This window comes from Capricornis sumatraensis, chromosome 2 (genome assembly GCF_032405125.1).
Source record: "Capricornis sumatraensis isolate serow.1 chromosome 2, serow.2, whole genome shotgun sequence".
NCBI lineage: Eukaryota > Metazoa > Chordata > Mammalia > Artiodactyla > Bovidae > Capricornis > Capricornis sumatraensis.
In genome coordinates this window covers 121737263-121881441 of record NC_091070.1, presented here as the reverse complement: position 1 = coordinate 121881441, position 144179 = coordinate 121737263, and the positions used below count along the sequence as shown (strand labels likewise).

Genomic DNA, 144179 nt, shown 5'->3' with positions numbered 1-144179 from the left:
TTTCAGCGTGGCCATGGGCTTCAGGGATATTGGCTCCAGCGAAGGGTGGGGACTGAGTGGGAGGGAGATGAGTGAAACACTGATGGATCTAAACCAATCACGGGGTTCCATTGCCCTTGCCAGTGCCTGGCTTAGGAATATGATAAAATTCTCTCCAATGTGAGATCTGAGGAAGTCGACTAGACTTCCTTGCTCTTACAAAGAGACAAAGAGAAATAAGAAATGATTCTCTTCTGCTGCTGAGTGTGGCTGGATTTAGAACTGCTGTTCTGTTTGGAGGACAAGGTGACATACTAAGGGTGGCAGAGCAAAAAAATGCAAAGAATCTGGGTCTTGGGTGAACTGCTGAATTAGCCAACCCTCAGCCATCCTCCTTGAAATTCTTATTATGTAAGAATACATCCTCCTTATTGTTTAAGCCACATTGAACTTAGTTTTTCTATTGCTTGCAATGAAAAGCATCTCAGCTAATACAGCCATCAGCAACTCCTCGGTATCTATAAAATGAAGCCAGTCTGCCCGGTAAGATCCTATATAACGTGATCCCAGGCTAGTACTAACTCCAGAATGTGGCTTGTTAACTTCCATCTCTCCATTTGTGTTCTGCTTTCTTTACCACCAGTGGTAAATATTAACAACCAGCTCTCCAGGTGTAAAAGGCCCGGATTTATAGCATTTACCAATTTCCATGGTGTAAATATTCCTGCTCTGATTAATTTCATGCTGCTAATGTGATGTCACTGAACACAGACTTGGGGAGAGACATGCAACCAACTAGCCAACTAGCAAGCCTGTAAGAGCACTCTACAACGCTTCTACCCACCTTCCTCTCCTCTGTCTATAAGTTTTCTCACTGGAGTTCAAGGCTTAACCTGTATCATGCGCTTTTAAATATAAAATCTTAAACTATAAATATCTTCACCAGTCAACACCAGTCAACTGGAATCCAATAATTGCCTTGAACTGTTAGTCTTCATAACCGTTTGCTCATCTGTCAGCTATTTAGTCAATTAATTTAAGAACCTAGGAGTGGGCTTCCCTGGTGGTTCAGTGGTTAAGAATTTGCAATGCAAGGGACACCAGTTTGATCCCTGGTCCAGGAAGATCCCACATGCTGCAGAGCAGCTAAGCCCGTGCACCACAACTATTGAGTCAGCTCTCTAGAGCCCCATGAGCCAAAACTACTAAGCCTATGTGCCAAAACTACTGAAGCCCACATATCTAGAGCCTGTGCTCCACAAGAGAGGTCACAGCAATGAGAAGCCTGTGCACCACAACGAAGAATAGCCCCTGCTCACCGCAACTAGAGAAAGCCTAAGTGCAGCAGCGAAGATGCACCACAGCCCCAAAAAATAAATAAATAAACCTTAAAGATAAAAATAAGAAAGAACCTAGGAGTAACAAAACAGCAAGAGAGAAGAGTTCAGTGATACAATTCACTTTCCCACGTCTTCTAAAGGGCTCCTAAGGTTAGGCATTAAGGGAACTGTGCTGTGCTAAGTCACTCAGTCGTGTCTGACTCTTTGTGACTATATGGACTGTAGCCTGCCAGCCCCCTCTGTCCATGGGTATTCTCCAGGCAAGAATACTGGAGTGGTTGTCATGCCCTCCTCTGGGGGATCTTGCCGACCCAGGGATCGAACTCATGTCTCCCACAGTGCAGGCAGATTTTTTTATGGTCTGAGCCACCAAGGAAGCCCATTAAGGGAACTACTAAACAGAAAATCCTGCCTCCAGGCCCTAGGAGTGCTAAAGATCACTGGAAGGAATGTTGTAAATAGGACTTATCAGTTCTCCATTATTTCAAGTGCTGGTCCCCAGGAGAGCTATGTTAGGACATTAGCTACAGGGCTGTTGGCAAGATTTGGGCTTGTTCCTATTCTGCTCCTGACAAATCCCCTGAGGAGGAAAGAATGGGCATTTAAGGCTATCAGGGACCTAGCAACAGGTAGATAAAGAAAGAGAAGCCAGTTCCTGAAGCTTTGAAGATAGCTAGTGCTACTTTACCTGACTGGAATGCCATTCATGTCGGTCAGCTTCATCTCCACTTCACAGGTGACACACCCTCATATTTGGAGGAAAAGCAAATATTTCGACTGCTACCACTTTGGCCGACACAGTGAGGAGAGGTCAGGGAATGGAGTGACTAAGTCACTCTGTCCCCTGACTAGGTCAGCACTGGGAGGCAGGCCAAATTCAGGCTACTGGAAACTGATAGAGCATTCAGGGGACAGGAGATGCAAGACCGCACCAAACTCTTTTTTAATGTGACAAATGGCCCACATTGAGCTCTATGGGTACTGCACATTAGGAATGTTTTCTAAATTAGAAATACGTGCTTCTATCCTGCCTTGGAGAGCTACCATCCAGCTATAAGTGGTACAGTTGAGTGACTATATGTAATTGGCATCCAGTAGAATCTCTCTTATGATGTGCCCTCTGAGTGTTGCTTTCCAGGTTACTGAGCTAATCAGCATTAGGTTTGTTCCCATGTTGCTTGTGGTCTGTAGACAAGCCTGCCGATCATACCAACTCCTCATAGAGAAGTAAACAGATGATAGTTCTTTCAGCTGGGAAAAACAAAATCTGGATCTGAAAAAATATCACAAGATTGCCTTAGGTTACACTTCCCCTAGCATGTCAGGTAAACTTCCTAGTTTAAGAAGAGATCAAACCCTGAGGTGAGAAGAAATTAGAACAAGACCAAGAACTAGGGAGATCCATGGATGAGTAAATTACTCTAGGAACACCCAAGAGCAAACTGTGAGACCAGAGGGACCTTGACTATGAGAAAGCATTGACTATGGGAAAAGAAAGGAAAGAAAACTGAGGGGCTGATAATTGAGGCCTGCTTGAAGAGGGCTTCCCTGGTGGCTCAGTGGTAAAGAATCCACCTGCCAATGAAGGAGATGTGGGTTTGATTCCTGGGTCGGGAAGATCCCTTGTGAGAAGGAAATGACAACTCACTCTAGTATTTTTGCCTGGGAAATCCCATGGACAGAGGAGCCCGGTGAGTTACAGTCCATATGGTCACAAGAGTGGGACACGACTCAGTGACTGAACAACAAAGAAGGTTACAAATGCTAAACATGCAACCATGTTTAAAAGGGCCAGTTTCCCCTAAGCAGTGACCTTGGGCTCCTCCCCCGGGCGGGAGATCACACACAAGTGGCCTCTCTGCTCTTACAGGCCAATAAATGATACTGAATATAGCACGAGAATGCTTGCCTCCTTATTTAGATCCTCTACAGGAGCAGCAAAATGGGAATTAATACCACTCCATGAATTCTGTTGATATTTTTAGGCATCCACCGTGTGTAAGGAATGCAAAAACACAATCATAGCCCTTAAGGAGATTTCATGAGCAAGACCAGGCATTGGAAGTCCAAATCCTTTTCTGTTTAATGCATATCCTTCACCTAATCCAGAAAAAAGAAAAAGAAAAGAAAAAAAGGAAGGTGATATAGACTATAGAAGGACAATATGGCCTTTCATTACAGACATCCATTCCTAAAAGAAGCTGAAAGGGCCAGTTCTCACTGCCCATACAGTACATTCTGTCATTTATTACCTGCTTCCTACAAGACTTTCCTTTTGATCTTTAGTTTCCTCTTCCCCTCCTTCTCAGAGAGTAGTATTTATATGGCCCTTTTGTAGCAAACTCCTTCTAATGTCCAGAGCATGGTAGTTACTTCTTCTTCTTCTTCTTTTTTTTTTTTTTTTAAACATTTATCTATTTATTTATTTGGCTGCCCCAGGTCTTAGTGCAGTAGTTGAAATCTGGGATCTTCCATCTTCATTGCAGCACATGGGATCTACCTCCCTGACCAGATGTTGAACCCGGGCCCCCTGCATTGGGAGCGGGGAGTTTCAGCCACTGGACCACCAGGGAAGTCCCACAGTGGTGGGACTTAACACTGAGGCACAACCCAGTGAGTTGGTGTCATTCTGCCTATTCTGTGGGATAGCCCTAGCACTGATTTTTACTGTATATTTTTACTGTAGATTTACTGTAGAAATACACAGACTCTGTCACTAGAGTCCCTTCTTAAACCCAGGTGAGTTTTCTTTTAATATCTGAATCTATTGTCAATACCTCTACATCAAATCATTAAATCTAGTCCTTTCTCCCGGTTCCACTGCCATAATCCTAGCTCCTTACCTCCGACCTAAACTACTGTACAAAACCCCACTAGTCTCTTGTCTTTAATCTCTCTTCTCCTGTTATCCTTCATGCTCTGTCTAAACCTAAGTTCTAGTCACATCATTCCCCTGTTCAAAAGCCTTCAATTGTCCTCAAAGAAAATAATAATGATAATTATTATTATTATAGGTATATTATAATATAAAATTAAATATTATAACTATATGACATATATTATATTATTATCTTATACTTAGAGTAAGTTTTTTTGGTCATTGTGGTTGGCACTATACATCCCTGAAGGACTAAAAGAATTCAAAGAGCTTGTAGATTGCTTTGGGATAATTGTGTAAACTGAGAAAGAAAACATGTAATGTTACTTAAAACCAAGACTGACTACAACTGCTGCCTTTTAAAGGCAGTGATGTAATTCATATAGCAAAGAAAACCTTATTCACACTGCCTGTTTCCCTCACAGAATTATAAGAAGGGAGTGGCGGCCTTTGCCAGCCTCAGTTAGTCCCTCTGATTCTCAGGATGGGAACTGGAATAGATGATTCACAAATCAACACATTACTGAGTCCTTGTGTATATGCATGCTAAGTTGCTTCTGTCGGGTCTGACTCTTTGTGACACTATGGACTGTAGGCCACCAGGCTCCTCTGTTGGGGATCTTCCTGACCCAGGGATCAGATCTGAGTCTCTTGTGTCTCCTGCATTGCCAGACAGATTCTTTACCACTAGTGCCACCTGGGAAGCCCACTGAGTCCTTCACTATAACTCATCAAAGAAAATAAAATTATCTGAAGGGAGCCCCATGGAAGGGGGTCAAGAAAATAAGAAGCCTTTAAAGGAAGAGAAAGGACTAAGTAATATAAAACTTCTTTATTGCCTTCAGGAAAGCTTAACACATACACAAATACCCTGTGTGAGGAATATTTTTTCGGGAAAATGAAAGTGGTCATTGCACATCTTGGGACAGTGGGGTACAAAACAGCAACAGCAACTAGAGATGGTGAACTGATCCATCCATTGAACCAATCAGTACCCAGGAAAGCCATAAGACACCCCTTCCCCCACCCCACCCTCCCAACCCTGGGGAGGTTAATTCCAGGGGAGACTGAGGGCTCTTACTGTGCAGGAGAATGAGCTTAAGGCAGTTTCATCTGAATCTCCCTGGTACCTGTACGAAAGCACTGGATCCTTCACAGAAATGCGGGTTATGATTTACTGAGAAGTGTGTACTGCTCTTTACTCCTATTCTCTGTGGGGCTCAGTGTGGTGCTCAGCGCCCACCATGCGTGTGTGCTTAGTCCCTCAGCCATGTCCGACTCTTTGCAACCCCATGGACCGTAGCCCACCAGGCTCCTCTGTCCGTAGGATTTCCCAGTCAAAGATCCTGGAGTGGGTTGCCACATCCTTCTCCAGGGAATCTTCCCAACCCAAAGGTTGAAGCCCCGTCTTCTGTGTCTCCTGCATTGCAGGGGGATTCTTTACCTGCTGAGCCATCAGGGACGCTCACATGAGTACTGAAGAGATACCTATCTGATAATAGTGTTGACATTTCTGTTTCATTGTCCTTTCGTGTCAAATGGTTGCTCAAAGGCCTGGTCCATCATGCATTTTCTGCTCCTCCATCTGTGGTCACAAGAAGGGTTTCCTCCCTCCCATGTGAGTGCTGCTGTGGCCACTGCCCCGCTACCCAGGGGTGAAATATGCCACGGATCCTGAAAACGGTATTATTCTTAAGGCCTTCTCCTCAGTGAAAAGAAAACTCCATGCCTCTTCTCCAGACTTACTGCCACCCACACTCTTTCTTCCTGGAGAGGCCTCCAGGTAAATTTTGCTAATAAGAAAGGTCCCAGATAATTAGTAAAGGGAATTGGAATCACAGAGAAAAATAATGGAAGATACCATCCTTGTGTCCTACTTAGTAAAACAAGGATCTGAGCAGAACAATCGGTAGCCTCTGTGTGTTCGGAGGGAAGACAGTAGACAAAAGAAGCAAAAGACAGTAGTAGAATAAGAATTATAAAGGGGGTTCCCTGGTGACTCAGACCATAAAGAATCCACTTGCAATGCTGGAGACCTCGGTTTGATACCTAGGTCGGGAAGATCCCCTGGAGGAGGGCATGGCTACTCACTCCATGGTCATTCTTGCCTGGAGAATCCCTTGGACAGAGGCCTGATGGTTGGTGTGATTTGTCACCTGGAAACCATCCTTTAGAATTCTTGCATGTGTACTAAGTCATTTCAGTCGTGTCCAGCTCTTTGTGACCCTATGGACTGTAGCCCACCAGGCTCCTCTGTCCAAATTGGAACCTGGTCTTCCAAGTTATAATGAAAATATATTTGTGGAGTGTGGAGCATAAAACATATTTTATCTAAAAACTTGTTAGTATATGGGCCTCTATTGGTACTCTTGCCCCATGCCTACAAATGTTAAGGGTGACCCTATTTAAAATACAGTGCTAGGACTTCCTTGGTGGTCCAGTGGTAAAGAATCTGCCTGCTAATGCAGGGGACATGGGTTTGATCCCTGGTCTGAAAGATTCCAGATGCTGCAGGGAATCTAAGCCTGGGCACCGCAACTACTGAGCCTGCGTTCTGGAGCCCTCAAGCTGTGACTATTGAAACCATTTTCTGCAACAAGAGAAGCCACTGCAATGAGGAGCTTGTATACCGAAACTAGAGAGTAGCCCCTGCTTGCTGCAACTAGAGAAAGTCCAAGTACAGCAGGGAAGACCCAGTGCAGTGAAGATTAAAAATTAAGAAAAAAAATTTTACATAAACTGCTTGGGACTAAAGAACTGGGTATTTAAAAGAAAATATGCTTCCCTGCCGGAGAAGGCAATGGCAACCCACTCCAGTACTCTTGCCTGGAAAATCCCATGGACGGAGACGCCTGGTGGGCTGCAGTCCATGGGGTCACCAAGAGTCGGACACGACTGAGTGACTTCACTTTCACTTTTCACTTTCATGCACTGGAGAAGGAAATGGCAACCCACTCCAGTGTTCTTGCCTGGAGAATCCCAGGGATGGCGGAGCCTGGTAGGCTGCCGTCCATGGGGTCGCACAGAGTCGGACACGACTGAAGCGACTTAGCAGCCACAGCAGCAGCAGCATGCTTCTCTGCTATTGATTAAAAGCTTAGCTACAAACCTAGATTTTTATTTACAGCTACTGACTGATTTATCTGGAAATTTTCCTCTAAAGTGAAGTAGACCCCTATCAAATAATTGTCTGTATCTAAATATTACCCTTTCCCTAAACATGTTTGAGGTAACAAAATAATTATGGGCACTTGTTGATTTCTTAGTTTCCAAACAAGGGCTTGGATCCTGGCCTCTAGTCTGCCTCCTCTGGCCCTGCTGGGGTCTCTCCTGGGGAAGCCCCTCCCACTTCTTCTCATCGGCTTGGGCTTTGTCCCCCTCCTTCCACTTCCATCAGCCTCCTAATGAAACGAAAGTCACATATTTTTAAAGTAGCTAGATTAAAAGACTTTTTAGTCAATAGTAAATGAATACACTTTTATATTCCTTTTTCTTAAAATAAAAAATAATTAACAATTTTTTTAAGTGAGTCAGATTTTTTTCCCCTTTGGGTCATATACTTTTAGTAGGAAGCACTCTATTTTGCTGTATCTAATAATGTACTGTAAGTCTTTTGATGTCTGATTTTTTTTTCCAGTGGGGTTAAGGAGGAAGGCAGGCAGCCTTGGGCAAGGTCCCAGAGACTTGCAGGACTTGAATAAGGTATTTACTCACAGCAGCTGGGAGGGAATGAAGCCAGAGGGTGAGTGTAAAACTATACTAGGGAGGTCTGGCAGGGGTTAATTATTAATCTGGAGAAGCCAAACCTTGTCATCAAGTCCAAGGGGCCAATTGAGAGCCAAAAATAGAAGATGAAGTCAGAGACCAAAAACTCAGTAAACTTAAGTTCCATGATTAAGGCAGGTATAAGGTGAAAGAGTCCAGTATATAATGAAATAGACTGAGCCCTAGAGCTCCCTGTTGTGGAATGAGCAAACAAGGCCTAAGCCCAGGTCAGGTTTAGTGAAAAAGACATGAGAGCAGCAGCCCAAAGGAATCCAGGCTCTAGTAAATGAATACTTTTCAGATGATGAAATTACGTAGTAATTAGTCAACAATATGTATGAAGAATATATAAGATGTGTGAGAATATGCTTATGTAAGTCAGTAGCTTTCCTGAAGAGAGGCAGAAGGGAAGAAAAGGTGTGATCGTGGACATTTAAAGTTCACTAACATTGCAGGCACAGTGGCTACTCTCGACTTTCTCTTGCCACCAAATGCAACATGTAACCCAGGCATTTCAACAATTTCAACTGTTAAAAAACACAACAGCTTCTTATTCCAAAATGAAGAACAATCTAGCATATCAGTCTCTTTTTAAAAAAATTATTCTTCCTGCTTTGTTACCCAAGCCTCTGGAACTTGAAATGGAAGTAGTGATGAGTCAGGGTTAGTTCCAAAGTCTTCATCTGTAACAAATACCACAAAATCTCCTGCCTAATTCCAGAGCAGCTGATCTGGCTGAGGGAGCAACTCCAGCCCTTGGTCCCTGTCCACACGTGCTCATGTGACTAGAGCACGTACTTCATGTGGTTCTCAGACTCTGGTCTGACCTGGAAATTCATTGGAAATAGACCTGTGGGCATAGAGAGATTTCACAGGCCATATAATGACATCTTATCACCATATCTCTAAAACAGGCTCTGCAAATCACAAACAACACATGGGAGTCTATCCCCTGGGCAGGTCAGTGAGGGGATGCTCTCTATTTACCTTCAGTTTTATTAGGCCCTCCATTATCTCACTGGATTCATCTTATGTTCAATAGTAGCTATGTTTTTAAGACCCAAGAGAAAAAAAAAATCTCAAAGCACCCAATTACTATAAACTTTGAAGAATCTCTTTCCTAAAAGGCCAGAACATTATCCTCAGGATCAGCAGCCTCAGCTAAGGAATTTTCATTGTTGTTCAGTTGCTAAGTCGTGTCCAACTCTTTGTGACCCCATAGACTGCAGCACACCAGGCTTCCCTGTCCTTCACTGTCTATTGGACTTTGCTCAGATTCATGTCCATTAAGTTGGTGATGCCATTCAATCATCTCATCCTCTGCCTCCCCCTTCTCCTGCCTTCAGTCTTTTCCAGCATCAGGGTCTTTTCCTTCAGCTAAGGACTATTAGACTCCAATAAGATTTTATTGTTTGCCATTTTTGCGGCAAGAGGTTTATCACAACTAAATGATAGCTGGCAGTGGGAAACTAGACACCAGAAAAGACAAACAGATGCCTCTTACCTGGTGCATAGTCTAAAAGCAGAATCAGGAGGGACTATGACAGAAATACAGAAAGATGCAGTAAGCTGACCTAGTGACAGCCATACTTCCTGCTTATTCCTATAGATGTCAGTGACTGCTGATAGGATTTAACTTTTAGCCGAGAACTGCCTCCTTCATAGTTGGAACACATCAGTTACATCAGTTCTAGGGACATGAAAGGTAATAATTTCTCAATGGAGCACCACACTTAGCATAAAATTAACACACAATAAAATACTTTCCAAGCATGTATTTGCATAAGGCAATGGAATGAGTATTCCTTTCCACAAGGCAAATCTAGTCCCTGCTTAGGTTTTGTAACCCTTATGATCTATTTTAGATCACAAATTATATGTCCCTTCAAACAGAGCCATTTTCATTTTGTTGTCAAGGATGAGACCATACCAAACAATAATGTCTGAGGTAACAGTTTTTCTGCCAGGAGCTTGTCCCTGATTATTGCCTCTGCACACTGGGGAATAAAGGATCTCACAGGCTTATGACGGAACATTAGCTTAAATAGGAGGGGAACAATAAAGAGGATGAGGGATTTGAGTACAAGGTGATAAAGCCTAGGAACAGATGGCTTGATGAAGAAGACTAAAGAAGACTAAAGATATTGATTCCTATGCTGCTTTCCATGTTCTTCACAAAAACTAGAAAAATTATTTTTGATCTTTTAGGAGCTTAGCCTGAGAGACATTATATGACAAGAATTGTAAGGACATAAATATAGCTATTGAGAACAAATATCTCAATAAGTAGCAATAATTGCAGCTTTCATTTTGGACTGTATTACATGCCAGGCATTGAAAGCTAAAGGATTGATGATGCTTTTCTTACTGAATCCTCTCAGCAATTCTTCTTTTAATTCTGAGTCTTCAGTGAAGCTTTACAAGACACCACAACCTGATCTGAGTCGAGGTGTGGACAGTACACTATATGAGTGACCTCAAGAACTGACTAGAATCAGGGACTCAAATGTCTTCAGAACTATCTATAGCCTTTGTTACTAATGAAGAAAGTAGGGAAAACCACTAGACCATTCTGGTGTGACCTAAATCAAATCCCTTACCATTATACAGTGGAAGTGAAAATAGATTTAAGGGACTAGATCTGACAGTGTGCCTGATGAACTATAGACGGAGGTTCGTGACATTGTACAGGAGACAGGGATCAAGGCCATCCCCAAGAAAAACAAATGCAAAAAAGCAAAATGATTGTCTGAAGAGGCCTTACAAATAGCTGTGAAAAGAAGAGAAGAAAAAGCAAAGGAGAAAAGGAAAGATATACCCATTTGAATGCAGAGTTCCAAAGAATAGCAAGGAGAGATAAGAAAGCCTTCCTCAGTGATCAATGCAAAGAAATAGAGGAAAATAACAGAATGGGAAAGACTAGAGATCTCTTCAAAAAAATTTAGAGATACCAAGGTAACATTTCATGCAAGGATAGGCACAATAAAGGACAGAAATGGTATGGACCTAACAGAAGCAGAAGATATTAAGAAGAGGTGGCAAGAATACACAGAAGAACTGTACAAAAAAGATCTTCACGACCCAGATAATCACAATGGTGTGATGACTCACCTAGAGCCAGACATCCTGGAATGTGAAGTCAAGTGGGCCTTAGAAAGCATCACTACGAACAGAGCTAGTGGAGGTGATGGAATTCCAGTTGAGCTATTTCAGATCCTAAAAGATGATGCTGTGAAAGTGCTGCACTCAATATGCCAGCACATTTGGAAAACTCAGCAGTGACCACAAGACTGGAAAAGGTCAGTTTTCATTCCAATTCCAAAATAAGGCAATGCCAAAGACTGTTCAAACTACCACACAATTGCACTCATCTCACATGTTAGTAAAGCAATGCTTAAAATTCTCCAAGTCAGGCTTTGACAGTACATGAACCGTGAACTTCCAGATGTTCAAGCTGGTTTTAGAAAAGGCAGAGGAACCAGAGATCAAATTGCCAACATCTGCTGGATCATCGAAAAAGCAAGAGCTCCAGAAAAACATCTACTTCTGCCTTATTGACTACACCAAAATCTTTAACTGTGCAGATTACAACAAACTGTGGAAAATTCTGAAGGAGATGGGAATACCAGACCACCTGACCTGCCTCCTGAGAAATCTGTATGCAGGTCAGAAAGCAATAGTTAGAATCGGACATGAAACAACAGACTGGATCCAAATTGGAAAAGGAGGATGTCAAGGCTGTACATTGTCACCCGGCTTATTTAACTTCTGTGCAGAGTACGTCATGAGAAACACTGGGCTGAATGAAGCACAAGCTGGAATCAAGATTTCTGGGAGAAATATCAATAACCTCAGATATGCAGATGACACCAGTCTTATGGCAGAAAGTGAAGAGGAACTAAAAAGCCTCTTGATGAAAGTGAAAAAGAAGAGTGAAAAGTTTGGCTTAAAACTCAACATTCAGAAAACTAAGATCATGGCATGTGGTCCCATCACTTCATGGCAAATAGATGAGAAAACAGTGGAAATAGTGGCTGATTTTATTTTTTTGGTCTCCAAAATCACTGCAGATGGTGACTACAACCATGAAATTAAAAGATGCTTACTCCTTGGAAGGAAAGTTATGACCAACCTAGATAACATATTAAAAAGCAGAGACATTACTTTGCCAACAAATGTCCATCTAGTCAAAGCTATGGTTTTTCCAGTAGTCATGTATGGATGTGAGAGTTGGACTATAAAGAAAGCTGAGCACAGAAGAATTGATGCTTTTGAACTGTGGTGCTAGAGAAGATTCTTGAGAGCCCCTTGGACTGCAAGGAGATCCAACCAGTCTGTCCTAAAGGAGATCAGTACTGAGTGTTCATTGGAAGGACTGATGTTGAAGCTTAAACTCCAATATTTTGGCCCCTTGATGGGAGAGCTGACTTATTTGAAAAGACCCTGATGCTGGGAAAGATTGAAGCCAGGAGGAGAAGGGGATAACAGAGGATGAGATGTTTGGATGGCATTGCTGACTCAATGGACATGAGCTTGGGTAAACCCTGGGAGTTGGTGATGAACAGGGAGGCCTGGCGTGCTGCAGTCCATGAAGTTGCAAAGAGTCGGACACAACTGAGCGACTGAACTGAAGTGAACTGAAAGTTCTTTCTACATTTGAACTTTGTTCTATCCCAGCACAGACTGACTTCTTTCACTCAGGAGGGAATAACAACTCCAAAGCCTTGAGTCTCACAGTGCTCACCACCAGCGATGGTGGAGACCAGCTTTCTCTGTCCAAGTTAAAAAAATCTGGACTAATAGTTTTTATTGAAGCATGCAGAGGGTCTGGTGCCCATCATCAGATCAATGAATTATGTCTACTGTTGTGGATGGTGAAATATGTTTGGGTCACATGTCCAGCCTAGACCAGAGTGTGGCCAGTGACATGGAGTCATATAAGAATATGGAAGGGGACTTCCCTGGTGGTCCAGTGGTTAGGACTCTGAGCTTCCACTGCAAGGGGTGAGGGCTCCATCTCTGATCAGAAACAGGGATCCTGCAGCACGCCACTCAGCCCAGCCCAAAAAAGAAGAAAGAAAGAACATAGAAGCCTCCTTAAGAATTACATGACTAGTAGGGGAAAACGGACAGAACAATGTTTGACATTAATCACGCGAGATCTTTTTTGGTTCCACTCCCAAATGTAACGAAAAATTAAAAAGATAAACTGGATCTAATTAAACTTAAAAGCTTTTGCATAGCAAAGGAAACCAGAAACAAAACAAAATGACAACCCTCAGAATGGGAGAAGATATTTGCAAACAAAGCAACTGACAAGGGATTAATTTCCAAAATATACAAACAGCTCCCGCAACTAAATATCAGAAAACAAATAACTCAGTCAAAAAATGCAGGAGATGTAAATAGACATTTTCCAAAGAAGACATACAGAAATGGCCCAAAAAACACATGAAAAGATGCTCAACATCACTCGTTATTAGAGAAATGCAAATCAAAACTACAGCGAAGTATCACCTAAAACAAGTCAGTATGGCCTTCATCAAAAAATCTACAACAATAAATCCTGGAGAGGGCATGGAGAAAAGGGAACCCTCCTACATTGTTGGTGGGAAGTTTTCTGCCAGTATAGAAAACAGTATGGAGGTTCCTTTAAAAAACTAAAAATAGAACTACTATATGGCCCAGCAATCCCACTCCTAGGCATATATCCAGAGAAAACCATAATTTGAAAAGGTGTATTCACCCTGATGTTCATTCAGTTCACTCACTTCAGTCACTCAGTCATGTCGGACTCTTTGTGACCCCATCGACTGCAGCATGCCAAGCTTCCCTGTCCATCTCCAACTCCAGGAGCTTACTCAAACTTACGTCCATTGAGTTGGTGATGCCATCCAACCATCTCATCTGTTGTCCCCTTCTCCTCCCACCTTCGAACTTTCCCAGCCAGAGTCTTTTCCAGTGAGTCAGTTCTTCACATCAGGTGGCCAAAAAATTGGAGTTTTAGCTTCAGCATCAGTTCTTCCAAAGAATAGTCAGGGCTGATTTCCTTTAGGATGGACTGGTTGGCTCTCCTTGCAGTCCAAGGGGCTCTCAAGAATCTTCTCCAACACCACAGTTCAAAAGCATCAATTCTTCTGTGCTCAGCTTTCTTTTCAACTCTCACATTCACACATGACTACCAGAAAAATCATAGCTTTGACTAGATGGACATTTGTTGGCAAAGTAATGTCTCTGCTTTTTAATATGCTATCTAGATTAGTCATAGCTTCTCTTCCAAGGAGCAAGCATCTTTTAATTTCATGGCTACAGTCACCATCTGCAGTGATTTTGGAGACCAAAAAAATAAAATCAGCCACTATTTCCACTGTTTTCTCATCTATTTGCCATGAAGTGATGGGACCACATGCCATGATCTTAGTTTTCTGAATGTTGAGTTTTAAGCCAAACTTTTCACTCTTCTTTTTCACTTTCATCAAGAGGCTTTTTAGTTCCTCTTCACTTTCTGCCATAAGACTGGTGTCATCTGCATATCTGAGGTTATTGATATTTCTCCCAGAAATCTTGATTCCAGCTTGTGCTTCATTCAGCCCAGTGTTTCTCATGACGTACTCTGCACAGAAGTTAAATAAGCCGGGTGACAATGTACAGCCTTGACATCCTCCTTTTCCAATTTGGATCCAGTCTGTTGTTTCATGTCCGATTCTAACTATTGCTTTCTGACCTGCATACAGATTTCTCAGGAGGCAGGTCAGGTGGTCTGGTATTCCCATCTCCTTCAGAATTTTCCACAGTTTGTTGTAATCTGCACAGTTAAAGATTTTGGTGTAGTCAATAAGGCAGAAGTAGATGTTTTTCTGGAGCTCTTGCTTTTTCGATGATCCAGCAGATGTTGGCAATTTGATCTCTGGTTCCTCTGCCTTTTCTAAAACCAGCTTGAACATCTGGAAGTTCACGGTTCATGTACTGTCAAAGCCTGACTTGGAGAATTTTAAGCATTGCTTTACTAACATGTGAGATGAGTGCAATTGTGTGGTAGTTTGAACAGTCTTTGGCATTGCCTTATTTTGGAATTGGAATGAAAACTGACCTTTTCCAGTCTTGTGGTCACTGCTGAGTTTTCCAAATGTGCTGGCATATTGAGTGCAGCACTTTCACAGCATCATCTTTTAGGATCTGAAATAGCTCAACTGGAATTCCATCACCTCCACTAGCTCTGTTCGTAGTGATGCTTTCTAAGGCCCACTTGACTTCACATTCCAGGATGTCTGGCTCTAGGTGAGTCATCACACCATTGTGATTATCTGGGTCGTGAAGATCTTTTTTGTACAGTTCTTCTGTGTATTCTTGCCACCTCTTCTTAATATCTTCTGCTTCTGTTAGGTCCATACCATTTCTGTCCTTTATTGTGCCCATCTTTGCATGAAATGTTACCTTGGTATCTCTAAATTTTTTTGAAGAGATCTCTAGTCTTTCCCATTCTGTTATTTTCCTCTATTTCTTTGCATTGATCACTGAGGAAGGCTTTCTTATCTCTCCTTGCTATTCTTTGGAACTCTGCATTCAAATGGGTATATCTTTCCTTTTCTCCTTTGCCTTTAGCTTCTCTTCTTTTCACAGCTATTCTTAAGGCCTCTTCAGACAACCAGTTTGTTTTTTTGCATTTGTTTTTCTTGGGGATGGTCTTGATCCCTGCCTCCTTTATGATGTCATATGAACCTCCATCCATAGTTCTTCAGGCACTCTGTCTATCAGATCTAATCCCTTAAATCTATTTTTCACTTCCACTGTATAATCATAAGGGATTTGCTTTAGGTCATATTTGAATGGTCCAGTGATTTTCCTCACTTTCTTCAATTTAAGTCTGAATTTGGCAATAAGGAGTTCATGATCTGTGCCACAGTCAGCTCTCAGTCTTGTTTTTGATGACTGTATAGTGCTTCTCCATCTTTGGCTGCAAAGAATATAATCAATCTGATTTCAGTATTGACCATTTATTGACCATACATTGACGTCCGTGTATAGAATCTTCTCTTGTGTTGTTGGAAGAGGGTGTTTGCTATAACCAGTGCATTCTCTTGGCAAAGTGCTGTAAACCTTTGCCCTGCTTCATTTTGTACTCCAGGTCAAATTTGCCTATTACTCACGGAATCTCTTGACTTCCTACTTTTGCATTCCAGTCCCATGTAGTGAAAAGGACATCTTTTTTGCCTGTTAGTTCTAGGTCTTGTGTGCAGCAGGACCCAGGAGAAAGGAGCAGTGACCCCACAGGAGACTGTTCCAGACTTGCCCATGAGTGTCCAGGAATCTCTGCTGGAGGCATGGGTCAGCAGTGGCTGCTGCAGGGTCGGAGGCACTGAGTGTGGCAGTGCATGCATGGGACCTTTTGAAGGAGGTCTCCATTATCATTACCTCCTTCATAGTTTGGCCTCAGGTCAAACAACAGAGAGGGAACACAGTCCCACCAATCAACAGAAAATTGGATTAAAGATTGACAGAGCATGACCCCGCCCATCAGAACAAGACCCAGTTTCCCCCTCAGTCTCTCCCATCAGGAAGCTTCCATAAGCCTCTTATCCTTATCCATCAGAGGGCAGACAGAATGAAAACCACAATCACAGAAAGCTAGTTAAAGTGATCACATGGACCACAGCCTTGTCTAACTCAATGAAAAAACTATAAGCCATGCTGTGTAGGGCCACCCAAGATAGGTCATGGTAGAGAGTGGTCCATTGGAGAAGGGAATGGCAAACCACTTCAGTATTCTTGCCTTGAGAACCCAATGAACAATATGATGTTCATTACAGCACTATTTACAATAGGCAGGACATAGAAGCAACCTAAATATCTATTGACAGAGGAATGGATAAAGGAGTGGTACATATATTCAATGGTATATTGCTGGTGGTTTAGTCTCTAAGTCATGTCCGACTCTTGCGACCCCATGCACTGTAGCCCACCAGGCTCCTCTGTCCATGGGATTCTCCAGGCAAGAATACTGGAGTGGGTTGCCATTTCCTTTTCCAGGGGATCTTCTCAACCCAGCAATTGAACCCAGCTCTCCTGCATTGCAGGCAGATTCTTTACCAACTGAGCTACAAGGGAAGCTTTTCAGTGGTATATTCAGTTCAGTTCAGTTCAGTCACTCAGTCATGTCCAACTCTTTGTGACCCCATGAATTGCAGCACGCCAGGCCTCCCTGTCCATCACCAACTCCCGGAGTTCACTCAGACTCACGTCCATCGAGTCCATGATGCCATCCAGCCATCTCATCCTCTGTTGTCCCCTCTTCCTCTTGCCCCCAATCCCTCCCAGCATCAGAGTCTTTTCCAGTGAGCCAACTCTTTGCATGAGGTGGCCAAAGTACTGGAGTTTCAGCTTTAGCATCATTCCTTTCAAAGAACACCCAGGGCTGATCTCCTTTAGAATGGACTGGTTGGATCTCCTTGCAGTCCAAGGGACTCTCAAGAGTCTTCTCCAACACCACAGTTCAAAAGCATCAATTCTTTGGCACTTAGCTTTCTTCACAGTCCAACTCTCACATCCATACATGACCACTGGAAAAATCATAGCCTTGATTAGATAAACCTTTGTTGGCAAAGTAATGTCTCTGCTTTTGAATATGTTATCTAGGTTGGTCATAACTTTCCTTCCAAGGAGTAAGCAACTTTTAATTTCATGGCTGCAGTCACCTTCTGCAGTGATTTTGGAGACCAAAAAAATAAAGTCTGACACTGTTTCCACTGTTTCCCCATTTATTTCCCATGAAGTGATGGGACCAGATGCCGTGATCTTAGTTTTCTGAATGTTGAGTTTTAAGCCAAGTTTTTCACTCTCCTCTTTCACTTTCATCAAGAGGCTTTTTAGTTCCTCTTCACTTTCTGCCATAAGGGTGGTGTCATCTGCATATCTGAGGTTATTGACATTTCTCCCAGCAATCTTGATTCCAGCTACTCAGCCATAAAAAGAAATGATATAGTGCTATTTGCAGAGACGTGGCTGGACCTAGAGACTATCATATGGAGTGAAGTAAGTCAGAAAGAGAAAAACAAACATCATATAATGTTGGTGATATGTGGAATCTAGAAAAATGAAACAGATGAACTTACTGGCAAAGCAGAAATAAAGTCACAGATATAGAGAACAAACTTATGGTTATCAAGGCAGTAAAAAGGAGTGGGATGAATTGGGAGATTAGAATTGACATATATACACCACTATGTATAAAATGACTTCCCTGGTGGCTCAGATGGAAAAGCCTCTGTCTACAGTGCGGGACACCCAGGTTCAAGCCCTGGGTTGGGAAGATCCCCTGGAGAAGGAAATGGCAATCCACTCCAGTACTATTGCCTAGAAAATCGCATGGACAGAGGAGCCTGGCAAGCTGCAGTCTATGGGGTCGCAAAGAGTCGGACACGACTGAGTGACTTCACTTCACTTCATGTATAAAATAAGTAACTAATGAGAACCTACTGTTTAGCATAGGAAACTCTACTTGATCTGTGGTGACCTAAATGGGAAATCTAAAAAAGAGTGGATATATACATGTATTTATAACTGATTCACTTTACTGTACAGCAGAAACTAAGACAATATTGTAAAGCAACTAAACTCCAATAAAAATTACCAAAAAATTAATTCTCTGTCAAAGGGACTTGGTATAGTACCACACTCTTCATTAAATTTGTGATATTCAATACAGTCAAACTAGAGGTACTGACAAATGTGATGCCAGGTAAATTATTGATTTTAAGTCTGATTTTTACTATATTATAGTATTTATGTTATAGTTTCAAAGATCATTTTCATTTTCTAGGTGCTATTTGTTAATATGATTAAAATAAATTCTTATGTGGTCAAAAAACATTACATGATTAGAAAAGATGTGGTCAGAGTTTGTGTTCATATTTGGAACCAAACAATATAGGGGAAGCAGAGTGGGGAGAGTTCTATACGGCTGTGAGGGGATCTAGAGAATTCTGGAGCAATGTGACCTTGAGTGAAAGCTCTCCTCTGTTCCTCAGAGAAAGAAAGAAAGATCGCGCTAAGTTGTGTCCGACTCTTGCAATCCCATGAACTGTAGCCTGGCAGGCTTCTCCGTCCCTGCAATTCTCCAAACAAGAATACTGGAGTGGGTTGCCATTTCCTTCCCCAAAGGGAGGAGGGAAAAAATGAAGAAGCACATGATCCCTACGTTTGGAACATTTCTTAGGCACTGCACATAACTAGGGGCTTCCCAGGTGGTGCTAGTGATAAAGAACACGTCAGCTGATTCAGGAGGACACAAGAGACGCAGATTTGACCCCTGAGCTGGGAAGGTCACCTGGAGGAGGACAAGGCAACCTGCTCCACCGTTCTTGCCTAGAGAATCCCATGGACAGAGGAGCTACAGTCCATAGGGTCGCAAACGACTTAGCAGGCATGCATGCACAGCATTTCTGCTTACATTATTGGCCAGACCTTGGTCACGTGACAACCCCCAGCTGCAAAGAAAGCTCATAAATGTAAATGTATTATTTATTCTAGGTAACCATTTGCCAACTTAAAATGAGAAGCTCTTTTACTAAGGAAGAAGATCAGAAGGAATAGTAAAAGAAAACTAGCAAAGTATGTCATAGACCATGCAATGAATATTTACTATTTTGTCTGAATATAGCAGTACTTATCTTCTTTGAGAAACCTTTTCTTTCCAACTGCAACCAAGTGATTCTGGAAGGATTTGCCAATAATAGTATTCCACTTCACTGGCCACAGAAATGAGCTCCTGATCCAAGTTGTCTCAAACATAACATCACATACTCCTTGACCTCAGTGATTAACACAAAGTTGACACAACCCAAATTCCCTCCCTAGAATTTTTTGGTTGGGTTTTTCATAGGTTATGAGGTCATAAGGATACGGCCCAGGGCTACTTAAGGCAATGTTTGAAATATGGTGACAGCAACTTAAAAGATTAAAGCCAATCCAGAGAAAGAAGTAGGGGTAAAACACTGAAGAGAAAGAAACAAGGAGATTCTAGATGCTATCCAAGCACTTGGAGCCAGTCAGCTATGAGAGCAACTCAACTCCTGCCCTTTCTTCATTTTGACAATATGAGCCAACATATCCTCCTTTCTTGCTCAACTTCATTCCATTTGCTGCTGCTGCTGCTGCTAAGCCGCTTCAGTCATGTCTGACTCTGTGCGACCGCCCCCTCCATAGACGGCAGCCCACCAGGCTTCCCATTCCATTTGGGTTTCTTTAAATTTTAGTCAAAAGTATATTTATGTTCAAATTTTATTTACATTTAAAATATTTTATGCCTAGACAAAGCTATAGTGTATGCATATACAACATGTGCCATTAATGATGTGATGTGCTCCTGCTAAAATAATCTTTTAACTTTCAGGCTTCAGATAATGTAAATCAAATATATTGTGTTGTATCATAAATCAAATGTATTGTACTGTACTGAGTGCCTTCTATATGTGATAGGCACCCTGTTAGGTTGGTTCTGGGAATATAATAGTATGTCATAATTCTTATGCTCTGTAGGGGAGGCAGAGGAAATAAATCATTGTGATAGCATGTGATAGTATAGAGACATGTAAAAGGTAGGCAGTGGTACAAAGCAAGGAGTGACCAGCTGGACATTTCCAACTTCATCAAACAAGATTCTTTGTAATTGGCTACTCTACTAGTATCCTCCAGTGCTGAACGAATAAGTGCTTAGAAAAAGTGCATTTTCTTAAAATTTCAAATTAGAAGTATTTATTTTCCTTATCTCTTTCCAGTGGGCTTCCCTTGTGGCTCAGCTGATGAAGAATCCATCTGCAGTGTGGGAGACCTGAGTTCAATCCCTGGGTTGGGAAGATCCCCTGGAGAAGGGAAAGGATCCCCATCCCAGTATTCTGGCCTGGAGAATTCCAAGGACTATATAATCCATGGGGTCACAAAGAGTCAGACATGACTGAGTGACTTTTACTTGCACTATGAAATATATAAATTCTATTCTATCATGAGAGATTTCAGTAGCAAAGAAACTTCTTCAACTAATTTGGTGAATTCAAATTATTAAGATGATTAATTAGCCAAGACGAGGAGAATTTCTCAAACATTTTTAATACAGGGGAAAATACTAGAAAAAAAATCTTTCTGAAGCAGCCAAAATAATCTGTAAATATCCAAATAATTAAACGATAAATTTAACTTGAATTCCTTAGATAAAAAAATTAAGTTTTTAGATAATAGGTAATATTCAATGACACTCATGTTTTCATTAGATGTCTGTACATAACCATTCTGCTCAAAGAGTTATTTGCTTAAATCAAACAGGTTTGGCAAGACTCTAGGATTCAGTTGTCAAATGTGTCCATGATTCAACAGACACTGTGAAACTAAGCACAAGGAGCCAAGCAGGTGGTAGCAAGTTCTAAAGAGCCCAGCTTGCACTATAGTAACCACCAGAGTAAATCCTAACAAGATCATTTGGCCTAATGTAAAGTTTTGTGATTCCCAGGAGGACCTGGGTGAAGCCACATTAGGGGAAAGAGCCATTGAATATAGTGTTTACTGCACATTTAAAATTATTATGTTATATAGATTTAGTTTATTTGATTAGATTTTTATATTAAATACCTTTATTTCTGGTGTGAAAGGAATTTTATTTCCTATTTAATTTTTGAAGTGGTTGCTACTTGTTTAGAGAAACATTTATTATTTTTGCATGTTTGATCTTGTCAGCCAGCTCTGATTGGTTTCAGTAGTTTGCCTATTTAAGTACTGCTCAGCCATAAAAAGGAATGAAATAATGCCATTTGCAGCAACATGGATAGACCTAGAGATTATCATAGTAAGTGAAGGAAGTCAGAAAGAGAAAGATTAATATCACATGATACCACTTACATGTGGAATCTAAAATAAGACACAAAAAACTTATCTATGAAATAGAAACAGACTCACAAAGAAAACAGACTTGCGGCTGCCAAGGGGGAGGAAGAGGTGGGAGAGATAAATTGGGAATTTGGAATTAACAAACTAATAAACAACAAAATCCTACTGTATAACACCGGGAACTGTATGCAATATCCTGTGATAAACTATATGGAAAAGAACATGAAAAAGAATGTGTGTATGTATATATATGTATAACTGAATAACTTGCTATATAGCAGCAAACACAACATTGTAAATCCACTATACTTCAAGAAGAGAAGGGGGCAACAGAGAGTGAGATGGTTGGATGGCATCACTGACAACAGACGTGAGTTTGAGGAAACTCAGGAAGATGGTGATGGGCAGAGAAGCCTGGCGTGCTGCAGTTCATGGGGTTGCAAAGAGTAGGCTATGACTTAGTGAGTAAACAACAACAACACTTGAATAAAATAAATTTTTAGAGGAGTTTGCCCATTTACTTTCTTGTCTATGTGGATCATCATGTCACCTTCAAATACAAACAATTTTTTCCAGGTTATATCCCTCATATTACTCTCACATTATCGTATTTGTCTTCCAATGAGTGTTGAACAGTAGCAATGATTTCCCTTGTCCGGAAATTCTTCTGAAGTTGCGCTATTAAGTACAATGTCTCTGCATGTACTAAGAACTCTTTATCAAGTTAAGAATTTTTCTCTCTATTCCACAGACTTCCGAACATAGTGGGGACAGGAGAGGGTGGGACATATTGCGAGTAGCATTGAAATGTATATGTTGCTGCTGCTGCTGCTGCTAAGTCGCTTCAGTCGTGTCTGACTGTGCAACCCCATAGATGGCAGCCCACCATATGTAAAATAGACAGCTAATGGTAAGTTGCTGTATAACACTGGGAACACCTAGAGAAGTGGGATGGGGTGGGAAGTGGGAGGGAGATTCAAAAGGGAAGGGACATATGTATACCTATGGCTGATTCATGTTGATGTATGGCAGAAACCAACACAATATTGTAAAGCAATAAAATAAATAAGCATTAAAATAAATAAGCTTTTTAAAAAAGAATTTTGCTCTCGCCTCCTATTTTGCTAAGAATTTTTATTATTTATTTAGGAATGGCTGTTTTATCAAATCTTTTTTATCCATCTATTGAATAGATAGATATCCATATTTAGCACATTAATCTAGTGAATTATATTTATAGATGTCCTAATATTGAATTATTCTATATACTTGGAATAAATCCTATTTGGTCATGATGGATTATTCTTTTAATACACTATTGGCTTTATTTGCTAATATTTAAGATTTTGTACTGTGTTAATAAGTAAAAATGATCTATACTATTCTTTTCTGGTGGTAATTTATATGTTTTTGATATCCTGACTTTGCCAGGTTATAATGTGAGCTAGAGCATTTTCTTTCATTTTTCTGTGCCTTTATATTAGGCTGTAACAATTATTTTTCTGTCTTCCACATGGAAATGTAAGATCAGCGAGAGCAGGAACTGTCTTTTTTCTGATCATTTACAATCTTCTCAGTACCAAGAACAGTGCTTAACAGCTCACAGAGGCTCAAAAAGATTTTGAAAAATGAAGGTCTCCCTGCAGATCTAATGTATAGCATGATGACTATGGTTAACAATACTGTATTGTACGCTTAAAAGTTGCTAAGAGGGAACACCTTTAGTGTTCTCACCACACAAATGGTAATTAAGTGAGGTGACGGAGGTGTTAACTAGCTTCATTGTGGTAAATATTTTGCAACATAAAAGTGTATCAAGTCATCACCTTGTACTCCTTAAATTTACATGAATATATATCAATTATATCTCAATACAGCTATAAAAATATGATAAAGCTCTCCCCACTTTGACCTCTCAAGGTACATAGTGTCTTAACTATAATGACCATTTTCTAGTACTGTATGCCTTAATCTCCCTTACCAAGTTATAGATTTCTTATATACTCCTTTTGTTTATTTATTTATTATTTTTATATTATTTTGATTGCACTGGGTTTGTTGCTATGTGCGGGCTTTCCCTAGTTGTGGTGAGTGGGGGCTACTCTTCCTTGCGGTACTCGGGCTTCTTATCGCAGTGGCTTCTCTTGTTAGGGAGCACAGGCCCTAGGTGTCCAGGGCTCAGCAGTTGCAGCATGTAGGCTCAGTAGCTGGGACTCTTGGGCCCTAGAGCATAGTAGTTGGGGTGAGCCGGCTTAGATGCGCTGAAGCATGTGGAATCTTCCTGGACCACAGATAGAACCAGTGTCCCCTGAATTGGCAGGCAGAATCTTATCCACTGTGCCACCAGGGAAGTCCTCTTTGTATGCTTTTTGTGCCTAGCAAGAAAGGATCTAATGACTTCCTGTTAAATACATCAATGAAAATTTCAAGTGATATGGAAGAGCACTATAACATCTCTTGTTTTTCCTTTCGCCCTGTGGCAGGGAGTGTGGGGATCTCAGTTTCCTGTCCCAAGATCAACCCCATGCCCCCTGCAGTGGAGCTCCGAGTCTCAACCACTGGACCATGAGAGAATTCCCCATGTAACATCATGTTTTAGATGAGGCCACAGAGGCAGGCCCAAACAAAATTTTTCTCCAGCAATAGCCACCCGCATTGCACTCCTTATTAACCTAATCTTACTCTTTCTTGCTCAATGCTCTTCTGCTGCCCTGTAGAACCTGTTATTGACATGCTTTTCCTTTCACCTCCATAAAATTTACCTGTCCTATTTTTTATTTCCTCAGGGCCTAAGGTTTCAGCCAGCAAATCAAACAGACTAATTTTCATTAATAGAGAGCAGTAATTGGAAAAGCCAGAAGGAGCACACACATAGGCAGTAAAGGTGTACTTTCAATAAAATATTGTGCTTTTTCTGATTATAAAATACATATTTATTATGAAAGAAATTTTAACTACCAAAAATAAAAAATAAAAACCACACAAAAACCTCAGAGAAGTGATAACTGTTTTGTGTTAATACAGCATAGCAGTAAAGAGCCCAAATTCTGTTGCTTCAGCTTGAATCCCACCTCTACTACTTTCTAACTGTGTGATCTTGAGCTTAATCTCTCTGTGCCTCAGCGTTATCATCTGTAAAACAGGAGTAGTGATAAGACCTATTTTTGCTCTGAAGATTAAATGAGTTAAACATGCACAAGGTACTCAAAACAATCACTGGCACATTGTAAGGTCTATGTAACTGTTGGCTATTGTTGTTCTGGCAAATATTCTTCCAGATAGATGAGCCCAACCACCAGACAGGAAAGCAATATGTCTATAAAAACACATGCTTTTAAAAGAAATTGGAATCATCCATATCTACACTACTTTTCTTATTTGCTTTTGACACCTAAAATTATACCATGCATTGAAATAATGCAGCAACATGCATGGACCTAGAGATGATCATACTAAATGAAGTAAGTCAAAAAGACAAATATCATATGATACCACTTTGAGTGGAATCTAAAATATGACACAAATGAACTTCTCTAGGAAACAGAAACACACTTACAGACATAAAGAGGCTTGTGGTTGCCAAAGGGGAGGCAGGGTATGCATGGGATTGAGAGTTTGAGACTAGCAGATGCAAACTATTACATCAAGATGGGACCAACAACAAGGTCCTACTGTACAACACAGGGAACTATATTCAATATCCTGTGATAAACCGTAATGGTAAAGAATATGAAAAAAGTATATATATATCCACACATATACATACATGTATAACTGAATCACTTTGCTGTATAGCAGATGTTAACACAGCATTGTAAATCAATGATACTTGAATATAACAAAAGGCTTTTTAAACTATATCATGAATATTTTCCCACATTTTAATATTCTTCAACTATAGGTGTCTCAAGCTGGTATATGTATGGGCAGAATTCAGACTTCATCATCTTCTTTTTTTTTTTTTACCAAATAGTGTTGTTTTATTATTTGAATTTTAATGCCATAGTGTAGTATACAAAACCTCCAGTTTATCACAGTCCTCACCACTTGCTAGTATTCTACTCAGAAGCTTCACACATTTAGTTTACTGGCTAAGCTTTTTGTACCCAACATGATTTTTAGTAGTTGAATATTCTTTCATTCTATAACTAGGCCATATTGTACTTAAGCAGTTTCTATTGTTAAGCTTTTAATTTGTTTCTAACTCACTATTGTATTAAAAAGTAATGCTGTGACAAACATCCATAAACACAAATCTTTTTATAGATCCCTATATCTTATCCTTAGAAAAATTTCCTAAAAAATAGAAATGCTGGGTTAAAGATTGAATATTTTCAAGATCTTTAATATATATTGCTGAATTGCCTGACCAAAAAATTGTACCAGTTTATATTTCCACTGGCTCATTTCCTTGAACAGCTGCTGACACTGCCCAGAAAAGGTCTACTAAACAAAAATAAGCATCTTTTAAATATGGCCTTTTGAGGACACAATATTCTTCCCTCCAGCTGTCCAACCTCATTCTTTTCCTTGCTTTTCAGACAACTAACTGAAATGGTCAAGAGAAGACAAGAATCTTATCTATGTCCTTAAATGATACCAACATGACCCAACTGTCTCTATGCCTCAAAGAACTTGCTAGTACGTGGGACTAAGATACAGGATATCTTCAGTCTCTCCTAACTTCTATCATTAAGGTATGAAATTACCATCAGTGTAATTATTATTATAATTGTTAATAACAGCAGCTATCATCTACTGCATACTTTATTATGTTAAGTGCTGTAATAAGCTCTTTACTTTCAGTAATCCTCATGGTAGCCCAAGAGATAAGTATTATTCTAAGTATTACCACACATAAAACTGAGGGTCACGCAGGTTAAAGAAACACAGTTCAAGTTACAGGATCGTGATCAGCAAAGCCAGAATTGAAGCCTGGACTAGTCTAACTCCAAAACCACTAAAATGTCTCTAAGAATATTGTTATCAAAAATAAATCTAATTAAATACTTTTAATTTCTCAAAAGAATTTCATCATATAGTTTGGTGCTGATGATAATAAGTTTGTGGAACATAATGAAGAGGCCTTGTGATCAGTTCACAGATTAGGTAACTGAGGCTATCTGTTGCAGGAAACAAGAAACACATCTTACATGGGCGTTGCTCTCCAATAAGGTCATAATCGGGGCTTCCCAGGTGGCGCTAGTGGTAAAGAATCTGCCTGCCAATGCAGGAGACATAAGAGACACGGGTTAGATCCCTGGGTCAGAAGATCCCCTGGAGGAGGGCACGGCAATCCACTCCAGTATTCTTGCCTAAAGAATCCCATGGACAGAGGAGCCTGGTGGGCTACAGTCCACAGGGTCACACACTGGACACGACTAAAATGACTTAGCACACATACAAGGTCATAACCAGCCCCATACTTGCACTGAAACTTTAAAATTACTCACATCAGCACTTTGAGTTAGATGTAGATGACAGCCCTATAGATCTCACACACAATTAGGCTTCTCCTAGCTGCAGCAGGAATGCCAATTACAGAATTATGACAGGAGTTTCAAACCATCCTCATTCAGCAAGTTTGTTCTTTTTCTGTTCTCCAGCTGACAGAGCTACTTTTAAAAAAGAAATCATTTCTGCAAACATTTGAAGCAGCTCAGCCCTCTGGCGTTCAGCATAATAAGACTCGGTCAGAACAATCTGGAAATCTATTTTCCAGTGCTTGTATAAAAGTTCCTAGGTTCTTTTACTATAAATTTGGGGGTTGTTATGGCATTAGATTAGGCCAAAAATATAAACATAGATGCAGGCTTTGACTTATCCAAAATAGCATAATTTTGAATACCACAGTTCTATTACTTTATATTACTTAGGGGGCCTTTAAAAAATGTCAATATGATCTAAAATACTAACAAGGCTCATTGCATTTTTAATTTTAGCAATTTTCTTCATAAGATCAACACACAATAAAATGGTTATACTAAACCTCTGTTTCAGTGTTCACAATCTTTTTGGTCCCAGGAAACTTTCACGCTAAAAAATTATTAAGGACTTCAAAGAGCTTTTTTTTTTGTTATGTGAGTTATAGCTATTGATACTTACCATATTAAAAATTAAATCTGAGTTTCTTTTTTTTTTTTTTGGCTGCACAATGTCTTAGTTGCAGCATATGAACTCTTAGTTGAGACCCAGGCCCTTGCATCGGGAGCATGGAGTCTTAGCAACTACATCACCTAGGGAAGTTCCAAAACTGAGATATTTTCAAACTGTTTATTACCCATTATATGCTAAATATACAACAAGTTTTAAGAAAAAATAACTGTATTTTTCAAAATAAGAAATTAGTAAGAAGATGGCATTGTTTTGTTGTTGTTCAGTTGCTAAGGCATTGCTTAACATGTTTGCAAATCTCTTTAATATATGGCTTAATAGAAGACAACTGGATTCTTTCTCATATCTGCTTCTCCATTCAATTTTTTGGGATATGTTATTTTAAAAGATTGAAATAGTTCAAGAAAATCCAGCTCCACACAGATGCATAATTATAAAAAAGAGGAATATTTCAAAGCCTTCTTCAAATAATTGTGGATATTTTTCTTTGATACTATACCCAAACTCACCAAGTAGCAGTTTCTAAAAGGTTAGTTGCAAAATATGGAGTCTGAGAGCATATCAATGAATTTTTCATATTTTGTTACATTAAAATCTATTACTTTATCTTGAACTTATTTTGTACTGGTCATTTGAAAAATATTGAGCCACTGTATTATGCAGGCTTTCTGAATGTTAACACACTTCATTGTTTAATATCAATATATTACATTTACGAATACAACCTCATTAGAATATCTTTAAGTGTGGGAAGTTGTCAAGTTCACAAAGGCAGATATAATTCTCCCAAAATTCCTATATTTGTTTGAAAGCTCAGATTTGATCAATGGCAACAAACTTGGTCAATTGTTTTCCTTGAAGTGTTAGACTCACTTTGCTCATTTTTGAGAAAACTCCTGCCATTTACCTATGTCTCAATATCCACAGATTGTCATACTTTCAAGTAAAATGGTGTTCCACGACCAAAAAAATGGCTAGTTCAACTCACAATTCAAACAATTCCACAAATGCTTTTCCACAAAACAACCTTCATACCTTGGAATACAGCAGGAGTGCTTATGTGTGCCAACTTCATCACCCAGAATATCAACAACAAATGTACTCAGGAGTCAACATTTAATAAAATTAATTTTCCTGCTTTATCAGTAGTCTTTAGTAAAACTAGCATTTCCTTCTTTCCCTTTCTTTCTTTCTCTCTCCTTTCTTTCCTCCTTCCTCTCTCTCTCCCTCCCTTCCTTCTTTCTCTTTCCTTTTTCTTCTTTCTCACCCTCCCTTCCTTGCTCTTCCTCGCCTCTCCTCTCCTTTCCCCTCCTTATTTCTGCAATTGACTGGTAGTGAAAAATACAGTCACTACCAATAGTATATTAATAGTTTGGTGTCACTGTTCAATTTGTGCTAAGGTGTCAAGATACATTTAACAGGAGGCTTCCTGTGTGCTGTTTCGGATCTGTCAGGAATTCTCTACTCCTTATTAATTCCTGAATACTCAGGAATTAGGAGGAGAGGCAAGCCTCTCCAGGGGGCTGAAGAATCCAGGCATTTCCTTCATTAGTTTTTCTATACAGTGATAAGTATCCTCTTCCTCCTTGTGAACCTTACGGTAAAAGTGATTGTTTACAAATCTCTCTCTTTAATATGGATTGCCTATGTTTTCTAAGTCTGGAATTTTAATCTTTATCTTTGCTAAGAATAACAACTTTGTACGACAATATATATACACACACCATGTTAATTAAAACACCTTTGCTCCATCAGAGCTTTGGTCCCCATGTCTTTCTTTCTCTCTCTCTCTCTCCCTCTCTTTTTCAGGCGATCCCTTGGAGCAGAGAGGCTCTCTGAGTTCACTTTCCTGCCCAGGCTTCTGAGACCCTCTCAAGAAAGCGCTCTGCGTCTTCACTCCATCGAGAGGGCGCCTGAGGCCTCCGTGAACAGAGCAAGTCCCGTGTCAGGGGCTTTATTGGCTTTCTGCGTAAACCAAGGACTATCAGCCTCTTTCTCTCTCCTTAACTTTCATATCAGTCGACTCCGGACCACCAGGTTCCGGTCCATTAAAGGACCGCAACACTAAGGGACTAGCATTTTATTCACAATTGCTTTTGCACTATCAGTATAACATTAACAGAAGGGGGAAAGGTAAATCATGTCTAAAACTTTTTTGAAAATAGTTTAACCTTGCAACTCCTATAGGTACCAATATACTACACTACTATGCTGTGCTGTGCTTAGTCATTCAGTAGTGTTCAACTCTGCAACTCCATGACTGGAGCCCACCAGGCTCCTCTGTCCATAGGGTTCTCCAGGCAAGAATTCTGGAGAGGGATCAAACCCAGGTCTCCTGTATTGCAGGTGAATTCTTTATCATCTGAGCCACCAGGGAAGCCCAAGAATACTGGAGTGGGTAGCCTATCCCTTCTCCAGGTGATCTTCCTGATCCAGGAATTGAACCAGGCTCTCCTACATAGCAGGCAGATTCTTTACCAGCTGAGCTACGAGGGAAGCCCATTACACTACTACAGTAGTCACCAAGTATGTGTGTGTGCTAAGTCGCTTCTGTCGTGTCTGACTCTTAGCGATCCTATGGACTGTAGACCACCAGGCTCCTCTGTCCATGGAATTCTCCAGGCAAGGATACTGGAGTGGGTTGCCATGCCCTCCTCCAGAGTCACCAACTATAATTGTTAGCAATGCTCTTGCTAACTTAAGCTCTGCTGATTAGCAATCTTAATTCCTTCTGCAACATTAATGTCCCTTTGCCATCTAACATGGCCTATTCACAGGTTCCAAGGATCCTAACCCTAATGAGGATGTCTTTTGGAGGGGGGCATCATTCAGCTTACTATAGTGAGCTCCATGCTTGAGTCACCACCTCGCAGAGAGGCATACCATAGCGTAATACCACTATTAAAAGACATTCATGTATCTTGTAATTCCCCACTGTTTGCTCTTTGTGACTCCCCAGAATGGTTCATAATAAAAAAAATTTTAATGAAAAAGACCTGGGAGGAATGATGAATTGGGTTAACAATCTTCCAATCCAGAGCTAGGCTTGGAAGAGATTGAGCCCAGTGATGTTGAATCAGGAAAGGAAAAGGCAGCCTGAGTCCCCGAGGCCAGAGCCTCAGCGAGGAACACAGGGTACAGGCGGCATGAGTGCCCTTACAGTGATATTTAGAAAAGCCATATCCTCATACATAGAACTGCCAACTGTCTGGGTTCCCGTTTCTAGCAAAGAGAGAAGCAATATGTCAACCATATCACTAGAACTGGGGTTACCATATATGTGTGATTCTACTATATCCCTTAGGGTTAAGTCTTTTTTATGGTTGCAGTAGTAGCAGGTGCTCAATTAATATTACCACTGAGTACCAAGGACAGTGCTAAGTAGGGGTTTAATTCTCATCTTCATAAAAAACTTGCAGAGTAGCTAATTATATGCCATTGGATAGATGGCGACACAGGTCCAGGGAGCCAAGCCACACAACTGGTGAGGGGTTAAGCTGAAATTAAGACCCTGTTTGCTTTGAATTCAAAGTCAGTGTCTTTCCGTGACATCACATTGCCTCTCTCATGAACTATCTTTGCCTGCTACTTGCTCACACACTGTTCTCTTGTGAGAATTTACTGTGTTATTATGTTCTTCATCATAACTTTTATGACTGTTTATTATCCCAAGGCAGTCATCATTATGTAATCAATCATTTTTCCATTGTTGAAATTTTTATGATCATAGATAAAGCTATGGTGAATTTAAGAAAAATTGTTTTAATGGAATGATCCACAAGGAAATGAATCCAGAAAGAAATGTTATGAAATTAAGATATACTTTAAGGTGACTTTCATATTGATTAAAATAGTTCTCATATCTTATTTAACAAAAAAACAATGTAACATCAAGAGCCATAAAATTGAATTATTTGAGCTCATGTATGTATCTTTAAATTCATTCCTAAAATTGAATTATTCATCATGTAGATTTATACTAAAGCAACAAAAATGCTCTAATGTTCAGGTCTTTAAAAAATAATGGTAAACTGCTCTTCCACTGCTCTTTTTCATCCTGAAGACACAAAATACAATAGTTAACTTTTAAATTAGGTATTTTCTTTATTTACAGGTATTTTCAAGCATATATGAGAAAATAAGAGCTAACAAAAAACAGATCAGCACACAGTGCCAATTGGCACACAATGGTAACATTAATTAAGCACCTACTACTATCGCAATATTGTCTAATCAACTCAACATTTTATCTAATGAAAGTGATATTAAAAGATCAATTCCTAAGAATATGTGCTAGAATGTGTGTGTGTTAGTCGTTCAGTTGTGTCCAACTCTTTGCAACTCCATGGACTGTAGCTGGCCAGGTTCCTCTGTCCATGGAATTCTCCAGGAAAGAATACTGGAGTGGGTTGCCATTTCCTTCTGCAGGGGATTTTCCTGAACCAGGGTTTCCTGCATTGCAGGCAGAAGCTTTACCATCTGAGCTACTAGGGAAGCCTGTCTTGGTAGAAAAGCTCTCAAAATTTTCAATCAGTAGTACAAAATACTGCTCCTGCTGCTGCTAAGTCACTGCAGCCGTGTCCGACTCTGTGCAACCCCATAGACGGCAGCCCACCAGGCTCCCCCGTCCCTGGGATTTTTCAGGCAAGAACACTGGAGTGGGTTGCCATGCCCTTCTCCAGTGCATGAAAGTGAAAAGTGAAAGTGAAGTCGTGTCTGACTCTTCGTGACGCCATGGACTGCAGCCTTCCAGGCTTCTCCGCCCATGGGATTTTCCAGGCAAGAGTACTGGAGTGGGGTGCCATTGCCTTCTCCCACTCCCCTTTTAAAACAAAGGCTTCTTATCTTATTGCTCATTTTTTAATCTGGAGAAAAAGATTGTTTATAGATGGTGGATTCAACAAGTATTTATCTTGTGTAAACCCCCTAAAAAGGCAATAAAAACATATGCCTTCCAGAACAAATAGAATGAAGGCAAAGATAACAGCAACAAAATCTTGGAGAGCTGGATAATAAGTATCTATTTTAACAGACTTAATCTTATTTCACAAACTTCAGACCTTTTTCTAGTTAAAAAATTACAGGACTGTTTGTTAATTATAAAAACTCAGTACTCTGGGTATAATCTGGACGGTATAGAAAGGTTTTTTAAATATAATTTTCTAAACTTATTCATTTTGACTGTGCTGGGTCTTCATTGCTGTTCAGGCCTTTCTCTAGTTGAGATGAACAGGGTCTACTCTCCAGTTGCCTTGTCATTGCTTCCCTTCTTGTCGAGCATGAGCTCCAGGACACGCCAGCCTCCAGAGTTGCAGCTCAAGAGTTCTAGCGCGCTGCCTCAGTGATTGTGGCACAGGGGCTTAGTTGCTCCCCAGCACATGGAGTCTTCCCAGATCAGGGGTGGAAGCTGTGTCTCCTGCCTTCACAAGCAGATTCTTTACCACTGAGCCACCAGGGAAACTCAAACAGCATGTAGCTCCTCTTCTAATCTCATAAAAGAATATGGTTTAAAACTAGTGCATTTAATGCACTTATACTGATTATCATGAATACTGCTATATCTAGGTTATTTTCCACTACCTTATTTTTTTGCTCTTTAGACTTCTTTTCCATGTCTTTTCTTCCTCACTTCCTGCTCTCTATTGGATTAGCTGGGCTTTTTTTTTTTCCTTCTTCCTCTCGGTTTTTAGTTTCTAAGTTATACATTCATTTTCCATTTTTAAATTGTTATTCTTAATTATTTCATTATGCATAAATAGGGAAGATTATTTTTTAGTATGCATTTATTATGCATACTTAATTTACAAAGTTAACATTATGGTGCTTTATGGTTTTCAATTTTACATTTTGCTTAGAAAGCCTATTATTAAAGAATAAAAATGTTCTTTATTTTCTTGTAGTAATTTTATAATTTTTATTTATATATTCTGATTGTTAATTCATCTACAGTTCTTTCCGTGTAGAGCTCCAGGGAGGGAATCTACCTTTATTTGTTTTCCAAATGGATAGCTAGTAGTCTCAACCCTTCTTACACTTTTCATCTTTTCCGTATTAACTTAAAATATGATCTTTATCACAAAGTACATTTCCATTTAAATGTGGGTCTATTTCTGTGTGTTTTACTCTATTCCAATATACTTATCTCTTCAGGTATATTATCAAACTATCTTAACTACTCTTAATGGTCTAATATTTAATAGGGCTTCCACTACCCATGACTCTGTAAAAGGAAAAAAAATAAATTTCTCAATTGTCTATTCTTCTCCATATTCTCTCCTCATGTGTCAAGTCCTTATTGTCTGAAAAATTCCCATTGGGGTTTTGATTGAGGTTATGCTGAACTGAGAGATTAATAGGAGATATACAGTGACAGACTTTATTTTGGGGGGCTCCAAAGTCAATGCAGATGGTTACTGCAGCCATGAAATTAAAAGATGCTTGCTCCTTGGAAGAAAAGCTATGACCAACCTAGACAGCATATTAAAAAGCAGAGACATTACTTTGCCAACAAAGTTCCATCTAGTCAAAGCCATGGTTTTTCCAGTAGTTGTGTATGGATGTGAGAGTTGGACTATAAAGAAAGCTGAGTGCCGAAGAATTGATGCTTTTGAACTGTGGTGTTGGAGAAGATTCTTGACAGTCTCTTGGACAGCAAGGAGATCCAACCAGTCCATCCTAAAAGAAATCAACCCTGAATATTCATTGGAAGGACTAACGCTGAAGCTAAAACTCCCATACTTTGGCCACCTGATTCGAAGAACTGACTCATTTAAAAAGACCCTGATGCTGGGAAAGATTGAATGCCGGAGAAGGGGACAGCAGAAGATGAGATGGTTGGATGGCATCACTGACTCAATGGACATGAGTATGAGTAAACTTTGGGAGTTGGTGATGGACAGGGAGGCCTGGCATGCTGCAGTCCATGGGGTCGCAAAATGTCCAACACGACTGAGTGACTGAACTGAAGCTGAAACTGATTGACATCATTATAATATTTACTTCCCCACCCAAGATTTTATTCTTTCTTTACTTATTCAAAATGTTTTGAGTTGTCTCTCCAGAAATATTTATAATTTTTTTCCATATAAGCCATGTATTTCATATTGGGTTTATATTCTTACTATTTTTATAAATGAGATTTTCTTCCATTATAATTTTTCATTAGTTACTATTGGCATACAGGTAGATGTTGATTTTGTTTCTCTTTTACTGAGCCATTTTTATTGCACTCTCTTATTAGTTCTAGTTAATGTTTCATTGGTTGTCTCAAGATTATCTAAATAGGCAACCATTTTGCCTGCATGTGATTCTTGTCTCCTCCTTTCCAGTACTTAGCTCTCTTCTTCTATTGATACATTGGCTAAGACATCTAGAACACTGTTGAATAGCAGCAGTTATAACAGATAGTATTATTCTTTTATTCATGAAAAACTTTCTAATGTTTCATAAGGTGTGATGTTCAATTAAGTTTTTTAATAGATGGCCTTCATCAAATTAATTCAATTTCCTTTTCTTACCTTACAATAACTTTTACCAGAAATGAGAGTTGGTTTAATAAATGTGTTTCAGCATCTTACAAGATTACCTTTTTATTAATATTATTTAGTCTTTCAGTATAGGAACATATTCCCTAATATCAACCACACTTGTGTTACTGGAATTAACCCTATTGGCTAACTCAATTCATTTAATGCAACAAAAATTTATGTATCTATTATATATCAAGCACTTTTCTGGGCACTTGGCATGTATTAAAGAACTGACAATGATTCCTCAGGAAACTAAGATATCTATGACCTAGATGTTTATGATCTATTGCTGAATGTAAATTGTTAATATTTGATTAAGTATTTAATATTTATAAGTGAGGTTGATGTTAATTTTTCTTTTCTGTGCTATACTTTTTGCTTTCCTTGTCAAAGTTAGATTATAGAAATATATTGCAAGTATTTCACTATTTGCCATGCCATAGAATTGCATACTTAACAAATGAATTTATCTCTTCCTTAAAGGTTTTCTATAACCATACAATCACCTAGACCTGGGGTCTTCCTCTTAAAAAATTATTCTTATTGTGATGAAAAACATGAAATTTACTGTTTTAACCATCTTTAAGTGTACATTTCAATAGTGGTAAGTATATTCACATTATTGTGCTCTTTTCCTTTTAAAATATATTTACTACCTTTTCAGTTGCTTCTGTGGTTATTGGGCTATTAAGTTCTCTATCTCTTATCAAGTCATTTTATCATTTATGGTCTCTTATCAAGTGACCTTAAATCATCTCTGCTGCTCCTGCTACTGCTGCTGCTGCTGCTGCTAAGTCGCTTCAGTCGTGTCCGACTCTATGCGGCCCCAGGGACGGCAGCCCACCAGGCTCCCCCGTCCCTGGGATTCTCCAGGGAAGAACACTGGAGTGGGTTGCCATTTCCTTCTCCAATGCATGAAAGTGAAAAGTGAAAGTGAAGTCATTCAGTCGTGTCCAACTCTTCATGACCCCATGGACTGCAGCCTAGTAGGCTTCTCCGTCCATGGGATTTTCCAGGCAAGAGTACTGGAGTGGGATGCCATTGCCTTCTCTGAAATCATCTCTGAAATGCATCTAAACATTAGTAATGAAGCATGCTATAAATCAGATTACTTGGCTCCCAATTCACTATTCTTTTCATTCTATCATGGTATTCTCTAAACTTGAGAGTTCCTCTGACCAGGAATTCTATAGTACCTGAGTTTAACTTACTACATCACCAGGAAATAAAAGTGTTATTTCTCAACATTATGCCTAAATTAAGTTGTGGTGAGTGTGGATATTTCAATGATAACTGGAAATTAAAGGAAAAAACCAATTTCACTGTTACTTGCATATTTCCTGTCATGAATGGAAGGAACTGTCATTTGCAGTACAGTGTTCTGGTATAAACATAGATTCTGGTGTTCACATCTCCAGGTTCAAATCCCAGTTTTGTCACTTTCTAGCAGAAATCTTCTTAATCTCTCTAAGCTTCAATTTTCTGATTTTCCAAAAGAGGGTAACAAAATACCCTGGTGATCTAGTAGCTAGGACTCTGGGCTGTCACTGCCACGGGTATAGTTCAGTCCCCTGTTGGGGAATTAAGATTCTGCAAGCTCTGTGGCCGAACAAAAGATATGCTGTATTCAATTCTTGAAAAGTATTCAGCACGTGGCCTAAAATACACATGTGTATATTGACACATCTACTGTTAATTGCCCTGGAGGAAATGGCAACCCACTCCTGTATTCCTACCTGGAGAATCACATGGACAGCGTAGCCTGCCGGCCACAGTCCATGGGGTTGCACAGAGTGGGACACGACCAAGCAACTTAACACAGATGCATGTACTGTCAATTGCAATCAGATATGAGTAGAAATTATAATCGGATTCTTACCCTTCAAATTTTAGACTTTATACTAAAATAACTTTCCAAATTGAATGCCTGTTTATTTAAACTTTATAGTTATTAGTTTTGCTAGTTCTCCCCGAATGGCACCCCACTCCAGTACTCTTGCCTGGAAAATCCCATGAACGGAGAAGCCTGCTGGGCGGCAGTCCATGGGGTCGATAAGAGTTGGACACGACTGAGCGACTTCACTTTCACTTTTCACTTTCATGCGTTGGAGAAGGAAATGGCACCCCACTCCAGTACTCTTGCCTGGAGAATCCCAGGGATGGGGGAGCCTGGTGAGCTGCCGTCTATGGGGTCACACAGAGTCGGACACGACTGAAGCGACTTAGCAGCAGCAGCAGCAGCCCTCAAATGAAAAAAATTATAAAGCAGTAGATTCATGCAACAATTCAGTATGATTCAAAGCCAAAACAGATTAAACTCAACGTTAAAGCATGTCATGATCTATTCTGGCCAGAATGATGTTTTTCCTTCATTGGTGTAACCATTACTCAGAGAACCAGCACCCAAAGTTACAAAGATCCTCAGTTCAGTTCAGTCGCTCAGTCATGTCCGACTCTTTGCGACCCCATGAATTGAAGCACACCAGGCCTCCCTGTCCATCACCAACTCCTGGAGTTCACTCAGACTCATGTCCATCGAGTCAGTGATGCCATCCAACCATCTCATCCTCTGTCGTCCCCTTCTCCTCCTGCCCCCAATCCCTCCCAGCATCAAAGTCTTTTCCAATGAGTCAACTTTTCGCGTGAGATGGCTAAAGTACTGGAGTTTCAGCTTTAGCATCATTCCTTCCAAAGAAATCCCAGGGCTGATCTCCTTCAGAATGGACTGGGTGGATCTCCTTGCAGTCCAAGGGACTCTCAAGAGTCTTCTCCAACACCACAGTTCAAAACATCAATTCTTCAGTGCTCAGCCTTCTTCACAGTCCAACTCTCACATCCATACATGACCACAGGAAAAACCACAGCCTTGACTAGACAGACCTTTGTTGGCAAAGTAATGTCTCTCCTTTTGAATATGTTATCTAGGTTGGTCATAACTTTTCTTCCAAGGAGTAAGCATCTTTTAATTTTATGGCTGCAGTCACCATCTGCAGTGATTTTGGAGACCATAAAAATAAAGTCTGACACTGTTTCCACTGTTTCCCCACCTATTTCCCATGAAGTGATGGGACCAGATGCCATGGTCTTCGTTTTCTGAATATTGAGCTTTAAGCCAAGTTTTTCACTCTTCTTTTTCACTTTCATCAAGAGACTTTTTAGTTCCTCTTCACTTTCTGCCATAAGAGTGGTGTCATCTGCATATCTGAGGTTATTGGTATTTCTCCCGGCAGTCTTGATTCCAGCTTGTGTTTCTTCCAGTCCTGCATTTCTCATGATGTACTCTGCATATAAGTTAAATAAGCAGGGTGACAATATACAGCCTTGACGGACTCCTTTTCCTATTTGGAACCAGTCTGTTGTTCCATGTCCAGTTCTAACTGTTGCTTCCTGACTTGCATAGAGATTTCTTAAGAGGCAGGTCAGGTGGAATGGTGTTCCTATCTCTTTCAGCATTTTCCACAGTTTATTGTGATCCACACAGTCAAAGGCTTTGGCATAGTTAATAAAGCAGAAATAGATGTTTTTCTGGAACTCTCTTGCTTTTTCCATGATCCAGCGGATGTTGGCAAATTGATCTCTGGTTCCTCTGCCTTTTCTAAAACCAGCTTGAACATCAGGGAATTTACGGTTCACATATTGCTGAAGCCTAGCTTGGAGAATTTTGAGCACTACTTTACTAGCATGTGAGATGAGTGCAATTGTGTGGTAGTTTGAGCATTCTTTGGCATTGCCTTTCTTTGGGATTGGAATGAAAACTGACCTTTTCCAGTCCTGTGGCCACTGCTGAGTTTTCCACATTTGCTGGCATCTTGAGTGCAGCACTTTCACAGCATCATCTTTCATGATTTGAAATAGCCCAGCTGGAATTCCATCACCTCTACTAGCTTTGTTTATAGTGATGCTTTCTAAGGCCCACTTGACTTCACATTCCAGGATGTCTGGCTCTAGATGAGTGATCACACCATTGTGATTATCCGGGTCATGAAGATCTTTTTTGTATAGTTCTTCTGTGTATTCTTGCCACCTCTTCTTAATATCTTCTGCTTCTGTTAGGTCCATACCATTTCTGTCCCTTATCAAGCCCATCTTTGCATGAAATGTTCCCTTGGTATCTCTAATTTTCTTGATAGATCTCTAGTCTTTCCCATTCTGTTGTTTGCCTCTATTTCTTTGCACTGATTGCTGAGGAAGGCTTTCTTATCTCTTCTTGCTATTCTTTGGAACTCTGCATTCAGATGCTTATATCTTTCCTTTTCTCCTTTGCTCTTCGCTTCTCTTCTTTTCACAGCTATTTGTAAGACCTCCTCCAACAGCCATTTTGCTTTTTTGCATTTCTTTTCCATGGGGATGATTTGATTCCAGTCTCCTGTACAATGTCATGAACCTCTGTCCATAATTCATCAGGTACTCTATCTATCAGATCTAGTCCCTTAAATCTATTTCTCACTTCCATTGTATAATCGTAAGGGATTTGATTTAGGTCATACCTGAATGGTCCAGTGGTTTTCCCTACTTTCAATTTAAGTCTGAGTTTGGCAATAAGGAGTTCATGATCTGAGCCACAGTCAGCTCCTGGTCTTGTTTTTGTTGACTGTATAGAGCTTCTCCATCTTTGGCTGCAAAGAATATAATCTGTCTGATTTCGGTGTTGACCATCTGGTGATGTCCATGTGTAGAGTCTTCTCTTGTGTTGTTGGAAGAGGGTGTTTGCTATGACCAGTGCATTTTCTTGGCAAAACTCTATTAGCATTATCTATACCTTCTTAGTGGTCCAAGGGCGCCCTCTGGCAGGGAGCTGAAAAAATTCAACGTACACTAAATGAAATACTTTTTTTAAAGCTGATGCTTTTCAAGTAAATTCTTAACAATTTATGAAATTAATCTTCTCTTTAATAACTGCTAGCATATTGTCAGAAAAGACAAATGTCGCTTTACAAGGGCACCAAAATGTTCAGGTCTTACATTTCTCTAATTTACTGGGAATTGGAAAGAAAATCCAGGCCCCTTTCCCCAGAATTTACTTTACATACTTCAGTGAAATTGTTGGCATGGATCACCTAGATAAGTATATTGATCTCTTTGTTTGTTCTGTCTGCATAAAAGTCTATACTTTATTTAACATGCCACTGTAGCAGTTTGCCCAGTAATGTGTATCACCAACATTAAATATTTATTGGGTATCTCTGTGTACAGGACACCGCACTAGGTGAAGAGGATGGGGAAAACAGTTCTCTATCCTCAAAGAAACGGCAATATACTTTTTTAAAAAGGATGTGAAAAAAGAAATACAGATAAGATGTGCATAGAAAAAGATAAGCTTCTCTCAATTTGCTTTCTGTGTTACCTTGGGAAAGTTATTCAACTTCTGTGAACTTCAGTTTATCTGTAATATGGAGATAAAAGTCACCCCAAAGGAAAGTTGCACAAGTTAACTGAAATATGTTCAAAGGACTCAGCATATAGTAAATGCTCGGTAAAAGGTGGTTGTTTTTATTTATTAGTATTAAGAGAAATCTTAAATAATAGCATACTACATTAAATTTCACTTGCTTCAAATGGAAAGATATGTAAACGAAATATTTTCTATTTTATTTGTTTCAACATTACTCTGGTAATGAAAAGTGATTCTGACGAGTTGCTTATTAAATCAGTAATTAGCCATTTCTAAAGGAATTATTTCAGTATAAAAATGTAATTAAGACTACTTTACCACTTATGAAGTTTAGGATTCACAGGAACACGCATTTTCTGGTACTTACTTCATATGCTTTGCCTATTCTCTTGAAATATTTAAAATTTAAAAATAACTTCATTGCATTTTATGGTCATCTACAGAAAGCTGAGCGCTGAAGAATTGATGCTTTTGAACTGTGGCGTTGGAGAAGATTCTTGACAGTCCCTTGGACTGCAAGGAGATCCAACCAGTCCATCCTAAAGGAGATCAGTCCTGGGTGTTGAAGCTGAAACTCCAATACTTTGGCCACCTGATGTGAAGAGCTGACTCATTGGAAAAGACCCTGATGCTGGGAAAGATTGAAGGCAGGAGGAGAAGGGGACAACAGAGGTTGAGGTGGTTGGATGGCATCACTGACTCAATGGACATGAGTTTGGGTAAACTCCGGGAGTTGGTGATGGACAGGGAGGCCTGGCGTGCTGCGGTTCACGGGGTTGCAAAGAATTGGACACAACTGAGCAACAGAACTGAACTGAGCATTTCTAACAAAAGAAGCCCACGAACAGAATCATGGTCATCAAAAGAATCTTAGCAATTTCTAGTGTAATCTTTTTCTTTTTAGAAATAAGAATTTAGAAAGCATCTCCTTAACATTACAAAGCACTTAAAATTTATTTTGTGAATTTTAATAATTTCTCAGGGAGGGCAAGCATGTAACAATTTTTTTTTTTTTAATTCAGTTTGTACCTGGGGAAACAAACAGTAAAACTAAGCACAGTATAGGATTTCCCTGGTGGAAAGAATCTGGCTTCCAATGGAGGGGACACAGGTTTGATCCTCGGTCTGGGAAAATCCCACATACCAGGGCAACTAAGCCAACTACTGAGTCAGCACTCCAGAGCCCTGGAGCTGCAACTACTGAGCCTGTGTGATATAACTACCGAAGCCCCTGTGCCTTGAGCCTGTGCTCCACAGAGAAGCCACCACAGTGTGAAGCCCATGCATGGCAAAGAAGAGTTGACCCCACTTGCTGCAACTAGAGAAAGCTGCTTGCAACCATAAATAAATGAATGTTTTTTTCAAAAAACTAAGCACAATATAAAACATCCACTAAGAAAAAATAGTTAAAGCTGAGCTAAAGACTACATGTATCATCTCACTTAATTATCACAATAACCTGAAACAGGTGTTATTTTCCCCATTTAACAAATGGGGAAACTGAGTCACTAATCACTTATGTAACTTACCACTGTCCTGCAACTAGTCAACAGCAGACTCAAATCCAGGCTGTCTGATTCTAGAACCAGTGCTCTGAAAGTCTATATATATCTATTACTGAAAAGTGACAATTCTATAAATACCCATGAATCTGACATAAATAAATGATTGTATAAATAAATAAGGGAAACGGATGGCTTTTTTACAGAAGAATTCCAAATAATAACTGTAGAAGGAATGAGGAAAATAACTACCATTAGGTAAACACCAACTTTTGCAAGGAAGAACCATCAACAGATTCCAGTTAAAATTAACAAGTAAATGATGAGAATAGGATATTTGCAACTAATCGAGGCATCTCTCCATATGGTATTTATTAAATAGAAGGAGAAAAGTAGTAAATTTACAGTGGGGAAACCCAGCAGACACCACCTAAACAAAGTGATCAAAGTTAACATCACTGCCAGAAGGCTAGAATCACTGTAATTACTGAATGTGCAGAGAGACCTTCCACGAAAAAAATTTTTACTTAATGATTTAAAGCTCTTCAATACTTTTGCTACCATAAAGTTTGGTACTAAACTACCAACTGTGACAAAAACTTAACAAATTCTGCTTGATTTGAGACTAAGGTAGGCACTAAGTCTCTAAAATCACTTGAAGCATTTTTACTGTTCTGTCTTCATGAAAACTGTACCCTTTAAAGAAATTTATGATGGAACAGCCCAAATATTCCCATTAATATTTCTATTATTTTAGATTACAGTTATTATGGAAATTATATTTGGAAGCTATAGTTTATAACTTCTGAAATCCATCCTATTTTTAAATATTATTAACAAAGGAAACTGAAATATGCCATATGCAAAAAATAAAAGGTATATGTATCTTTTGATTTCAAATAATTAAAGCTGATATTTATTGTCTTTACTATGTACCACGCAGTTTTTTTCCTGCACGTTATTTCATTTAAATCTCACAATTTTCTAAGGCTGATTATATTACCACCACTTATCAGATGTGTAAACGGTTACAAAGCTTAAAAATATTGTATAAGGATGGGTTGTCTGACACAAGCAATACTGTCATTCTTTTTTAAAATGTTTTTTTCAATTGCTAACAAGAAAATCTAATTGAGTTTCATTGACTTTTATCTTTACTTTCTTCCTATGCAGATGTATGTTAACACACAGCAACAAAAATGGTAAATAATTACCAAGATAACTAAGAGTTGGTCATATTGTTATTATAATTATACTGAACTTATTTACATATCCTTTGTTTTATATCAAACTTTGAGCTCTTATGGAGGAAAATCATGATTTTGATTAAATATAAAGTGGGCAGTTAAACTTCAAATAGTACACACTTTGTAAGAAGCTGAAGCACATGTCATTACTCAGGTAATCATTCTTATTTCATTTACACACATATTTACAAGTCTAAACAAAATGTACACATATAAACACCATATTTAAGTTTCTAAAAGTTTATTTAATTGTAGAATAATTACTTTACAGTATTGTGATGTTTTTTGTCATACATCAATATGAATTGACCACAGGTATACATGTCCCCTCCATCCTGAAGACCCCTCCCACTCTCCTCCCCACCCTACCCCTCCAGGTGTCACAGAGCACTGGCTTTGGGTGTCCTGCGTCATACATCAAACTCCGACTGGCTATTTTACATATGGTAATATATATGTTTCAATGCCGTTCTCTCAAATCATCCCACCTTCTTCTTCTCCCACTGAGTCCAAAAGTCTGTTCTTTACATCTGTAAACACCATATTTTTTAATGTTCTGTTTTTCACTGTTAAAGCACTGATTCCTTGAATCTAGTAAAAAAAAATTTCAAATAACTGCATCAGAAAGTTTATAATTAATATAATCATTTATATTTGAAGATTGTTGTATTTTTTTTCAAATTTGAAGTTTTTATCATTAAAAACTTGTCTTATAATGGTTTATTAACACCCTCAATTGTTAAAATAGAAGCAATGTACTTCATGGGCTTCTCAGGTGGCGCTAGTGGTAAAGAACCCGCCTGCCAATGCATGAGATACGAGAGACACTCAATCTCTGGGTGGGGAAGGTCCCCTGGAGAAGGGCACGGCAACCCACTCCAGTATTCTTGCCTGGGAAATCCCACGGACAGAAGAGTCTGGTGGGGTACAGTCCTTAGGGTTGCTAAGAATCAGAGAGGACTGAAACGAGTTAATTCACACCCAAGGTACTTCATATTAGCTTCTGGATTTGCCATGTCTTGCCTACAACAAAACAAGTCACTGGGTTTATGCTGGAGACTTGATCTTTGTTTCTTTCAGTCCTATTTTTAGAGGGATGGGAATACAAAAGTTCTTAATCTGGAGACAGTTAAAATGGCTCTTTTAGTTTTCTTCAAAAAGGAAATAGGTTGCCAAACTTCAGGATCATCACAACATCCATTAAATATATATCTTGTATAAAATGTTTACATTCTATTAAATACTGTATCTTAGCCACATATAAAATAACATTGCCACTGACATCAGTGGAATTTCATGGGCAATGGAATGAGTCAGTAAGTCTTGTCAAAATAGGCATATTCCTCCCCCTCTAAAATGTTATAATTGTCTAAATATAAATACTTAAACGGATACAGTGTGCATGTATTACTTACAGGTTGACAATTAAAGGACACTTACTCCTTGGAAGAAAAGTTATGACCAACCTATATAGCATATTGAAAAGCAGAGACATTACTTTGCCAACAAAGGTCCATCTAGTCAAGGCTATGGTTTTTCCAGTGGTCATGTATGGACGTAAGAGTTGGATTGCGAAGAAAGCTGAGCGCCAAAGAATTGATGCTTTTGAACTGTGGTGTTGGAGAAGACTCTTGAGAGTCCCTTGGACTGCAAGGAGATCCAACCAGTCCATTCTAAAGATCAGCCCTGGGTGTTCTTTGGAAGGAATGATGCTAAAGCCGAAACTCCAGTACTTTGGCCACCTCATGCGAAGAGTTGACTCACTGGAAAAGACTTTGATGCTGGGAGGGATTGGGGGCAGGAGGAGAAGGGGACGACTGAGGATGAGATGGCTGGATGGCATCACTGACGCAATGGACGTGAGTCTGAGTGAACACCGGGAGTTGGTGATGGACAGGGAGGCCTGGCGTCCTGCGATTCGTGGGGTCGCAAAGAGTCGGACACGCCTGAGCGACTGAACTGAACTGACAATTGTCTAAAAAAAGCACAGAGTTCATAGACAAGACTCTCTCCCTGTTTCTTCTGAAAAATGAATAAACTGGAAAACAATCTTATACCACATTGAAATTCAAATTATAGGTTACTATTGTTCAATTGCTAAGTAGTGTCCGACTCTTTGTGATCTGGTGGACTGTAGTCTGCTAGGCTCCTCTGTCCATGGGATTTTCCAGGCAAAAATACTGGCATGGGTTGCCATTTCCTCCTCCAGGGGATCTTCCTGGACCAAGGATTGAACCTGCAGCTCCAGCACCGGCATGTGGATTCTTTACCAATGAGCCACCAAGGAAGCCCAAATTATTGATAAGAAAAAACAAAAACCAATGACAGGAGAGAATTTTCAACTATTGGTAACTTACAAGATCTGCAGTTACTTCTTCAGTTACAAGTTTGCTGTTTTCTATATTTTAAATTGTATTATACTTTAAGTAAAATATTTATTGTATTTAAAAATTCAAATAACATTTTAAAAAACAGAATTTTTAGATATTAAGATTCTTCTCATTTGTATCCATTTCAAGATTCGTATTTTCACTTTAATATAACTTTTCTTGCAAAATGTACCTCAAAAATAGAAAAGAATGCCAAAAGGGAAGTTTTATTTATGTGGTAGAAAAACTGAAAAGGAAAGAAACTTCAGAGGTGACAAAAACCTATGGTATTTCAAGCGGTTTCTGATCTCCTGTAAAGGATTTGAAAATTGTACACAAAGCTTAATAAAATAAACTTAACAGCCAGATTCATGTTAGCGTGCTCCGGGTGTAGTTTTAACTCTACACTTCACACAATAGAATGAAAGAAAAATGATTTGGTGATGTTGAATGTATTGATTAAACTGTGAGCCCAATAAACGCTGGTTACTTTTTTGGTAGAAATATTTACAACCAATTACAGTCACTGATTTCTTGCAGTTGTTTCTTGTTATGTTCCTGATTTTACAATTCCCCAACGCAAAGGTGCAGAAAACTATCTACCCTCCTTTTTGAAAAACGGCATGATGGAGAGAAGACGCGTAGGGTATAAATACAAAGGCAGACATTTGGAAGCTGATGGCTTTAAGATTCATTCTGTTTAGTTTTTGTCATTTCTTAAATAAAATTTTTTGAGTTTTTCCTTAAAATCCCAGCGCTTCTCTGCATTAGCCCAACCAAGTATAAGATCCCTACCCATTTTTGACCCTGTTCACTGCTCCTGCCCGCAGTTTCAGTATCACAGGTCCCCGGTATCCCGGGCGAGTTGAAGTCCACGGAATCTAAAAACCCAGGGCCCCCAAAACTGGGAGGTTCCTGGCTCCGTTGGACCCACAGCCTGCGAGATCCAGCGGCAGACCACAGCTCCAGGCTCTCCTACGGGATCTGAGACCTCTCCCAGAATATCCTATTCCTTTGTTCGTTTGTTCAACAAACGTGTTCAACTTCCGATGCCCCTCAGTCTTCGGAAAACCATTTCGGGCCTCACTTTGCAGGGCAGTGTCCTCGCCTTGTTAATGACCCAAAGAAGCCGAGGAAGACGAATCTAGGGCACTGTTTAGCAGATATTACCAAACGCTGTCCCTCCAAGTGCCGTGAATCTGCGGGGAACATAAGGCCTCCTCCCTTCCCTTCATCCTTCACTACCACCCAAGAAAGCGTTAATGGCAAAGAGCGACCACGTCGAAGCTCTGCCGTGCGTGCATCCGAGCCAGCCGTATACCAAGTTCCTCCACACCGCGAGGCGCCACCTTCTCCCCAAGCCGGCAGGAGGGGTGGCAAGCCTCGGCCAGGCCTCGAGGCTAAGGGCGGGGAGGGGTCTGAGCATCGAGGCTGGAGGTGGATCAGAATCACGTCCGGGATTGGCGGGGTGTCTCTGCTGAATTCGTCCATCCAGTCGGGAGGCTGGGTTCCCCAGACCGCGTAGCGGAACTACAACTCCCGAGACCACTGCTGCCCGGACTTCCGGAAGCCAGAGCTGGCCGGGGAGGAAGTTGCTGAGACCCGGCCAAAAGAACGGGGGTTGATTTAGAAAGAAAAACAGAGGGTGGGAAGAGCTATAGGGCTAACCTGTCAGTTCGCCACCATGAACGTGGTTTTTGCTGTAAAGCAATACATTTCCAAAATGATAGAGGACAGCGGACCTGGCATGAAAGTACTTCTCATGGATAAAGAGACGGTGAGTTTGCTTTTGCTCAGTGTTTGGGGGGGGAACCCTCCTCCCTTGCAATAGCTGGTCCCATTCCAGTGTAGGGTTTAGCATTTAATTAAAGATTTGTAAGTTTAGCATGGAACTGAAAGGCTTTATAAAGCTTGCCTAGATGGTTTTCACTCTGAATGATTCTAACCACTGCCAGAGAGTCTTCTTGTACCCAAAACGATTGAAATCAGAAATCTTTTTCTAAATGCCTGTGCCAAGAAATGATATATAAGACAGACCACTGGGAAAACTTTGGGATTGCCCTGTTGTTTCCACTCAGCGTTGTGTTTTTAAAGTAAAGCTATTAAAGCTCACACTGAGATGACAGGTTATTATTTATCGGTCACAAAATAAAAAAAAAAACTCTTTGGTGGTGTGAAAATTTTTATTTGTCAATTTATGGTTTGTCCATGTTCAGAGAGAGCATTTCATTTTGGTACATTACTTACTATTTTAGATGCTCAGTAAATGTTATTACATATGCTAGTATTTAAGTTATCCCAGTAAGTAGTATTAATGAAAAAAATTTTTTTTAAGTCTTAGGTATTGCTGCTTGTTTTTATTATTCTGGACTCGCATAAAATTAGTTAATTTTTTTCTTTACAGACTGGCATAGTGAGTATGGTATACACACAATCGGAAATTCTCCAGAAGGAAGTGTACCTTTTTGAACGCATTGATTCTCAAAATCGAGAGATCATGAAACACCTGAAAGCGATTTGTTTTCTTCGCCCTACCAAGGTACTACATAAACAGCTGCCATCTGCTTAGGCAAATGCAGCACACTATGATCCGGAAGTGTTATGAAGACAAAATAAATTTGTTATCATTGTTTGTGGCATCATAATTATACTGGCTTCTGTTATAACCATGACTTTCCTCCTTTCCATATCTCAGTCACTTCTCACAGCTAGATTTCCAAGATGTTTTGTAGGTTCTCAGCTACTTGCAATGCTGCTAACTGCCCTGAGACCCACATCTCCTTAACTGAATGAAACTCCACACCTATCACACTGAACACCATTACCATTTAATCTTACATACTTATGTCAGTGTTTTGAGTCTTTATCATTTTATTCATGTCTATGTTCAGGAATCTTTAATGGCTTAATTTTACTTCCCTGACATATTTAGTAGCCCTCAGAGCCCTCTAGCTGGCCTGGTCTGCCCTTAGGTATTCATTCTCGATGTCCTGTCTCTGCTCCTCCACTGCAGCCAAATAGGCCTTTGTATGATCCTTCTACATGCTCACTCCTGCCCTCTGTTTGTTCTTTTCTCCTAATTAAAGGTTCTTAAGCCTTCTGTCGGAGAAGGCAATGGCACCCCACTCCAGTACTCTTGCCTGAAAAATCCCATGGACGGAGAAGCCTGGTAGGCTTGCAGACCATGGGGTCGCTAAGAGTCAGAAACGACTGAGCGACTTCACTTTCACTTTTCACTTTCATGCATTGGGAAAGGAAATGGCAACCCACTCCAGTGTTCTTGCCTGGAGAATCCCAGGGACGGCGGAGCCTGGTGGGCTGCCGTCTATGGGGTTGCACAGAGTCAGACACGACTGAAGCCACTTAGCAGCAGCAGCAGCAAGCAGCCTTCTGTCAGTTTTTGTCCATTATCTTCTAAATCTAACTTGAATCCTCCTTTAAAAATCCTTTACTACTTCTGTCTTATTTTGTATATTCTCTTGTTTTATATTTATGTTCTTAACTCCAGTGCTTGTATATTATGTACTTTCCAAGATGCAAATCTGACTATGTCACCACGCTTGAAATCCTTGAATGATTTCTCATTGCTTTTATGATAAAGACACAACTCCTGAAGTGTGGCCTGCAAGGCCCTATATGGTCTGCCGCTGCTAAGTCACTTCAGTCGTGTCCGACTCTGTGCGACCCCATAGACGACAGGCCACCAGGCTTCCCCATCCCTGGGATTCTCCAGGCAAGAACACTGGAGTGGGTCCTGTATGGTCTAGTTCCTACTATTTCTATAGCCTCATTTCAGACCATTCCCCGTTTGGTCTTAGCCACACTATTCTTTCAGTCCACTATATTCCGTCACGCCGCAGACCTTTGCACAGGTTTTTCTGCTTTCCTGGACCATCTTCACTCCCTCAAGCAAATCTTTCCTGGCCTTGCTGACCAAGTCAAACCCCCCTCTTATAAATACTTATAGCACCATCTTCTTCAGCCTACCACTTGTCATGGTTGAAGTCTCATATGGTTTGTATGATTAATTAATATTTTCATGTACCAGCAGTAAGTTCCAGGAGAGCAGAGATGATATCCATATTTTCACACTACTATGTCCCCAATGTCTACCACATAGCAGATACTTAATAAGTAGTTCTGAATTAATTAATATATCAAGTAATTGTTTTGTTACAGTAGTTTCCGATTGTTTCTTATTAGTCATGAAATTTTGGTTCTGAGAGGGGTCTTAAAGATAATTTAGTCCATCATTGCCTAACTTTTTTTTATTAGAGAAGCTCTTTCATAGCCTTATGTATATGTTCTCTCAAGTTGAAAATGTGTTCTTAGAAACAATTTTTCCTTAAGATTACATTTAAAGTTAATTGTTAATATAGTTTAAAATTTAAATGACAATTTTTAAGGTCTTTTTTCCATTTAACAAGGAATATGTATTGCTTACATTACTTTTCATTCTGTAAGAAAATGTATGGTTTTTTAACATTCAAAAATGATATTTTATATCATGTATAGTTCAGAGATCAACTTTATACTGAAATTTAGCCATATGTTATAGTTTCAAAAGTAGATAAAACCTGCATTATGATCTTACATAATTGGAATTATGTTTTGACCATTTGAAAATCAGTTGTTTTTATTTCTAAATTTCATGTTTTATTTTTACATAATGCAGTTATACAAAAGGCCTTAGCCTACTGTTTATAAATACTTCAAAAATACTGCAGTTTTGCCACCTTTGGTCCCAATAAGTTAAAAGCCCAAGTGAATTTAATTAACTGTATTTTCTCTTGAATGTTGGTTTTTAAATGTGTCTAAAAAATTTTAGACAAATTTTGATGTTCTACAAAAAAATAAGAATTTTGATCAGATGAATACAAATTTACAGACAAACAGCTTGAGGCAAATTTGCATAATTATTATCTATTTTATGTTGTATTTCAACATCTATGTACTTTATGTTTTTTAATAACTAATTTGGCCAGAGCAGTGCAGCTATATCACATATGATTTGATCATTATATTTAATGTATCTCTTTTATCCCCAGTCCTCACCCCTCCCGATGTAGGCACACTTAATCTAGACCTCAGCTCAGTAGACTCTTAGTAAATACTTAAATAAATCAATGGATGATACATATTTACTACTTCATCACTTAAGCGTTTTTTCTCATTTTGTTTGCTTGTTCTTTTCTTTTCTAGGAGAATGTGGATTATCTGATTCAGGAGCTCCGAAGACCTAAATACAGTATATATTTTATTTGTAAGTATTTTTTCACCTGTTCAATCATGTAACTAAATCCTAGCTAACATGTTCTACTAGCTACTGCATATCATCAGTAAATTAATTGAATCCATCACTCTTAAGAGTCTAGTGGGTGTTTTGTCCTTCAAAGTATTACCAGTATTGGACCAGCATTCTGTTTCTGAGAGCTAAATGTGGTTTCCACTCATCATTGACTGCTTAGGTTAAAAAAAAAATTTAAGTTTTACCTTGCCTTTCAAATTTCTTTATAAGTCAAAAGTTATAAGTAGTTAACTTTGACATTCCCCTTCGCCAAAAAATGTATATATACTTATTCCTATTTTACACTGTTATGAACTGAGGCATAGAAGCCGATTTATTTATTTGGAGGGAGGATATAGTTGAGTTTGTTGGAAAAGCAGAGATTTAGTTTACATACCATTCTTCTCTTTGCAACTTTATGTAATACTTGAAAATAAAAGTCATCAGATATATATGTCCTATTTGCACAACTTTTGGGGAGGGGAAGAGAGGTGAAGGCCTGGAAATAAACTTGGTTTGTGGTTATCATACAATTTATATGGATTTTTTTTTTAATCTAATACATTTTGCTTTGGAAGTTACATCTTTCCTCCTCTAGATGTCATTATTGATCTTTATAACATTAATGTAGGTTACTTAAAAGCTTTGGAGTTTTTGGGTTTAGACTATAGCCTAAGACATACGTACTTTCTTCAGGATATATTATAATTTAATAATGGTACCAAAAATTAACATTTGTGATAAGACACTGTATTTTATAAAAACTGTCTCATATATTATTTTATTCAGCCTTTAAAACAACCTCAGGAGGTAGAAAGAGGCAATTTTATTCATTTCTATTATCCTGTGTTTGTTTTTGTCATTGTTTTCTTTTCGGTTAATAATCACAGGTTTTCATTTTCAATTAAACTTTTTCTTTTGAGATAATTGTAGATTCACATACAGTTGTAAGAAATAATACGTAGATCCCATATACTGTTTACCCAGTGTCCCCTAATGAAGCATCTTATATAACTGTAGTCCGGTATCACATCATACCATATTGACATTGATACAGTAAGGATGCAAAGCATTTCCATGTTGCTAGGATCCCTCATGTTGCATTTTGTCTACTTTCCTCCCATCCCAGCCTTCTCAGTAACCTCTGGCAGCCACCAACCTGTTTTCCATTTGTATAATTTTGTCATTTCAATAATGTTGTATAAATGGAATCGTGCAGTATATAACCCTCTGAAATTGGCTTTTTTTCATTCAGCATAATTCTTTAACAATTCATCCAGGTTGTTGTGTATCAATACTTGATTTAAAAAAAAATTTTTTTTCAATTTATTCCATGGTATGACTATACCATAATTTGTTTAACTGTTCACATAATAAAGGACATCTGAGTTGTTTCTAGTTTGGGCTAATACAAATAAAGTTGTTATAAATATTTATGTACAGGTTTTTGTGTGAACATAAGTCTTTATTTCTCTGTAATACATAATTCCCAGGGATCAATTGCTGGGTCATATGGTAGCTGCATGTTTAATGTTTTAAAAAACTACTAAATGTTTTCTGGAATGACTATGCCATTTTACATTTCCAATAGCAATATCCAGGCAATCTAATTTCTTTGTATCCTAACAAGCATTTAGTGTTGTCCCTGGTTTTCATTTTAGCCATTCTGATACATATTTAGTCATTCAGTAATTTTTTAGTCTGATTACAAGCTAGGTACTTAGGATAGGAAAATATAGAAACTTTTGTATTCACCCACTCACACACACATACATTTATAGAAAGAGATTGATTCTCCATGCTGCCAAATCTATGTGCACATTTAATAGAATCACTGTTTTGCTGAGTCTCTTAGCTAAAAAGTGAATAGATCATGAGATAAAAGACCCTTTTTTCTTCTGAAGAGTTATCTGATACATTGGCCAAGATTAATAATGAGTAATAAATCTAGTATTTAGTCTTCTGGTTCTCGAGATTGATTTAGGCTATGAATCTATGAAGTCAAAGAAAAAAATTATATATGTTAAAGTAGTTAGCACTAAGCCTAGGAAAAATAGACTGTTGAAAGGTCTTGGGTGGAGCAATTTCACAGTTTTATTTAGTTGAAATAAACTAAAATGAGTTTATATATAGTGATTTTATTCTTTATAGACTTTCAGCACAATTTATATCAGCACTAAACTGGCCTTCTGCTTATGTCATTTTTTAATAATTTTATTTTTGTATATTCTTATGTATAGTAAATATCTTGTATTAGTATCCCATCCTTTATTTTTAAAAAAACTTTATTGTGGAAGTTTTCAAATATATACAAAAGTAAACAAAATAGCCTAATAAATCCCAATGTACCCATCACCCAGTTTCTACAGTTACTGTACCATGACCAATCTTGTTTTAGCTGTACTGCTATCTACTCCCTTGTCAACATTATATTGAAGAAAATCTAACAGATTGTATGATTTCATCCATAAATATCTCCATGTGCAACTTTAAATGATAAGGACTCATTTTTTAAAAATACCATTAGTACATCCAGACAATGAAAAGTAATTCCTGTTTATGCAAGTATTCATTCAGCGCTCAAATTTCAAATTCTTTCATGCCTTTTTTTTCCTGCTCAGTTTGTTTGAATTAGGATCATAGTTAGGTCCACACATTGCTATTGGAAGATACACTGTTGAAATGTCTTTAATCTTCTATAGTTCCTCTCTCTCAATTCACCCCCACACAGTCTATTTATTGAAGAAACCACAAAACTACCTCCTTCTGTTATAGCCTGGATCTTGCTGATTACATCCACATGGAATAGTTTAACATGTTCTTTGCAATTTAAAGAACTATCCTTCAGTTCCTATAAACTGGTACTTGGATACACAGGTTTAATTAAATTCAGATTTGATTTCTTTTTGACAAGAATGTTTCATCAGCAGTGTTGTGTGCTTCCGTTGACTGTCTTACTGTGACACTAGCAAAGGTTAATGCTCAATATTTAGTTCCATCCATTGACTCATTAGGAGTTGGGAAAAAAATGGTATTTTAATTTAATCGTTATCATTCCTGCTTTGCCTTTTAGCTGGAAAATTGCTATAAAGAGTTTCCCCTCATCTATTAATACTATTTGGTTATCTGACGGTACAGTTAGGATATAAAAGGACAAATACTTATTTTTTTCTAAGTATTCAATCTTTTGAATATAATGATTTGGTTCCCTGGCATCTTCCAATGCCTATAATGATAGTTCCTTTTTTTTTAGTATTATGAATTTACAGATTTAAACATATTTGTGTTATTCATTCCAATGTGAAGGTGTTTGACTTATACCACAATGTAAAGTATAGTACCACATATACTAAACTTCACTTAGTCGGTTAGACTTTAACTGTCAAGCCCCTTTATGTCTAATTGTAACAAAAATTATCTCCTCTGAGTAAACCACAACTTACATGTCTGTTTCAGATTTCAGTAATGTGATAAGCAAGAGTGATGTGAAGTCATTAGCTGAAGCTGATGAACAGGAAGTTGTGGCTGAGGTTCAGGTAAATATATTGTTCCTCTAACACATCTCTTTTATTGGCCCTTTCTAAAGATTTGAGTCTATAAATAAGGAAAGTGCTATCTCTTAAGAAAGGAGGCTGTTGATTGGACACAATAAATGTGCATTGCATCACACTCTACTCATATATATATAGGAAGTTTGGAAGAGGTATCAAATTGAATGGGAATAGAATTAAAGAAGTCAGTGGGAATAAGGAGATTGGAATGGTACTGGATTGGTAGGGAGGGTTTCACAGTGTTGAAGTCAGAGGCAGTTATGTTTTATAAAGGTAGTCTTACGAGCTATGCTATAAGAATGTTCATCTGCACAGTTATAGTTTATGTTTGATTGGAAGAGAGTAGGAGGTAAAGGATGAATGAGGTTTGTTTAAGTTCTGTTGGTGATTATCTTGCTTTGGGAATAAGCAGATTGGTCATTAGGTTAAAACTTGGAAACTCTTCAATATTCTCCATGCTATGAAATACTTCGAATTAGAACATTTCATGTTACCTTTTCCTTCTTAAACCCTTTAGTGTTCTTGAACACATTTATCACAAATGTTTTAAACACATTTATCACCTCAGTGAAGAATATCATCCTCAGGGGAACAGATAAGCAAGTTTGGATTTTTAGAAAGATGTGCTAGGTGATAAATGAATGAAAAAGAAGACCTATGTTAAATCACATTCTCCCTCATGAGAATACACTGGACAGCAATGTTCTTACTCAGCTGAGTGTAACACTGTGTATCTTTAGCAGTGTTTTATTTTTACTAATTGAAAAGTCTCCTTAAATATGATATGTATACTTACACAACTTTTGTTTTTTGATTGGGTTTTTTTTAAGATTTATTTTTGCTTATATTCTATAATTGTCTTATTAATTCCCTCACATTGACTATTGTTACTTAATTGTTAATTGATCAATTTTTTTATTACCTGTATTTCCTCCAATTTGATTGTATCACATAGTATTATATCACATATGAATATTATTGCATGATACAGTTAGGAGTTTGTGGAATAACTGACTGATCTTGGTGCTTTGTTTGTAGGAATTTTATGGTGATTACATTGCTGTGAATCCACATTTGTTTTCCCTCAATATTTTGGGTTGCTGCCAGGTATGGAAAGAAGGAAGGTTTTTGTTTGTTTATTTATCAGATGGAAGTTAATTCAGTAAGTAATTGGACTTGTAAGAAAAAATTCAAATATGTTCTATGAATGTATGTTTTTAACAAAAAGGGTCGAAATTGGGATCCAGTCCAACTATCCAGAACAACTCAAGGACTGACAGCTCTCCTTTTATCTCTGAAGAAATGTCCAATGATTCGTTATCAGCTTTCATCAGAAGCAGCAAAGAGACTTGCAGAATGTGTTAAGGTATGGCATTCTGTATCCCCAGTTCCAAAACATCAAGACCATTCATGTCCTTATCATATTTCCAAAACTAGAGGAATATTTTATCTGAAACCAAGGAGATGATACGTTAGGTTTATTGGCAAAGAGGTAGGAATTATATTTTAAGACCTAAGGCAACAAATTAGAGCTAAGATTCTTAGGTTTAACTCAGGAAACATTTGCAAGCTAGTTAACTTCTTTTGATCCGGTTAAACCACTTGTAAAATAAGAGTTTCAAATCCTAACTCCTTAAACAGAATGCTACTAAAATTTTGTCAAGCTTTTGAATCCTTTTATGGAAGGCCTGTGAAAGTGCAAAAAAACTATTGTAAATGTGGTTTTTATGTATTAATTTTCTATTTATGTCATCTCTATCTGCTACCAATTGGTTGACCAAACGTCTTTCTCTCTTACCCACAGCAAGTGATAACTAAAGAATATGAACTGTTTGAATTCCGGCGGACTGAGGTCCCTCCACTGCTACTTATTTTAGATCGCTGTGATGATGCCATCACCCCATTGCTAAACCAGGTGCACAGCCCTTTGTTAGCACAATGGAAGGATGATTTCAAGTGGTATTCATCAAAATGCAGATGTGGCAATGAACATGGTCCATTTATTTGCCTCCTTATTTTCAGCTATTCTTGTTTTTGCCTTGTATTTCCTAGTATTCTGGTATCAGCGTTCTAGCCACAGTCATCTTCAACTCTTGCTTCTGCCTCATCCTTCCTGTCTCTTTCTGCCACCATTCCTAATTAAGGCAACTTCTAGGTTCTCTGGGGTTTCCATGGTGGCTTAGCAGCGAAAAATCTGCCTGCAGTGCAGGAGACACAGGAGACATGGGTTCAATCCCTGGGTTGGAAAGATCCCTAGAGGAGGGTATGGCAACCCACTCCAGTATTCTTGCCTGGAGACTCCCATGGACAAAGGAGCCAGGGTCACAAAGAGTCATACACGACTGAAGCAAGTGACCACACATACACGCTAGCTTCCGTAGAATCTACTTTTCCAGTGTCTATCTGTTCTTTCCCATTGATGTTGCCATTACCTTGGTGTAACTAACCTCTTACAGCAGTAGTCCCCAGCCTTTTTGCCACCAGGGACAGGTTTCATGGAAGACAGTTTCTCCACTGACGGGGCTCGGGGAGGGCAGCCAGAGGGGTGGTGTTCTGGCCTTGTATGGTGGTGTTCAGGTAATGCGATCTGTGGGGAGTAGCAGATGAAGCTTGGCTACGCTCGCTCACCCAAGGCTCACCTCCCGCTGTGCAGTCTGGTTCCTAACAGGCCAAGGACCACTACCAGTCTGCAGCCCAGGGGTTGGAGACCCCTGTGTTATAGGAATTCTGAAATAGTCATCTACTTGATTTCCCACTTTTAATTGCTTTCCACTATAATGTATCTCACAGATACCTTGTTATTAAATTACTTTTACTAAAGCTGACAACTCTTAACCTATTACTCCTGACTTAAAAATTTTACCTGTTTCCCATATGCCTGCTGGATTAAATACAGACTCCTGAACTTGACCACCATGATCCTTCATAATGTGGGCTCAACCTTATAGAAAACCTGAAGCTCACTACTGTGTAGATGTGAAGTCGCTCAGTCATGCCTGACTCTTTGTGACCCCCATGGACAGTAGCCTGCACCAAGCTCCTCCGTTCATGGGATTTTCCAGGCAAGAGTACTGGAGTGGGTTGCCATTGCCTTCTCCAGGGAATCTTCCTGACCCAAGGATCGAACCCAGGTCTCCCGCATTGTAGACAGATGCTTTACCGTCTGAGCCACCATATGCCTCATTATTCTCTGCCATCATTTTATTCATGTTGTGACCTCGATCTGAACTCTGGAATGTTTGGAATACATTCTCTTCCCATCTTCACCTCTTAAAATTCTTATTTTTTAAAACCACTTGAAACATCTCCTTGAAGCTTTTACTCTTGTCAGACATGATTTTTTTTTTCCTTCGAATTACTGTAGAACTTTTTCTCTCACATCTCATACTGCACTTTCTATGTTGTACCTTTGTTTTCACATTCTCCTAGGTTATACATCCCTTCAAGGCAGACTATGTCTTACTAATGGTTGTTCTGTGAATTCAAGCACAATGCCTTAACAGTTTGTAGATGCTTTATTAATAGTGACTTTAAATTTGTAGGAAAAGGCACAGTCTATATTTCAGTTCCATCTCAGCTTATACTAATGTTAATGCTAGGGGAAATCTGTGGCTGTGGAGTACAACTCCTCTATGATAAGACAGCCTTATATTCTTAAAATTCAAAGTAATATAACTTTACATATTTTATATACTCTTAGTAATAATTAAAAAAAATTGACAGTGTAAAAAAGTAGAAAGAAAAATAGTTGCCTTTAATTCTGTTTACCCAAAGAAAAGCAATCATTCACTCAACAAATTTCACTGAGGACCTGTTAGGTACCAGGTACTGTATTAAGTACAGGAGATAAAAGGTTAAAAGATACAGTCTCTGTTCTCAAAGAGTTCATGATCCAATGAAGAGAAAGTAAACAGATCGTTTTAATTATGAAGTATGTGCTAATGGCAAAAGCATGCACAGGATGCTGTGTATGGAAGCATAAAACATTTTGTTGTACTTATTTTAAATGCTATAATGAAACTTGTTTTTTCAAGGATTCACTTGGCAAATATTTTAGGAAATAAAGTGCCTTCTTTTATAAGTCTTAAGTTATAACAAATCTAGATTATTTACATATGTATACACTTACACATATATAAATATTTAGTTTTAGACTCTAGGTTTAGGGGGTAATTTGCTGGAAAATACTTAGTTTTCGCTAATGGGCCTATGACTACAAGTAACCTATTCTCCATAAAAGGTGAGAAGGCAAATTTTGGGGTTTCTCCTTTTCAGTTTTACCAAATAAGTTCACATTTTGTAAAACTGGAAACCAGTCCTTCTTCACAATGCCTATTAAGTAAAAATATAAAATAAAATGGATTCACAGGCAACTTCCTGAATATGCACGTTTTGATCAACTTACAGGGTTTTTTCTGATAATATTAGTGTTCCCAGGATAAATATAGCACTACTCAGATCTGCAAGAACACACTTCTCATGCTGCAGAAAAACCACAGAAGCATACAGGAAATGGTACAGCTTGTAACTGCAGTACCAATATAGCCCTATCTGTGAAGCCAAAAATATACTCTTAATTCACAGGCAAAAATTGGAGCTAATGATAGATCTAATTTGTTTTCTTTCTATCAGGAATATTAATCTGGCTGCCCTTCTTCCAAAAGTGTGAAATCTAAAAGTATTTTGACTTTTGGATGTTTAACCAATTAAAATGAGAATCTTAATGCTTAGTATAGCACAAAATATTAATAAAATTTGAGCTAAATAGAGAACTTCCATGTAAAAAAAAACTAGTTTACTAAGAATATTATCAGGTTTTGTTTTCCTGCCAATTAATATTTCCACATTTTGTCAGTTACCAATTTTTTTTTGTCATTATTCTTTATTTAGTGGACATACCAGGCCATGGTCCATGAACTACTGGGTATAAACAACAATCGGATTGATCTTTCCAGAGTGCCAGGAATCAGTAAAGATTTGAGAGAGGTGGTGCTATCTGCTGAAAATGATGAGTTCTATGCTAACGTAAGTGGTTTAAAGTTCCTTTTAATTGTTTCTATGTGAGGTTAATCCTGATTTGTTAGAATGGGAGCAGGTGTGGGATTTCTTGTGGGAGGATTCGAGAGGCATCCAGAAGATAAACTGCATCTCAAGGGAGGACAGAGACTTTTTTTCTAACCCTTTAACAATACTTTTTTCTTAGTAATCATGTACTTAGTTTTGTCCTTTAAAAATTAGAACCTAATTTATTTACTGCCCTCCTGTCCGTAGCTCTTTGTGAGATTAGTAGTGGTATTCATCACCAGTGTCCTGGCCAATATCCAGATTTGGTAATTACAGTGAAATTTTCTTGCCCTTCAATTCTAACTGTATTCATTGTTCTTTTTCACTCCTTTTAAATTGTCTGAAAGTCAGCCTAGTGGCTAGAACTGTGTGTGCAATTTCCTTTTTCACAGAATATGTACCTGAACTTTGCTGAGATCGGCAGCAACATAAAGAATCTCATGGAAGACTTTCAGAAGAGGAAACCAAAAGAACAGCAAAAACTAGAATCCATAGCAGACATGAAGGTAAATTGAACATGTACATGGATGACTAACATGCAAGACTTTGGAACTATTCATGTAAGCAACATTTCTGGAATATTCTGGGTCTGATTTCTGCCTTGATTCCTTTTGTTTGGTTCAAGATTATTTTCTGTTTCTCTTTAGGAAACAATATAGTGAAAACTTCATAGTAAGCCATGAACTTCTTTCCATTCTTCAGTCATATTTGAACTATTTAATGACTTAGTCTCCTGACATATACCAGTCCTTCTCTTCTTAAGCATAACAAAATGCTGTGTGATTGCAAGTTTTAGATGCCTTAGTCTAGGCAGAAGAATAATCCCTTCCTTTTTTTTCTCTTCTTCATACATGCCTGTCCTCAAGAAATAACAGAACCCCCAATTGATGTTTTCCTCATGGCAGGCCTTTGTTGAGAATTACCCACAGTTTAAGAAGATGTCTGGGACTGTGTCAAAGCATGTGACAGTGGTTGGAGAACTGTCTCGGTTGGTCAGTGAGCGGAATCTGCTGGAGGTTTCAGAGGTTGAACAAGAACTGGCCTGTCAAAACGACCATTCTAGTGCTCTCCAGGTATCTGTTCAGTCCAATTTGATGAGCACCTACTGTAGTAAGCCACTGTGGCAAGCAGAGCAGGCGATACGAAGGCAAGTAATCCTTCTTAACCAACATGGAATTTACAGTCTAACAAGGAATTGAGACAGGAACACAAATTAGTAACACAAGATAGACGGGCTTCTCTGGTGGCTCAGATGGTAAAGAGTCTGCCTGCACTCCAGGAGACCCAGGTTCTATCGCTGGGTGGGGAAGATATCCCTTGGAGAAGGAAATGGCAACCCACTCCACTATTCTTGCCTGGAAAATCTGTGGACAGAGGAATCTGGTGGGTTACAGTCCATGGGGTTCCAAAGAGTTGGACACGGCTGAGTGACTAACGCACACACAAGACAGATAGATAATAAGAGGCACAGGAGAGGAAAAAACGTGCAATCCCTAAGGGTTCAGGCAATTAACTGAGTGTTTAGGAGGGCAACCCAGTCAACTAGAAAGAACGCTAGACTAAAATCAGAAGATCTAAATTTTAGTGTTTGATTTGCCACTTTGGGACCTGGAGCTGTTGGCTTTATTTCTTAGCCATTTTCCTTATTTGTCAAATAGGTATAATAATATGTATCTCACAGGATTGTTAGGAAGATTTAAAGATACAATATCTTTTAAAATGCTGGCGTCACTGACTCGATAGACGTGAGTTTGAGCAAGTTTTGGGAGTTAGTGATGGACAAGGAAGCCTGGCGTGCTGCAGTCCATAGGGTCACAAAGAGTTGGACACGACTGAGCAACTGAACTGAAATTTATAATATTGAGCATCTGCTTTTTATTCCACAAACATGTGAATTCTTACTCCATGTACATAGTACAATGAGTATCTAGAGGAACAAAAATAAATAAAATACCATCTTTTTCTTCAAAGAGTTCACATATTAGTAAGGGAGGAAGAAATTTAAACCAGGAGTTATAACATATGCAAAAAGTGCTATACTAGAGGTATTACAAAGGAATTTGGAAATACAGAGGAAGGATGGCTATTTTCCTTAAGGATGTGGCTTCTTAGAGCTTCTTAGAGAAGATGATATTACTTTTCAAGAAAATAAATTCTCAGCAGAGAGAATGCAGACATGGAGATGTTAAGAAAAAAAAAAGCCAAGGGAAGAGAGACTAACTCAGTGTAGCTAGTGCTGGGTACAAGATGAGGCATGGTCTTAGATAAGCCAGAAGGACAGATTGAGGCCTGGTTATGGCCATTTAAAGGAGATTGGGCTTTAATCTTAAAATGATAGGAGCTATCAGAGGATTTTAGCAGAAAAGTAACATAATCAGACAATTAGGCAGCATTTCAAGTTAATATTTAAGTCAGAGTTGTGTTATTGACCATAGTAAGATTTGAGGTTATTAGGAACAGTTTCTTAGAGAAGGTGATATTTAGATGGACTGTAAATAATGAATAGAATCTGGAGGAGTATTTCAGCAAAGCAAAGATGCAGAAGTATGCAGAGAAATAATAAACAGCATGACCTGTTGAGAGTGGGTGTGGAAGAGAAATAGGAGATAAAATTGAATTGGTAAACAGGAGCTAGTTTATGAAGACGCTTGTCAGAGGAATTTGTATTTGCTGAGATAGGCAAAGAGATCCAGCATAGAGTTTTATGTAGAAGTTGATATGATGAAAGTAGTATTTTAGGAAATTTAATAAGTTTGCTTTGGAGGTGAAAAAATTAAAACCAGGGAGGCTAAAAAAACTCTTCATAGTAGTAAAAATGTACAGAAGGATAAATATGAAAGACAATATCAAAGGGAGAAAATAATTTAGAGACAGATTGGCTATAAGAAAAACAAGAGAGAACAAATCAGAGATAATTCCAAAGTTCCTGAGACGTGACAAAATGTGGTATCACCAACAGTAAGTAACTTGGGAATGAGAGTCCTTTGGGAAATGGCTGTTTGTAAGCCATTTATTATAAGAAGCACATTTCCTTACTAATAAGACCCTATATTCTAAATCCTGGTCTCTTCCTCTCCTGCAATTCTTCTTTGTAAAATAAAGCCAGCATGGTATAATGGAAGCAACACGGGGTTTGCAGCCAGACTGTCTTGGCTTATATCCTGTCTCTATGTATCAACATTTCTTTGGGAAAATTCCTTATTTTGCTCAGGCCTATCGTAAAGTTTGATAATGATTTCAAACTTTTAGGTTGTTATCAGAATTCAGTAAGATGTAAAATGCTTCCCATATGATAGGTGCTTTGTAAAGGTTAGTTGCTTTCCTCTTAGCATAATTTTTGGTTTGGTTTTGTTTTTGGCTACCTTGGGCTTCACTGGTAGCTCAGATGGTAAAGAATACACCTGCAGTGCGGGAGACCTCAGTTTGATCCCTTGGTCGGGAAAATCCCCTGGAGGTGGGCATGGCAACCCACTCCAGTATTCTTGCCTGGAGAATTCCATGGACAGAGGAGCCTGGCAGGCTGCAGTCCATGGGGTCACAAAGAGTCGGACACGACTGAGCAACTAAGCACAGCCACAGCCTTGGGTCACAGTTGTGGCACTCGGGGTCTTTCCTTGGTGTGGGGGCTCTCTAGTTGTGGCGCATGGGCTTAGTTGCTCCACAGTGTGTGGGATCTTAGTTCACCAGCCAGGGATCCAGCTGCCATCCCCTGCATTAGCAGGCAGATTCTTAACCATTGAACCACCAGGGAAGTCCTTAAGCATAGTTTTTTAAAGATATGATACAATTGAAAGAAATAAATTCACCCACCTGTGGTTGCTTTAGTTATATATACCAAAGTCTACTGTGATTTATAGTTGCTGATTTTTACTTTTTAAAAGTCTTTATCACGATTTCCTCTTGGTAAACATTATTTTTAAAATCATAAAGATGCTATTTGCTTTATATTTATGAAAAGTACTTCTGACAGCAGTTCTAATTTTATCTCTGTATTCTTAAATCTTCACAAGGAACTTTTAGGGTGACTATTATTTTTAGTTGTGTTAAATTCTGATTAGTTTTTAATCAATATTTGTTGAACTATAGTTGATTTACAATGTTGTGTTAATTTCTGCTGTATAGGAAAGTGATTTCGGTTTTATATATATATACTTTTTTATAGTCTTTTCCATTATGGTTTATCATAAGTTTTAATTCTTAAATAGATAATATAAGTATTCGATGAAAGAGATAAATAGTACAAACTGAATCTATTTAGTAGTTTCACTTGCATCCTTACTGTTATTCTGTGTATGTGCAAGCCTATTTGAGTGTGTATATTTCCTTCTCGTTCTTTTTTAAAATTCAAATGATACCATATCATACACATAGTTCTGCATTTTGCTTTTTCACTTACTTTTATGTCTCAGAGACTGTTCCAGACTAGAACCTAAACACTCATTCTATTAAATCACTAAATAGTATTCCTTTGTAAAGATACTTCATAATCTATTTCACTTCACCAACTTTCTTGAAACAACACTGCTAATAACAATTTAGAGTTGGTCTGTGGGCCTAATTGAAATATTCCTATGGAAAACTTTTTATTTTTCTCAATAAAATGAATTTTGTTCTCTTATGAAATAAAAACAGAATTGTGTCCTGTAACTAAATTTAAATTTCCTTATGTTTCTTTATCATTTTAGCTTTCCCTTTAAAACAATAGAACCAAACTTAATCACTGGCCAATTTTAGTATCTTTATTTGTATCTCACCATATGGAAAGCATTTAGAAATGGCTACTATAATTCCTTTGCCTGAAATCTTATTTTTTGTTCATTTTAAAAGAAAAATAGACACTTTAAAATATGAATTCCATTTGTGATCCACTTTGCCAGTTCAGCATACAGGGTTCCTCAACCAGGGATCAAACCCGTGCCCTTTGCATTGAGAGCCCGGGATCTCAACCACTGGACTGCCAAGAAATCCCTATATTTTTAAAAATTATCTTTTGAAGATTTTCTTGCCCATGGTATTAGGGTTTTACAGTGAGCAGTTGATTTCGACTCCACCACCATAAAGGATTTCTTTGGCAACATGATGTAAATAGTTAATAAAGAGAACTTTTGTTTAATAATGAGTAGATGCCAAGGGCTTGACCCCTAGATGGGATACAGCATTCCTTGGCTTGACCTCAGATGATAATAACGTCATGAAGCAATGAATTGATTTTTGAGTAGAGATGAGGTTTGCTTTATTGAATAATGACTGTATCATGGTGAGGAAAGAAAAGCTCACATATTGCTAAAAATTAACCTAAAAATTGCTGCCACTTCTAACCAGTTATCCAGTTTGATTCAGAAGAATTTCGCTAGAACCAAACTGCAGTGTACTGTCATTGAAACATATGCATAGCCTTGGAAAAGACTGATTAGTAAGGAAGATTTTTTTTCATACCATAAAGGAAAAATCTTCAGAAAATAAACAGTTCCCCTTCCCCCTCTGTGTGGTTGTGTTGTCATATCACAACTTTTCATTTGAAAGAAGAATCTAGTCTATTTTATAGTCTTCTTTCCTGACCTTGGGTTCAGTTCAGTTCAGTTTAGTCCTCAGTCGTGTCCGACTCTTCCCGACCCCATGAATTGCAGCACGCCAGGCCTCCCTGTCCATCACCAACTCCCAGAGTTCACCCAAACTCATGTCCATTGTGTCGGTGATACCATCCAGCCATCTCATCCTCTGTCGTCCCTTTCTCCTCCTGCCCCCAGTCCCTCCCAGCATCAGGGTCTTTTCCAATGAGTCAACTCTTCGCGTGAGGTGGTCAAAGTATTGGAGTTTCAGCTTCAGCATCAGTCCTTCCAATGAACACCCAAGACCGATCTCCTTTAGGATGGACTGGTTGGATCTCCTTGCAGTCCAAGGGACTCTCAAGAGTCTTCTCCAACACCACAGTTCAAAAGCATCAATTCTTCGGCACTTAGCCTTCTTCACAGTCCAACTCTCACATCCATCCGTGACCATTGGAAAAACAATAGCCTTGACTAGACGGACCTTTGTTAGCAAAGTAATGTCTCTGCTTTTGAATATGCTGGCTAGGTTGGTCATAACTTTCCTTCCAAGGAGTAAGCATCTTTTAATTTCATGGCTGCAATCACCATCTGCAGTGATTTTGGAGCCCCCCAAAACAAAGTCTGATACCATTTCCCCAACTATTTGCCATGAAGTGATGGGACCAGATGCCATGATCTTCGTTTTCTGAATGTTGAGCTTTAAGCCAACTTTTTCACTCTCCTCTTTCACTTTCATCAAGAGGCTTTTTAGTTCCTCTTCACTTTCTGCCATAATGGTGGTGTCATCTGTGTATCTGAGGTTATTGATATTTCTCCCGGCAATCTTGATTCCAGCTTATGTGTCTTCCAGTCCAGCGTTTCTCATGATGTACTCTGCATAGAAGTTAAATAAGCAGGATGCCAATATACAGCCTTGACGGACTCCTTTTCCTATTTGGAACCAGTCTGTTGTTCCATGTCCAGTTCTAACTGTTGCTTCCTGACTTGCATAGAGATTTCTCAAGAGGCAGGTCAGGTGGTCTGGTATTCCCATCTCTTTCAGAATTTTCCACAGTTTATTATAGTCTACACAGTCAAAGGCTTTGGCATAGTCAATAAAGCAGAAATAGATGTTTTTCTGGAACTCTCTTGCTTTTTCCATGATCCAGCGGATGTTGGCAATTTGATCTCTGGTTCCTCTGCCTTTTCTAAAACCAGCTTGAACATCTGGAAGTTCGTGGTTCATATATTGCTGAAGCCTGGCTTAGAGAATTTTGAGCATTACTTTGCTAGCGTGTGAGATGAGTGCAATTGTGTGGTAGTTTGAGCATTCTTTGGCATTGCCTTTCTTTGGGATTGAAATGAAAACTGACCTTTTCCAGTCCTGTGGCCACTGCTGAGTTTTCCAAATGTGCTGGCATATTGAGTGCAGCACTTTCACAGCATCATCTTTCAGGATTTGAAATAGCTCAACTGGAATTCCATCACCTCCACTAGCTTTGTTTGTAGTGATGCTTCCTAAGGCCCCCTTGACTTCACATTCCTGGATATCTGGCTCTAGGTGAGTGATCACACCATCATGATTATCTGGGTCATGAAGATCTTTTTTGTACAGTTCTTCTGTGTATTCTTGCCACCTCTTCTTAATATCTTCTGCTTCTGTTAGGTCCATACCATTTCTGTCCTCTATCGAGCCCATCTTTGCATGAAATGTTCCCTTGGTATCTCTAATTTTCTTGAAGAGATCTCTAGTCTCCCATTCTGTTGTTTTCCTCTATTTCTTTGACCTTGGGTAAAAGATCTCAAATCATGCCTTTAATAACACTTAGGACAATAAATATTTGTCAGAGAAATGAAGGTAAAGAGTTCTGTTTGAAGCAGTATAGAATAGAATAGTGACTGTAAGGGCTTGGATCTTTGATGTCTTGGGTTTGAAAATGATTCTTAGCCACTCCAGTCTTAAGACTTTTTGTCTGTAAAATGGAGCGAAATATCGGTACTTAGCTCAAAGATTTTTGTGAGGATCCAGTGAGCTAGTACATACAAAGCACTTAATATGGCACCTGGTGCTTACAACATTCAATGAATGTTAACTATCACTGTTTTCAGTATTATTATTTGATGGTGCATTCTCTTTTTTATGGCATCCAGGACATGTTTTTGAATTCACTCGTGATCTTGGAACTCTCTGATTTTAGAAAGGCTTTTTTGCTTCTCATTAGAATTGTAAGAAAATTGTTTGAGACACAAAAAATTGAGGTGACAATTTTACTTTGACCAACTAAGATTAAAAATGATCCTGTCTCTCTAAACCATCATTTAACTAATGTTTCAGAAACAGTGTTGACCAGCAGAAGACCTACAACAAAGCTAAGTTTGACTAGTCATTAAGTAAAAGAAACCTGATATATTTTCCAGTTAGTGGAACTGGAACTGGATCTCGCCTATTTTCTATCATTTTTTTCTAGATAAGCTCTTTATAGTCACATAACTGTTCTCTCAGACTGTTAGATTAGGCTCATTTTTAAAATCATATCAAAATGCTGAAGACTTCTGCCAGTTTCATCTTGCTTTTCTAATCTGTTGGCTTATAATGCTATTCATTGAGTGGTTTACTACAGTACTGTGATAGTTGATAACAGGGTACAGAGCTTGTTCTTTAGGTTAAATTAAAGCCAAAAAAAAGAAAAAAGAATTATCTTTGGTTGCAGACTTCAACTGTATTTTGTACAATAGTTTAAAATACAGGTTGTCATTGTCTTTTAGTCATTTAAGCCATGTCCAACTCTTTTGCGACCCCATGGACTGTAGCCCACCAGGCTCCTCTGTCCAAGGGATCTCTCAGGCAAGAATACTGGAGTCGGTTTCCCATTTCGTTCTCCATAAAATATAGGTATGTCAATACAAATGTTTTTTTCTTGTGCTGCTTTAGCATAGTTTTGGTAGAAGAAAATAGAAAAGGAGTTAGCCCAAGATAAGAGAAGAATCTCTAAATATCAGAATTGTTTTTTAGTTAATGTCTTTTTGAATGAATGTTAGCTCCATTTTGAAACTTGACCTTCACAGATAGTGTTTTTGCATTTCTTTTCCTTTTCCTACATTGCTGCTGCTGCTGCCAGGTCGCTTCAGTCATGTCCGATTCTGTGCAACCCCATAGACGGCAGCCCATGAGGCTCCCCCGTCCCTGGGATTCTCCAGGCAAGAACACTGGAGTGGGTTGCCATTTCCTTCTCCAGTGCATGAAAGTGAAAAGTGAAAGAGAAGTCGCTCAGTCGTGTCTGACTCTTAGCGACCCCATGGACTGCAGCCCACCAGGCTTCTCCGTCCATGGGATTTTCCAGGCAAGAGTACTGGAGTGGGGGTGCCATTGCCTTCTCCGTTCCTACATTGGGCCTACACTAATGTTAGAATCCAGTGAAAGATTTCTGAATCCCATCTTCTTAAGTGGACAGTAGTTTTCTGTTTCACTCTTTACTCAGCTGTTGTTATTATGTAACAGTATGCTTTTCTCTCTTGATTATCTCAAAAAGTCATTATATAATTCAGCCATATTTTCAACATATAAATACCTCCATGAAGCACATACCTCCTATGTAACTGAAGGCGCTCAGATTCTTTTTCTCCTTTTCCCTGGTTAAAACCCTGGAATCTCTGTATAATGTATGTCACTATCAGTCAAGTTGAGTCAAGTAGCCATGAGGGAAATAGTGCAAAATTAAGTCAAAGGATAACACGGCATCCAGGCAGACAAAAAGGCCCTGCTTCTTCAAGGACTTACATAACTGAGAACGAAGGAAGAATTCAGCTGGTACCTACATGTGTCTTTTCATAAGGAGCTAGGTGAGTTTAACTGGAACACTGACCTGAGCCATGGGTTGGGTCCTCAGGGCTCTAGAGACAGCAGAGTAGTCTTGGACCAGATCTGGGCTATCAGATCACAAGGCCGCTCATCGAGGAAAGGCTAAGAGTCAAGCCACAGACTCTAAACACCAGTACCACATTTTGAGGAATAAAAGTGGGTTTATTAATGAGAAACAGAGGCAGGAGTCAAGATTGAAGGGAAGGTAATTAGAAAGGGAGCAGATAGGAAGGGTATAAACTAATTGCTGCAAATAGTCTTTGTCACCATTCTGGTTTTTGTAGGTTTATAGTTACTTGAGTATCTCAGGTTTGCTTAGATGTGCAAAGACAGGTCAGGCTTCCCTGGTGGCTCAGTGGTAAAGAATCTGCCTGCCAATTCAGGAGGCATGGGTTCCATCCTTGGGTTGGGAAGATCCCCAGGAGAAGGAAATGGCAACCCACTCCAGTATTCTTTCCTGGGAAATCCCATGGACAGAGGACCTTGGAGGGCTGCAGTCCATGGGGTCACAAGAGTTGGACATGTCTTAGCGACTAAACAACAAAGACAGATCAGTCAGAAATTGAGTAGATTTAAGGTAAAAAGAGACTACAAGGGCAGAAAATGAAACATTGTGCTTATAAGAAAAGCAACCACAGAGATCTCAGATGGATGTTTTATGCCAAGTGACTGAGATACTTATGAAATGGTATATTTTTACTTGATAAGGAATTTGTATCCTGAAATTTCTCCATATTATAATAGAAATTAGTGAAATGTGTGAATAGGCTATTCTAAATAGCCTGTATTTAGTCACTGCTCTATGGAAAAGTTACCACAATAGGGAAAAGAAGTAAGGAAAGTTTGTGATTGCAGGGTTTAAATCTGTAGAAGAGAAATTTCTTCCTTTTTGATCCTATAAGGATGATGGTAGTGAGATGTTCAGCCAGAAAAGCAACAGTAAAAATCCTACTGAGAAAACTTTCTACTTGAAAGCTACCTAGGAGGCTCTGCATTTCATCATTGTCCCTCTTTTTAGTGTGAACAGTAGAGTTCTTAGACATTAGACATGGTTGTCATGAAGTACTAAAAAGATAATGTATTTAAAAGCATCTTGTAAGTTGCAGAGTACTATACAGATGTTAGTGGTTATGTCCTCGGAATCCAGTGCCCTCCGAAACTCTTAACTAGTCTTTCAGTTCATTTGTTTCTCTGATTTCCATATCCCTATTAATAGCATCTCTTTCAGCCTCTCAAACTAATTCCGAAGCTTAGTTTTTAAGGCCTTTTGTAGAAATGAAGTCTTTTATGGTTCCTCAGTAACTAGACGAACATCTCTTTACTTTGTGTTCCCTTTCCCCCATTGCACTGATTTTCAGTTTTTGGTTTTTTCATACATATGTTTCTGTTACAATACCACATATGTGTTCCTGAAAAGACTTCATATTCTGCAAAATGATGCACTAAAAATAAACAAGGGTTATGGGAAAATAGGGTTATAAGCAGATCACTTAAAATTTATGTAACCAAAAAGAAAAATCTATATAACTTTGTAATCAGAGCCCTAATAAAATAATAACAATCCTAATTAAAATGCTAGCACAGTTAAATTTCCACTGGCATTTGCACCTGGAGAAGGAAATGGCAACCCACTCCAGTTTTCTTGCCTGGAGAACTCCATGAACAGAGGAGCCTGGTGGGCTACAGTCCGTGGGGTGGCAAAGAGTTAGACACGATGGCGACTAACACTTGCACCTAGAAATGCACTCAGAGTATCCTTTGTGGTTTTACTCTGTAGCTCATGTCTTTTTCTTCAACAAATAAGGCCTCAAAAATATCTACTTCTCAGAGACTTGTGTCATCAAAATTAAAAGTACAATATGAGGATATCAGTCAGTTTGGGGTTATTGTTTTGTTTTTCTTTTTGACACAGATAAACATCTTTGCATTCTTTTCATTTTCATTTTCCCTTTCCCCATGTAGCTTAACATTGTGGAAAGTGCAGCAGTTCTTAAAGCTACAAAGCCAGTTACTTCTTAAAAAAACACTTCTGTTGAATTTTCATCTTTTTCCTTAACATCTTGGTGAGGGATGTTCTTTAAAGAGGAAACTTGTCCCTGATCTTTTCTAAATATTAACTTGCTGAAAAATTACATACAAACCAATATGCCTTCTGTGTTGTTCCCATGTTTACCAATCTCGTAGAGCTAAAGCACATTAAACAATGTGTTTTATAGCAGAATGAGCTATACTGTTTTATCCTCCTTTACCCCATTGTCTGTGAACTCACTGAGGACAGAAAGTGTCTCTAACTTATCTCTGTATCACCTCCAGTGTCTGACATAGTACCTTGTGCTTAAGAGAGTGATCAAAAGTATTTGTTGGCTCTAATTAATGTGTTCTACTGTGTAATAAATATAAATCTACACTGTAGGGAAGTCTCCTTATGGGAGAATTGATAAAACCTAAACATAATTTTTTCTACTTTTGTTTGCTGTCAGTACCTGCCCTCTTAAGACCGTAAGTGTTCAATTTACAGATTACATGCTGTCACATATTCATATCTCTGTGAACCATGTTGAGACATATTGTTACATATGATGCTTCTTGGAGATTAAACCCATTCTAGGTAAAATTTTGCCAATGTGTCTTCGTTTCACTGGTCAGTCACTAACACTGGAAGAAGGCAGTAGAGTTTTACAAGTCAACTGGTAATTTCTCTTGTGTGCTATATTGACTGAAGCAGTAGAACTAGTGGTGGGAATAATATGTATTCCTTATTTTGGCAAGGAAATTGTAATCTCTCCCACATAAGACCCTAGACTATCTCAGTCAAAGGAAAGAAAAGAGGAAATAACCATGGTCAAATTCATATTTGTCTTAAGCAGTTACAATGAGAATTTATGTCCTTGTTTAATTCTTATCTTGGGCAAAAGGCATCTGATTTTCTGTAGTTGAGACAGTTGCCTAGCCTATGACCTGTACGTTGCCTGAGTAGTGATCTTGCGTGCTCAGTCACTTCAGCCGTGTCCAACCCTTTGCGACCCCATGGACTGCAGCCCGACAGGCTCCTCTGTCCATGGGATTCTCCAGGCAAGAATACTAGAATGCCCTGCCCTTCTCCAGGGGATCTTCCCAACCCAGGGATCGAACCTGCATCTCCTCTGTCTCCTGCTTTGCAGGCAGATTCTTTACCCACTGAGCCACCTGGGAAGCCCAGTGATCTTAGTCATGCATATTTTTGTCAGATGTATCAGTACCATTCAGTAATTCTTAGAACCAAGATACTATACATCACCCAAGTGAAGGGAGGATAAATATCAATTCTCTGTTTTTTCAGAACGTAAAGAGGCTCCTGCAGAACCCCAGAGTGACAGAGTTTGATGCTGCCCGCCTGGTGATGCTTTATGCGCTCCATTACGAGCGACACAGCAGCAATAGCCTACCAGGATTAATGATGGACCTTAGGAATAAAGGTGTTTCTGAGAAGTATCGAAAGGTAACCAGATTTATATATGAATCCCGCCAAACAGGAACCAGCTCTGTTATTACAGCCTTTTAGTTCTGACAGATGATGAGTCATACTGTTTTTATGGGATTCCCTGGTAACTCAGTTGGTAAAGAATCCACCTGCAATGCAGGCAACCCCGGTTCGATTCCTGGGTCAGGAAGATCCACTGGAGAAGGGATAGGCTACCCACTTCTTGGGCTTCCCTTGTGGCTCAGCTGATAAAGAATCCACCTGCAATGCAGGAGGCTGGGTTCGATCCTAATTCTGTCCTCTCATGTCTTCATTTCCTTAATAAAGTTATTTTCTTCCTGTTTCCCAAGCAGTAAGAAATTGTTTCTCTCTCTCTTTTTTTCTTTTTTTTAAAACAAAGCTTGTATCTGCAGTAATTGAATATGGTGGTAAACGGGTCAGAGGAAGTGACCTCTTCAGCCCCAAAGATGCTGTGGCTATTACCAAGCAGTTCCTCAAAGGATTAAAGGTATATCGCTATGCTTTCCTAAATGAGAAACAGTTGAAGCCCCTGACCCTGAGAGTGAATGAAAGTGAGCTTCCAAGTAACTTCAGGATTGCCGCTGATTTAGTACTATGTCAGTTAAATGAGGGACTTCCCAGGTGGCGCAGTGGTGAGGAACCCGCCTGCCAATGCAGAAGACACAGGAGATACAGGTTTGATCCCTAGGTTGGGAAGATCCTGTGGAGGAGGGCATGGCAATCCACTCCAGTACTGTTGGCTGGAGAATTCCTTGGAAGAGGAGCCTGGCAGGTTACAGTCCATGGGGTTGCAAAGAGTCGGACACGACTGAAGCGACTTAGCATGCATGCATGCGGTTAAATGAAATTAAAGCAGACGGTCTCTTGAAAGCTTTTTCTTTAAATACTTCTTTTTTTTTAATACTTTCTGTATTGGAACAGCATCAGCATTGGCCCAAACAGCTAATAAGGGAATAGTAAGATATTTCCAGGAAATACCCAAGAATAAAAAGGCAGACAGTTCACTTAGTCATAACTATTTTACTCCATTTGTTTATAATTTAAGGTTTGTCAGGTAGTTTTTCTGTGACAGAAGTTAAAGATGAAGTAAGCGATTATAAATCTTTTAAAACTACCTATTTTGTTAATATGGTCAAAAGTTAGTTGTAATCTGCTAGCCTTTATGTTTCCTGAAATTTTTTCATTTTCCTGAGTGTTTCTAGTCTCTTGCTACATAATCCTTTTCTTTTTATTTACCTTTCATATAATATTTTCTCAAAAGAATGAATCAGTGAAGAGATGATAAGGAATTTAAGCAGTTGCATTTTTTTAATTCCTTTAGAATAGCTAGCCTTAAATTACAGAGTATTTTCATAAGATTGGAACATTTCTATTGATGAAAATAATTAACTAAAATTCTCCTAAAATTGCTGCTTGACTCTTATCCCATGAAATCTCTATTGCATGTCCTTTTCTGATATGAGTATCATTAACAGTTACATTGCATGTTTCAAAAAAAATGACATAAGAACCATTTCCCCCTGTCTTAGGGAGTAGAAAATGTATATACTCAGCATCAACCTTTCTTACATGAGACCCTGGACCATCTCATCAAAGGAAAGCTTAAAGAAAACCTGTATCCTTATCTAGGCCCCAGCACACTCAGAGACAGGTAAGAGGACAAAGATATTAATAATAAAAATCAGAAACACTAAGAAAATAGGAAATTTAGGGTACTGTAAGAGACTACAACTAAGATTCTGTCATTCTACTCTTCCTTTCCCAGTTGTTTCAATTCTCAGATTCTTCTGGTTTTACATGTGTCAAAGTGAGATTTAAATTTCTCTATCAAGCCTGAAGTACTATTTCTTTTGGAATACAGAAACAAATGTTTTGGAGCACTCCAAATACTTGTGTCCTGTCCTGAAGTATCAGACTAGTTCACTTATGCCATTTAAGGTTCAGTTCCATGGCATCTAGCATTTGGAGTTTCAAACATTAAAGCTGAAAATAGATTTGCTGCTCAACTGCCATCCAGAGCAGGTTGTTACTATTTTTGGCGAGGACTGGACTTTGCCAAATGTGGCCAATATACACACTGAGACCTAATTAACAAAGGCCTTTTGTCACACTGGAGGAAAGGATGGTTTTCTTTTTAGGTATTAACTGAAGGAAGCAATTAGTTGTCATTTTAATCTGGTGGTTTGTTAAGTTTTAATAAAAACAAAGCTTGTCCAGAATAAACTTACATAAGCCAACCTGAAATTTTAAATATACATAAATTCTACCTAGTTATAAATTCTATACAAAAAAAATTATGTATTTTTTATTGGGACCACATATTATAAAGAGCCTAATATATGTAGCTGAATCCTATTAGATTGATTGATTTGAGAATTGTTACTGTTGGTATAATTCTTCTATTATTTCAGCTAATTGTAATCTAAGGCCTTGGAAGAATAGTGTTTTATGAATGTAATAAATTTCCAAAAGGAGAAAAATGTTTTTCTCCTTTTAGAGGTATATAAATAACTCTTCTATGATAAAAATGTATTTTTTCACTTTTTTTCTTAAAAAAAAAAATCTCTATAGTCTGGTAACAGAACAGAAAAAAATTCTTTTTAAAAATCCAAGGTTGAAAAGCAGAACATCTGGGGTTAAATTCAGACAGTATACTCATTTGGAATCAAAATTTAGAAATGTCAGCAAAGTGGTAAAAAGGAAAGGCAGCCCAAAGCTATTCACCTGAGAGGCTTTTTGAAAAACAGTATAACTCTATTAAATAGCCTTCTGATTAACATGATAAAAGTAAAAATATTGCTTTTCTTATGAATTTCGTATAAGAATTATTGAACAAGAAATTGGCTAAAGGGACATAATAGATCACCAGAAGAGTGGATGATTAGTTCATGACAGTAAACCTTTCTAATCTGGGGAATTCGTTTCCAAATAAATTTCAAAATGATGCTCTTCTAGCAAAATGTACAATTTATCAGTTGTCAGCATCTGTTAAAGCATTTGTCACTATTACCTAAATATATATTAATAATTCAATTGCTTTGTCCTTTTTTATAACAAATATTTGAATGCTTTCTGTATGTCAAGAACTGCTTAAGATGCTGGGGAAGTAGAAGTGACAGGAAAGGCAAAGTACCTGCCTTAAATTACATGAAGGAGGCAGACAGTAAACTAGTAAACAAATAAAAAATATAATTTGAATGAGAAGTGCTATTCAGGAAATAAATAGGATAATAAGCTACAGAGTACTCTGTCAAGGTGGGGAGGGCTACTTCAGATGGAGAGAACCTCTCTAAAGAAGTGATATTGAAGATGAGTTTTGAATTACAAGAAAGAACCAATCACATAATGATGAGGAAGAAAAGCATCGTAAGCAGAGGATATATCAGAACAAAGTCCTTGAAGAAAGAAAACTTGGCAAGTTCATGGAACAGGAAAAAGTCCAGTGCAGTTGGAGCATAGCAAGTAAAGAGGGAATAAGTTGAGAAGATAAGTAAGGCTGGATCACATGGGGTCTTGTAGGCCCTGGTAAAGGTTTTTTTTGTTTTTTTGTTTTTATTTTAAGTGGCATAGAAAGCCACTAAAGAGCTTTAAACATTCAAATGACATAAACTGAATCATGTATTAAAAGATCAGCTTGGGGGGAGAATGGATTGTTGAAGGTAAAATTAGAAGCAGAAAGACTACTTAGGAGGTGGCTGCAGTAGTCCAGGTAAGAAATGAAGATGCTTTGGATAAGGAGCCTGGGAGCGAAGGTAGAATCAATAGACTTACTTAATGGGAGTAGAGTAATGGGACAAGGGTAAGAGAGAAGTCAAGAATAATTCTCAGGTTTTAGAAGAAAATCAAGAGTTTTATTGTTAAATTGCAGATGTCTGTTAGATAGTTGGAAATGTTCATTGCTAAATTGGAAGTTGTCAAGATTTTGGTGACTTAAAGCTATGCATTCATCTCACATGCTAGTAAAGTAATGCTCAAAATTCTCTAAGCCAGGCTTCAGCAATACATGAACCACGAACTTCCAGATGTTCAAGCTGGTTTTAGAAAAGGCAGAGGAACCAGAGATCAAATTGCCAACATCTGCTGGATCATGGAAAAAGCAAGAGAGTTCCAGAAAAACATCTATTTCTGCTTTATTGACTATACCAAAGTCTTTGACTGTGTGGATCACAATCAACTGTGGAAAATTCTGAAAGAGATGGGAATACCAGACCACCTGACCTGCCTCTTAAGAAGTCTGTATGCAGGTCAGGAAGCAACAGTTAGAACTGGACATGGAACAACAGACTGGTTCCAAATAGGAAAAGGAGTCCGTCAAGGCTGTATATTGTCACCCTGCTTATTTAACTTCTATGCAGAGTACATCATGAGAAACACTGGACTGGAAGAAGCACAAGCTGGAATCAAGATTGCCGGGAGAAATATCAGTAACCTCAGATATGCAGATGACACCACCATTATGGCAGAAAGTGAAGAGGAACTAAAAAGCCTCTTGATGAAAGTGAAAGAGGAGAGTGAAAAAGTTGGCTTAAAGCTCAACATTCAGAAAACGAAGATCATGGCATCTGGTCCCATCACTTCATGGGAAATAGATGGGGAAACAGTGGAAACAGTGTCAGACTTTATTTTTTTGGTCTCCAAAATCACTGCAGATGGTGACTGCAGCCATGAAATTAAAAGACACTTACTTTTTGGAAGAAACGTTATGACCAACCTAGATAGCATCTTGAAAAGCAGAGACATAACTTTGCCGACTAAGGTCCGTCTAGTCAAGGCTATGGTTTTTCCTGTGGTCATGTATGGGTGTGAGAGTTGGACTGTGAAGAAGGCTGAGTGCTGAAGAATTGATGCTTTTGAAGTGTGGTGTTGGAGAAGACTCTTGAGAGTCCCTTGGACTGCAAGGAGATCCACCCAGTCCATTCTGAAGGAGATCAACCCTGGGATTTCTTTGGAAGGAATGATGCTGAAGCTGAAACTCCAGTACTCTGGCCACCTGATGCGAAGAGTTGACTCACTGGAAAAGACTCTGATGCTGGGAGGGATTGGGGGCAGGAGGAGAAGGGGATGATCCAGGATGAGATGGCTGGATGGCATCACGGACTCGATGGACGTGAGTCTGAGTGAACTCCGGGAGTTGATGATGGACAGGGAGGCCTTGCGTGCTGCGATTCATGGGGTCGCAAAGAGTCGGACACGACTGAGCGACTGAACTGAACTGAAAGCTATGTCACCTTTGAAAGTGATTAGATCACTCAGGGAGAAAGCATAGAAGGGGGAAGAAAGCATCCAGGACTAAGCACTGAATAGAGGATATGGAGTCAGCAATGGAGACTGAAGAAGAGACAGACAGAGAGGAGGAAAACCAGAAAAGCTTGATGTCATAAAGATCAAGGAGTGAGTGGTTACCTAAAGACTAGTCTTCTGAGACATAAAAAGTTGAGGACAGTGAAGAATCCATCAGATTTGGCAATATGAAGGTCTTTGATGACTTTATTCCCCAGTTTCAGTATTCTTGCCTAGAGAATCCCATGGACGGAGGAGCCTGGTATGCTACAGTCCATGGGGTTGCAAAGAGTCGGACACGACTGAGCAACTTCACCTTCACCTCAGTGAGTTTGGAAGCCAAATTAGAGACGGTTACAAGAAATAAGATAGAGATGACAGATATATGTATGTAACACTTTTTAAGAAGTTTTACATGAAGGGGGTCAGAAATTGGGATCATAGTCAGAAGAGACTGTGGGCTTGGGGAAAAGAGAAATTCTAGAGCATACTTATAATCTGATGAGAATTATCCCAAAGAAAGAGAAATAGGTAATGCAGAAGAGAAAGGGGAAGAGTTGCAGAAGTGAAGTCTGAGGGAGCTAGAACAAGCAGGGGAGATTTTGATGGGAGCAGAGGTGCTTCTTTCACTGTAGTCGCTTTGATGGTGAGAACATGGAAACCATCTTGTCTGATTACTTCTATTTTTTCAGTAAAATATGACATCAAGCTATTAGGTGAGGTACAGGATAAAAAGAAAAAGCATTGTGAAATTGTTATTTTTAGGCTTGGAATCAAATTTACTAGGGAAATGTAAGTAAAACTTCTAAGCAGGGTTGAGTGCCCATTGGAGTTTTGTGTTGTTAGTTTAAAATACAGCCCATGAGCCTAGTTGTATGGTTTTATATAGCAGCTTTTAGCTGCAATAGAGTAAATGAAGAGAAGGCTGATAGCTGGGTTCAGCCAGGATTTGGGGAAATGAAAAAAAGGAAGATATTGGATAGTGAAAAAAGTATTGTTGAGTGAATTGGAGGTATTGATGAGGTCAAGGAATTATTTCTTAGTAGAGATATTAGCATAAGTGAGTTGAAAGTTGAGGGACTGGTTGTTAGAGAAAGAAGTCTTGAATTCAAGATCCCTTCTCCAGGGGATCTTCCCAATCCAGGGATCGAACCCAGGTCTCCCACATTGCAGGCTGATTCTTTACCAGCTGAGCCATCAAGGAAGCCCTTTTGTATTGCAGATACTTGTAATGAAAAAGTTGATGTTACAATCATGGGTGTTGGTGGCTGTGAGGGATGGAAGAACAAATCAGTATGGGTGAGGAGACTGGGATGTGAGATGATGTTAAAGTCACTCAAAGTCTTGGAAGGAGCAAGAATGAAAAGGAGGACAGTTAAAGTCTTCAGGGAATAAAAGAGTGACCAGTAAAGGAGGTCAGGAGAAAACAGTGCAATTATGTCATGAGCTTCTGAGACAATGAAAATTGTGAAGAAGGCAGAAAACTGGTTAGAAGAAGAAGAAAACTGGTTAGAATTGTGAAGAAGGCAGAAGCTGTGGTAGGAGGCACACAAGATACCTCTACCACCTCCTGGCCCTGTTTTTAACAGAAAGAAGACTGCAGAGGACTTGAAAAGACCTACTAAACAATATACTTTTTAAAATTTGTCGTATAGATATACTCGCACAAGTACACAAAGACATGTACACAAGGATATTTACCAAAACATCATTTGTAATGGTGAGGGAAAAAAAAAAACACCCAGAAACAAGATAAATATTTTTCAATGGAGAACTGGCTACCTCGATTATAGTACATTACTGTGCATTCTTCTTAAGAAATGGCATAACTCTTCATGGCGTGATACCAGAAACTTTCTAAGATATATTAGATAGAAAATCAAGATGCTATAATACCCCTTTTGTGTAAGACTGTATATTAGCATAAATGTGATTGTGTACATAGGTGTATATAAATAAAGTCTGTGCTTGACTGTACATATTTTTATATATTTATGCGGGCTTCCCTTGTGGCTCAGCTGATAAAAAAATCTGCCTGCAATGTGGGAGACCTGGGTTCAATCCCTGGGTTGGGAAGATCCCCTGGAGAACAGAAACGCTACCCACTCCAGTATTCTGGCCTGGAGAATTCCATGGACTATAGTCCATGGAGTCGCAAAGAGTCGTACACGACTGAGTGACTTTCACTCACTCACTCACATATATATATGTGTATATACATGTATGATTATGTATACAGTAGATATATCTGGGAGAATAAATAAGTTTTTAATAATGGTTACCTCTGGATATTAAGACAGTAGTTGTATACACATCTGTCTTTCCCACTAGGTATTAAGTACTTAATCTTGCGGTAAGAACTATGTTTTATTAATATTTGGGTTTTTCACAATATTTAACACAGTGCTTTACATATAGATGTTCAGTAGATTTGTCAGATTTCTTACGTAGCCACCTGTAGTGGTTGACATGACAAGACTTACAGTTGGGAAATTTAAACTAAAGAATAAATTTGACTGATACTACCAGAAAATTTCAATGTTTGCAATTTGCCTGCACAGTATTTTGACTCTGTATTCACTTAGCCCCACCCTAAGCTCTAGTCACTGTCTTCACCTTAGATCATCACATTTAAAAGAGTCATTGATTATAGTCATCTTTATGGTTAACTTAAGTCTCATCATGATAGAACTTATTGGTTTTGTTGTTACTGTAATAGTAGAAGATATCAAAAGAGATCTGGCAAGAACACAACTTTGCAAAACCAGGAACAATTATAGAACTGTTTTAGCCCTTAGCTAAGTTAGTGGTTAACCTGTTTGGCAGTATAGCTATATCCACAAGTTAGGTTTGATCTTTCTCCACAGATGGTACTTTCACATATCTCATTGAGGCTAAATTTTTTTTTTTCTTGCTCCAGAATTGCTTTTTATCCCTGATAAAAACAAGCAACTGAAACATGTGATGAGAAAATGAAGCTATCTGGTCATGCATTCCAAATTTAGTAGAATTCAAAAAGGAATTACTCGTTCACATTTGTACCAACTGAGTAGAATCTTGCTTTTGTTTCTATGGAAGCAGCAGTCCTTTCTCATTGGCCTTTTCTCCTACAATCAATGCTCATATGATCTTTAACCATCTGTAAGTACTAATTCAAAAATTTGAATTTTAGCCATAACAGCCCACAAAATAGGTAAAATATTGCTTCTTAAAAGTTTTAAGTTTTTCTACTTAATGATTAAAGTAATGATTTTTAGAAATACTGTATGTAAAAATGTTTTTATCTTCTAATAAAATTTGTTGTCATTTAGTCCAACTTTTTTGCATGCCCGTGGACTATAGCCTGCCAGGCTCCTCTGTCCTGGGATTTCCCAGGCAAGAATACTGGAGCGGGTTGCTTCTCCAGGGGAACTTCCCAACCCAGGGATCACACCCACATCTCCTGCTTGGGAGGCAGATTCTTTACCACTGAGCTACCTGGGAATAGGATATGAATTGGTTGGGTTCTCAAGTTGTCCCTGTATATCTATATACAGCGTGAACAGACTAATGTTTTCTAATGTTCACTATTCTGCATTAATTATCTGCTTTCGGTTGCTATCGTGAATTACAGAGCATAGGAAGATGTGTACAAAGAATTGAACTTGTGTATTCCCTTTAACCATTATATAAAACTGTTCTACTATTGGGCCTTATCGGAACATCTACTTTTAAAATTCACCAGAGAAAGGAATTAAAAGATGTCAGAGACTTTTTATTTTTTTATTTTTTTCCACCGATGTTCCTCCTTAAGCCAGCCTAAGTAGGAAACACAGGAAAACATTTATTAATGTTTTCATAACTAAATGTGACATAATCATCTTTGTTAGGTACACAACTGAGTCAAGCTCTAGGAGCCTATCCCTGTTTAAGTATCCTTACATAGATACAACCTAAACTCACAGTTACCACCCATGACATTTTCTTCCCTCTCCAGCAATACAAAAATACTCTGGCACCCTGAAATTATTAGACTAAAAGATAGTATTCTCTGGCTGTGTTAGAAACCCACTTGAATTTATTCCTTCCCAGTTCTTGCCTTTCTTTTCCATAAGAAAGAGATGTACGTTAGAAGCAGGTGATCGGCAGAGGGCAGCTATGGAAAAGCAACATCATGTTCCAGGATGAGCCTTGTTACTCTGCTCAGCTGCTTGTTAAACTGACTTATCAGACCAGGGGACTTTCCAGGTGGCTCATATGGTAAAGAATCTGTCTGCCAGTGCAGGTTACACAGGAGACTCAGGGTTGATCCCTGGGGCAAGAAGATCCCCTGGAGGAGAAAATAGAAGCCACTCCAATATTCTCTCTTGCCTGGAAAATCCCATGAACAGAGGAGGCTGGTGGGCTACAGTCCACAGTGTCACAAAGAGCTGGACATGACTAGGCATGCATGCACACATATCAGACCAGGACCTCAAAACAAAAGTGTTCCTGTCTAGTTCCTCTCAGCAGTCATGTGTACCCCTCTAAGAGAGAAACCTACTTCCCTTATTCTTAATGAAGTAATCTGTGTAATTCATGAGTATTTATTGAAAATAAGCTGCAAGATGGGTCTCAGTCTGGATTCATCCCTTAATGTAAAGAGCAATGCTTATGAAATGTTACTGTAAAAAATACTCATTTTTCTGGCAAAAAATCATTTCAGTTTTGAGGATTTTATTATTTCTGAATAGTGTAACTGCCTGTATTTTTTCTCCTCTTGTTTTCTAAATATGTAGGCTAGCCCTAGATAGTTAGACCTATTGGTAGACCTACATAGAACAAACTATTGATAAAGTGTCTTCTTGTCTTCTTAGTGGCACATTCTTAGAACATTTGATTTTTTTTCCCCACAGAACTCACCCTTTAATGAATCTTAAACCAGTTGAGACTACACTTGAGAAGCTATTATTATCTCAGAATCACTGGTACCTCTAGAATCAATATATTGGGAAGAATTGAAAATATATATCCTTAGAAATTTAGTGATTATTCATTATTCACTTTTACTATGGTAAAAGTTACAGGGACTCATATCAGTTTTTAAAGTTACAACCAATTGTAGTTTATATGATCCCTTTCTCATGAAATAAACCCCTAAAGATCCTGACAAGAGCGGAACTTGAGTCTTAGATGTTTGTAGAAATCTTAGAAATATTAGTATTTCTAAGAGAAATACTTCTGTAGAAATATTAGTAAGAGTTGAAACAACACATATCAGATGTAAGAAAAGACAAGGACCTGTATTTTGCCTGAATATTCAGCCTCCGAATAATTGAGAGATCATCATACTTTGCAGAAAAATATACTATCATCGTTATATAACACTTCTTAAGCAAATGACCTTTTCTGCAAGAAAAAAATGACCAATAACTAGAAGCAAAGACGTGAAAAAACCTTGGTAGTGTAGAAAATGTTAATCATTTGTAGACAGTGATGATGCTTTCCTATAAGTTTATAAAGGATTTTATAAATTTATAGGAAGTTTATAAAATAATCTGGTGTGTAGTCTGAAGCACCAGATTGCTGTTGGATTAGTAACAGCCTTAAGGCTCATATCTACTTCTCTGTACTACTAGAGGAGACCATACAAATTATATATTAGGGCCACTACAGATTCATTGTTTCTCACCTCACTTGGGCCTTCAGGGGTACTCAATCAGACTTCTGTATCCTTAGATACATAAAGAGAGAGGAGAACCTTCTCTCTTTGTCTTATTCACCATATCAGTTTAGAATGTTTGCCATAATTTCCAAGTCACCTAACCCACACCAGTGTCTCTGCTTCACAGTGAAAAAAATTGCACGTGTCAGACATTAGCTCCCTCAGTGCTGCTGCTGCTAAGTCGCTTCAGTCATGTCCGACTCTGTGCGACCCCATAGATGGCAGCCCACCAGGCTCCCCCGTCCCTGAGATTCTCCAGGCAAGGACACTGGAGTGGGTTGCCATTTCCTTCTCCAGTGCATGGAAGTGAAAAGTGAAAGTGAAGTCGTTCAGTCGTATCTGACTGCTCGCGACCCCCTGGACTGCAGCCTACCAGGCTTCTCCGTCCATGGGATTTTCCAGGCAAGAGTACTGGAGTGGGTTGCTGTTGCCTTCTCTGCCCTCAGTGTCTAGCCCCATGTTTATAGGATTGGTTAGATGTGTCTACCTTTATCTCCTTCCTTCATTCTAAAGGAAATACATCCTCTTCCTTATTTAGAACTAACCTCTTTGCTATCACTAGTTTTAGACTCCTACCATCACTTCTGAAGCCTTTCTCTGCACTGTCTCTCCTTGCTCTTTCTCTCCCTCTCCCTCCTTCCTCTGTATTTTCAGCTCGTCTTCCCCTCATTACTTTCCTGCAGGCTCCACACTTACTCAGGTTTCTCCTGTTAAGTAATAAGTTTGAAGCCCTTGAGTCAGGGTTCTCTTCTAACCTATCTTCCCTTCACAGTCAAGCTTCTTGGATAATTTTACTGCCTTCACTCCTCACTTCTTCAATCCATATACCCTGGCTTCTTGCTTCACTCTAATACACTGGAACATTTCTTGAACAGTTGCATTGCAAGAATATACACAGTGGTCTCTTTCAATCCTCACTTAACCACTCTGTGCTTCTTGAAGCTCAACTCTTGGCCTCTCCCTCTCCCTCTCCTCCTGCGTTTCTGACAGTCTTCTTCTCAGCTGCCTTTGCTAGCTACTCTTCTTGCTTTTCCTGTAAATCTTAAAGAATCCACTCCCAACTCTGTCTTTTGGTTCTCTTATCATTCTTCTTCATCTCCCTAGGTAGAATCCATCTATTCCCATGGCTTCAGTTGCTGCTTGTATTCAGGGAAATCACCAGGTCTCAATGTCCAGATGTCTGGGGGACAACTCCACTGGGATGTTCCACAGGTATCCAAAAGACGGCATCTTTTTGTCTTCCTTTAAGTCAGTCAGTCTTGCTTTCTTTGTTCTCAAACTTAAACTACTATAGCTAGTCACCAAAGCCAGATTCTTACAGTTATCATGGATTCTTCTTTTATCCTCATCCCTCACATTTAATCATTGACCAAATACTGAAGAGTCTACCTGTTTTTGTATCTTCTATATCCAGTCCTTCCCCTCCACTTCTGGTATTTCTTAGTTCCAACTTTTATCATATCTTCCCACAAGTCTTAAGAGTAGCCTTTTGTTCCCCCAATTTTCCCACCAGCAGCCCCCAATTCGTTCTCACATAGCTGCCAAAATTATCATTCAAAAAGGCAAATCTGATCATGGTAACCTGTTAGAGCCCTTTGGTGATACCCCATGACCTATGAGATTCGAGATTCTCCCTCTCTCCCTCTCACTAGGTTGTTGTTGTTCAGTGCCTAAGTCGTGTCCGACTCTTTGCGACCCCATGGACTGCAGCAAGGCAGGCTCCAGTGACTTTCCAGGCTCCTCTCACTATATCTCTAACTTATATGCTTCACACCAGCCATAAGGGAGAAATTAGGATGACTCTGAAGTTTTTGTCCTAAGCAAGTGAAAAGATAGATTGGCCATCAGCTAAGATGGGGAGAGCTATATGTGGAACAAGCTTGGAGGAGAAGATTAGGGATTTGAACATGCTGAATTCAGATATAAAATAAACAGCCAAGTAGAAATGTCAAATAGGTACTTAAATCTAATGTTTTGGAGAGAGGTCTGGGCTAGAGATAGAGATTTGGGAGTCATCAGCAGATAAATGTATTTTAAATCACAGAACTGAGTGCAATCACCTAGGGAAGTGCAGTTCAATAGAACTTTCTACAGTGATGGAAATGTACTATATATCCATGCTATCTAATAAGATAGGCTCCTGCTGCTGCTGCTAAGTCACTTCAGTCATGTCCGACTCTGTGCGACCCCATAGACCGCAGCCCACCAGGCTCCCCCATCCCTGGGATTCTCCTGGCAAGAACACTGGAGTGGGTTACCATTTCCTTCTCCAATGCGTGAAAGTGAATTCGCTCAGTCGTATCCTACTCTTAGTGACCCCATGGACTGCAGCCTACCAGGCTCCTCCATCCATGGGATTTTCCAGGCAAGAGTACTAGAGTGGGGTGCCGTTGCCTTCTCCGATAAGATAGGCTACTAGCTACATATGACTGTTGAGCACTAAAATAAGGCCAGTTACACTAAAGAACTGCATTTTTACTTTTATTTTAATTCATTTAAATTTAAATAGCCATATGTGGCTAGTGGCTACTATTAGCCAGATCCAGGGAGTAAGTGTAGATCAAGAAGAAAGAGGACCAGTGACTGGGTTCTGGACATTCCGCCATTAAGAGGTCAAGGAGATGAGATGAGACCATCATGAGACACTGAAAAATGTAAACCAATGAAGTAGGAAGAAAACCAAAACAATATGATGTCCTGGAAACCAAGTAAAGAAAGTATTTTGAGGAAGACCAAGTGATCGACTTATTTTAAAAGGACCAGAAGCCTCGATAATACACAGTACTCACAGGATATGGAAAGTAGGCACTTTTCTGAATTGCTGGTAGAATGACATCAGTGGAGCACCTTGGAGATAACTACCAAAATGTAAAATGCACAATATGTCCACACAGCTATATATAAAAGGCAGTTTATAAACTGTATATATAATATACATTAAATACATACATATATATGCATTTATCTTATAATAAAAATATGTAAATTTGTGAATAGATGTATATACACAAATTTATACACATAGTATCTCTGAAAGGATATACATAAGAGATGAGTAAGTGTTTGCCTCTAGAAAGAAACTGGGGTACAAAAAGACTGAGGTGAGAAGAAAGCATTTTTTTTCTTTTTTCTTTTTTTTACCATATACCCTTTTTTATGTTATACCATATGCAAACATTTATCTAGTCAAGTCCAGATATTTTATTTTATTTTATTTTGGCCATGCCACACAGCTTGTGGGGTCTTAGTTCCCCTACCCAAAATAAATCAGGGCCATCTGCAGTAGAAGCACAAGAGTTCTGGCCACCAGACCACCAGGGAATTCACCAAAACAATATTTTTTAAAATTAAGAAAATGATTGTAGAATATATAGCACTATGTAACACTTAAAGCATTGTGGTGCTAAGTACATTTTTTCCAGTGGGTAGATTTGAATGAAGCTTATTTTTGGCTTAAAAATTAATATTTCAAAGGCATAATTTTAAGTCCCAAGTTCACATAGAAATGTCATAATTGACTCTGCTGAATCAATTGCAAAATAACTATCCCTTCATCATTGGGAGTCTTCATTGGGTATCTCTGAAGCTCAGAGATTATCTGAATATATTTTAATTTTTTTTTCTTTATTTTACTTTTGGCTGTGCTGACTCTTCCTTGCTGCCTAGGCTCTTTCTCTGCTTGCAGTGAGCAGCAGCTGTTCTCTAGTTGCAATGCTTAGGCTTCTCCCTGCAGTGGCTTCTCTTATTCCAGAGCACAGGCTCTAGGTGCACAGGCTTCAGTAATCGCAGCATGTGGGCTCAGTAGTTGTGGCTCCTGGGCTCTAGAGCACAAGCTCAGTAGTGGTGGTGCACAGACTTAGTTGCTCCGCGACATGTGGGTCCTCCCTGGACCAGGGATCGAACCTGTGTCCACTGCATTGGCAGGCAGATTCCTATCCACTGCACCACTAGTCTCCAAATATCTTTTTGGTTTGTTTTGTTTTTTAATTGAAGTATAGTTGATTTACCATGTTGTGTTAATGACTGCTGTATAGCAAGTGATTCCGTTATACACATATATACTTTCATTTTTATATGCTTTTCCACTATGGTTTATCACAGGATACCGAATGTACTTCCTTGTGCTATACAGTAGGACTTTGTTTATCCATTCTATATGTAATACATCTACTAACCCCAAATTCCCAGTCCATCCCTCCTGCATTTCCCTTTCCCCTTGGCAACTACAAGTCTGTTCTCTATTACTGTGAGTCTGTTTCTATTTCATAAATAAGTTCATTTGTGTCATATTTTCTAACTTATTTCACTTAGAATGATAATCTCTAGGTCTATCTATGTTGCTGCAAATGGCTTGATTTCATTCATTTTTGTGGTTGAGTAGCATTCCATTGTATTTATGTATCACATCTTCTTTATCCATTCATCTGTCAGTGAATATTTAGATTGTTCCCATGTTTTGGCTATTGTGAATAGTGCTGCTATGAACATAGGGGTGCATGAATATTTTTGAGTTATAGTTTTGTCTGGATATATGCCCAGGAGTGGGGTTGTATCATATGGCAATGCTATTTTTAGTTTTTTTGAGGAACCTCCCTACTGTTTTCCATAGTGGCTGCACCCGAACATTTTTAAATAGCCACAGTTTCTGATTCTGTTTTCATGAAGTCCCACAAGAACAAATAGTCTCTTGGTTAGTGATTCCTTTAAGATGTTTTAGAATAAGACAGAGAGACAAACAGAAAAGCCAGTGTAGGGTTGTTGGGGCTTTGGGGAGCTTTTTTTTTTCATAATTTATATATAAGCATGCACATCCTTTGACTAAAGATGTTTCTACTTAATTTTGTGCTGTAACCTCCAAAATAGATGCTTCTACTTGATGTAATTTTAAGTAATGTCCAGTAAGTGATTTAACAAAGTTACTTGCCTACTAAGATTAAGTAATTTTATCTTCTCTTGATGACATGAGAAAAGAGCAAACTTTGACAATTTTGAAAATAATGTGATCTCCCTCTTGTTAATATCTACAGAAGGGCCTAATAGGAGAACTACTCACTCTTGTTATGAAGCCGTTTTGATAACGATTGAAACAGTGAAACAGCACAGTATGACCTAAATGAGGCTAGTGACTGAGATGATGTTTCAGAATGTCCAATATCCAAACTACACCCATGAGTTCTTTGTTTCCATGGTTTCTTTTTCTTGGTTTGTCAAAGGATTGAGGAACAAAGATTTTAAGAGAGGTGGGATTCTAGAATTAATTTATATGTCCCATTCTTTTTTTGCACTCAAAATACTAAATGTTTCTAGCTCCTGTGTTATGGGGACATCCAAATATACTTTCAAAATACTTTGAGGTCCTTGGACAGAAGCCATTGTAATGACACTGTACTAAGTATTTGACAAAGGGCTTATATATGAACGGAGATGTGTAAGCATAAATTACTGTTATATTGATATATCACAGTGAAGTACTCTTCAGCCTCTTGAATATAAAAGAATATTTCTACATTTGGTTCTAGCAAACACTATTGTGCTATTCTGAAATCCACAGCACAGAAATTATAAGACATCCGCTCATAAACAGAAAGCAAATCACTATTCAGCATTTCCTGCTCTGTTTCCTGCCAATTTGAGATAATTAAAACTTTTTTTAAACCTTTTATTCTATTCTGCTTTAATTCTGCTTCCTTTACCAAAAAAGAAAGATTCAGAAGTTAAAACTGTGTATATAATAGTACAGCAAATCTTTGCCTTTTTTTCCCCCTTATCCTATAAAACTAACTTTCTTCATTATTGCAGACCTCAGGATATCGTTGTGTTTATCATTGGAGGAGCCACCTACGAAGAGGCTCTAACAGTTTATAACCTGAACCGTACCACTCCTGGAGTGAGGATTGTCCTAGGAGGAACCACTGTGCACAACACGAAAAGGTAAGGGAGAACATTCAGTCCTGTCATTCTTTCCCCTTTCCCAGAGAGGAAGACTTAAATTCCCTTTATGTAGGAAAAGTAATGTCAGTGCTGACCAAATTAAATACAAAAATGAGTAAGATAAAGATAGAACACAAAAAATAAGAAAATAAGTGCCTGGAGAGAGAGGGAAAGGAGCCATGGATTCTGAGTGGCTAAGAGAAACTAGTTTCATGGAGATGATAGTGTGTAAACTGAGCCTTGGATTTTAAAAAATGGACATAAGGCGGGAGAGCACATTCTGGGCAGATTTAACCACATGAACAAGTAACGGAAAGCTATAGACGACATACATAGAAAAAGAACAGCAAGTAGTCAACTAGCTGGAATGCCATGATTGTGGAAGGCCTTGAATTCCATGCTGAAGAATTTTTTTCTGGTTTCTTATGTAGAAAATGAGGAATCATTGAAAGTTTTCAAGCAGTACAATTACAAGAAGGTCACAGTATTTTAGGAAGATTAATTTGGAAGCTAAAGATAGGAAGGACAAAGGATGAGGAGGAAACTAGAGACCCATGGCATGAGAGTTAAATTTAATGATTGGGAGCCCTCAGAGATCCATGCTGAGCCATGCATACATAGATATACAGGAAGGCATTAGAGGTGTTTGTGTACTTTTTTGCTTTGTATTATTTGCCTCATTGCACTTTCTGTTTTATAACCTGCATTTTGTAGTCTACGGTAAAAACTTATAGTTCTAAATATATAATCATTCCTTAAACAAATATTAATGGAAAGATAAGATAGACTGGATTCGAATCTTTCCCTCTTACCATTTTTGTGAATTTATGCAAATTAGTTAATCTCTGTCGATTTCCAGAGCTCACTGGCCATATATGTATTTCTTTTCATGAATTTCCAATTCATGTTCTTTGTCACTTACATAAAGGATAGTGACCATTTTTCAGTTACATATTTTGCAAAACATATTTTCCTCTATTTGGTATTTTTGTTTTGTAGTATAAAACGTTTCTTTTTTTTAACTTTTATGTAGTCAGAGTTACCAATGATTTTTGCCTTTGATGTCATGCTTAGAAAGTTCTTTCCCAGTCAAGATTATATAAATACTAACCTCTATTTTTTCCCATGACTTTTAGGGCTTGTATTTAAAGTTATAAATATATAATCTATCAAAGTTTTATTTTGGTGTAAACTGTGTAGTAGAGCTTACTTTTATAAAATTTGCAGAAATATTATATGTGCATACAAATGTAATTACATACAGAAAAGTATACAAATGATAAGCAGACAACTCAATGAAATAAAACAAAGTGAGTACATCCATGTAACCACCACATAGATCAAATAATAGAATGTCATCAGCACCTCTATAATTGTGTCTCATCTGGAGGCAATATTTTCTTCTCTGGCCCTTTTTAAGATTATCTTTTTGTCTTTGATGTTCTTGTTTCAGTATTATATATCTAAATGTGAATTTATTTTTATTTATTTTAGTTGGTATGAAAGTATATGTTTGGCATTTCATAATTTCTGGAAATTTTCCAGTCATTATTTCTTTAAATATTGTATTTTTTCTACTTCCTCTATTTCCTCCTTGTGGAATTCCTGTTAGCTATATGTTAGGCATTTATCTATTTTTTCGTGTCTCTTAACCTGTTATTTATATTATCTACCTGTTATCTCTCTGTGCTGTCTTCTGTGTAATTTTTTTCATATTAATACTTCAGTTTAGTAATTCTCTCTTCAGCCATGCCTAATCTGTATTTAAGCCTATAAATTCTATTTGCTTCTTTTTCCAATTTGCCTGATTTTTTATTAATTTCTTCTTTTCTCATGTTTTCAAATCCTTTTCAAATTTTTCTTTAACCACATTAATTCTATTATCTGAAGTCCTTGGAGATCTAACTCTGCCATTGTGCCTGCCCATATTGACTCATGATGACTCATATCTGCATGTGTTTTGTAACTTTGGGTTATGAGTTATCTTAGAGAAGACTCATGGGACTCATGAGGGGCCTAAGTTGAAGATATATCCCTTCTGCATAGTTTGTCTTTCATTTAGGCCCGGGTACCCAAAGAGTATTATCAGTTGAGAACTTTGTCAGTGTTAACTTCTGTCCTGAAGAGTTCCTGAACCATGCAGAACCTATACCTGTTTAAGTTTCCTTGTGATCTTCCTGTGCAGACTTTTGTTTTTCTATTCCTTCTTTTCAGTGAGGGCCTCTCAATTACTCAAGAGTCTTAATTCTAATTCCCTTTCTTACTGAGTCCTAAACCCTGGATCCTGATCCTTTGTGGCTGTTAAAATACAGTGTCCTTGTTTATAAACATTGCCATATACTTATCAGGTAGTCACAAGCATTGGTTTATATTTGCCAACCTAAGTTTTGGTTCCCTTTTTGTGATAACTTAAGAGTTTCCCTTAATTTCTTAAGAGGTTTAGCTATTCAATTAAAAGTATGTTTGTCATTTTTTTATCCAGCATTTCTATATGCTTTATTTAATTCCACCTTATCTAGTTGGCCTTCATTTCAGAAATGGAAGTATAAGTGTGGTTGTGATCTTGGAAAAGTTTAAATTGGTAGTAACGTTACATGAAGTTTACTCTAATTTGAAAACTATTAGGTGATATTTGGAAGCTTAGCAGTGCATTCTAAAATGTCACACTGAGTATTTTGTACCTAATTCAGTAGTCTGTGGGGTACCATTGAATATTTTTGAGCACTGAGTGACACAAAATATCACGACTATTTTATTCAGTTTTCTCCCATTGTTCCTACTGGTGGCGGTGACCCCATGGACTGTAGCCCACCAGACTCCTTTATCCATAGAATTTCCCAGGCAAGAATACTGGAGTGGGTTGCCATTTCCTCCTCCAGGGGATCTTCCTGACCCAGGGATCAAACCTTGATCTCCTGCTTGACGGGTGAATTCTGCACCACTGAACCACCTGGGAAGCCTGTTGTTCCTGCTACTGCTAATAAAAATAATAATCGTAGTAGATATTTATTGAACGTCTACTATGTGTTAGGCGCTTTACTAAGTACTTTACATATATTAAGTCATTTAATCCTCAATAAGGTATATACTATTATTTTCAGCACTCTGCATACGGAAACTGAGGCAGAAAGATTAAATAACTTGCCCAAGTCAACATGGTTACAAAGAGAGCCAGTTCTCAGAGCCAGAGTCCATGCTTTTGATCATTCTTCATTTCCTTCATAAATATTACTCGAAAGCCTGACAGTATATTATTTTCTAAATAATATTTAATAATTTGGGGTTTAAAATGTTTTATTACTAGATAGACATATAGGATTTTATTTTCTTAATCTAAATGAGTTCCCTCATGTTTGTATATATAATTATCTGCTTTTAAATAGGCTTTACTATCAGAATCTAAAAAGGCTAATTGACTCTTAAGTGATCTTGCTGCTGCTGCTGCTGCTAAGTCACTTCAGTCGTGTCCGACTCTGTGCGACCCCACAGACGGCAGCCCACCAGGCTCCCCTGTCCCTGGGATTCTCCAGGCAAGAACACTGGAGTGGGTTGCCATTTCCTTCTCCAATGCATGAAAGTGAAAAGCGAAAGTGAAGTCACTCAGTCGTGTTCAACTTCTCGCGACCCCATTCTGAGAGTTAATATTTCCCATTGAGTGTTTGAAGCCTCATGACCCATACCTAGGAACTATAACATCTTCTCTTTAACTTGAAATATTAGACCTTTAAAACTAATTACCTGTATCTCAATTTAAAAAGGGGGCTTCCCTAATAGCTCAGTTGGTAAAGAATCTGCCTGCAATGTGGGAGACCTGGGTTCGATCCCTGGGTTGGGAAGATCCCCTAGAGAAGGAAAAGGCTACCCACTCCCTGGCCTAGAGAATTCCGTGGACAGTCCATGTGGTCGTGAAGAGTCAGACACGGCTGAGCGGCTTTCACTTTCAATTTAAAAAATACTTTGGATTTAGAGGAAAAGATAGATTAGCAAAGATTTTTACACATTTTTTAAATATTACATATAAACAGAAATGCATATATTTTCAGGTATGTTTGGCTAATTAATTGTACTGTGAATAAAACTATATTTTATTAAAAATGGGAGGGAGACCCTAAATATCTAGGTTTTTCCTTAAATTACTGTCCCAGGTCCTGAGAAAATAATGTTTAATGTAAAAGTAAGAGAGTAAGGAAGAAAAATAAAAGAAAGTAAAGCAGCTTTGTGGAAGCGATAGACTAGATTCTTCCAACTAGCCAGCTCAATATTTCTCTGTCTGACCTAATAATATCTTAAGCAGTATACCAAATTACATTTGAGCAGATATCCTTAGCAATAGAAGGTTCAATAAAATCTTGGACAGGATTGTTCACTGGCCCCTGATCAATGAAACTTTTAGAAAGAGGGAGTTGCTGTGGTAATTACCAACCTGGAAAAAAATTAATATTTGCAATACATAAATGTTCCAAAAACTGGTTTTTATAATTTACTTTCATAAATACATAGCCTCTAGCAATAAGTAACTAGTGAAATTTTTCACTATCAGTAAGGAGATAGTGAAATTTGTATTTCAGAGACCAGTTATTGTAAAGGCTTAAGTAATTGAAAGCAACAGTTTCAGCTTTTAGAGGAAAGGCTCATTTTTCATGATGATTGTGGACTACCTTGGGTATTACTAGACTATTAAGTAATTAAGAGTTCACAACTCTTAATACATATTGAAATCCCAGACTCTCAGTAAATGGGACGGTTAATATTTTTTAAAACTCAGCTTTATACCTCAATACAGTAGGGCTGTGAGGAGCAATAATATATAGGGGGAGAGAGTTTGAATGATTTGTTTCCGTGAATTGTTAGGGTTTAATTTTTGTGGGCGTCTGTACAATTTCCTATGTAATACATGGATTATTTCTTAAGAAAAAGTCCAAAGGAATAGCTGATAAAGACACAGCTCTCCCTCACAGAAGTATTATTTTGAGAGATTATGGCGACCAGGAAACAGTATACTTTTAGATGTGTCAGGATGAGCGCCCTCATTTTATACTTAGAATTATGTAAAATATGGTATGCCCCGCAAAGATCTGGATTGGTAGGCATTGCAATAAACAGAAATCATACCTCGAGAATTCCCTGGCAGTGTGGGGGTTAGGACTCACTGCTTTCACTGCCGTGGCCCAGGTTCAAGCCTTGGTTGGGGAACTTAAGATCCTGCAAGCCTCGAGAGGTGTGACTGGAAAAAAAAAGAAAAATCATATCTTGTAGCTTGGAGTGTTATAGGCTGATATAGAATCTGTTATCCTTCCTGAGTGGGAAATGCCTGTTGCAGGGTATTTCTGGGATACAGGTCACTTGATTTTCCTGGTGTATTAAGTAAAATCTGATTTATTTTACAGTCAGCTCCCAGCACTACCACCTACTAGTTTATGATTTGGAGCAAGATATTAATGTAATAGGTAGATGGGTCAAAAGTGGTCTCTTGCAACCTGGAAAATCATCTGTACCTCTCATGTAGCAACTTTAATAGTCTTTTTCCTGGGATACCTTCTATTTCTAAAATACATTGACATTACCTTTACTTTTGTTTTGAAACAAAATCTTAATGTTAAGCAAAAATAAAAGGCAATTTTTCTTTCCCTCTCTGAAGTACTTCCAGAACTCAGTGTAACTTTGGTGAAAGAATAGGGACCATGTATAAGTAAGCCAAGTTTTAAGTCAGAAGTTACCTGAAGATATATGTCCCTTAGACTTTACAAGAAAATATATATTAGTTGAATCTGAAATTCAACTTCCTTTTCAGGGTTCTGCTTTAAGCTGCTCTCTCTTAAGTAGTAATACCTTAATTCTTTAAAGCAGTTCTTTTATGACATTTTTTCAAACACTGGTCACAATGAAGCAGAGTTCTACAGGCCTTTTGTAGTTATATGACTTATTTCTGTAGGACCTGTTCTGATTAGGTGTAATTGTAATTATCTTTGTTTAGATTTAAACACTATTTAAAATAGATGGTGTGTGTTTGCTGCTAAAACACCAAGGAACTTTGCAGAAGCGAATTATCTCCTTAGCAACATTCTTAATAAAACTGCCTTCCAAATGAAGAGAGGTAGTCGATACTTTCTTCTCTCTATAGCCATATGAAGTTTAATATGAATTTTGTATTGCTTTCCCTTCTCCTCGATACATAATGAAATACAAAGAAGTAAAAGATAGTAACCAATCACAGGGACTTCTTTAAGGGCATAATTTTAATGCCTTTTTGAAAGCAGAGAACCTGCCCTGAAAAAGGATCCAGGTAAATGGATTCAACAGTACCCTGAACACTGCAAGTGCCTGCCCTAAGCAGTAAATCTTTTCTGCCTCTGGGGCCCATGCAGGTTTGCAGTGTGTAGACTCTCATCTCCTGCCTCAGGGTGTGCCCTTCCTATGGAAGTTCTTCCCCCCTGCCTTACTCCCTTCCTCTTCATTTATCTCATTAGTCATACTTGCCTAATAGAACCTCAGTTTGAGGGGGAATAATTCAAATTTCAACTTCCGGCATTATATATGACATGAGTTGTACTATATCACCACAGATATTTCCACCAAAGTCTGCATGAAACAGTGAGAAGTCATTTTGGCCTAGTTATAAGTTCTAGAATAAACATTTATTGAACAAATGAGGACAGCTATATTTACTGAATATTGGAATGCCTCTGTGAAGAAAAGCAACGATCCTAATCCTTATGAAGCTTTCATTTTAATGCAGAGACAGAAATAAATAATAACTTAATAAATAAGTATTCTTTATAATAAATTAGAAGATGATAAATTCTGTGGGGGAAAAAAGTAGAGCAAAGTGAAGGGAGATCTGTAGTGTGTGGAGGCAGTAGGGACAAGCCACACTACTCAGTGTATCAGGAAAGACCTCATGAAGAAGAGGTCTGAGCAGAGACTTGGAGGAAGTGAGGGAATGAGCCAAACAAATGTGGAGGAGAGCATCTCAGGACAGCAGGGCTGTGGTCCTAAGGCAGGATCTTGCAGTGTATTCAAGGAGACTGGGGTCTGGCGTGCAGTCAGAGAGGTATTGGGGGCCAGATCATGGAGGGCCTTGGAGAATATTTTGAGGGCTGGTTTTTACTGTGAGTCAGAGAACATTGTAGGACATTGGGGTTTCATTTTCTAACAGGTTTATGGAGATAAAATTCATATACTGTACAGTTCACCCCCTTTAAAGTATACAATTCAGTGGTTTTTGGTGTATTCAGAGACATGTGCAGATACCACCACAGTCAATTTTAGAACATTTTCATCACCTCAAAAAGAATCGTCCAGCCTTAAGCAAACACTAAGCTACTTTCTGTCTCTTTCGATTTCCCTGTTGTGGACATTTTATCTAAACGGAAGCATATAACATATAATTGTTTGTGAGTGGCTTCTTTTATTTAGTATAATGTTTTCAAGGTTCATCTATATTATAGCTGTCTTTACTTTTGACAGATGAATAGTATTTCATTGTATACCTCGCTGACAGAATGTGGTCCACTGGAGAAGGGAATGGCAAACCCCTTCAGTATTCTTGCCTTGAGAACAGTATGAAAAGGCAAAATGATAGGATACTGAAAGAGGAACTCCCCAGGTCGGTAAGTGCCCAGTATGATACTGGAGATCAGTGGAGAAATAACTCCAGAAAGAAAGAAGGGATGGAGCCAAAGCAAAAACAATACCCAGTTGTGGATGTGATTGGTGATAGAAGCAAGGTCCGATGCTGTAAAGAGCAATATTGCATAGGAACCTGGAATGTCAGGTCCATGAATCAAGGCAAATTGGAAGTGGTCAAACAGGGGATGGCAAGAGTGAACGTCAACATTCTAGGAATCTGCAAACTAGAATGGACTGGAATGGGTGAATTTAACTCAGATGACCATTATATCTACTACTGCAGGCAGGAATCCCTTAGAAGAAATGGAGTAGCCATCATGGTCAACAAAAAAGTCTGAAATCCAGTACTTGGATGCAATCTCAAAAACGACAGAATGATCTCTGTTCGTTTCCAAGGCAAACCATTCAGTATCACAGTAATCCAAGTCTATGCCCCAACCAGTAACGCTGAAGAAGCTGAAGTTGAATGGTTCTGTGAAGACCTACAAGACCTTTTAGAACTAACACCCAAAAAAGATATCCTTTTCATTATAGGGGACTGGAATGCAAAAGTAGGAAGTCAAGAAACACCTGGAGTAACAGGCAAATTTGGCCTTGGAATACAGAATGAAGCTGGGCAAAGACTAATAGAGTTTTGCCAAAAAAATAGACTGGTCATAACAAACACCCTCTTCCAACAACACAAGAGAAGACTCTACACATGGACATCACCAGATGGTCAACACCGAAATCAGATTGATTATATTCTTTGCAGCCAAAGATGGAGAAGCTCTATACAGTCAACAAAAACAAGACCAGGAGCTGACTGTGGCTCAGATCATGAACTCCTTATTGCCAAATTCAGACTTAAATTGAAGAAAGTAGGGAAAACCACTGGACCATTCAGGTATGACCTAAATCAAATTCCTTATGATTATACAGTGGAAGTGAGAAATAGATTTAAGGGACTAGATCTGATAGATAGAGTGCCTGATGAATTTTGGACAGAGGTTCGTGACATTGTACAGGAGACAGGGATCAAGACCATCCCCATGGAAAAGAAATGCAAAAAAGCAAAATGGCTCTCTGAGGAGGCATTACAAATAGCTGTGAAAAGAAGAGAAGCAAAAAGCACAGGAGAAAAGGAAAGATATAAGCATCTGAATGCAGAGTTCCAAAGAATAGCAAGGAGAGATAAGAAAGCCTTCCTCAGCGATCAATGCAAAGAAAGAGGAAAACAACAGAATGGGAAAGACTAGAGATCTCTTCAAGAAAATTAGAGATACCAAGGGAACATTTCATGCAAAGATGGGCTTGATAAGGGACAGAAATGGTATGGACCTAACAGAAGCAGAAGATATTAAGAAGAGGTGGCAAGAATACACAGAAGAACTATACAAAAAAGATCTTCACGACCAAGATAATCACGATGGTGTGATCACTCACCTAGAGCCAGACATTCTGGAATGCGAAGTCAAGTGGGCCTTAGGAAGCATCACTACGAACAAAGCTAGTGGAGGTGATGGAATTCCAGTTGAGCTATTTCAAATCCTGAAAGATGATGCTGTGAAAGTGCTGCACTCAAGATGCCAGCAAATGTGGAAAACTCAGCAGTGGCCACAGGACTGGAAAAGGTCAGTTTTCATTCCAATCCCAAAGAAAGGCAATGCCAAAGAATGCTCAAACTACCACACAATTGCACTCATCTCACATGCTAGCAAAGTAATGCTCAAAATTCTCCAAGCCAGGCTTCAGCAATATGTGAACCGTGAACTTCCAGATGTTCAAGCTGGTTTTAGAAGAGGCAAAGGAACCAGAGATCAATTTGCCAACATCCACTGGATCATGGAAAAAGCAAGAGAGTTCCAGAAAAACATCTATTTCTGCTTTATTGGCTATGCCAAAGCCTTTGACTGTGTGGATCACAATCAACTGTGGAAAATTCTGAAAGAGATGGGAATACCAGACCACCTGACCTGCCTCTTAAGAAATCTGTATGCAGGTCAGGAAGCAACAGTTAGAACTGGACATGGAACAACAGACTGGTTCCAAATAGGAGAAGGAGTACATCAAGGCTGTATATTGTCACCCTGCTTATTTAACTTAAATGCAGAGTACATCATGAGAAATACTGGACTAGAAGAAGCACAAGCTGGAATCAAGATTGCCGGGAGAAATATCAATAACCTCAGATATGCAGATGACACCACCCTTACGGCAAAAAGTGAAGAGGGACTAAAAAGTCTCTTGATGAAAGTAAAAGAGGAGAGTGAAAAAGTTGGCTTAAAGCTCAACATTCAGAAAACGAAGATCATGGCATCTGGTCCCATCACTTCATGGGAAATAGATGGGGAAACAGTGGAAACAGTGTCAGACTTTATTTTGGGGGGCTCCAAATCACTGCTGATGGTGACTGCAGCCATGAAATTAAAAGACGCTTACTCCTTGTAAGAAAAGTTATGACCAACCTAGATAGCATATTCAAAAGCAGAGACATTACTTTGCCAACAAAGGTCCGTCTAGTCAAGGCTGTGGTTTTTCCAGTGGTCATGTATGGATGTGAGAGTTGGACTGTCAAGAAGGCTGAGTGCCAAAGAATTGATGCTTTTGAACTGTGGTATTGGAGAAGACTCTTGAGAGTCCCTTGGACTGCAAGGAGATCCAACCAGTCCATTCTGAAGGAGATCAACCCTGGGATTTCTTTGGAAGGAATGATGCTAAAGCTGAAACTCCAAATCTTTGGCACCCTCATGCGAAGAGTTGACTCATTGGAAAAGACTCTGATGCTGGGAGGGATTGGGGGCAGGAGGAGAAGGGGACGACAGAGGATGAGATGGCTGGATGGCATCACGGACTCGATGGATGTGAGTCTGAGTGAACTCCAGGAGTTGGTGATGGACAGGGAGGCCTGGCATGCTGCGATTCATGGGGTCACAAAGAGTCGGACACGACTGAGCGACTGAACTGAACTGAACTGAACAGTTCACCCCCTTTAAAGTATACAATTCAGTGGTTTTTGGTGTATTCAGAGACATGTGCATATACCACCACAGTCAATTTTAGAACATTTTCATCACCTCAAAAAGAATCGTCCAGCCTTAAGCAAACACTAAGCTATTTTCTGTCTCTTTCGATTTCCCTGTTGTGGACATTTCATCTAAATGGAAGCATATAACATATAATTGTTTGTGAGTGGCTTCTTTTACTTAGTATACTGTTTTCAAGGTTCATCTATGTTATAGCTGTCTTTATTTTTGACAGATGAATAGTATTTCATTGTGTGAAATGAAATACCATATTTTGTTTACCTGTTTGTCAGTGGTGGACATTTGAATTGATTCTACCTTTTGGCTGTTATGAGTAAGGCTGCTTATAAACATTTCTGTACAAGTTTTTGTGTGTATTGTAAAGTTTTGAGCAGAATCATGACATCTGACTTATATTTTAGCAGAATCACCGTGGTGATCAAAGCTAAAATGAATTAAGACAAGTATTATTTATCTTAAAATGTTCAGAATGAACAAGGGTTATTATAAAAAGGCAAGTTTCCTAGACATGTATAAATGAACTATGCATGCTAAGTGTGCGTGTGTGTGTGTGTGTGTGTGTATGTATGTGTGCATGCACTCTCAGTCATGTCCAACTCTTTGTGACTCTATGGACTGTAGCCTGCCAGGCTGCTCTGTCTATGGAATTTTCCAGACAAGAATACTGAAGTGGGTTGCCATTTCCTACTCCAGGGGATATTCCTGAGCCAGGGATTGAACCCGCATCTCTTATGTCTCCTGGACGCGTTACCACTAGTGCCACCTGGGAAGTAAACTAAATGAACCATATAAATGAACTATGTGAAAGGGAAGGTGTCACTGCAACTCCGTGGACTATAGCTCGCCAGGCTCCTCAGTCCATGGAATTTTTAGGCAAAAATACTAGGCAAGTGGATAGCCATTCCCTTCTCCAGGGGATTTTCCTGACCCAAGGATCAAACCTGTGCGTCTGCTGCACTGCAGGCAGATTCTTTACTGTTCTTAGCCACCAGGGAAGCCTGTACATGAACTATACCCATTATGTATTCACCTACAATAGACTGGGGGCTTCCCTGGTGGCTCAGTAAAGAATCCGCCTGCAATGCAGGAGTCCACCTGCAATGTAGGAGACCCGGGTTCAGTCCCTGGGTCAGGAAGATCCCCTGGAGAAAGAAATAGCAAGCTACTCAAATATTCTTGCCTGGGAAGTCCCATGGACAGAGGAGCCTGGAGAGTTAGTCCATGGGGTCACAAAGAATCAGACACAACTAAGCAACTAAACCACCACCACAATAGGCTGTCATTATTCTAGTTGTGTTTCCAAAGCATGTGATCCTACCTTGCAAATAAATAAGCATCTTGATTTGGGTTTTGAGCTGGCTTGCCTGATGACTTCACAAGTCAATCAGTGTTAAGGAGTTCTGGATCCTTGCTGGAAGCAGTTGTCACGCTAGGTTAGCTGTGTGAGCCGAGAGTTCAAGAACCAGATCAGAACGGATAGAATTATTCTCCCAATAGATGAAATCCCTCTGTCTTCTCAGAGTACAGGGTCGAAGTGAAGGAGAAAAGGGAGGTGAGGTGACAGTATTAGTCAGTAGTGCTGTCAGCATTACCCGAGCCCCTGAACTGTGTGTGAAGAGAGCGCTTCAGTCTTCCGCGTTGCTGTCCGTCGGTTCAGTACTTTCTTTAGACTTTTGACAAGGGGGAAATGTAACGCCAGATCGACCATCCTCTTACTGCCAGATTCCCTTTCAAACCAATAATAATGATTACACATAGTAGGTTCTTTATAACTCTACTGGATCCAATTAAACCCTCATTAACTATAAGCCTGCACAATAATTGTTTCATTTTTCAGTTAATTTTCTTTCTAACTAGCAAAGACAGATGTAGAAAAATCGGCTTCCCCCGCCCCAAGTAATTCATGCTCATTGTAATACAAAAATTAAGTATAAAAGTCAAAAGTCATTCATACTATTACACTACTCAGAGCTAACCACTGTTAACATTTTGGTATATTTTCTCCTAATGTATTTGTATATATCTTATTTTTGGTTGAGCTGGGTCTTCATTGCTGTGCGCAGGCTACCTGTAGTTGTGAAGAGCGGGGGCTACCCTTCGTTATGTTGCTTGGGCTTCTCGTCTGTGGCTTCTCTTGTTGCGGTGCACGGCTTCTAGCATGCGGGCTTCAGAAGCTGTGGCCCGTGGACTCAGTAGTTGTAACTTGCGGGCCCTACTAGCTCAGTAGTTCTGGCACGTGGACTTAGTTGCCCGCGACATGTGGGATCCTCTTGGGCCAGGGATTGAACCCAAGTCCCCTGCATTGGCAGGTGGATTCCTAACCTCTAGACCACCAGGGAAGCCCCTCCTGATGTTTTTTCCTTTACTTGAAAGTTTTTGAGTTTTAGAATCACATTACATTCATTGTCTTTAAAGTTTTGACTTGTTTTGCTTATTTTTAAGTGTACTTTTACTTATGCCATATTATTTAAATTATTTTAAATGATCCAAATAGCTCTACAGTTTCGATTTTAAGGGTGTATCTCTGTTTAACTATTGCTATTCAACATTCAGATTGTTTATAGTTTTTTGCTTGATATAAATATTGCAGTAAGCATCATGTATATCAATAAATCCTTGTCCTACCTCTGAATATTTTCTCAAGATAAATGTACAGTGAGGCAGTCTCAAATATTGCTAGTAGAAATGTAAATCCATAACTTTTCTGGAAAGCAGCATGAGGCTTCCCTGGTGGCTCACTTGGTAAAGAATCCACTTGCACTGCAGGAAACGCAGCTTCGATCCTTGGGGCGGGAAGATCCCCTGGAATAGGAAATGGCAACCCACGCCAGTATTTTTGCCTGGGAAATCCCATGGACAGAGGAGCCTGGTGGGCTTCAGTCCATGGGATCACAAAAGAGATGGACAGGACTGAGCAACTAAACAACAACAACATTCAAAGGCATGGGGTTGACTTCATGGTTCTTGTTCTTGAGGTTTTTTTCGCTTCTTGATTTTTGTTTGTTTCTTGATTTTTAAGAAGCCCTGACTCAGGTGTTAGAAATGTTCTATATCTTGATGGAAGAAATGGTTACATGACTAGATATATTTTTCAGAATCATCAAATGACATCCTTAAAATTGGTACATTTATTGCCTATGAATTATATCTCAATTAAAAATTAAAATTTTGAAAAACAGCACTGCAGTACCAAACTGACACTTTTTCCTTGATATAGTCAGAAGGATAAAAAGATTGGTAAAGAATCCACTTGCCCTGCAAGAAATACAGCTTCGATCCTTGGGGCGGGAAGATCCCCTGGAGTAGGAAATGGCAACCCACGCCAGTATTTTTGCCTGGGAAATCCCATGGAGGGAGGAGCCTGGTGGGCTGCAGTTCATGGCTGCAGAAGTAATTTTCTCATTATGTATTTCAGTGCTATTTAGTGGCATGCCCGGGAACCGCCAGATATAAGCTGGTGTTATAAGCACATGATGTGAGAAACACTGACCTATAGCAACTCCTAAGAGGCAATTAGATAACATTAAGAAGTTAAAATTTATTTAACATATACTATGTGTTAGACACTGTACTTTATACCTGTGCTGTCCAAAAAGGTAACCAGTAGCCTCTGTAACTATTGAGTACTCTTGAGTACTCGAAATGTGGCTAGTCTAGTTTGAGGTGTGCTATAAGTATAAAATACATAATAAATTTCCAACTTAATACACAAAAAGTGTAAAATATCTCAATTTTTAAAGTTGATAATGTCTTAGTTATATGGATTAAATAAAATATACAATTAAAATTTATTTTACCTGTTTATCTTTCTAATGTGCTTACTAGAACATTTAAAATTACATAGTAACTCACTTTTGTGACTTGCTTTTCATTTCTGTGGGATAGTAGTGTTTTATTCATTAAATTTTTGTCTAATTCTCATAACAACCCAGTGAGGTAGGTATTTGTATTATCATCAACCTATTTTTCATATGAGACTTAGAGTAGATAAGTACTTTTTCCAAAGTCATACAGCTAGTAAGTGGCAAAGCTGGAATTGAACTCAGTTTGTTTCCAGTCTGAGCACACAGTTGAAATAATATTTTAGGAAGTTTTATCTAGCTATGATTTTTTAAATCCCTTGCTTATAAATGTTACTTATAAGATAGCCAAAATGTGTGTTTTTACCAAATGGAAATTGTGTGATGCTTTCTGCTTACTAAAAAAATACTGTAAACCAAAGCAGGGAAAAAAACAGTACAAAAGTAAGGAATCGTTTAGTTTTGTTGCATAGTTTTTGCCATCCAATGATAATTAAGAATGCGATTTAAGACAGTGTTGCTCTTTGGGTAAAAATGACTAATTTGATTAACTAGTGGCAGCTGTTAGTTTTATTGCTACCTGAGATGATGCCTGAATGTTGGTAATAATAGAATTCTGATTCATTAGTTTTTTTAGAGAGAGAAAGTACAGTTTAGGGCTTAGAAAACAGTTTACAGTTTGAATTTCTGTAAATAAATGGGAAGCTGGGAGGATGTCAATTCATATTATAAACAGGTTCTTTATAGATTTCTACTTAAACAAGTAACACTAGAAACTTGGACCTTCTCCTGTAACCATGAGTTGGTTTGCTCTCTGAATTATTTACTGAAAAATCAGGATCCTGTGACAGAATTTGCATTTCAAAGAAAGAGGAATCCGGAGGACACTTCTTCACTTGTAGGTATTTCAGAATCAGTTTTGAAACTGTTGGAACTATCACCATCTTGGTAGGGATTTGGGGGAGAGTTTAACTTTCCTCTTGTAACAAAATGTTAAGACACCATTGCCAAGAGCTATGATGGAGCATATCGCCTATCGCTGACAAGTGTTTATTGAGCACTATTATGTGTAAGGTTCTATGCAAGGTGTTAGAAAGATGAAGATATTTTCTATATCATTAAAGATCTCAATGTCTAATGGAAAAATAGGCATATAAATGAATAACTCAAATACAATGCTTTTTAAAAAAACTAAATCAACCCAAGATTCAAATCTGAGTGTGTCCCCTGATTCCAGTTTATTTGTACATTGAAACATATTTTTTAACTAAAAATCACGTTTTGTTACAAAATCAGTATATAATCCTTATAGGAAAAAAAATTTATTGCAGCTAAGCAAAAAGAAGATAATAAAAATATTCATACTACCACCATCTCAGCATTAGAAATGTCAATGTCTTGATGATTTTGATTTTTTTCTGTGAATATGCCACCAGGGAAGTCCTGAATATATACATATATATGTTTAAATAAAGTGGAATATACTATGCATGTACTTTCAATGAAAATACTTATATGTCATTTTTAATGACTGAATGGTATTATGTTGTGTGATTGTACTGCAATTTATTTAACCAATTGTCAGTTTTTTGTCCATTCAACAATGACTTACTGAGCACTTATGTATTCCAGAAGCTATCTTGAAACTAGATACATGGTGATGAACAAAACAAATATTCTTTGATAGTCATTGTTTATCATTTTTTACTTTTATAAGCAGTACTGTAACAAACATAATTTTATATACATCTTTACACACTTGTCCATGTATTCTCTTAGGATAATAGTAATGCCAATCTGCTGACTTCATTTATTATCTCATTTAATTGTTCATGATCCAGAAGGTAGTATTGTTGTGGTCCCAATTTGCAAGTGAAAGAACTGGAACATTAAGAGAAAAATTAAGTAGTTTGCCTTAGGTCATAGAGCAAGGAAGTGCAAAGCTAGAATTCAGATTCAGATTTCTGTCGTCCTAGAGTCCATGCACTGCTAGCAATGTTGAGATGAAACTACTGCATCAGAGAGTATTAACTTTTTTAATATGCTTAAATACTAATTTGCCATCCAGAAAAGTTTTGTTTATACCTTCACATCATACCCTTCCAACCCCAAAGTTAACTGCTCCTGATTTTTAAAAATAGCAAATAAAAAAAATAATTTGTACAGAGAAAGTTGGTTAAAAAACATTTTATTTCAACTCAAATGCAGAGAAAAAAGAAGCAGCAGATAGTGTGAAGTAAGAGACCAATAAATGAGACAGAAATAAGAGGCAAAGGCAGAGGCAGATGCTGTGTGGTTTCAAAGCAGCCCCCACTTGCTCTCCACAGTGCCCTTAAGAGGCCCTGATCTTACACTGGTTTAATGATAGACCTCCACCCCAACCCCTATGTCACTGAGGATACTTTTTTTCTTTTGCTTGAGCTAGTTTGAGTGGGTTTCTGTTTCTTGCAACCAAAAGTTTGCCATTAAGGAAAAGGGATATTCTCTTTTGCAAGTTTATAGGATATGCCTTTTTGTGTAGTATGTAAGCCCCTATCCACTGTTTGCATATTTGTTTCAGGATTTGTTGGGTAGACAGTAAAAAACTTTAAATGAAAGGAAAAACTCAAAAATGCTAACTCTGTGTAGTGAGACATGAGCGACTCATTTACTTCTTTATTTCTTACGTTATTTGCATTTTAATGTTTTTTAATGATGAGAAAATTTTTAAGATATTCCACAGAGTTTTAAAAGTCAGTTTGGTACCATTTGCAATTATTAAGTAGTAAAGTATATAGTTGAGTACCCTCTACATAGCCCTGCAAAACTGTATTTAACTTCCCCAGTTGAATGATGCATCTTTCAGGACATAAGTTCTTTCATTAGGATTATCATTAGAACTCCTCGGCTTGAATGAAACCTGTTATTTATAAATCACCTTTCGATATGCTTTGGTCTTTTAAGAGGCAGTGTAGCACAGCAATTAAGAGCAACAGCTCTAGGGACTTCCCTGGTGGTCCAGTGGCTAAGACTTTGAGCTCCCAGCGCAGGGAAACTGGGTTCAATCTCTGATTGAGGCACTATATCCCACATGCCACAACTAAGACCGGGCAAAGCCAAATAAATAGTTTTGTTTTTTTTGAAAGAACCAAGGGCTGTAGGGCCAGACTACCTCTTTTAGGGGGGCGCTGTATCAGGTCTTAGCTGCAGCATGTGGGATCTAGTTCCCTGACCAGGGATTGAACCCAGGCCGCCTACATTGGGAGCTCAGAGTCTTAGCCACTGGACCATCAGGGAAGTCCCCAGACTACCTTTTATAAATCCTAGTTTTGCCATGTGTCCACTTGTATGACCTTAGGCAAATTAACTTTTTTGTACCTCCATTTTCTCAACTGTAAAGTGGAGGTAATAATAGCTCCTTATATCATTGTTATAATGTTTGGATGATATAATATATATAAAATATTAGAGGAAAATCTGGCATAGGAGAAGCACTTAATATGTGTTGCTTGCTGCTGCTGCTGTTATTGCCATTACATTTGGGGAAAATCAAGTAAAAAAAGACTGTATACTCATCATCAACACCTCTTTTGTCACCCATACTTCCAAATCACTTGGTTTGAAAACTCTTACTGTAACATAATTCAAGAGCAGAATTATATTATTATGCCCAGCAATACTGGGGTTATGGTAAAATTTACTATGAAGATAGCCAAATGCCAGGTGACTTTTGTGGTCTGTGCAGGAAAAACTTTACTAGCTTGATTTCCATTTGTGCTCACACAAATTTCCCCTTTGAAACCTCCAGACTCGGTACCGCTATAATTAATAGACTTTCACAGAGTCTTTAACATCCATGCTTGCTACAGAGAGGTTGTTTGGAGCTCTGTTTCTTGTTGGTTTGGGGGAGTGGGGGGTTTTTGTTTGTTTTGGTATGGTGGTCACCATTCTATTTCTGTAGTTGTTGCTCTGACAAATTGATGTGGTCTTGAATGTTCCCAATAGTGAGAAAGTACATCTATCACTCTCTTTCTTCTCAGATGATAATCTCCTTTCATACCTTTATGAAAGTGATGTTACAGGCAGTTCAGTCTTTGAGGCGTCCATCTTTTGTCCTATGGACCATGAGGATAATCCTTTCTCCTCACATGAATGACACATGCAGGGTGTTGGATACATGCAGAATCCCATTGGTTGCTTTTTTTCCCTATTTCTTCACAGGAGGGAGAGGAAGTAAGACCAAGGGCTCCTGTTTACTTGTTTTGCTTTGCTTTGCTTATTTTTTCCTAAATCAGGTGTCCTGGTACTAAGGTGGGAACTGGGAAGGAGTAGTCTACAACAGGTGGTTACACTGTTTGTAAGAAAGTATCATGGGGTAAAGTAACCTCATTGGAGTTGGTTATAATCAAGGAAATATTTTATATCTTAATTCAGTGTTTCCCAAGGTTTGTTCTATAGAAGACTTGTTTGGGAGATATTGATAGATATTTTTAAAAGTTTCTTGGACAACTAAATCACTGTATCCTCCTGGAAAGTAGAGAGATTCACATTAGTGTGTTAAAGATTGTGAGAAACGTCAGAGTATAGAAACCATTTAGATATAGAAGTTTTTATCTTAAAAAATTACATCTTGCTGCTGCTGCTGCTGCTGCTAAGCCACTTCATTCGTGTCCGACTCTGTGCAACCCCATAGACGGCAGCCCACCAGGCTCCACCATCCCTGGGATTCTCCAGGCAAGAACACTGGAGTGAGTTGCCATTTCCTTCTCCAATGCATGAAAGTGAAAAGTGAAAGTGAAGTCACTCAGTCATGTTAGCGACCCCATAGACTGCAGCCTACCAGGTTCCTCTGTCCATGGGATTTGCCAGGCAAGAGTACTGGAGTGGGGTGCCACTGCCTTCTTCATAATTACATCTTAACATAGTAGTTTTGGGTTTCCCTCATAGCTCAGCAGTAAAGAATCCACTGGCAATGCAGGAGACACATTTTCAATCCCTGGATCAGGAAGACCCCCTGGAGAAGGAAATGGTAACCCACTCCAGTATTCTTGCTTGAGAAATCCCATGGACAGAGGAGCCTGGTAGGTCACAGTCCATGGGGTCCCAAAAGTGTTCAGCAACTAAACAAGAATATATGTAAATAAAAGTTAGAAAATATAATGAATACTCTTGGATCCTTCACCAAAGGACTGGGAAATTGCCAATAACATGGATCTGTCTGTATGTTGTGCTCCAGTTATATCCCTTATCTCCCTACAACAAGTAAACAGTATCCTAAATTTTGTGTTTAATTCTGTTGCTTTGATGGGGAGAGTTGTATTTTTATCACTAATCCATGTATTTCTAAATATAGAATAAGCAAGCATTGTTTAGTCTTGCTTATTTTTTAGCTTAATAAAGAAAATTGTATCATACTTTTTCACTGACCGTATGTCTAAGATTCATTCATTTTTCAGTACTGTGTACCATTCTACTGTGTAAATATACCACAGCTTGCTTCTCCATTCATCTGTCCATAGACATTTGAGTTATTGGGTTTTTGTTTTGCTTACTGTTGCAGAGTCGGACACAACTGAAGCTACTTAGCAGCAGCAGCAGCAGCTATTACTGTTGGTTTAGTCACAGAACAGCAAGAAAAAAATATGAGCCAAGGGTATTGACAGATTGTTATGATTATACTATTTGGGAGGAAGATATTTATTGAGTAACTGCTTTATATAAGGTACTTCTGGGCTTCGCTCAGAGGTTAAAGTGTCTGCCTGGAATGTTGGAGACCCGGGTTCAATCCCTGGGTAGGGAAGATCCCGTGGAGAAGGAAATGGCAACCCACTCCAGTACTCTTGCCTGGAGAATCCCATGGAGGGAGGAGCCTGGTAGGCTTCAGTCTATGGGGTCGCAAAGAGTCGACACAACTGAGCGACTTCACTTTCACTTTCACTTTTCCAAGACAGGGCCTAAAATACAAAGAAAATAAGATCCCTGTCTTTAATGATCTTATGGTTCAGGTGGAGAACTCAAACAAATCTGTATTTCTCAAATTAGGATATGATTAGTACCAGAGTCACACCAAGGCACAGAATAAGCATGACACATCTTTTGGGATGTCTGTTTTCTTTAGACGTCTGGGGGACTTCTAATTCCAGGAGTAGAATGAAATAATTTAACTGGTCAACTCCTATGCGAAAAATAAAAATATGTTTATGTTGAAATTTAAAAGGCCCTTTTATGAAAAATAACACAATTGTTATGTGTTTTTAAAGCAAAATATCAGCCCTCAAAGAAAGATGTAAGCCAGTAAACCAATTTGGACTATACCCTCAATACTAATAAACTGATTCTCTTCTGTTGTTTAGGGGTTCTTAGGTACAGAAGTTTGAGAAGTGTTAATGTATGTAAGTTAAATAAAATGTGTCCAAAAAAGAAATAATTAATTCTGGCAGCGTAATCAGGAAATGCTTCACCATGGAGATAGCATTTGAACTAGGCCTTGAAGAGTAAGTTGGATTTCCATCGGAAGAAAGAGCATTCAGGACTGAGAAAACAGCATAACTGAGGACAGTAGGTGGTGGGGAAAGGCACATTGCATTTGAGAAATAATGAGTTCTAAATGGGTAAAGTATACACCCAGTGAAGAGCAGTATGATCTCTCTGTATGAGATTCTTAATATTTTCAGACATAGATATCAAAGCCACCTTGTTCCCTTACTACTGATAAAATTGCTGCTGGATGTTTAGGAACAGTTTAGCACAATAGGTGACATTTAAGCTGAGGTCTTAACTTCTTTTAAAAAATATAAATCTGATCCATGTATTCATTCAGCAAATACCTAATTCAGTGTCTGCTTTATATTGAGGATACACAGATCAAGAAGCTCTTATTCGAGGTGGTAAAAGTCTTTAGACGAGAACCCCCACAGCTCCCACACTGCCGCTGTCCTCCGCCCTCCTTCCCATCACAGTGGTGAGTGCTGCTGGCTGAGCCCAGCCCTCCCACTTGGGCACCAGATTCCATTCCCTCACTTCCTCTAGGGCTTCGCTCCAGACCTGCTTCTCTCTCAATCCTGAATGGGTATTTCACACCCTATTGGATCATTCATAGAAGCACAAAAACATGCTAGGTTTTTTCCCCATCTTTAAAAACTCGGTTAACCTCTTGTCTCCTCCCGGCTTCTATGCTATTTCTCTGTTCTCTTTTATAGCAAAATTCTTCAAGAGTTGTATTTTCTCACGACCTCTGATTCCTCTCCTTATACATTCTCTTAAACGTGTATCTTCTTTTAAATCTTACCTCTTCTCTTAAGCCACTCCATTTAGCTTTTCATGCCTGTCATTCCCCGAAATCACTTTTGTTATGGTTCCAGGGATTTCCATGTGGCTAAACTCAGAATCAACTTTTAGTACTCATTTTACTTGACATTTCAGTAGCATTTGACACTGTTGACCAGTTCCTTCACTTTGAAAGACTTTTACCACTTAGCTTCCAGAAACTACACTCTGCAGTCCTCTTACCTCACTCGCCATTCCTTCTCTGTCTCTTTTGTTCATTTTTCCTGTTTTTGAAGTCCCTGAAACTCTATTCTTGGACTCCCTCTCTTCTTGTGTACATCTCACTCCTTGCTAGTCTTACGGCTTTAAATTATATCCTCTAATAACTCCCAGATTTACATCTCTAGTCTGAGTTTCTCCAACCTCAGCACTGTTGGTATTTGAGGACAGATAATTCTTTGTTGGGGGGAACTGTCCTGTACATTATAGGATGTTCAGCAACATCCCTGGCCTTACACACCAGAGGCCAGTGGCACTCCCACAGTTATGGCCACCAAAAATGTTTCCAGACATTGCCAGATGTACTCTGAACATAAACTAAAACACCTCTCCGTTGAGAATCACTATTTTAAAAAATATTTATTTATTTGGTTGTACTGGGTCTTAGTTACAGCAAGAGGGCTCCTTAGCTGCCACATGTGGGATCTAGATCCCTGACCAGGGATTGAACCTGGGCCCCCTGCATTGGGAGCCCAGAGTCCTAGCCACTGAACCACCAGGGAAGTCCTGAGAATCACTATTTTTAATCTGAGCTTCTCTCCCAAACTCCAGATGTATATATCCAACTGTCTACTTGATACTTCTACTTGAATGTCTAATAAACATCCATATTTAACAGTAATCAAACAAGGTTTCCAATATTTCTCCTTAAATATAATCTTCCCTCAGACTTATCCATTCTCCTAGTTGCTTAGGCCAAAAACCTTGTCTTCCTGGCTCCCTTGTTTCTCTCACCTACATGCTGATCTATCAGTAAATCTTGTGATCCTCCCCTCAAAGCATGTCCAGAACCTGATACCCTCTCATCACAACTGCCTAATTTGTACCACCACCACTTCCCTGACCTTTAACCCCGTGTAGTCTGTTCTCAGTACAGCAGTAGAGCGAATCTATGAAGGTACATAATGTCACATCTCTGCACTAAACCCTCCAGTTGTTTCCCATCTTACTCAAAGTACAAATCACAGTCCTTATTACCAGGCCTCACGTGAGCTCATCTTCACTCTCCCCTCCATCCCCTTCCCTTAATCTCTCTAATCGCATCTCTTACTACCCAATACCTTATTCACCTCACTCCAGCTACACCTGCCTCCTTTCTGTTCCCTGAACATACCAGGCCTTGGAAGCCCGCAGATATGTCTTCCATTGCCTTACTCAAGTCTTGGCTCCAATGTCAGTTTCTCAGTGAGGTCTTCCTTGACCACTGGATTTAAAATCTCACAACACCATCATTATCTCCAACTCTCCTTCAAACCTGCTTTGTTTTTCTCCATAGCATTCTCTTCATCTAACATATTACAGAAAGGCAGTGTAGCATCATGGTTAAGAGAACAAACTCTTGTTCTCTTGAATAAGAGAACAAGATTATCTGGGTTTGCATCCCAATTTGGTCGTGTTCAAGATATAAGACTTGATTCCTATGCCTTAATTTCATTGTGAAGTAGGATGGTTTCTATCTCATTAGAATTGTACTTCACATGTAGTAAGTGATTTTTTTTACTGTTATTATTATTACTTTTTACTTATCAATTTTGCTTATCTTTCTTCCTTCCCCAGTGGAATATGTATGCCATGAGTGCAGAATTTTTTCACTTCACTTATTGCTATATTCACAGCTTTTAAAATGGTGCCTGGCACATAGGCACTTAATAAATATTTGTTGATCATATTGTTATCTCTGGAAAGACTGGGGAAAAGAAGAGTCAGAAAAGACGAGCTTTATGTATACTGTTTAACACTTTTACAGAAAGAATATATTCATGTATTACTTGTACCCCAAAAAACTCATAGGCTTACATGGAAAACAGGTACGAAAACAAATAAATTCCTAGAGGCACTGTACTGTGAGAGCAAGTTGGGTTTTAAAAGATGCATTGTTCCACTAGATAAAATGCAATAGGGATGGGACAGCTTTCTAGACAGAGGGAATAGTGTATGCAAAAGCAAAGAAACATGAAACATAGTAGTAGCTCTAACAACTGTAATCAGTATTTTGAGCTATTGAAAGTTCCATCTTGTCCTTTTCTCTCCCCCATTCCGATAATCCAGCTAAGTATTTGGCTATAATTAGAAGCTTATTACTCCATTAAGGCAAATATCTTGGATTTTTTTCTCATTATTTTTCAGAATGTCTTTTTCTATTTTCTTGCTCCTTAGAAATTCCATTCATTTTTTTCCATTATACCACTCTTCAGATCTGATTCTAAATTCCTTTAATGTTTTTGTTGTAAGAAACTCATGTGTAATTTCCTTCTGTGGAGTATAGTTGTTTTTTTTTTTTTAAGGAATAGATAGATATTGTTATAATATATAGCTTTATTTAGGAACACGGTTTTTCTTTTCAATTATTTTAGTAATTAAAATTTAAAATTCTGTGTTAGTCTCTAGTCCCTTACCAAAGACTTTAAAGTAAAGAAACTTGTTTTTCAATGTGTGCTGCAAGATTTTTTGAGTTTGACTTTTAAAAGTTAGGGCTTTTTTCTGCCCACCGTCCTTCTATCCATAGAGCCCAAAATGACAGCAAACCAAGACAACCGATAGTGCTAATCCACTGGCTTAGCTCCTGGTACCATCTCTGTTTATACCATCTCTCAGGTTACTTTGTGATTGTGTATCCCTCTGACTGAGAGTCCCTTAAAGTTTAGAAGTCATAACAAGTGTTCATATATACACTTCATTCAATGCCTCCCATATAACGATGCTCAGTAAATACTGTTACATTTAATTGAATTGAGCTGAATTGACTGGATTACAGTACCACAGGAGAAGGGGATTTTTGAGTTTGCTTTTTAAGTAAGATGGATTTAAAACAAATCTGGGAAGAAAAATCATTCTGTTTTGTTGTTTTTAAACAGTCTAAATTTGGGGTACAGATACCAATATGTTCATCACCCATAATTTTTAAAGCATTCTGAAGTGACTCATCGAAGTCCCCAAATAGATACTTTTTAAAAAGCCACAATAGCCCTGGGGAACAAAATTAGGCCTAGCAGATATAAAGAGTGTTTTCTGTTTGCAGGCAAGAATGTGGGGTCTTGTTGATCCACAGAGCAGGATCTTTAAGTACAATTTCAGGAAGGTTTCTCCTTTCCTTTGCACATGTAGCACAGTCTCAAGTGAAGCAAAGATCACCTCATAGGTTTTGATAGGGTTTCCCAGCATATTTGTTTCATTCTTACCAAAAGTCACTAATCAAAGACTTCTTGTGTTATCTTTAAAAAAAAAAAAAAAATGCTGCCTCATTTCCTGACACTTATTTTCTGACCTCGAAGTGTCTACTGGCCAACTGGCCAAAGAGCCAGGCTAGACAGAGGTGCCATTATTAACAGAGGTGTTCAGTGGATGAATAGATGAGTTTAGCTTCTACTCCTTTCCCTCTATTTCACCATTTTCTTCTTTTGCAAAGGAGTTTGGAATTTAAATTCTCTAAGCCCAGAATCTTCCAGGTCTAAAACTGCACAACTGTGGTAATAATAAGTTACCTGATCATTTCACCAACCCTCTGCCTGCTACTAGACCTGTATCCTGAGAATGAGTCCAGCATACTTCTAAGTACTGCCTCCCAAACTCCTGTATTACAGAGAAGGCTTCCTTGCCAATGGGTGGCTATTTTAATTACTTCATTTATTCAGTATTCCTTTATTGGGCTCCTACTAAGTGTCAGCCTCTGTGCTAAACCCTGAAGATCTAAGATGAATAAATCTTAGTCCCACCCTAAGTAACTCACAGTCTGTTCTGGCATCAGTACTGTATGAAGTACCTAATTAATAATAATATGGTACTAAAACAGCTCTAGGACAGAGTGATAATGATGGAGGTGACTAGTTCAGCATGGAGGAGAGTTAGGGAAGGCTTCACAGAAAAGGTGGCCTTTAATCCTCAGCCTTAATGATACAAGGGATTTCATCAGACAAAGGAGGGTAGTCAATCATTTAAGACTTAGGACATAATAAGAGCAAAAGCGTAAAGGTGTGAAAGCTTAGGACACATTTAGGGAACAATGAATGGTTGGGCACAAAAGGCACGTAGGCTGCATAGCTGGTGAGAGATGGAACCAGACAAGTGAGAGTATTGTGTGGATTTGAGAGCTGGATTTGAATCCCAGCTAAGCCATTTACTAGCTGTTGTAACCTTCTCAAGTCACTTAATCTCTCACTTTTTAAATGAGGATAATAGCATAAATACATATACTCTGTTTATATGTATACACATACATAGCTTAAACCAATTCTCAGAATAAAATAAATACAACTATTAGTTATTATTAGGCGGCATTATAAAGAGCCTTGAATTTTAATCTGTATATGATTCTATAAACAAAAGAAAGTTTTTAAAGCAGAAGAAGAGAAAGTATACAATAGGATATAACTTGTATTTAGAAAAACTGGTGCCACTTTGGATAGCAGATTGGATAAAGAATAGATGAGAGGCACAATAAAAGTTCTGTGGCAGTTTTAAGAGTATAAGTAAGAGGTACTGATGTAATATGATTCTGAGATTGTACAGCCTTGTCCTTAAAAATTCTGGATTCCAGACTAGAAATTTCAAACTTGAAAAATCCTGCAAGTTTAAAACTAAAAACACAGTGAGAACTCTGGGGAAGTGCAAAAAGGCGCTCTCCCAGTCCAGATGTTTTCTTGCTCAACTGCGGCCTCTATTCTGCACCCAGATATCAGACCAGTGCTTCTTGTGTTCTACTCATGATATCCTTTCATCTACGTAGATATTATAAGCAAGATACTCTGTTTGGGAGATGCCTTTTTTTTTTTTTTTTTTTTCTTTTTCCCCTTTGAGTAACTCAAGTCTACTGCTCAGTTTCCTAGAGGAAGTTCTGGCTTCTGGACTGCACAGCCGAAGCAAGGAAAGCTCTCAGGTTACATCAAGGTCAGCAAGCAGAAGATGAAATGGTGATGGAGAGGTGAGCCGAATGGTGCAACTTCCCTCTTGCGTCGCTGCAGGCTTTCTCCACTGACCAGAGGGGTGTTGGAGAAGAGCCTTGGGTTTTGTGCTTGTTGTTATAACCCACATCCAGGTAGCCTGCTGATTCCTGAACTGTTGACACAGACACCAAGACTCCCGGTGATGAGTTGAGAATAAGTCTGAGCCCATTCCAATCCACTTTTCTCATGGTTTCTTTATCAAATAAATAAGTGTATTCCTTAATTAGCAGATTGGGATCAACTTATATACACTACTATGTATAAAATAGATAACTAATGAGGACCTACTGTATACAGCTATAGCACGGGGAGCTCTCCTCCATTCTCTGTGGTGACCTAAATGGGAAAGAAACTAAAAACGAAGGGATATATGTATACATATAGCTGATTGACTGCTGTACAGCAGAAACTAACACAACATTGTAAAGTGACTATACTTCAATAAAAATTAATTTTTTTTAAATAGCTCATGAACTCATACTTAATTTAGGCAAACTGAATAGTAAGAACAAAAGTATGTATGTACAGATGTTTACAGTGTTTGGAATTGATTAACAAAGTTAAACCATTTGTATCAGTTCAAAAAAAATGTATTCCTTGTATTTGATAGCACAATCACTTCAGTTTCTGATTAATTTTGTTGGGCTCTTATTTGAGTAAAGGATTAGAGCTTAAAGGAGTTTTAAAAAGTAAAAATTAGATGCATACACTACAGACTCTTCTCTTGACCCCTTTTATTTTTCATTAACGTCACATTTCTGCACAAATCATTTCTGAAAACTCATATTTCTATAAGAACCATCCAAAAACTGTTTGTCCCTAAATTGCAGTTTTCTGTGGTACTGAGAAACCATGTATGAAGACAATAAAAATCCATTTTATGAAAAGATACAAGTGATTTGTTTTTGTTTCTTTGGGGTTAATAACTATTTATGGGAATTTATGAGATGAGGCATGAGCTGGCTGTACACCAAACAGAGAGAAGGCAAGACCTGTACCCAAAGGATAGGTAAAGTACATCAAGGCAAATAATATATTCTGGTGTCAATTTCACTTCTCTTGAAAGCAGTGGAAAATGGTAATGTCATTAATACCAGGAAATTATGGTGTGCTCAAATCCTACCACAGTCCTTTCCTGGTGCTTGGCACAAAATTTTTAAACCTTCCTTTTATGTTGATAAACTGTCTGTAGCATCAGATAGCCTAGGCTCAAATCTGTGTCACAGTTATGTGACTTGGGAATGTTATTAAGTCTCTTAGTGGCTCAGTTTCCTCATCTATTAATACAAAAAGAAAGTAATTAAATTCCTCCTTATAGGATTGTAAGGACTAAATAAGATGAGAGAATACATATAAGCACTTAGAACAATGTCTGATACATAGTAAACCACCCAGTGTAATTTGACTTATAGTATAAATAATATGGATTCTGTCTCTAAGTAGGGGATACCGAATCACTACACAAAATGACTGAATTTCTGTCATCCTCCCACTACATTAATCAGCAGTTTAAGAAGTAGGAGGGAAGAGCTTAAGGGTCATGGGACCCATCTCCCCCTTCCTCTCCTCTCAGCTCTCGGCCATTGTTTCACCATACACTCTTGAGAAGCCCCTAAGGCTTTTGTCCATATTACAGCTAAGGGCTAAGATCTAATAGGTTCTGTTCTCTTTTATTTTTAAATAATAAAGAAAAGTAAGGCAGCCTTACTTTTAAGGCTAGGGGAGACAAGTTTTAAATGCAGCATTTCACAAGTTACATAGTTTTTTCAAATAGAAACCTTTTTCCAAACAGGATTACCTGTGCTTGCCTTTCTCTTGGCAAGATAACTCTGGAATAAGAACACTTTTCTAATATCGTTCTCTTCATTATTCACCTGCTTCCATAGTGCCTGCTCAGCTAGCAACATAAAGAAGTCTAGGGACACATGTGCACCCATGGCTGATTCATGTCGATGTATGGCAAAAACCACCACAATATTGTAAAGTAATTACCCTCCAATTAAAATAAGTAATAAAAAAAAAATTCTAAGGACTTCCCTGGCAGTCCAGTCAGTGGTTAAGCCTCTGTGCTTCCACTCCAGGGGGCCCTGGTCAGGGAACTAAGATCCCACACACGTGCCTCAAAGTACAGCCAAAAAAAGGGGAAAATTTTAAAGTCTTAAGAAATGAGCCCTACCTTCAGGGTGTTTTATAAACCAGAAGATGGCATTTCTTCATTTATTAAGGATCAGAGATTCATATTTTTATTTAAGATTTATAGAGCTGATAATATTATTACTGGCCCTTTCTTTTTGTCTCGTTGAAAACATCATTAAAAAAAATCTTTTGGCCACATCACATGGCATGTGGGATCTTAGTTCTGGGACCAGGAATCAAACCCATGCTTGCTGCATTGGAAGCTTGGAGACTTAACCACTGGACTGCTGGAGAAATCTCTAAAAACATTTTAATTAAGGTCTCATATGCTTTTAATGACCTCCCTTCTAGGAGATTGAAATGCCCTAGTCAAAACTTCTAAGTCCCATTCACTCTACAAAAGCCAAGATGCTTGTATTTAGCTAAACAACTGGCTAACAGTTTCTGGCCTGTGAATGTGCAGGCAGCAATTCACAATCCTTACCTCTAATGGCTCCCTTCTTCCTCTTTTAAGTGAAGTTACTTATAAAGTAGCCACTTTAAGAACAGAGCTACTTACAGTTGTGTCTCACACCATGGCAATGCAGTTAGGGAAGTAACCCACCACCATAAGTACCCCCAGTATCTTATCTCCACCAAAGAAGGAAATTGGGGTATTTTGAGTTATTTTTGTGGTTTGTGTGTATGGTAGTGTCAAGCTCACTGAAGAGACTGTGCTATGAAAATGAGAAAAAGAACCCATAAGTTCCTACTCTGAGATGTCTTACTTAAAGATTGGTCTTTGGAAACAGTCGCAATTCATAGATCCCAATTCAGGTGCCACGACGCGGTTCGCCTGGTGGAGAGAAGTAAAGCCTAAAGAACAGGCCAGGGGAGGAGCATGGCTTATGGAAAGGGATGAGTAACCGGACAAAAGCAGACAAGCGAAGGAGGGCAGGGCAGGACGATAACACGAGGGAGTGTAGCCATACAGGTTAATGAAGAAAGAAAAGCCAGAAATTTATGTAACAGCTTCAGGAGCAAATAGACAGGGAAGGTTCTCCAGCCCACAAGCATCTGTTCTGGAATCTGAAAATTACTTTGGAGAGTTTGGATATTTTAGCAGTCCCCCTGCCTGATGTTCCACAAAGCTCCAGCTCCTTGCCGATACAGCACAGCAGACTCTAGTAACTTGCATGCAGGATGTACTCAAGTATTTGCTGACTAAATGAAGATGAGGCAAGTCCTGAATTAATTTTTTTTCCCCATAAACAAGAACCTATTTAAAAGTCCAAACCACTCCTATCTCACTGGGCCAGCAAGCTTTCAAAACATCAAGCAGGGTAGTTTTCTCAGGAGTATACTGGGACATTTCGTTTCCTCGCTTATGAAGATACCTTGGGTTTTCGCCTTCTTTTTTAAATCACTTTTAAATAGCTGTTGTTGTTCAGTCAGTAAGTTCTGTCTGACTCTTACAACCCCATGGACTGCAGCACTCCAGGCTCCTCTATCCTTCACTGTCTCCCGGGCTTTGCCCAAATTCATGTCCATTGAGTTGGTGATGCTATCTAACCATCTTATACTCTGTCACCCCCTGTTCCTCTTGCCCTCAATCTTTCCTAGCATGAGGGTCTTTTCCAATGAGCTGGCTCTTTGCATCAGATGGCCAAAATATTGGAGCTTCACCATCGGTCCTTCCGATGAATACTCATGGTTGACTTCCCGTAGGATTGACTGGTTTGATCTCCTTGCCATCCAAGGGACTCTCTTCTGTATGGTGCACTTCAGCACCTCAGCCTTCTTTATGGTCCAATTCTCAGATGTGTACATGACCGCTGGAAAAACCATAGTTTTGACTATACAGACCTTTGTTGGCAAAGTGATGTCTCTGCTTTTTAATATGCTGCCTAGGTTTGTCATAGCTTTCCTCCCAAGAAGCGTCTTTTAATTTCATGGCTGCAGTCAACTTTCCACAGTGATTTTGGAGCCCCCCAAAATAAAATGTCATTGCTTCCACTTTTCCCCCTTCTATTTGTCACGGAGGGTGGAAAACAGAGATGGTGAGAAGGGGACTGTGTATGTGTTAGGCTTTGTGGAGTCAGAAAACCTGGATTCTAACCTAGTTAGCCAGTAACTTGCTGTGTTAACGGGCAAGTCGGTTGACATGCCATGCCGTTTCCTCACTTTCCAAGTGGGAATAATATTTATTCCTCATTTCCAAGTGGGAATAATATTTATACCTCACAAGGTGGCACTAAAGATTTAAAGAAACTATATATGAGAGCATTTTGAAAGGATACATTTATATATCAGTCTAAAATAGAGGAATAAATTAGTATGTAAATGAGAAGAGGTTAAGAGGAATCTTGTTGGATTAGGGAGAAAGGAGAAGCTGGAAAAAAAAGAGAAGACCCCTCCTTCATTTTACAGATACCAGAAAAAGCCAAGACCACTTCACTCCTCAATTTGGCCAACATTTTTTTTTTTTTTTAATCTTGAGACATCTCTGAAAAAGAGGTTCTCCTCTGCTCCTCTGTGCCAGGGATTTTTATTCATTTGGAAGTTTCTGTGTGCCTGCCATATGCCAGGCAGTGTGTTCGTGAGCTCATTATTATTTAGTAATTAGCCCTAGAGGGCAATACTGTATTTTGAAAGGACTTTCATGGGTCATCTCATGTTTTCCCCTGTCTTTCTTGTTGGTGGAACTGGCAGTCAGTTCCTACAGAGGAACTGAGGCCCAAAGAAATTCAGCGACTCGACCAAAGGCCACAGAGCAGTGATGAAACCAGTACCCAAACTAGGTTCCCTCTCTCCTCTTCCCATTAAATGTGTACTGAGGGGAAAAAGGAAGTCACCAAGATGTTGGTGTGTGGGCTCCGAGGCAGATTTGGCTTAGGAGTGATCAGCAGTTTCCTCCAGCCAGGGCCTCCTCTGGGCACTGTGGTAGACAGGGTGGAATTTTTACATGTCAGTGCATTAGGGAGAGACACCAGATAGGATGTTTAAGCCTTCGGTTCCGTTCAGTCAGTCGCTCAGTCGTGTCCGACTCTGCGACCCCATGAATCGCAGCACGCCAAGGCCTCCCTGTCCATCACCAACTCCTGGAGTTCACTCAGATTCACGACCTGGTGCTTATATTTAAAGCCACTAGGTCTAACAGATCAGAGCTTTGATGACAAGAATTCTATTCCTTCCAGCACTTAAAATGTGTCTGCAAATTCTGTACTCACTTTTCTCTCTATGCAACGGAGGTCATAATATCTACCTCATACATAAGGTTATTCTCCCGAGGCTCAAATAAGGCCTAATAATTTGTAAACTGGAAGAAATGTGTATTAAGTTCTCTTCCGCGGGGAGCCCCTACACATCGGTACCCTCCGAAGCATTAAACTTTTCCCCAACAGTTGACCTGCCCAGACCACTACTCCACCACCTAGGGCGTGTGAATTCCGGATGCCAGTCCTGGGTAACACGCCCTCCCAGCTCACGCTCTTGTTTTTGTTTGGGGTTTGGGAGGGAGACGATCTCAATCTAGGTTATCGCCGGTCTTTATGAACCTGCCTGTGTCTCCATCACCCGCCGCATCGGCCCCTGCCGGCTCTCTCGGCAGGTCGGCCCGGGCGGTCGTCTCAGGCTCCACCTCTCGCTCCGGCCGTCAGTGCGAGTCTGGGTGCCCCCGCCGCCCCAGACGCCGTTCCCCGGCGGGGTGTAGGTCTGTCGTCTTCACCCTCAGTGAGTCAGAAACAAAGGAGGGTGTGGGGGGAGCGCACTCTCTCCGGCTCGGCGATTCGCCCTTTATTCTGAACTCGCAACGTCAGCGGGCGGGTGGATGGAGCTGCGGGGCGCGGGCTGGGCCGCCCACATCGCGCCGGGCCGGGGGAGCGGCCGGGCCGGGCCGGGCCGGGCTGGCGGGCGGCGGGGGCGCGCTCGGGGGACCGGGCCGCGTGGGCGCCGGGATGGAGGGCGCCGAGGGGCGGGGAGCAGGCGTGCGTGTGTGTGCGAGCGCGAGGGAGGCCGGCCTTTAGTGTAACCGGAGCTACAAAGAAGGGGAGAGTCCGGGAGAGGGAGGGAGGAGCGGCGGCGGCGCCGGGGGCCTCTGCGCACCCTCCCCGTGGGCAGGAGCCCCCTCGAAGCGGCCTCGGCCCCCGACGCGGGGCCGCCCCTCGGCGCCCGCCCGGCAGCCCGGAATGATGAAGAAGAACAATTCCACCAAGAGGGTGAGTACGTCCGCCCGCCCCGTGGCCGCCGCTGACTTTGTGCCCCGAGGACCCCGGCCCCGTCGGAGCCGCGGGCGGCCGGCTTGGGGGCCGGGGACACGCCGCGCCAGCCCTCTCCTTCCAGCCCGGCCCGGTCGCCGGTCCCCTTAGCTTCGGCCTCGGTGCGCCGGGCCCGCGACGAGGTACCACGGGGGCTTTTGTTTGTTTACTTGGGCCGGGGGCTAACTTGGCTGAGTTTCTGCCCGGACCCCCGGCCTCGCCTTCCCCGGGCGGCGGGCGGCCGCTGGCACCAAGCTCTGCAGCGGCGAGAAGACAATGAGAAATAAAATGCCGTAAACCCCGGCGCGGCGTGGAGGGGAGCTGGGGGAGGGGGCGAGGGGCCCGGCGGAGCCCCGAAGGCCACCCCTCGTCTCCAGCCCGGCCCTCACCCCTGGCACGGGCAATTCCAGTTGTTTATTTGGAAGAAGGGGGAGGGGAGCGATAGGGATGCGAGTTCCTTGGAGTGAAAGGGTTTGAAGAAGTGGGGAGCAAACGCGGGGCTCCCCGACTCCAGCTGTGGCGGGGCGAACGCGGGGAGGGGACCGGGGACTCGGGAGGGCGCGGGGGAACGGAACGCGAGGAGGAAAAAGCTGCAGCCACCTAACCGTGCGATTCTCATCTGGCTCGCGGGGGCAGGGGCCTCAGGATGCAAACCATCAGTGTGCACCGCCTGAGAAGGTCGGCTGGGTCCGGAAATTCTGCGGGAAAGGGATTTTCAGGGAGATTTGGAAAAACCGCTACGTGGTGCTGAAAGGGGACCAGCTCTACATCTCTGAAAAGGAGGTAGGTGCCCTTGCCGCGAACTACCCCGTTTTCTCATAGTCCTGACCTGGTCTTTCCGAAGGGGTCTTATATGTACTTCTCGTCTCCCCCTTACCTCACTCCTGATTTTGTTCCGAAAGCGAGTTGAGCAGTCCGGTTGGTCTCTACCCCCATCTTATCTGCAGAGAAAGGTCTCCCTTCAGTGAGAAGACCCGAATTAGAATTAGAAGTTGCATCTTACTTAAAGATTTTCCTTTGAAAATACCTTTCTGATAAGCATGATAACTCCCTCCCAAGATGTCCCCAAAACTCTTAAGTGTCCCCTACTCTCCCCTATCCTGGCCTCGAGCTGACTGTAGGATTCTTTTTTCTTTGCTGTTGCTGCTGAAACACCCTGTTCAGCTTATTCTTCCCTCCTTCCTGCCCCCCAGCCCAGCTAGCCTCCCCTTTCCTGTCTCTCACAGAGACATATGCAAGTCATATCAGCAGTACAGCTGCTCCAAATCACAGAAGACACACAATCCAGAGGCAGTCTCACATGACCTCAGGTAGAGTATTTGTAAGTGGCAGTTATTTCTCTTGAAGCCAGTGTCCTTAATTAACATGTTCTCTGTTCCCCACCCCCACTCCACTTAAAAACAAAGAAGCAAGGAACTCATTCTCCATTTCTACCTACCCAACACCCCCCGCCAATTATATCAGAAGGGAGAGTGGAGTTTTGAACCCCTGCATGTCTCTGTGTCTTTGGGTCTATAGTTACAATGAAAATAGTCCATGTTGGGTCAGAACCTGAGCCCACATATTGAATCCAAACTCTTCTCTGTTTTATCCCTAATTCTTGGGCTCAATAACACATAGGAATGTGGAGAAACTAAAATTGCCCCTCCATGGGTTAGAAGTCATTCCAGTACCTATCTCTGTGACTATGTCAGCATTGCCTAGGAGACTGTCCTGAGTTCCCCTGGTAGGATGGCCCTCCCCTGCCTGGTGAGCGTGAGTTCCCTCACCAGGGGCTAATTGGGAAGTCCTCCCTGAGTTCTAACCTCTTCTGCTTTCTGCTTAGACTATATTTAGGTAAATAAATCCTTTTATGGTATTGAAACAAGACACACAGGCAGTCCTGGAGAAAGTATTCATCTTGAACAGAACATCTACCGAAGCAGCTAAGAAAGAACTAAGCTATGCCAGGGCCAAAGAGATCCCTCTTAAGGGTATTTAAACCTTGCTGTTTACACTAAGCTGAGAACTTGGTGTTGGAATGAGGTGAGAAAACACTTTGACAGGAGAATTTATCTTTAAGGGTCACCTCTACCCAACCCTAAATCCTACCCAAGGTTTTTTTTTTTTCCCCCACAATTTGCTGACTTTCTAGGTTTGTGGTTTTTTGTTTTTTTTTTTCTTTTTTAAAGCAAGTGTCCAAGTGTATCTCCTGTCTTCCCTGAACTTCATAATGGCAGGAAACTCTAGTGCGCAATCGGCAAGAACTTCCCACACGTCAGTGGGGAAAACATGAGATCAGGGAAAGGGTAGAAGGAACAAGACATTTTTTTTTTCTTATTTATACCAATCTAAAAAACAGTCTGGGGATGAAAGAGTGTGATGGACCCTTGTTTGTGGAGGAAGGGGTACTGAGATAGGGGAAAGAATGGAATGACCTCAGCCTAGGATGTCTGGTGTCCTGTGAGTCAGGAACATCTGACCAGTCATGGGGCCAACTGCCCACTGCAGAGGAAGGCATAGGAAGAGGGAACAAGCCTATTGGTATTACTCTTCTTTGGAGCCAGTTTCCATGCTTCAAAGGCCTAGGCTAAAGGTGAAACTGATCAAGGATGTAGGCTGGATTCTGTCCCCTTCCTGAAAGCTCCAGAGCCGATAGAATTAAAGAGTTTTTTAAAATGTACTATGATATCTGTAATTTACATGTTAATGCAAGGAAATCCCTAACCCTCTTAGAATTTGCACCAGTCTTTTTCCTGCAACTGCCTCAACCAAAGAAATCCTTCTGTATTTGTTGTTAATAACTGTTCTCCTCATTCTCAGTCAAAGGGCACCTTTTGACCATGGGGCTGATGTATAGGAACAGAAACTAGACCTTCGGGAGACTTCATGGTAGAGGAAATTGAGTTCAGGGCATCTTTTTTGGCAAGCATGGGAAAAATTCCTTTCTGTGGCCTAAGGACAAAGAATCAGGGGAAAGGAAGGGTTGACCTTGGTGGGTGGTAATTATAAATGAGACTGTATGAATTAGATGGGGGGGGGGAATACAGTGGGGAACTAGGGTCCTGGAGCTGTCCATTTTCCCTGGGCACTGTCTCACTGCTTGTCTTACCCCGTCTCCTACCCCTGCCCTATGCAGGGCTGACCTCTGTCAGTGTCTCCTGCTCCCCAGAGCTGCTTATCAGTCATGTCCAAGCCAGAATACCTCCCTTCCCTTCCCTCCCTTCCCTTCCCTTCTCTTCCCTTCCCCTCCCCTGCCCTCCCCTAAGGAAAACAGAAACAAGTAACTCTCTTCCCCTGGCTACATACACACACCCAGCACTTTCCTCTCCAAGATTTCTGGCCTCTGCTGATAGTCTCAGCTCTGAGGAAGGAGGGGGAGAGGAGTGATGCACCACCCTGCATCCATGCTCCCATGTTTCTGGGAATTGTTATGGGACACCCCTTGCCAGCATCTTGTTCACTTCCACCCACAATCCTTCAAGGCCCCTGTCACTTCCTAGCCCAAAGCCAGGATAGGGGAGAGGCCTGGAGGAGCCACAACGTATTGAAACAAACAAAGGTGGGTGTATGAGCGGCCATTCACCTGAATGGGCCTGTGTCCCCTGGGTCCAGTGGCAAGTCAAAAGTATGGGCAGATACAAAAGCAGAGATGGGTTGGGGGATGGAAGAGAGAACCAGGCAGATAGATGAAGTCACCTCCACGCTCACACAATTCCTATGTCAGAACTTGTGAAGTGGGGACTCTTTTGTGAAATAATTCCAGTCGGGGAGGGTAGATATCATCCAAGGAACATATGACGCTACTTGTGTCTGTTTAGTTTTAACAAGTGCTGGTGGTTGTCGTCTCTCATCCCAAGAAGACATGAACAGGCTCATTCCCCAGGGGCTTCTAATCTCAAGTGCAAGTAGCAGAGTGTGAAAGGGTTTTCTAATCACAGACTCCGTCTGGACCAGTAACAAAGTCTTCTCTCCTCTTGTAAGCCACATCACAACTTCAGAGGGCCAGAGCCATGGGAACCCCTCAGGGGAGAAGAGAAAAATCCCCGAGGGGTTTAAAACGGACCTGGGCAGAAATTTAGTGGAATTTGCTTTGTGGCGCTCACTTTGTGGGGTCAGAGGATATAGACGGAGTTGTGGTCTTTCGTTAGACATTCAGCAAGAGAGTTAAGAGCCAAATGATGGATAAAGCTGCTAAGGGTGGAGCCGGTTGCAGGATACATTCTACAAGCAGGAAGGGCTCAGTTTAGACACAAGGAAGAACTTCCTGACTAAAAGGGCTCAAACTGGAATCATGGGAAGAGGTAGCAGAACACTCTTTTCAAGTAGTCCTCCAGGGAGAGTATAAACGTGTCTTTGCCTAGAGCACAGTGGAGTGACTCTAGCGGCTTCTCAAGCCTGCAGGAGCTACATTGGGTTGTCATGGTACCTTGGAAGGAATAAGGTGGGGTAGGAACTACAGGTGTATTTTTCACCCTATTTGAACAAACCGAACACAGGGGTGGCTGTCCCTGTGGTGCTAAAGCTCCTGAAATGAAGGAGATAGATGAGTCTCATCATAATAGAATATATTTAAGGAAGGAGCTAAATGAGGGTAAGAAAGCATCAACATACACGTAAGAAAGGGGAGGCTGGAGGTGGCCCTCCCTCTCTAGAAATCCCCTGATGTTGGCTCTGCCTGTATCTTCTCGGGACAATCAAGGGCCGTCCAGGTCTGCTTGCTTCAGAATGGTAGGATTAAAGTGTGAGCCCTGTCACCGTGTCCTTTGAAGGGCGAAGTAGGAGTCATAATGAAGAGACCTACTGGGGTTCTGGAAACAGAAGCTTGGCTGAGGGGAGTTGCAAGAGGAGTTTAAATGGAAACCCGTGCAAGGAATCAGGACTTGGCCTCTACGAGCCTGGGGTAGGACAGCCTTTTCCTATCCTGTCATCCCTCCCTTCTCAGGCTTCTTCTGGTTCTCGGACGGGTCTAAACTAACAGTTTGGGAGAAGGGACTAAGTAATTTTAATTCTCATCACCTCACCTCCAATCCTCCCCTAGGTAAAAGATGAGAAAAACATTCAAGAGGTGTTTGACTTGAGTGACTATGAGAAGTGTGAAGAGCTCCGGAAATCCAAGAGCAGGAGCAAGAAGAATCATAGCAAGTTCACTCTTGCCCACTCCAAACAGCCCGGGAACACGGTACGCTCCTCCTGCCACCTTGGCCCTGGAACGTGGACCAGGGCAGGGGTGTGGAGGCCAGAGGAGAACACCTTCCCCTTTGGGATCTCTCTCAGCTCTCTGACTCAGAGGCCCTGAATTACTGCTCTCCTACCAGCTTTTATTATTTAATCTGAGAATATGGTGGCCATTTCCTTCCTTCCTGGCAAGCCAGCCTTTAAACTGTCCAGCCACAAAAATCATCTCTGTCTCTCTCAGTCTCTGCCAAATACACACACACACACACCCCTCTTGGGAAGCAGCCACTTTACACACACACACATGCACACACACACACACCCCTCTTGGGAAGCAGCCACTTTACACACACACACGCACACACACACAGACACACACACCCCGTCTTGAGAAGCGGCCACTTTTCCCTGTTCCGTGGTAGGTGGTTGAAATTATGAACCATTCCTGTCACATTCTATTTCTTCAAACATTTAAAGACCCTTATATCAGTACCTGTCCTTCACCAAGCCTCTTCTAATTATCTCAGGTGCTGTATTAATATCCAGTACCCTTCTGAGCTCCTCCTCGGTCATTTCTAAAACAGCCTCCAAGCAAGGGCATTTTGCAGGAATAGAGGATGATTTCCTTAAGTCACAGGTGACACCAGAAGTAGAATCTCTCTCCTTCCAAAAGCTGAGTCTAAGAGAATGAAGTTTAACTTCTCATTTCTTCACTGTCAAGGTGAGGCCAACTCTATAAAAACCCTGACTGAACGCGAATCTTCTCACAGGCACCTAACCTGATCTTCCTGGCAGTGAGTCCAGAAGAGAAGGAATCGTGGATCAATGCCCTCAACTCCGCCATCACCCGAGCCAAGAACCGCGTCTTGGATGAGGTTAGGGGGGCTAATTGTGGGGAGGCGGACACTGAGGCACGGGGAGCTGGGTGGCTCATTAAAGAGGGAAGAGGATGGTGCGGGCCCCCTTCACTAGCTCCCCACAGCTCTGCTGCTTTATCTCCCTTTGGAAAGCCCTGTTCTCCTCCTAGCTTCTAAGTCTTCTCTGCCGGCTCCTGTTTCCCCGCTTTCTGATACATGAACAAGCCCAAGAAGCCGCTTCATGTCCCATAAATCCTTGCCCTTGGATTTGCTCAGGAGCAGTTTCTGAGCTGGGGGTTCAGGCCGCAGGGGAGGCTGGTCTGGAACTAGCGTCTCTGAACAGCACCCGCGACTCACAGTGCGTCTCTTCAGGTCACCGTCGAGGAGGACAGCTATCTCGCCCACCCTACTCGAGACAGGGCAAAAATCCAACACTCCCGCCGCCCTCCAACTCGGGGACACCTAATGGCTGTGGTATGTAAGACTATAAGAAAGTAAAAATTGCTGAAGGGCTAACTCCCTGTCAGTTCATCTCAGATGGGACTGTATCTTAGCCCACCAGAGGCATTTGTGTACCAAGGTCAAAAGCTAGGAAAGTCCCTTCACCCTGTTCCCTTTCTCGATTCCTCCAAACCAAAAATATTTAGTATCTACTGTGAATTTGAAAGATGTGCCCTCAATAGGGGCTTCCAGTTGGTCCTAGTGGTAAGGAACCTGCCTACCAATGCAGGAGATGTGGGTTCAATCCCTGGGACTGGAAGATACCCTGGAGGAGGGCATGGCAACCCACTCCAGTATTCTTGCCTGGAGAATCCCATGGACAGAGGAGCCTGAAGGGCTACAGTCCATGGATTCACAAAGAGTCAGACATGACTGAAGCGACTTAGCACACATGGATGCTTTAATAGATTTAGCTTCCTTTGAGGAAAATGAGATACACTCACAGGAATGTGAGAAATAGAAGAGATGAATACTACGAGGCAATGTAAGCTGATGTCTGGTGGCTAGCTATCCTGATAGGTAAGAGTATTACGTATTGCAGGCATTTAGAGGAACAAGGATTTTCTTTCACTTGTCCGAGCTCAGAGTCTCTAGGGAATGAGGCACTCAGGTATAGTAGAAAGAGTGAGGGCTTTGCAATCAGACAAAGCTGGGTTGGAATCAGCTTTGCTGAAGCTGCCCACCTCCAGCTGTAAAGTGGGGCCATAATCGTGCCCGGGTGAAGGGCCACTGTGAGAAATGATTGAATTGAAATAACATATGTATCAATACATGTGAGGTGTTGAATAATTTAAGTATTTTTTTAATCTTTTAAAAAATTACAGTATTTTACCCTGCAAAAAATTACAGTATTCTGGAACTAGAACAAGTTTTATTTAAAGGCAAGGTGTTCTGAGGTCCAAATAGCAGAGGGGTTTGAAGTGTGTGGCTCAGAGGATACAAAAGAAAAGTGGCCCTGCCATGCCAGGCATCCTGTGTGTGTCAGACCCAGTTGATGCTGCGAGTCCACAACACGGAAGGAGAAGACGCTGTTCGGGAAGCTCGTGGTCAAGTGGAAAATATGGGCAACAAGAGAAATTACTTTAAATCACAGAAAAATGAAAGAATTAAGTTTAAATCACCATCAAAAGCTTCTCATTCAGGGAAGGCACGTTGAGGAGTAAAATGACCACAGCTTGCTTCTCTTTCAGGCAGTCAGTCCTGAAATGCTCATGGATGACAATCTACCCCCTTCCTTCCCATCCTCTCCCTCCCCAGGCTTCAACCTCTACCTCAGATGGGATGCTGACCTTGGACCTGATCCAGGAGGAAGACCCTTCCCCTGAGGAGCCAACCTCCTGTGCTGAGAGCTTCCGGGTCGACCTGGATAAGTCTGTGGCCCAGCTAGCAGGCAGCCGGCGGAGAGCAGACTCAGACCGTATCCAGCCCTCCTCGGACCGGGCAAGCGTCCTTCCCCGACTTTGGGAAAAGCCAGACAAGGGGGCCACCTACACCCCACAGGCACCCAAGAAGTTGACCGCCACAGAAAAAAGCCGTTGTGCCTCCCTGGAGGAGATCTTGTCTCAGCGGGACGCTGCGCCAGCCCACACCCTCCAACGACGGGCTGAGGACGCCCCAACCCCCATCCCACACCCCCCGGGGCAGCTGTCCCGAATCCAGGACCTGGTAGCCAGGAAACTGGAGAAGACTCAGGAGCTGCTGGCAGAGGTTCAGGGACTGGGAGACGGGAAGCGAAAGGCCAAGGAGCCCCCTCGGTCTCCTCCCGATTCTGAGTCAGAGCAGCTGTTGCTGGAGACAGAGCGGCTGCTGGGAGAGGCATCGTCGAATTGGAGCCAGGCGAAGAGGGTGCTGCAGGAGGTCAGGGAGCTGAGGGACCTGTACAGACAGATGGACCTGCAGACCCCCGACTCTCACCTCAGACAGAGCACCCAGCACAGTCAGTACCGGAAGAGCCTGATGTGAAGGCCGGTGCCAGAGTCTGGAACTCATGGGGGTGGACAGATTCTTATCTCCAAGTGTTGCAGGATAAAAGCTTTTTTATTTACCTCAGTCAAAAAAGAAAACAAAAACACAATCAAACTCGTTGCTCTTGCTGCTGCCTGACCCTCCTACCGCCCTTATTTCCCAACCTCCTTTCCTTCCTTCCCCGCCGTCTGTCTCTGAGCCCTAAACTGCTTCAGGTGTGAGGAGCAGGTGACCCCTACAGCAATATTAAGAAGCTTTCACCTGGATGAAGAGAGGGTCATGAAGGCTCAGTTTGACCGTTTGACCCACACACACCCTCTGAGGTGTGAGGAATAACCTGCTGCTCCCAACCATGTGTTTGGGCTCCTAAATTTAGAGGGGGAGAGGAGGGGGCCTCTCTTATGTCCCATTCCAAGTTTTCAATCTGAGGGTGAAATTTCAGCTGCTCAACTCTAGAGATGAGGGAGCCATGCCACCTGTCCACGCACACAGAAGTGAAGTTTATCCCAGCCCCAAGGAAGATGTGTGCAATTAAAATCCTCCCTGACCCTGGCCCTCACCAGGCACTGGCTTCTCATGCCTATCAGCCTCTGATTGAGATCAAGCTGCCCAGCTTTCTTAATATGAGATGTTTCTTCCCTTCATCTCTCACACCCTTCTCAATTCAGAGATACAACCCTGGACGGAGGGGACGGGTTTGGATTTGGCTAGGGGCGCCTAGCACAGGAGAAGCAGGGACAGTCAACCCGACAGAAAACCAGACTAAAAAAGAAACTGACTTGTGATGCATAGGATGGAGGGGAAAACCAAATATGTGCCCGGGTTCCTCTTTCGGCCAAGCTCGGGTTTCCTGTAGCCTCTCCCTCTCCTTCCTCAAACCTCACTTCCAATACTAATCAAGCCCCAGCTTTAGAAAAACATCTTTTTCACTCACACCACCATCCTCCCAACCACCTGTGGAATTGCCAGGCTCCCCTGCATCCTTGGCTGTGGGGAGCCTTTTTGGTTGCTTCTTTCCTCTGAAGTTTCTAAGATCAAGTTAATAACAGTGATAGTGTCAAGAGATGAGTCATAAAGGCAAGATATGAATGATTTTTGGAAAGAAGGGACAGATAGCCCCCTGAATCAAACGAAGGGTTAAAAAAAAACTTTGAAGTACAGTTGACACTTGAAAAATACAAGGGTTAATCCACCTTTAACTTAAACAGCCATACCCGTGGTTCCTCTGCATCTGAGGATTCAAGCAACTACAGGCTGTGCCGTAGTATTTGAAAAATAGCTGCATGTAAGTGGACCTGTGCAGTTCAAACTTCGGTTGGTTGAGGTTCAACTGCAGACTGCTTGTTAGCTTCTTTATCCTCTTCCCTAGATTTCCTCTAACTTCCAGGAGCCAAAACCTGGAGCTCCCCTAAGGGTGAGAGAGAGGAAGGGGAGAAAATGGGAACAAACTAGACATTTTGGCCACAACTGCCCTCATGTGACACTCAGGAGGATGGGTAGGAGGGAAACAAAATCCTTTGGGCAAGACCCTCAATTGCCGTTCTTGTGCTCTGACTACTTCATAACCCAACGTAAGCAAGATGGTGGAATCTAAGTTGGACATCTGTAGGAAAGAGAGATTCTCACACACTTTTGGTCCCCACCACTCGCAGTCATGAAGATTTTTCCTAGATCTGTCCTGTCGTTACATAATTACATGTATCTTTGGAGAGAAGGGGAGGAACCTGGGTCTCCAGACTTCGGTCCTCCAAACAAGCTTCACTCACCTAAACTCCAAGAATGGTCAGCAGAGATACCTGTTGTCACAAATAGTCTAGGTTAAAATGGTATTTACTTCCTTTATATAAGTCCGCATCTTCCTATAAATTTATTTTACCAGCATTTTCCTTTTTTTTATCTTTGTTGTTCCCACATAATGAAGAAAAAGACAAAAGCAAGAATGACATATATCCCAACATGCCAATTATCTGTTGTCTCCCAGGGGAGCTTGAGGATGGAGGGAGACACTGGAGAGGAGGAGGAGGATGAGGAGGAGCATAAAAGACCGGGACCCTAGGAAACAGAACTGGCCGTGGGACTCCTGGGCTCTTCAGGCACCAAAACCAGGCCACAAGGTGGTAGTGAAATGAGGCCAGCTTTGGAACCAGACAGATCTGGGTTCAGATTCTGACTCTTTAGTTATGAGGCCCTGGGCAAGGCACAAGCTTTCCAAGTGTCAGTTTTCTCATCTGCAAAATGGAAGCGTAAAGACGTATGGCAAATGGCAGCTGATTGGTAAATAGCAGCTGTGGCCGCTGCTGCTATGATTAGTTTGACTCGGTGGCTTGTTAACCGTCGCTCGGCTGGTGGGAGTACAGTCTGCATGAGGCTTAGAGGATGAGCTTGCTGTCACTGCATCCTGGTACACAAGCTGATCCAGTTTGTGGACTGTGCCCATAAGCCTTTCTTCAAGGAGAGAATGCCAGGTACTGTGCTAAAGGCTACACATAGAAAGGTGGGGTGAGGAGAGCTTGAGCTCCTGTCTTCAAAAATTTCAGAGCTTAGTACAAAGCCAGGCTTCCCACTAGAAAATCATCTTAGAGTGTACCCTGTTGGTGGGCTGCTCCCGTGAAGTCAGTTAACAAAGCATGAGCAGGAGTGCCGCGGCTGAAGGATAACAATGCTGGAACTCTAGCTTTCCCCTCCTCCCAGACCCCTCTTCCCTCACTCCATCACTCCAGTTTCTTTACCTGCAGTATTTCCCTTAGTTCTTCCCAGTCACGTGTTTTGGGGTAAATGGGTGGATTGAGTAGGGGATGTGGGGCAACCTGCTTACAACAGTTGCTGACATTTTTCAGGATGTGTGTTTTTCTTCCTCCTTCCCTCTCTTCCAACATCTTTGTTATATTCTTTTCTTCCACAAATGAACTGGAAAAGGGAGAATCTTTTGGGAGGCCCCAGGCGAGGAGATGAGGAGATTCAGGACAGAGTTGAAATGGGGTGAGGGACAGAGGCAGGTAAAGAACTAAATGTCGTTTCCTATTTCAGTGACATTTTCCTCAACTTTTCCTGTTCTTCTCCCATTAAATTGTTAAGTAGAGGTTTGGGGAACAGAACTACAGTCCTGATCTGTAGTCCTGATCCATTAGGAAAAATATCTGAGGTGTTGACCTGGAAAGCTGATGAATTAATTTGCATGCTGTTTCCACACAGAGCTGTAGGTTGTTTAGGGCGAAAAGAAAAGCGGGGGATAACAGCAATTTCTCTACTCCGGCTCCAGCCTTCACAAGCCATGCCATGCTGACCCTAGGGAAATAGCTACCCACTGCCAGCCCCTCTGCAACAGTAAACTGTACCTCATTCCCCACAAAACAACAGTCCCAGGGAATTTCTCCCCTCTTTAAACCTGATGGGTAAGGGGACCCAGCCCATTTTGCAACCCTTGAAGAAGCTCGGCTACAGCCCCCTTCCCTTCACACTCCCTCCCCTTGCTGGGTTTGTTCCTTTTTCTGCTTTCTTCCTACCTCCCAGTCTCCCAACAACAGCAGCCAATCCCCAGCCTGCTCTAGAGCCACACCATATATGGAGAGATTGGAAAGAAACCCGAGTAAATGCGGGAGGGAACACCACACACACACACACACAGACACACACACACAGGCGTGCACCCCCCAAGAGCTTGAGCGCCTCTCTGCACGCGACCCTGTGTCTGTGTGTATGACACAAGTCCCACCATTCCCTGCCCCAGCTCATCCCACCCACGAAACAAGGAACCTGTTTGCTATTCCCCGCCTTTATTCGTGCCCCCTGAGATCATCAATCCAACCAGTTGCCTGTGACCCAGATTCTCTGCACTAATTACAATCCTAACGAGATCTAACAAACACCCAACTTAGCGCAGCTGAGACCCTCGAGGTCAATTAGTACAGCCCAGCTCACAGCTCAGGAAATGAGAGATGGAGCCAGAAACTCTTGTACGTGACTCACCCCAACCCCAACCCCAGCCTGAGCTTTCTTGAAAGCAGGCTTGGGGAGAATGCAAAAATTAGCAAAACCAGTTTAAAAATAAGTTCTTGGAGAGTTAACGAGTGTGGAGAGAACTACGTGAAGGTTGGGGAGCAATTGGAGAATACAGATTCCCGGTTTCTCCTAAGTTATCAGGATGGAGAGGTTGATATAGCTGCAAAAACGAGGGACATAAGGGAGTTTTCATTTTCATAAAGACAATATGGAGAACAGTAACTCAGAGAAGAGCAGGCAACAGAGAACCCTTGATCTGCAAAACAGCCTCCAACTCATTCCCTCCTCCTCTTTGCTTTCTCCTTTGGACAAGCTGGATTTATCTCCCCTGTCTTTCCTGCTGGTTTGGAATAGCTCTGAAGTCACCTCTTTCTTTCAAAAATACTAGATTCAATCTCATTCTTGCTAGTAAAATCATGACAACAAACAGCCCCTTCTTCCAAGAAACACGGAAAAATCTAAAATAAGGGTAATCAGTTTTGGTAGAACAAAGTGATGTCAGATATCTTGGTGAAGTGAAAGTCACTCAGTTGTGTCCAACTCTGTGCAACCTCATGGACTATACAGTCCATGGAATTCTCCAGGCCAGAATACTGGAGTGGGTAGCCTTTCTCTTCTCCAAGGGATCTTCCCAACCCAGGGATCAAACCCAGGTCTCCCACACTGCAGGCGGATTCTTTACCAGCTGAGCCACAAGGGAAGATATCTTGGGATGATGTCTAAACTACTATCTTCTGGATGAAGAATGAGAGGAAGTGGTCAGAGGTGGCAACAATAGAAATATGGTTGCTTTTGCAAATTGCTCCTGCTGCCGCTGCTAAGTCGCTTCAGTCGTGTCCGACTGTGCAACCCCATAGACGGCAGCCCACCAGGCTCCCCCGTCCCTGGGATTCTCCAGGCAAGAACACTGCACTGGGTTGCCATTTCCTTCTCCAATGCATGAAAGTGAAAATTGAAAGTGAAGTCGCTCAGTCGTGTCTGACTCCTAGCGACCCCATGGACTGCAGCCCACAAGGCTTCTCCGTCCACTACCTGGCAGCAAATGCAGAACAGCGAAAAAAGGATTGAGCAGAGCATCACGGATGGCTTGTTCCCCATTTTCCTGGGTTCCTTTCTTTAGGTGACAAGGCAGTGGAATGATTTCCTGTCCTACATCTTCTGCTTGCAAGCAAGTCATCCTAACCTCATCCCTAATGCCTAGGCTCTGGCAGGAAGAAGGAGAGGGCTAGTGGAATACTCTGCACCCGAGTGGGGACCTGGACTTGGAGCCACCACGAGAGCAGAATGTTCCTCTTCCCCTAGGCTTCTCCCAGCCTTGTGCACAGGGCTGCTGTCTGCTAGCACTCCGCCTTAGCAACCAGGAACTTGCAGGGCAGGACGATGCACATAAGCATCAAAGCTATGTGCCGATTCCCAATTTCTTTCCTGGCCTAACCCCCGACTCTGGGATCAAGGCACTTACAGCTAAGTACTTTTTTGGCTCCTTTACTTGGGTGTCTAACAGGCATTGTTTTTTATAATTTATTTATTTTTTTTTTTTTTTGGTTGCACTGTTGCTGTGTGTGGCCTTTCTCTAGTTATGGCAAGTGGGGGCTGCTCTTCATTGTGTCTTGAGGTCTTCTCGTTGCAGAGCACAAGCTCTAGGTGCACGGGCTTCAGTAGTTGTGGCTCACGGGTTTAGTTACTCCAAGGCATGTGGACTTTTCCCAGACCAGGGATGGAACCTGTGTCCCCCGCACTGGCAGGCAGATTCTTATCCACTGCATCACCAGGGAAGTCCCGTCTTTTTTTTTTTTTTTTCCTTCTTGTGATGAGAACTCATAGGATCTATTAACAAATTTTAATACAGTTTTTAAAGGTCACTTTCCATTTACAGTTATAACAAAATATTGTCTATATTCCCTGTGTTGTACAATACATCCTTGAGCCTACCTTACTCTCAATAGTTTGTCTCTCCCACCCTCCCACTCTGATATCACCCCCAGCTAGTAACTACTGCTTTGTTCTCCGTATCTGTGAGTCTGCTGGGTTTTTTGTTGTCATATTCCCTAGTTTGTTATATTTTTTAGATTCCACATATAAGTGATATCATACAGTATTTGTCTTTCTCTCTCTGACTAATCTCACTTAGCATAATTTCTTCCAAGTCTATCCATGTTGATGCAAATGGGAAAAATCTCGTTCTTTTTTATGGCTGAGTAGTAGTCTATTTTAATAGGCACCTTAAGTGTGGTAGATCCTTGAATAGTAACCCTCAATGAATCAACCTCCCTCCATGCTCTTGCACTGTGAGTTTACTGCTTCCCCTACTCAAGAGGCATTGCTGTTTCTCCAAGTGCTATTTGAAGCTGGCTTTGCCTTGTGACTTGCTTTGGCCAGAGGAACATGCCATTGTATAAGTTCCAGAGTTTAGGCCCTAAGAGCTCTTACGGTTTCCTCTCTGGCCCTCCTAAAGTTTAGCTGCACATAGGAAACCTGGCTGAGCATCTCTGGGATATGAGGCCACGTGGGGGAAGAGGCAGTGAAACCACACAGAACCATCCCAGGATTCAAGCCTCTGGGCAAACACAAGCTAACACCATTCGAGACCAAAGACCAACCATCCAGTCAGCCCACAGAACCGTGAGAAATTAATAAGCCATTGTCTAAACTCACTAAATCTGGGGTGGTTTGTTATTTAGCAACAGAAACTGAAACTTTGAAATGGGAAACTGCCATAATTAAAACCTAAAACACAGGACATTGGCATTGGGATAAGACAGCCAACAGAGGCTAGAAGGGCAGCCAGGAGACTATTAGTAGAGGCTGGATGAACAGGGAGGAAATTACTATTGGACGCTGGAGAAAAGGTTACCTTGTGTTAAACAGTGGTGGAATAATTTATGAAACTGTCACCTATGGTATTAGGAAGATAGAAAACATAGCGAATGTACTAATAAGCTTTTCTTAGCTGTAAATGATAAGGTATTGCAAGGGAAGGGAACTAAAGAAGGAACCATTTGGTTTGCAACCAAAATTTAAAGGAAAAATTAAAGAGAGGCAGGACCAGTCTCCAGCCAGAAAAACTTTCACCGCTGGTAACTTAGGAGAATGATTTGGTGGAGGAGACCTCCTAGCCAGTGAAATGATTCAGGTATTTGAAAAGGATAGGGAAATGACTCATACAAGGACAAGAAAACTGGCTGATAGTTACTCAACTGCTTTGGCATCTTACAGGGAGATAAGGAAAAGCAGTTCCCAACCAACTGAAATGAAGTGTGAAAGCCTGAGGCTTCTCTGGTTCTTCTCTCCTGCCATTAAGAGAGTAATAAAGAATGAAGGCTCAACCCAGAAACTAGCAGACAAGCAGAACTTCAAAGACAAATTTCCAGCTGAGGCAGGTAACTAGAACCTTCAGACAAGGTAGATCTACTGAGCCAAGTTCAGGGCCGCAGTTGAGAAAACCTGCACGGGAACCCTGACACACAGAGTGGGGCATCTGGTACCCTCGGATGGTAGACCTCCCAGAACCTTTGGGTTACCCATACAAAGGTGGCCTACCCCTTAAGAGTTAGCACCACCTGTCCCCAGGAAAGGCCCCTCCCTAAAAGGTGGCAGGGACCAGGATCTGCTCCATCACCTTTTGCCAGGATGACAACTAGGGCTAAGTTACAACACAATTCATTTAAGAACATGCTGGACCTCATAAAGGTGAAAAGGAACTAATACCCAGCATGTAATAGCAGGAGCAGGAGAAGATGCCATGGATTAGATTTTGAGTGTGCTCGATCAAGGGTGCGTGCATACTAAGATGCTTCAGGCATATCCAGCTCTTTGCGACCCCATGGACTGTAGCTCACCGGGCTCCTCTGTCCATGGGATTCCCCAGGCAAGAATACTGGAGTGGGCTGCCATGCCCTCTTCCCCACCCAGATATCAAATCTGTTACATCTCCTACATCTCCTGCACTGGCAGACAGGTTCTTTACCACTAGCACCAGCTGGGGAGCCCTTGATCAAGGGTACCAGAATATAAAACAATAAGTTTATTAATTTAGGGGCATGCTCTTGGGATACAGGGTTTACGTTCTAGAAAGCACCCCAGAGATGGTTCCAATGTGTTATTAGAGTGTTCCTAGAAGCCTGGAAAAAGTAATATCCCACATTGAGCGAAGTTACATCGGACAGTGGAGAAAAGGATTAAAAAGCTTAGGAAGTGGACGTACTACAATGGATCTATTATTTGAGGCCTGAAGACTTCATGGACAGTCCAGAAGACACACCATTCACCACAGTCATTAGAGGAGCATCAGCATCACTAAGTTCAGTGGTGGCCCATCTCTGCACACCGGGATGAAGGAAGGAGAGGCAACCACAGAGTTGGGATTATTGACAGCAATGGACATAATCAAACCTCCCTCCCCGACACCACCAATGGAGGCCAGGTGGCAACAGTAGAAGCCTGGGGGTCACAATTATCTTAATGAACAGGAAGATTGAAGGGCCAATCAAAGGGGCTTGACCCACAGATATTTGAGTTGGTCAATAAAATACAATATCCTTAGTGATAAAACAGATGGGCATTGTTTAATACATAAAAAGAATGCAAGACTAGATGAACAGGGGGCTGAGCACTGTTGCCCTAATTAAAAAAACATTCATGATCCCTCGATGTGGAGAGATTGGAACCCTTGTGCACTGTTGGTGGGAGTGTAAAATGGTGCAGCCACTATTTGAAAATAATACAGCAGTTCCTCAAAAAAAATAGAATTACCATATGATCCAACAATCCCACTCCTGGTATATATCCAAAAGAATGGAAGTAGGATCTTGACGAGACATTTGCACACCCATGTTCATTGCAGCATTATTAAAGTGGGCCTGATGTAGAAGTAACTCAAGTTATTCACCAACGGATGAATGGTAAACAAATTTTGGTATATATGTACAATGGAATATTATTCAGCCTTAAAAAAGGTAGTAAATCCTGTCATATACTACTATATGGATGAACCTTTAGGACTGCTAAGAAATTCAGTCACAAAAGACAAGTACTCCCACTTCATATGAAGTATCTAAAGTAGTCAAATTTATTTAAACAGAAGGTAGAATGGTGGTTTCCAGGGGCTGTGGGGAGGGGGAAATGTGTTGCTTTTTAATGGACGCAGTTTCAAAATTGTAAAATGAACAGTTTGGGGAGCTGGGTTTCATAATATTGTGAATATGCTTAACACTACTCAACTGTACAGTTAAAAATGGTTAAGATAATCAATTTTATGTGTTTGTTTTTTTTTACCATAGCTAAATATATTTTTTTAAACACTTTTTTAAAAAGTCATAATCCCTTGCCCAGTTCAAAGACCTGAAACTGTTTTCAGACCTGAAATCTGCTGAATGAAAAAGTGTCCAAGTCTCCAGGAGAAAGAACCCTGCAATGTCACAGAAAGTATATGCTATACTATTCCACCAGTCTTTCTCCCAGAGAGACGCACAGCCATTTTACTTGGGTGATTGTAAACTAGGTGATGGTGGGGGGTGGGGGTGGATATCCAACAGGACCAGGGTCTGAAATGATACTGATATTGAGAGACCAAAAATGTCATTATGAGCACCCCCCAAATCAGAGTGCTGGGACATGGGCCAGGTCAAAATGGAGCCCTGGTTGGTGTCATCTTCAAACGGGCCTACTGGGCCCGTGGCTCCACCTGGTGGTCATTGCCCCAGTCCCTGAGTGTGTAGCTGAGATTGATATATATTTGGTTTTTGGAGAGGCCCCCACATTAGGTCGTTGGTTTATGTGATAAGAGCCTTCACAGTGGAAAAGGGCAAATGGAAACCTCTGAAACTGTGTGCCTCTCCCCAGACAAGATGGTAAATTAAAAAAAAAACCATATCCCATTTTAGAGGGAAGATAGAGATCACTATCACTCTTCAGGATCTCAAGGATGCAAGGATAGTGGTCTCTACCATACCTCTGGTTAATTCATCAGTCTGGGCCCTGCAGAAAACAGATGGATCCTGGAGAATGACTATAGACGGCTGCCAGTTCAATGCAAGCCCTGATGGCAGCCACCATGCCGGACATGGTCTCATTGCCAGAGTATGTATATATAACTTCAAGTACCTGACATGTGGCCACTGATTTAGCAAATGCATTCCTCTTTATCCCAATCAGGAAGGAGGATCAGAAACAGCATTCATATGAACTGGACAACATTCATTTTGTTTTCCCCCCCAGGCCATGGTTATTCTCCAAATCTATGTCATGCTATAGTCAGTAAAGATCTAGACTGTCTGGACATCCCACTGAATATCACATTGATCCTTTATATCAATGATATTATGCTGATTGGGGAGAATGAGCAAAAGATGACTAGCACCTTAAAGCCATGGCAAGACAGAAGCACTCAAGAGGGTGGGATATAAACTCCATGAAGGTTCAGGGCCTTGCCCTTTCATTAAAGTCATTTGGGGTCCAGCAGCCTACTATGCTAGGACATCCATCTGAAGAAGACAAGTTGCTGCCTCTTGCATCCACAAAGATGGAAACACAATCTCTAGTGGACCTCTTTGTTCTCAAGACAATACGTTCCACCCCTAGGAATACTGCTTTAGCAGATATACTGGGGGACATACAGGGTTGCAGCTTTTTTTTTTTTTTTTTTTTTAGAAGAGCTTACACTTTTATTTATCCTAAACCTGATTCCTGTCTAACTTCAGAAAGTAACTTCACTCATTGACCCAAGTAATGTTTTCTGAGTACTTACTTTGTGCCAGGCACTTTCTAGAAGCTTAAAATACATAAGTATTCAAGACATAGCTCTGAGCCTCCCTGGAGTTTGTAGTCTAGCAAGTAGAAGTATTTCCATGGCCACCTCCTTGGCGCAAACCACCATGTCTCAGCTGGACAACCACAGGAACCTCTGCTTATCTCCCTGCTTCCACTCTGACTCCCTTTCCTTCAGGCTCCACACAGCAGCCAGAGTGACATTTTAAAAATATAAGTTATATCATACATGTCATTCCCCAAGGCTGCAGCTTTGAGAGAGGCCTGAGGCAGGAATATTGACCCTGATCAGCAAAAAGAGGTAGACCTGGTACTATGCGGGGCAGGGATACACACAGAACACCGGTGCCCACTTGGGCACCTCTTGGCACTCTGTGGCCTAACTGTGACGGGAATGGCAAGCACAGCCCAGCCTGTGAAGCATAAGGGTATCAGGGCTCAGATCACCTCAAGAATAAGGGTGTGAGGGGACTTCCCTGGATGCCTACAACTCTGTGCTCCCAACGCAGTGGCCTGGGTTCAGTCCCTGGTCAGGGAACTGGATCACACATGCCATGATTAAGAGTACACATGTGTGTGCTTGTGTACGCTAGTCACTTCAGTTGTGTCCATCCCTTTGTGACCCTGTGGACTATAGCCCACCAGGCTCCTCTGTCCTGGAAGTCTCCAGGCAAGCATACTGGAGTGGGTTGCCATGCCCTCCTCCAGGGGATCTTCCAGACCCAGGGATCAAACCTGCCTCTCCTACATCTGCTGCAATGGCAGGCAGGTTCTTTACCAATAGAGCCACCTGGGAAGCCCAAGAGTTCACATACCACAACTAAAGATCCCACATGCCTCGACGAAGATCAAAGATTCCCCATGCCACAACTAAGAGGCCGGGCACAGCCAAAGAAATAAATATTTTTTTAAAAAGAATAAGGGTGTGGGTTACACCATCAGGTAAGCCATCAGTGGTAACAGTGGACTCATCTCCAGCAGAGAGAGAGAGTGGAATTTAGATAACAGAGCAGGCAGACAGTAAGTTACCAGTTGTCACCCCAAGACCAACCGCGGTAGTAGCCGGAGGTTGTCGCACAGACCTCCCTTTTCACAGTCCCTTAGGACCTGGTGAGCTACCCCAGCTTCTACTCTTCCCCACTCAGCAGCTGGATTCTTAAAGCAATTCATGTTACTTGCCTACTTAAAATCATCCAAGTTTCACATCGATCCCAAAATAAAAATCCAGACTTCTTCCCCTTTGTCTGACCAGGCATACCTCCCACCTATGTTATCCAGAAGCAGCCACACAGATCTCCTTTGTGTTTTTCAAATCCACCAGCCTCTTTCCTGCCTCAAGACCTTGGCCTTTCCCATTCCTTCAGCCTAAAAAGCACTCTAGTTCTCTTCTTTAGAATCTTTTTTTCAAATGTCACCTCTCCTGAGAAATCTTTGTTGGCCATTCCATCTGAAGAAGCACCCCTTCCAATGGAACTGCCCCCATCATATCCCTCAAACAGAGCAACAATTAGCACAGCCTCATTACTTGCCTTGTTTACTGTGTTATTCTCTCTCTCCCTGAGTAGAACATAACCCCCATAGGGACAGGGTCTTGACTTGTTCACTGTTATCTCCCTAACACTCTGAACGCAATGTGAAAGCAAAAATTGTTCGTGTAATGAATGACTGAATAAAATGGTACCTAACCTACTCACACCTCTGCCAAATTCATCCCCACCATTTAGTTTCATTGTAATAATATTAATATTAATATATTTTGACGGCTCATTACAGTTTTTAAATAGTATATTCTTGTTTGCTATTTATAGCTTGTACATACATTGTTCATTTATTTTGATCTTAAGAAGTAATCCTGTGAGGAAAGTAGGACAGAAATGACCCCAAATGAAGGATTAAAAAAAAATTGAAGATGAGGGACTTCCTCGGTGGTCCAGGGGTTAAGGCTCAGCCTTCCAATGCAGGGGGCATGGGTTTAATCCCTGGTTGGGGAACTA

At 40.2% G+C, this 144179-nt stretch overlaps 2 protein-coding genes and 1 non-coding gene across 6 annotated transcripts; 2 read left to right on the top strand and 1 right to left on the bottom strand.

Annotated features, from left to right (window-relative positions):
- The first annotated feature begins 47607 nt into the window (after positions 1 to 47607).
- Positions 47608 to 117417, top strand: VPS45 (vacuolar protein sorting 45 homolog). 2 transcript variants are annotated; one of them, XM_068964334.1, is made up of 15 exons: positions 47608 to 47764; positions 48392 to 48526; positions 51190 to 51250; positions 54731 to 54810; positions 55864 to 55932; positions 56054 to 56191; positions 56630 to 56740; positions 59716 to 59850; positions 60282 to 60395; positions 60795 to 60962; positions 72596 to 72754; positions 73137 to 73244; positions 74287 to 74408; positions 89520 to 89651; positions 116446 to 117417. In XM_068964334.1, the coding sequence occupies exons 1-15, from the start codon at positions 47672 to 47674 to the stop codon at positions 116531 to 116533; spliced, it is 1713 nt and encodes a 570-aa protein (XP_068820435.1). In that variant the 5' UTR covers positions 47608 to 47671; the 3' UTR covers positions 116534 to 117417. The 2 variants fall into 2 exon arrangements, 1 of the variants encoding a protein (XP_068820435.1); XR_011144418.1 differs by lacking the exon at positions 74287 to 74408.
- On the bottom strand, positions 112061 to 112133 carry TRNAG-CCC (transfer RNA glycine (anticodon CCC)). Its single transcript has one exon. It is a non-coding gene; the product is annotated as a tRNA-Gly (tRNA).
- A 4841-nt stretch (positions 117418 to 122258) lies between the features above and the next one.
- PLEKHO1 (pleckstrin homology domain containing O1) lies at positions 122259 to 131502 on the top strand. Of its 3 annotated transcripts, none has more exons than XM_068964687.1 (6): positions 122259 to 122417; positions 123578 to 123724; positions 127962 to 128102; positions 128869 to 128973; positions 129328 to 129429; positions 130714 to 131502. In XM_068964687.1, the coding sequence occupies exons 5-6, from the start codon at positions 129421 to 129423 to the stop codon at positions 131416 to 131418; spliced, it is 714 nt and encodes a 237-aa protein (XP_068820788.1). In that variant the 5' UTR covers positions 122259 to 122417; positions 123578 to 123724; positions 127962 to 128102; positions 128869 to 128973; positions 129328 to 129420; the 3' UTR covers positions 131419 to 131502. The 3 variants fall into 3 exon arrangements, with proteins under 3 accessions (XP_068820788.1, XP_068820786.1, XP_068820789.1); XM_068964685.1 differs by lacking the exon at positions 122259 to 122417 and adding an exon at positions 122780 to 122902; XM_068964688.1 differs by lacking the exons at positions 122259 to 122417; positions 123578 to 123724 and adding an exon at positions 127694 to 127823.
- Positions 131503 to 144179: the final 12677 nt, after the last annotated feature.

Excerpts from the sequence above, each read along its gene's own strand:
- VPS45 (XM_068964334.1), top strand. The coding sequence starts at position 47,672 with ATGAACGTGGTTTTTGCTGTAAAGCAATACATTTCCAAAATGATAGAG. Across the intron at positions 60,396-60,794 it reads AATCCATAGCAGACATGAAG|GCCTTTGTTGAGAATTACCC; the intron begins GTAAATTGAACA and ends TCCTCATGGCAG. Across the intron at positions 73,245-74,286 it reads AGTTCCTCAAAGGATTAAAG|GGAGTAGAAAATGTATATAC; the intron begins GTATATCGCTAT and ends CCCCTGTCTTAG.
- PLEKHO1 (XM_068964685.1), top strand. The coding sequence starts at position 122,873 with ATGATGAAGAAGAACAATTCCACCAAGAGG. Across the intron at positions 122,903-123,577 it reads AGAACAATTCCACCAAGAGG|GGGCCTCAGGATGCAAACCA; the intron begins GTGAGTACGTCC and ends TCGCGGGGGCAG. Across the intron at positions 123,725-127,961 it reads TCTACATCTCTGAAAAGGAG|GTAAAAGATGAGAAAAACAT; the intron begins GTAGGTGCCCTT and ends ATCCTCCCCTAG.